This window comes from Amphiura filiformis, chromosome 1, assembly GCF_039555335.1.
Source record: "Amphiura filiformis chromosome 1, Afil_fr2py, whole genome shotgun sequence".
NCBI classification, from domain to species: Eukaryota; Metazoa; Echinodermata; class Ophiuroidea; order Amphilepidida; family Amphiuridae; genus Amphiura; species Amphiura filiformis.
The window spans coordinates 56,781,717-56,925,895 of NC_092628.1; the positions used below are offsets into that span (position 1 = coordinate 56,781,717).

At 36.5% G+C, this 144,179-nt stretch overlaps 7 protein-coding genes across 7 annotated transcripts in view; 4 read left to right on the top strand and 3 right to left on the bottom strand.

The window, feature by feature from the left end:
* Positions 1 to 23,673, bottom strand: part of LOC140149474 (protein stum homolog) — a 62,025-nt gene extending 38,352 nt beyond the window's left edge. The window contains exons 1-2 of the mRNA XM_072171603.1: positions 23,444 to 23,673; positions 21,823 to 22,321 (exon numbers count right to left, since the gene is read on the bottom strand). Coding sequence (XP_072027704.1) covers positions 21,823 to 21,970 — 148 coding nt within the window. The 5' untranslated portion in view covers positions 21,971 to 22,321; positions 23,444 to 23,673. The remainder of the gene's footprint in view (positions 1 to 21,822; positions 22,322 to 23,443) is intronic.
* Positions 23,674 to 37,298: 13,625 nt separating this feature from the next.
* LOC140161836 (ultra-long-chain fatty acid omega-hydroxylase-like) lies at positions 37,299 to 45,136 on the top strand. The gene is made up of 9 exons (XM_072185134.1): positions 37,299 to 37,456; positions 37,621 to 37,805; positions 38,365 to 38,489; positions 41,118 to 41,180; positions 41,435 to 41,558; positions 42,094 to 42,356; positions 43,919 to 44,114; positions 44,349 to 44,431; positions 44,968 to 45,136. Exons 1-9 carry the CDS (start codon positions 37,396 to 37,398, stop codon positions 45,134 to 45,136), a joined length of 1,269 nt encoding a protein of 422 aa, XP_072041235.1. The 5' UTR covers positions 37,299 to 37,395.
* Positions 45,137 to 49,906: 4,770 nt separating this feature from the next.
* LOC140161846 (ultra-long-chain fatty acid omega-hydroxylase-like) lies at positions 49,907 to 64,372 on the top strand. Its single transcript, XM_072185142.1, has 10 exons — positions 49,907 to 50,090; positions 53,846 to 54,020; positions 54,253 to 54,437; positions 56,382 to 56,506; positions 56,690 to 56,752; positions 56,903 to 57,026; positions 57,718 to 57,980; positions 58,754 to 58,949; positions 61,104 to 61,186; positions 64,151 to 64,372. Exons 1-10 carry the CDS (start codon positions 49,923 to 49,925, stop codon positions 64,317 to 64,319), a joined length of 1,551 nt encoding a protein of 516 aa, XP_072041243.1. The 5' UTR covers positions 49,907 to 49,922; the 3' UTR covers positions 64,320 to 64,372.
* Positions 64,373 to 74,567: 10,195 nt separating this feature from the next.
* On the top strand, positions 74,568 to 79,033 carry LOC140149294 (protein SPEC3-like). Its single transcript, XM_072171562.1, has 3 exons — positions 74,568 to 74,860; positions 76,232 to 76,414; positions 77,809 to 79,033. The coding sequence occupies exons 1-3, from the start codon at positions 74,707 to 74,709 to the stop codon at positions 78,027 to 78,029; spliced, it is 558 nt and encodes a 185-aa protein (XP_072027663.1). The 5' UTR covers positions 74,568 to 74,706; the 3' UTR covers positions 78,030 to 79,033.
* Positions 79,034 to 85,340: 6,307 nt separating this feature from the next.
* Positions 85,341 to 107,956, top strand: LOC140149315 (uncharacterized). The gene is made up of 6 exons (XM_072171583.1): positions 85,341 to 85,418; positions 85,583 to 85,642; positions 88,272 to 88,491; positions 104,644 to 104,823; positions 106,832 to 107,046; positions 107,765 to 107,956. The coding sequence occupies exons 1-6, from the start codon at positions 85,386 to 85,388 to the stop codon at positions 107,831 to 107,833; spliced, it is 777 nt and encodes a 258-aa protein (XP_072027684.1). The 5' UTR covers positions 85,341 to 85,385; the 3' UTR covers positions 107,834 to 107,956.
* On the bottom strand, positions 90,242 to 103,078 carry LOC140149331 (acetylcholinesterase-like). The gene is made up of 8 exons (XM_072171592.1): positions 102,407 to 103,078; positions 98,888 to 99,050; positions 96,890 to 96,967; positions 96,382 to 96,500; positions 94,737 to 94,913; positions 92,607 to 93,202; positions 91,842 to 92,032; positions 90,242 to 90,534 (listed from the first exon to the last, which is right to left on the bottom strand). Exons 1-8 carry the CDS (start codon positions 102,767 to 102,769, stop codon positions 90,461 to 90,463), a joined length of 1,761 nt encoding a protein of 586 aa, XP_072027693.1. The 5' UTR covers positions 102,770 to 103,078; the 3' UTR covers positions 90,242 to 90,460.
* Positions 107,957 to 108,764: 808 nt separating the features above from the next.
* On the bottom strand, positions 108,765 to 119,627 carry LOC140149304 (acetylcholinesterase-like). The gene is made up of 8 exons (XM_072171573.1): positions 118,926 to 119,627; positions 116,101 to 116,260; positions 115,054 to 115,131; positions 114,550 to 114,668; positions 114,166 to 114,342; positions 112,477 to 113,072; positions 111,694 to 111,884; positions 108,765 to 111,021 (listed from the first exon to the last, which is right to left on the bottom strand). The coding sequence occupies exons 1-8, from the start codon at positions 119,286 to 119,288 to the stop codon at positions 110,948 to 110,950; spliced, it is 1,758 nt and encodes a 585-aa protein (XP_072027674.1). The 5' UTR covers positions 119,289 to 119,627; the 3' UTR covers positions 108,765 to 110,947.
* Positions 119,628 to 144,179: the final 24,552 nt, after the last annotated feature.

A 144,179-nucleotide genomic window follows, 5' to 3' on the forward strand; every position in this document is an offset into this window, starting at 1 on the left:
TCATCACCCAAATGTTCGTATTCTAAGCTTTGAGTTAACCTGCTCCAGCGGTTTAAATAGATCAGTACATGACGTCCAGATGATAATCACCAAACTACCATTTTCCCTTTCTTGCAATTCAAGTGTCCCTTTATAGTTTTATAAATATCACATAATAAGATTTTGATCAATTATCTACATGTTCAAATAATTGTGTTACCAATATTCCATATAATATAAGATGAAGGTTAACATTTTCACCAATGTAATATTGAATTCAAAGTCCAAGGAAGATAGTAAGTTGAATTATTTTATTAATCCAATATAATCGCGCGCGTCAAGCAATCTGATGACCTTGGACTTTCTCTCGGTTTGTACTATGAGACAGACCTAAATTTATACTCAAGGTACAACGGTAAGATACAAAACATTTTCATTTCTTTGGAAGAAACATCAATTATAGCGATAAGTGCAATCATCCAAATATTATTAGACAGAAATGAAAAGAGTTATTACGGTTTCAACTTTTGTAGGAATGTATAGCCTTGCAAATTTTACTACTTAGTCGAATTGCTACACCCATCATAACGTTCAAAATGTTCAGAGACGGAAGGTATAAATCTGTATAATGGTACTTTAATATCTTAACAACCCACCACACGTTTTTCTACATGTCTTGAATCAAGAAAATGTTCAATAAATCTAATATCTTTTGACTTTATTAGACCCGAGACTGCCAAAATAAGTAGTAATGTAAATGGACATAACATTTGATTTACAGCAGGTGATTACCCTCACACGTTCGATTAGTACGCTACTCTACACCCATTATCATGATTATTCTACAGTGTCCGAGCTACAATCATTAGAATTCTTTGTATTAGAACATAACGACTACGGGTGCCTTGTCTTAATTGTGCTGAAAAGGTGTGTGTGAAATCAAATGTGAAAATGTTGAAATAAGAGTGTTGGGCCATCCAGGATTTGAAAATCACAGAAAAAAAGATATCCTTGTTGTTATTTAAGGATGATTTTGTGTCACGTGTAGATTTCATTTGATGCTTTTGATACCTCCTGTAGACATATCATTTGATGCAGTTTACGCCACTTGTAGATACCACACACCGTCGACATCCCTATATCTTCGTGTTAAAAATTGCCGTGGTAGTACGATAAATCCTCACGTTTTTGAACAACTACGCATGGTGATTTTGAGCTATTTTGTTTGAGATAGGCCGTGCGACTCAGGCTATGCATACAATTTGAGATTTTGAGAGCCGGCCACACTGTTTCTATTCTATGTTTTACGATTTTCGCATGATCAGTATATGGCTGGCCGTAACCGCCACAACGTGGAGCTGCTACGCGTAACTTACTTTTCGCTTCGCGGAGCTAAATTGACCAATCATGTTAGATCTTTTCATTACGCGGAGCCAGTTGATGCATCATCGTTCCAGAGAGAGAAAACTCTTGCCAAAATTAATGTTTACTATGTGGATTTTAAATGAATCGAATGTAAATAAACCACAAACAGTTGTACAGGGTCAATACCATTGTTTGATTAGTGTATAGTCAATGTTACCTTGCATGCATGTGCCATGTGTGTGGCGTGTTTGTTTGTTTGTCTACTGTGTCAGGCCAGGATCACTGACACCCACGGTACTGATACTGTCATACTATCACGGTGATCATAAAACCCCATTAAAAGCTATTAAACCAAGATAACACTCAATGAAAACAGCTCAACTATGTTACATCAGATCTTCTCTGGTTAAATACACACTGCACTTGTGTCTGTTTTACCTGTGCAATGAACAATGAGCTGGTATTATAGTTTCAGTTGGGTGAATGATTATAAAGCGAACGCAAGGTAACAATACTGTCTGGGCTTTTGTTTACGAAATGAGACAATAGTCTGCTTATTGTTAACCAGCGTTCTTGAAAATGAGAAGCATAATGTTTTGCAGACTTAACACGGTTTAGAAATAATTTGTTCATATTTTTTGGTGTTATCTGTCGTTTACATATCCTTCCTAAAACACAAAAGTACCAATATTTCCAAACACCTAAATTAGCTAAAAATTTAGGAAATGTTACAAAACTATATTTTCTAGAATTTCAGAGAATACTTTAAATATTGACTGGTTATTTTTTACACAGTGACGTCATATAGGCAATGGCATAATACTTCTAACATACACTAGGTCACGCGTCAATGGTGAGCGCACTGAGTATTGTGTATAAGAAAACGGGCAGTACCGTAACTACAGTATGTATGGCCTACTACTAGTATATAAAGTAAATCCGAACTGGTTTGCTGAAGGTCGAATTCCGCAGGCCACGCCGCGCAAGATGTACAAATCAGCCTGAATTGTGTGCATGGTTTACCACCACTCTGCCTAGCTATATAGTTGTGTACAATACTGTATGAGTTTCTTGTGAGTGCATGTCCATCTTAATAATAAGTCGGTTCGTACTTTTCATAAATTACTTTTTGAATCATAACTATCGTGACCGAGGATATCTTGCAACTACGTGAAGCTCGTCTGGCAAATTCTTAATGACTAAATTCGCTTCACGTAATGAGTAAGTCGTACTTGATTGGTCAGTTTTACCTCCGAGTAATGAAAAACTCTAACATGATTGGTCAATTTGGCTCCACGGAACAAAAAGTCAGCTACGCGTAGCAGCTCCACGTTGTGGCGGTTGCGGCCTACCATATCAGTATCCCATATGATATTTCTATTGTAAGAAAATTTTATTTGTTGTCACATAAATCACAGGTTTCGTTTAAATGTACTAACTGGAAATTAAATGTACTAATTAGTGAGGACCGGTATTTTGCTGTGGATATGTTTAACTGCAATTTGCGGGTAAAAAATTTGAAATCCTGGGTAAAAATTTTGATAATATTCAACTCTTTGAGAAAATTATTTTATAAAGGAATGCTGGTAAAGCCAGGTGCAATACAATGTACATTATTGACACACTATCACGCTCTTTATCTTCGTCAATAATAGAATAATCGATTTCAATCGAATTGAATGCATGAGTTTGTAGTTGACTACTGAGCGACCTAAGCGATCGATTGCTAGCCAATCAGATAGAACTCCTTTTCTTGCGTTCAGTGAAATACCACTCGCCTGTCGCTCACTACCACTCGCCCGTCGCTCACCAACGGAGTATTAAATTTATATTTATCGTATAGGACGTCGACGGTGTGTACCATTCGATGCGGTTTATGCCACTTGTAGATACCATTTGATGCAGTTTATGCCACTTGTAGATACTATTTGATACAGTTTATGCCGTTATAGATACCATTTGATGCAGTTTATGCCACTTGTAGATACCATTTGATGCAGTTTATGCCACTTGTAGATACCATTTGATGCAGTTTACGCCACTTGTGGATACCATTTGATGTAGTTTACGCCACTTGTAGATACCAATTGATGCAGTTTATGCCACTTGTAGATACCAGTTGATGCGGTTTATGCCACTTGTAGATACCATTTGATGCAGTTTATGCCACTTGTAGATACCATTTGATGCAGTTTATGCCACTTGTAGATACCATTTGATGCAGTTTACGCCACTTGTGGATACCATTTGATGCCGTTTATGCCACTAGTAGATACCATTTAATGCAGTTTATGCCACTTGTAGATACCATTTGATGCAGTGTATGCCACTTGTAGATACCATTTGATGCAGTCTATGCCACTTGTAGATACCATTTGATGCAGTTTATGCCACTTGTACATATCATTTGATGCAGTTTACGCCACTTGTAGATATCAATTGATGCAGTTTATGCCACTTGTACATATCATTTGATGCAGTTTACGCCACTTGTAGATATCAATTGATGCAGTTTATGCCACTTGTAGATACCATTTGATTTGAAAAGGTGTGTGTGAAATCAAATGTGAAAATGTTGAAATAAGAGTGTTGGGCCGTCCAGGATTTGAAAATCACAGAAAAAAAGATATCCTTGTTGTTATTTAAGGATGATTTTGTGTCACGTGTAGATTTCATTTGATGCTTTTGATACCTCCTGTAGACATATCATTTGATGCAGTTTACGCCACTTGTAGATACCATTCGATGCGGTTTATGCCACTTGTAGATACCATTTGATGCAGTTTATGCCACTTGTAGATACTATTTGATACAGTTTATGCCGTTATAGATACCATTTGATGCAGTTTATGCCACTTGTAGATACCATTTGATGCAGTTTACGCCACTTGTGGATACCATTTGATGTAGTTTACGCCACTTGTAGATACCAATTGATGCAGTTTATGCCACTTGTAGATACCAGTTGATGCGGTTTATGCCACTTGTAGATACCATTTGATGCAGTTTATGCCACTTGTAGATACCATTTGATGCAGTTTATGCCACTTGTAGATACCATTTGATGCAGTTTACGCCACTTGTGGATACCATTTGATGCCGTTTATGCCACTAGTAGATACCATTTAATGCAGTTTATGCCACTTGTAGATACCATTTGATGCAGTGTATGCCACTTGTAGATACCATTTGATGCAGTCTATGCCACTTGTAGATACCATTTGATGCAGTTTATGCCACTTGTACATATCATTTGATGCAGTTTACGCCACTTGTAGATACCAATTGATGCAGTTTATGCCACTTGTAGATACCATGTGATGCAGTTTATGCCACTTGTAGATACCGTTTGATGTAGTCTATGCCACTTGTAGATACCGTTTGATGTAGTCTATGCCACTTGTAGATACCGTTTGATGTAGTCTATGCCACTTGTAGATACCGTTTGATGTAGTCTATGCCACTTGTAGATACCGTTTGATGTAGTCTATGCCACTTGTAGATACCGTTTGATGTAGTCTATGCCACTTGTAGATACCGTTTGATGTAGTCTATGCCACTTGTAGATACCGTTTGATGTAGTCTATGCCTGTGTGCAAGCAATGTTATATACACTTTGATGTGTCATTTGACAATATGTGACGTAAGAATCCAAGGAATATTATTCAGTTAACATCCATTATTTGCTGCTATTTGTTTTTACCTAAACGGAAATAGCCTGTTTCACGTATTCAATATTGAATGTGAGCAAAATATATTGTTATACAAATTTGTTTTTAAATTCTACTTTTCTCGACATAATTTATATAAATATTCTTGATTGTTTTAACAATTGCCGTCTGCTATAAAAAGAATACAACCGTGTTTAATGTTCTTATGATGGAGATAATAATTAAATAACAGGCATGTAGCGCTAAAAAATGCATGGACTGGCCTACAATGCAATAAAACATTAATGAACAAAGATATAGCCCAGCAATGCAATTTGCGATAAGTAATTGGTTTGATAGAGACGTGGTTGCTAAGCATTTCTCTGAGACGAATGACAATCAAAACAGTGATGAACCATATTAATGTACTAATTGATTCAGTGTAAAGTCAATAGCTCAATTGACTAGTCCATTCTATTTACTCTACATGTAGGGAACATGTACAGCTTCTAATTCTCCCCAACCAATGGAATAGAAAACACTGTTTCGAAAACAGACGCGTGTCTATATAATAGTGACATAATAATATCTTTGCTTCCGACAAAATGTTATAGGCTACGTGATCAAACATGAGTATTTTTTCGAGTAAAATCAATTTATACTTTATTTATATTTCCATGCCTATTTACTTGGTACTGTATGTTGAAATTTCCATACAATATATCTTGTATTGTATGTCTTCACCACCATAGCCAACACAAATAAATGAAAGTTACGTCTTGTCTAAGGGCCCATTGGAAGTCATATCATCTGAAGCCAATTGATTTCCCTTGTTATTGTTGCTGTTGTTTTTACAATATCAGTGGTCGTATAATTATGCTATTCATTCCTTGAAACGCGTTGATACATTTTTCATCATATATCAAATCAAACCTTTTTCCCGGACCTTTTTACTCAACATTTTAATTCTGATAAGTGAAAACCAAAGCCGAACTTCAACTAGTTTCATTATTTGCGAACACAATTCAACCGAGCACATAACGGCGGGTCAAGTGTCTTTTTCTGTGCAAAACACTTTTATCATAAATAAATAAATAAATAATAAATTTCGGAATTTATATAGCGCTTTTTCCAGAGGATTCAAAGCGCTGTAATTTCGCTGCGTGGTGAATCATCACAATCAGATCGCATCGACTAGGCTAGTTGCAGCCGAACCTGGCGCAAACCTATCCGCACTTAGATTGTAACATCCACCCATTTTCTGCAGCTCCCCAAATTCCATTGGGTGAAGGAAGTTTTTGATAACGAAACAACTAATCACCGATTTTGAAAGCAGGAGGAAACCGGAGATCCCGGAGAAAACCTGCGAGAGCGGGCATGGATCGGGATAAACCAAGTGCACATGAGTCCTTGGGCCGCGCCGGGGCTTGAACCCGGGACCTCAGTGGTGCAAAGCGAGAGAACTACCGCTGCGCTAACTCGCCCTCCCAATTATCAGGCAAATAATACTTAAAAGTATTATTTGCCTGGTTCTCAGCCAAGTTGCCTTTTACATGCATGCCAACTGATTTTATACGCAACCTTACATAAAACGTCTGTGCAACATAATACATGTAATATATATGTATGACTGTGAGTCGTCTTAATGGCTTTCAGGGCAAATAGCTGCCGACAGTCAACAGGATACTTTTCCATTTTCAGGCCTGGACAGACAATATATGCCAGTTTGATAAATCCAAACATTATACTTCCAAGAAGAAAGATAATTTTACTGATATTTCATATTGAATAAAAAACATCTTGCCATTTTGATCAAAATTGTAAAAGAAGTTTGTCCGCAACGTAATTGTGCTCATGTGGTCACATTTCAAAGTATACACACATTAAATAACTTATAAATATCATACTCGTATATGCAAAGTTTTAATATGAAAGAAAGTGCTATATAGTTCGTTCGTTTTTCCATCCTGAGCATGCACTCATTTAGGGGTTATCTTGTACAACATATTGAATTCAAGCCATTTCGCTGCTATATGTATATTCTAATAAATCTTGAATTGAAATTAAATCATTGTTCTTTCATTTCGTGCTTCATGTAAAATAAAGTTTGGTATTTCCTGATGAGATTGAGTTTTGCAATTAACTTTGTGGCGCTATAAATCGCTGGAGGCAACTATTACATATGTGTCATTTATTGCAATCACACAATGAATGTTTTCTATTTCGTCTGCAATATGTCATTTTAGTCTAATGAGAGCACTTGTGTTTCTTTATTTGGCCTAGTTCTACAAGGAAACTCCTTAGCCTACTTCTGTTGTTAACAAATTTAATTGGTATTTCTGTTAATTGGAGGAATTCATTTTGATTGCGAAATTTAAACTCCTCATTTACATCTTAATTTAACGTACATGTTCAGATTTAAATATGGGTATGATTGTTTGTTAATATTGAATTGCCGCTATCAAAACGTTCAAAATGAATGGACGAACATGACATAAATTGACTATTAAAGGAGTGTTTCGTGATCCTAGCATCCTCTTTTTATGACATTTTTCAGTACATATCCACGAAAAAAGCCTATTCCCAAAATTTCAATTGATTCCGATTTTGCGTTTGCGAGTTATGCATGATATGTGTATTACAATGCGTTGTAATTTCGTTCTGGTGCACCAGAACGAAATTCAAATTTCACGATATCTTTGCAAAACGAATTAATCTGCAAGAAATATTTTGTACATAAACATTATGTAGCCAGAGGTTTCCAGTGATATAAAAATCTCAACTTTTTTGAGAAAAGTGGGGATGAGGCTGTGGATCACGAAATGCCCCTTTAAGCTTTGAAACATTAAACTAAAAGCCCTAAAAGCTAGAATCACTGAAATGGTGAAGACCCTTATTTAGCATTACATTCTTAAATTTTACCCTAAACTAGAAATGCAAAAACATTAAAACACTTCGTGTCATTATTCGAGCGAAATATTTTAGAATATTTGTTGAACGGAAGACTTCAAATCTATAAAATCATAACACCTATATGTCAGATAGCGCAATACATAACGATAATCAATAAGATATATGTCGGCAATGGTTTCTTCCAGGTACTGATGAGAAAGTTGGAATCACAAACACTAGTAATAAATGTATTGCCTCAAGGCTTTAAGAGGTTATCGTGCGATCAACCGGAATTTTATTACGAAAAATGACAAGAACAATCTCATCACTTAACAAAACGTGTTGTTTTTGTCGATACATCCATCCAGAACATAAAGAACAATAACATCGTGAAACGTGTCAGGAATCTATACATGTAATCTTCTATGTTGCGAGCAGGTGGCAAGACTTATGGAATAGTAGGATTGAAGATAAATCTGGGTTTTTTTTTATCATTGAGTACAAACATGCCTAGTATTATTTCAGTGGTGGTTCTACAGGGTACTGGGGACTTTTTAATTTTGGTATACGGTGAATATAAGTTAATCACTTGCATTATACATTACATACGACTGGAGCCATTAGCCCGGGAGCAATACACACGCTTTTTACACAAAAGAAAAATTAGCAAATGTTTTGTAAATCACAGATTTTCAACAAGAATTTGTGTGTAAATAAAAGAAACAAGAGTATGTACACAATTGTGGCTGGATTCAGCTTACGAGCTTGTTGACACATTTTATTTCGAGGTCAAATACTTATTTTGTTTTTTGCTTTTTTTGTTGCGGTTTTGTGGAAACTTGGACGATTTTGAATCATACACTGTTTGGTATTTGTTATGATGCGCATTACAAAAGAAAACCCGGTTAACCATTAACTTGCGTAATTAGGAGTGGTTCTGCATTGTTTTATTCGTTCATTCGTTTATTTGTTACATGCGATTATAAGATATAAGAGCTTTTTGACTTCTGTGACCTGAAGCCTTCAAATCCACTTTTAACCAAACATGTCAGATAGTAAACGCATAGATTTGTTATTCTAGGTTAAATCGCATCAATAGAAGGATTTATTATAAGATGATCATCATCATAGCCCGCAGCAATGTTTGTTACAGCTTTGTACCGATACACGGAACAGGTATATGAACTACAAACAAGTAGGAATAATACCACAACTGGGTCAGTAAATCTCAATGTTTGAGTAACAAAGTCTGATTGGGTTTTTTTTTCAACAGATGCCATTCTTTTAAGTAGCTCAGTCTTTATTTTTGTATGATGATCATCATAAATTACAGATCTTGCCTGTCGAAAAAGTGACTCCCAAATTCCTATAATCACTTGTCTTATTGTATAGTCTACAAATAAATGTATGTGAAAATGGCACAGAGGTGTTACCGAACAGTCTTTTATTCACATAATTCAAGCATTGAACTCAGAATTGTTTATAATTTGCATCCTATTCTTAATGCATAGCAAAATGTCATATACATGGATTGAATTGCAACATGACGGAAAGGTATTATAGACAAATCTTGATGATCTTGGTAAAATCTTGAAATGAAACCTCTTCTTGACGAAGACTCCTTTGTTTTAGTGTTTGACAGTGAACATGGTGAATATATGTTTACATTGCCTTACCCATTAAGCTCTAGTCTATTCATTCAGCTCATTTACAAACATACGAGGTTGGTATGCATGGTGAAACGGGTTTCCATCTGCCATAATGTTACCTCTAAAGCTTATCAACCTTGTATATGATGCTTTAGTTTATCAACAGAACAAGAGATTTTAATCGTTATTCCAGCATCATCTTTATACGCCAATATTTACAGCCATATCCTGTGTGTGTTATAACTTTCAGTTTGTATAAACACGATAGATGACTTTGAAGAAGACATGATAATATGATAAAAGGGAATAATATAAAGGAGAATTGGTGAAGAAAGAAAGAAAACAACTATACGTATTGCTAACTATAGAAGACAGCCCTTATATATAACACACAATGGAATGAATTTATACTGCTATCTTCAGTAGATAGCATCAACGTCAACGTTTAACAAGCAACCAAGGATATACTGTAAGCTTCGATATCAACTATTTGTAACAAATATACATTAAATAAACATAAAAGAAAGAAAGAAAGAAAGAAAGAAAGAAAGAAAGAAAGAAAAGAAAGAAAGAAAGAAAGAAAGAAAGAAAGAAAGAAAGAAAGAAAGAAAGAAAGAAAGAAAGAAAGAAAGATAGAAAGAAAGAAAGAAAGAAAGAAAGAAAGAAAGAAAAAGAAAAAGAAACAAACAAACAACCAAACAAACACAAACAAAGAATTAAATAAAAAAGAAAGAAAGAAAAAATTAGTGAAGATAGAAAGATAAACTGAAAGACTACGTATTGCTATCTACAGTAGACAGCCCTTATAACAATCTATCAATGGAATTAATTTATATTGCTATCTACAGCAGATAGCATCAACGTTTAAGCAACCAAGGCTATTGTAATCTCCCTCCAATATCACCTATTTGTAACAAGAAAAAAAGAAAGAAAGAACGAAAGAAAGAATGAAAGAGAAAGAAAGAAAGAATGAAAAGAAAGAAAGATCGAAAGAAAGAAAGAAAGAAAGAAAGAAAGAAAGAAAGGGGAAAGATGAGTAAGATACTGTAACATTCTCATGCTTGCAGCTACCATTACGCTTCATGTAATTTAGTTTATGTAAAATGTAACATTTTGTTATAAGCTGAGGCTACTGGGTTAATTTCAAATATGGCAAAAATGTTAAATTACATTAGGATTTAATGATCTAAACGGATACCGACATTATAATGTGATAGGTTTAAAGCATTTATATGACACCTGTGCATTATATATTTCTTCACATTGCTTCTGTACGCAAATTGTATGTCTACATGTATTTTGTATCGCACTAATGGATATCAATATATTTTTCTGAAGTATAAAAATCTGTGCATGATATCAAACTACGCACGTAAGATTCATACTGCGCATTAATGGTTACATGATACACATTGTGCAGATTAATTCGCCATTAGAGATTGTAAAAACGCATCATCTTTTTATTAAAGTGATTAATGTTCCAAAATATGGCGACCATATCAGAACTCTGTTGAATATCCCACAACAGATAAAAGTCAATTAGGATCTGATCCATACGATAAACGTTAAAGGGGCATGCCATTTAGTTTCGGCACCCAAAAAGAATACAACTTATCGATGAAAATAATAAAAGTATAATGTTGTGATTTTAAAAAAATGACTCCGCTGCTGAATTCGACCCAAAAATGTTTTCTTTCATAGTTCCCACGTGTGCCGTTCATTCTAAGTTTGGAACATAGGGCTGTCATCCTTTTATATGGCATTCTTATAATTATATATTGTTATACCTTTATCATTGAATTGAACTTGTGAACTAACTTTTTGTGAGAAAAACTCTACTTTTCATTTAACGATGTCAAAATAAAAATCTATTTTGATCATGACAAAAGGACTGTGTACCATTTATAAACAACGTACATGGATGACGCTATCGAATACTTACACATGTACTTTGTACTATCTACAGAAAACAGCAGCAAACAGATATAATCAGAAAGTAAGAGTAAATGGTCAGGAAAATAGTAAATGATTACATTGATTTGCTTGACCCAAAGTTACGTCTTCAATTTAAGAAGAAGAAAAAGAGACGAATATGAAGAAAAATATAAGGGGAACCTTCTACATTTCATGAGAATCCGAATTTACTAAATTCTTTTCATCTAATGCGTATACTATATTGTATTGGGTGAAGAACAATTAACTCGCAAATTTTGTTACCATAAAACATAGATATCTCTTCAATCTTTCGCTTAAATGCGAGGAAAAACAAATTTGTCATTATATAGAATTGCAGATTCATAAGTTTTTAGTGGTAAAAAAATGAAAGTAGTTAAATTAAACTTCAACACTACTTGTTTATTTCGCTTACCGGGAGCGCTTTCGAGGAACTTCCTCGTCGTCAGCCGATGTTGTTAGCTCTGATGTTTTCTTGGAAACGGCAAGAGGTCAACCTGATCAGAGCTAACAACATCGGCTGACAACGAGGAAGTTCCTCAAAAGCGCTCCCGGTAAGCGAAATAAACAAGTAGTGTTGCTCAAATGCGAGGAAAAACAAAATTGTCATTATTTGAATTTCACTTTGACCTATTATCACTGAAACATTTTGGACGTTACTTTCTCTGCTGAATTGAATAAAAGTAATATAACATGTTCATAGTATGAACCCTAAACGTAAGAGCACATCGTTTAAGTAAAGATGAGTATGAATATTGTATGAGTTGGCTTCTTGCCAGTAATCTCATCCATCACTCAATGTTACGAGTGGACAGTATTTGAATTTCTCTTGAAATCAAATATTAACTGTCTGCGCAAGGACATTACCGAAAGACAAGGTTAAGATTGTTTACAAAGTAAATCCTTGTTCATCTTCTAACAAGTTGTTCTTAAGGTTTGAAATTCAGGAATGATTAAAATGATATGTACCCGTGACTGGGTGGATGTTGGAAGCATTGTACCGGTACCTATATACTCACTACTACTGAGCTAAAGTTATAATCAGCAGTTAAAGCATATTTTGATATTTGATCAAATGATGCTGTAACATTTAACATGATAAAGAAAAAGGCAATACTTTTGATTTTTGTTTTTATCCTTACGTGATTGTACTCCTCCAATCAGAATTCGTACACTGCAAAAATATTTTACTCAACATTGAGTAAAAGGTCACAACTCAACAGTTGAGTAAAAATTACTTAACATTGAGCCCATAGTCACAACTCAACAAAGTAAAAATTTATTTTTTTTACTCATTTGTTGAGTTGTGACCTATATGAACTCAATGTTGAGTATATTTTACTCAAATATTTTACTCAACTGTTGAGTTGTGACCTTTTTACTAATATTTTTTGCAGTGTAGTATTTCAAGGTGATTAACATAAAGACGTTTTAATTTATGTCATTCTGCAATGGTTTATCTCCTTTTTTGGTAACGAATAAAACACGGGAATGAAAGTTAGTTTGAAGTGTAAATCGCAGGGTTAGCGGAAATAAAATAACGCAAATCGCTACATTAATGTGCATCTAGTACTTTCGCAAGCTTTTTACATTAGGTATATAGCTATGTTCCCTTGAAAACCCATTAAGTACATGACTTGTGCATCATTAAGGAGACATAGTCTAATGTTTAGAAGTGTCGTATGTTATACTTCCTATTTCTAGAGTCAATCCGAGATTGATTTTCAGACCAACATTCTTCTGGTTTTGTTTATTTGTTTGTTGTTGTTGTTTTGCATTGAATGAGAAATGTATTTTTTTGCATACATACAGACTGTCCTAAAGATATCCATGCACTACAAGGAGCTACAAGGTTTCACAACAAATTTCTGCTAAAACATTACGTACATAAAATGATAAAGAGCCGTCTCAGATATAATCTAGTGCATTAATATATTCACAGATCTGTATCAATGTCCAGATTATATTACATGGAAACAAATGCAATCTATTTATATCAAGATATAGAAGAGAATATATACTGTTTCGTTTTATAAGGTAGTGTCAATTGTGTCATAGCTGGACAATCTAATAGATTTTAAGCTGTCACTGGTCACTCATATAGCCTATATTACAAACTCGAAGAGGGTAGGTAACAATCAAATCGGGGAAAACTTTTGTTCTCTTGGCAAAGACGCTAGACATATAGAATTCAGAAGAACCAATTACACTTGCATTTTTTTACACTTCTAACATCAGTATTTCGCTTCCTTTAAATGTTTGAAACATATTGTATAAGGAACATGTAAGAAGTTGCAATGTCTGTATTCCAACTAAAATGTACACATAACACTGTGTGGATATATTACATGATCATGATAGATGAATTGACATGATACAACAAGAGATAGCTGGTGGTATTGACTATTCTCAGAGAATAGTTTACTTTACGAAGTGAAAGAATAATATCATAATCTACACCTATATGCCTACGGCTATAATAAAGTCAACATCTATACGGTGTCGTAAGTTGAACAATATGCAAAAGAAAGAAAGAACAAAAAGAGAAATACAAGAAAGTGAGAAAGAAAGGAGGAAAGACTGAAACGGAAAGAAAGACAATAAGAATAAAGAAAAAAAGAGGCATTGAAAGAGAGAAAGAAAAGAAAGGAAACAGAATGAAAACAAATGTATTGAGTTCATATATAGCAGCAGCTAAAGGGCCTACTTACTTACAAGTAACAACTATTAATACCACGACATAATTATTGCTATCTACAGTAGATAGCCCTTATATATAACAAACAAACAATACGCTGTAGGAGGAAGGAGGAGAAAGATAACAAAACAAAAACGATACATAGTGCAGTTATGTCCACGGCAAATTCACCGTGACCTTTCCAGCCATAAACCCGCTTAGTGAAGATTAAACCGATATATGCAGTACTAAACCATTATAGTAATCTATTGTCCAATGCAAATTTATTACCACGTGATAATATTAATCCAATGAGCGATCGAATTGTCCGCTACGGTCGACTAATCCAATCGATAATGACGCTATTGACATGTACGAGCGGAGCTCCACTGACCGAGTTTTGGGGTATTTTTCACTGGTTTGCTGTCATTTACTCAACAAGGCGGTCCCCCGTTATTATAAGGACTATGCTAATTATTTAAAGATATGACATGTAGAGAATAAACCATACTTGATTGACAGAAAGTACTAAATTTGTACCTATTACGGTTTCGTGACACCAACCTTCCAAATACGACCAAGCCAGGGCTGCCCGGTGAAGCAAAATGTGCATTGGAATAACACGGGAGTTTGGATAGATGGTAGGATTTCTTTCTCATAAAAATGTATGGTCCCCCGTTATTAAAGCTTGTACCGCGTTGAAAATTCAGATATTGTGAAAAGAACAAGTAATTGAAACATAGAGCAAGTACTAGAATCATAGCTTTATACTTTTTGATATAATGACGCTAACTAGTTCATCTCATATATCTACAACACAGCGCTACCATTGCCTATTGTGAATGCCCCTGTGTTGTGTGCATACATAGTTAACAATAACTGCATGATGAGTGGAACATTTCATTTTAATAATCTGGTTATGGTTCCAGGTACCGTTATGCTCCATGTAATTCACTTATAAATGTATAATGAATATTACAAGCTCAGGCTCGGGTGGAGTAATTTCAAATTAGGATTATTTTAATTAACATTAGGATTCAATGCTGTTGGCGGACACAGACAAAATGCATATAAGATGTAGGATATACTGAAACCAGTTCTATGATATATGTGCATAATTAGATTTCCCTACATTACTTCTATTCGCAAATTTTACGTATATTTATACACGTATTTTGTATACAAAGTAAATTTCTTTATAAAACATTTGCATACAGCCTGCCTAAGATATTAATACATGTGCAAAAGGTTACACAACATGTAATACATTACATAAATTGATAAAGACCCGTCTCAGATATCATCTAGTGCAACATTATATTCACAGATCTGTATCAATGTCCAGATGTGTTACATGGAAACAAACGCAATCTATTTCAAGTTGTATACTGTTACGTTTTATAAGATTGTGTCATAGCTGGACAATCTAATAGATTTTAAGCTGTCACTGGTCACTCATATCTATTACAAAGTCGAAGATGGTAGACAACAAACAAATAGTCGACTATCAAATCGTGGAATACATTTTATTCTGTCACCAAAGACACTACTACCACTAGGCCTATAGACATTATAGATGAAATTTAAGAGTACCAAGTTTGAATTTACGCTTATATAATTATAACATCGGTATTTCGCTTTCTTTTAAATGTTTGAACAAATAGTATTAGGAAAGCAATGTCTGTACAAGGTGTTGCTGAAACGTCAAGCTTGGTATATACTTCTGTGTGTGCTCATGACGTAACAAAATTCAGTTTGCGAAATGGAGTTCTGTAATACCTTCAACGGCAAGGGGATTAAGTTTCCGTATAAATGGTCTGTTTTTACTGCAGCGAGCAGTGTAGCATACTTCATATTTTTTTAACAGAACATGTCATAGGTTGCGTCTACGAGTTCATTCATGTTTATTCAAACGAAGGGTCTAAGTTAGAGTCTTTTGTCTTGAAGTGTGACCAATAACCCACTGGACCAAACAAAAGGGAGAAAGTTTGATTCAGTCGTTTACACATGCCTTTCTGATCGGTCATTGATACACATTTCCCGTGTTAAAGCAATAAGACGCTGTTGGTGCTGTAACCAATCAGACGTTCGCGTTGAAGTAAATCTGAGCAAGAAATGCAATCGATATTATGTGAAGTTGCCGTGGAAGTAAACTGAAGTTAATTTTCAAACTTTATTTCGCAAACTCTGTTTATTCCATAGATGACTTGACATGATATAACAACAGATAGCTAGCTGCTGATATCAAATTGACTACACTCATAAGATAGTTTACTTTACGATACGAAAGAACAATAATCATATTTTTACAACCTACGGCTATATGATAAAGTCAATGTTTCTACGTCGGTGATATAAATCGGATCTATAAGTCTTCAACAATAACAACTTGTAAAAGAAAGAAAGAGCGGGAAGGGAGAAAGCAAAAAAAGAAAGCGAGAAAGAAAGAAAGAGAGAGAGAGAGAAAGAAAGAGAGAAAGAAAGAGAGAGAGAGAGAGAAAGAAAGAGAGAAAGAAAAGAGAGAGAAAGAAAGAAAGAAAGAAAGAAAGAAAGCAGAAAGAAAGAAAGAAAAGAAAGAAAGAAAGAAAGAAAGAAAGAAAGAAAGAAAGAAAGAAAGAAAGAAAGAAAGAAAGAAGGCAAGAAAGAAAAGAAAAGAAAGACTTAATGCAATATATTGCCACATTCAGAAAACATAGCTTCAACTTTTAACAAGTAACCGCTATTAGTCCACATTGCTATCTTCAGTAGATAGCAAAAACTGTTTTACGAAATAGTAAATACAAGCGTAATGTATTGCTTTTTTAAAACAAGAGGCGCTGCTACATATTGCCATCTTCAGTAAATAGCAATAACTGGTTTACTAAATAGTAGATACAAGCGACTCGACTATAGATATTTACGTGATTATAAGTAGTGTGCAATTTGTAGTTGATTAACCACTTACGAAAACAGTTAGCAGTTGCCAGCTTCTCAGAAGCCAACTAATTCTTACAAAATGTGTACCGCACCTGACTGATGCTGTGCTTAATTTAATAATAGTTTCACGGTAATTTAGAATGCAAAAGTGCATATTCATTTGAGCGTTATACAGTATTTACAAGGTTAATGGCTTGTTAAATATATTGTAAACCGTTCATTAAAGTATATTAATCTCTATTGTAGGTAAGTTTGGAGGATTTCCTTTTACAAAATGCTTGTCGTATTCAACAGCTGACAAGACAAGACAAGACAAGACAAGACAAGACAAGGAAGGAAGATAGAAGATGAAGAGCTTTGTTTACTCCTCCCTGTTTTTGAACCACCGAGCGCTTGGGTGCTGAGCACAACACCGGTTATGGCAAGCCATGGGTGCGAACGTTGCCCGGCCAACGATTGCAAGTGTATAATGTAGTCTCGGAGATTGGGCAATCGGATCACGTAGAGTACTTGCAGTGCTTCATGCTGTATTGTTTTGTATGGTATATAGTAGCCTAAAGGCCAAGGTGTTTTGTCTGAATTTTGTCGACTGTATGAGCTCTTTTGATCTAAGACAAAATAAAAATAGAGACAGTGCTTCTTGCTTGACGACATAATCTAAGATACAATGCTCAATAGAGACACGTCTTCCAGCAAGTCGTGTCTAACGCGAAGATACAAAATCAAGACGTGTCTCAAAACTGGCTATGACACGTCCTACATTTTAGACGTATTTTGTGTGAAGACAAAATTTGGTGTCTTCAACTTAAAAATGTCTTGTATAGAGACGCGACTTTCTAATATAGCAATTATGCGAACTTCGTGAACCTCATGATAGGCTGTAGAAGTCCAGTTAATGTTTTAAATGTCAAATTAGGATGGGCAACTTTATTATTGACGGGCAAACCTCAATTTTTATCTGAGATACAGTATCTCAAAACTGGCTCCAAGTGATGTTTATTTGTTTGTTTATTTATTTGTTTGTTTGTAACGGTCGCTCCGTTCAGAGACGTTTGGTCCTGATGGGACTAGTCAAAGACAATGCTCATGCCTCGCTAAAAATCCTATTAGTATGGAAAGAGAAAAAACGTTTTGAAGATGAAAATCGAAGAAAAGAAGGCCGCTTTCCACAAGAAGTGCACAATTATACCATGTTTACCGTCAGCCTTTGGGTCAAGAGAAAGTAATTCTTAATCCTATCTCACTTGCTGCTGGTGTAGCTTGCTGTGTTTCATTGTGTTCTCGGGCAGTCATATTTCTATAAAATCTATAAAAGTCATTGTGTTTTCTATTGTTGACGACCTGTCTAATTGTAAGACTCTATTGCTAAAACCGATATTTACACACATTCAATAAAATAGGCAGTTTTCATGGTTGCGACAAAAATGACACTGCTAGCTCAGAATTCAGAATATGAGCTAGTACGTTTCACTTTCCAATAATTAGGCCTGTGGCATATCTTCACGGCGAATTTCACCTTACGGTCAACTATCAAAAAATCAGGAGAAAATATGGCACAAAATTGACAAATTGAAAACGTCGCTTAGATAATGTTTACTTTCAATTTTTTATGACATTAATTCACCCAAACGATTGGTGTATATAATAGCTACACAACATGTCATTCACCTCTGTGTGCACTAACCGGTTTACCAATGAAAATTTCCCGAAAGGGGGTTTTCGCCACTGAAATGAATTACAGATATCAGCAGGATGTAGGTTTATGTGTGGGTACAAAATAATGCGAATCTTTGAAAGATAGGTGCAAACATTCTTGAAATGATTCATCTCTTTTTTCCAAACGATTTATAAGGATTGGTTTAAAGGTTTAATGCTTTAACAATAAAGAAACATTGATAAACACAGTCTAAACGACTCAACCGGAATTGCCAAGTTCAATTAATTTTTGAAAAATTAAAATTAATGGTTGTTGATAATGAATTGGATAAATAAAATGATTAAATAGTTGTCACGTAAGTGGTTGTCAATAATTAAAAGGAATTATTGAAAATTATCTGATGGGTCTTTACTGGTGAACTTCGCGTCGCAGATGCCCAATATGGATAATTCTCTATAGTATGAAACTTATTTCTCCAATTTCTAATTGTCAATGTCACCCAATATGATCATGGTCCTTCGTTTTCGATAGAAGCGGAATAGAATTTCAAGTTTAAAAGGCGTGTGTCCGTTTTTACATGAAATAACCAATTATTATCCAGGGTAACCACGGCAACCAAATTGTCTACGCATTTGGTTTCTCTTCGATGCCTTATTTATATAAAAAAAATCCATATCATGTCCCTTAAATACAATATTTTAAAGCCACGTGATTTCATTCTTATACATAAGGAATGATTTCAAAAGTGATATTTTTAGCTATAAATGGTGCAGTATTTTACTATAAACATAAGGAATGATTTCAAAAGTGATATTTTTAGCTATAAATGGTGCAGTACTAATAGAACCGATTTAACATATTCGGTAATACTGACTGACTGCCATGCAGATTTTAGGCAAACAAATTAAAATAAATTTGTGTTTGTAGCCAAAAAAACAAACAAAACAAAACAAAACAAAAACACACAATGTAGACTAACCGGTAACCTATTACTATTATATTAGTCCTTTTTAGCGGTGTAAAAAATAATGCGTGATTAATTCTTTATATCATAAGATGTTCAAAAGTAGAGATGTAGAACATGAGTATGACAAACTCATTTTGACACAAGAAGAGTTTAATAGACCTATAACATTAACTACATTATTTGTGGGCGCAAGAATTGAATTCCATTCCCTCAAAGATGCACATAGCTATTTTTATATCATTTTTTAAAAGATTATATTGTTTTCTTAGAATATGCCACACACTTGTTAAGGTGCAATAAGGTTAAATGTTGCCTTAATGGAACTCGTGTTTTTATATCAGATCAGTAAGTAACGTGATTTAGAAAGCTAATATATATCTGCGTAGGCCAATGATGGTGGACTCGATTTGTTATTGTCCTTGACCTAATTTTATACAATTCGTTATTTGAAATAGCCAGCCATTTGTAATTTCACAATTAACATTTGTAATAAGATTTGCACATAGTCTAAGTTGGTCGTATTCAATTTGCACATAGTCTAAGTTGGTCGTATATTCAATTTGCACATAGTCTAAGTTGGTCGTATTCAATTTGCACATAGTCTAAGTTGGTCGTATTCAATTTGCACATAGTCTAAGTTGGTCGTTGGTCGTATTCAATTTGCACATAGTCTAAGTTGGTCGTATTCAATTTGCACATAGTCTAAGTTGGTCGTATTCAATTTGCACATAGTCTAAGTTGGTCGTATATTCAATTTGCACATAGTCTAAGTTGGTCGTATTCAATTTGCACATAGTCTAAGTTGGTCGTATTCAATTTTACAAGAATGAGTAATAATTACTACAGTAATCTTACGTACGTCCGAACTTCTATCCGAAACATGTTGCTGGAAAATAATACACAATGTATCGAACAGGTTGAACTTTCTGTAAAGGATGACTGGCCAAGGAATGGAATAATGATTGGCTTAGTAAATTAACCAACTTAACACAGATCAAAGACGGTGCGGCATGCTATTGTGTCTTCGTTCAATTATTTTGTATATGAATGGAGCGATATAGCAATATATAGCACACTATTGTAATAATTCGGAAAGCTTTACCCTGACTTTAACTATAGAGAAAAGCTTTACGAGTATTCTGCCAGGTGTTCTGCCCAAGATGTTTTTATTTTAACATCACCCCATTCACTGTTCACATAAATTTCGTAAGCAAAGAAATACTGTTGCAAATAATGACCATGTAATGTAAACGCCCACCAAAAAGTAATTAGTAATGTGTGTTGAGACGCTTTAGTGTAAACCGGAGAATATTGCTGAATTGCACTTTATGCAGGTAAATTCTGAGTCGCTGGTGATGATTAATCCTAGGCGATAGTTTTATGAACATTAATGTTTGTTGAGCAAATATATCGATTCAACTCTGATATATAGAAAGGGGGAAAAATCATATGCTTTAACTTGCAAATTAACAAAGACATACGCGACGTTTACAACAATGTTTGTTTAAACAGGGTAGAGGAGATTTATGCTTGTACTGTCGTAATTATTACAAACTGCATGGCTACGACTCTCTCACTCTGTAATTTTAAAGCCTTAGCAAAAATTCACTCAGTATAAAATACGCACATAGCTTCTACAAATCGTATTAACAATAATTTAACAGAAAGAACGGTGATTTATATACTAGTACTCGCATTTTACATTTTTAATACCACATTCGTCCAATGTCGTTCAGTAAACAACACAGTAATGTTTTTAAAGGAAAATACCCTAATTTAAAAGTTGCAGTAAATTGTACTAATTTGAATTCAGCGCAAAAATCATGGTAGGTTTTACAGGCTACAATAACCACCAGACCTAACCGCTATATACTTTTAAATTTATGACATTCTTCTTAAAAATATTACTTTGTTACTATAGGCTATATATTGAACGACATTAGATGATCGGGGTACTGGAATTGCGCGTATAAACCATCGTTCTTTGAAGTTTGAATACGATTAATACTAATAATATTAATAATAGGTTAGTGACTGAGTTTCGTAATACATAAATATAAATAATATAGAAAGAACAAATGAAAAGAACATTTTGGCAAACTTTTATAAATACTCACCTAGCCCAGGAGTGAATATATTCAATAGACAACAAATGATGGCCATTGGAAAAGGCATACATGGCACTGCTGACCTAAAAGATCCATGTTTCTCCCGAACACTAATAATCACTCCTTTAGTTGATTGGACGCCTTTAGCCACGTACATCTGTCCTGGGGCTGCTAACCGATCACCATCAATGTTGCTTTTAGGTTTATCATACTGTCTGTCGTGGGATGTGTCATGGGGGTCATTGTATGTAGTACTTGTACCTGCACCCTCGTCTGTTACTGTGATTTTGATAGCTAGGATGCCGCTGCCATATTTGCTGCAGCCGTAGCCATGATGGTAATATTACGCTGGTTTTACTAGTGCAACTAAACTATTATGCGGATGTTGTAGCAGTTTTTATTGAAATATATCCAGTAATTGAAATCGGTTGTTATAAACTTAATTCCGTTTCCAACTGACAAATTCAGCACTCGCAACTTCCTAGGAAAGCCACAGAACAGATGTTACCTGCAAAAAGGAAAGTTAGTGTCAGTTCAAGTCATAATCTCCCGGCAAATCCTCACCATACTCACTGCAAAAACAGTGTTTAGAAATCGAAGACAGATTGGTGTGTAGAAAGTTAAATGTCTAGCGTTTAAAAACTTAAATGTTTAGATCCTAAAGACGTACAGTATTTTGGCATGAGAGCTCACCAGACACACAAAATTGTATTCTGAATATGAGGAATGTCCTTCTGATATTCAATATATATAGTTTTTTAAATTCGCGATAAAATACAAATTTTATGGCAAATTATTAAAAAGTGATATTTTGATTTAGGCCTGGCCTATGTCTTCAAACAAAATTTTGATAGCTAATTCTGTTTTGTATAAATTTTTAGCGCCTCGGGATAATGTTGGTCATGGCGCTTTCCAAATTTATATATATATATATATTACATTACATTAATACATTACATTATATTACATTGTTACATTCCGTGCCTAAAATGCAACAATAACAAATTGTTTACCAAGTAGAAAAGTGTGTATTAGGTTAATATTTAGAAATGATAAAATGAAAATAGATACATGTACATTAATACATGGTATGACCTTCATTAAATGTGAACCTTTTCCTTATAACCGTTGGAAATCTGTTACCTTAAATATGGATATTGTTATCTGCATGAATTATTGAAAATGAAAATGGCCAGATAAAGAAAATGTATGAATATAAATATCTGAAACTGTGTAAAACTACATATTATAGACACATAGCAGAGGACAGAGTAGGCTATACCATAGCCTAGTGCTTATAAAAGTGCCTTAATTTGGAATGTATTTAACCAGTGTTAACATCACTTGAAAATGAAAGTAATGAAACCATTTTTTCACCAAAAGATATTCTATTTGAAGTTATTCACACCTTTTTAATATACACATATGCCATAACCCTCTGATAAATCTATAATAGTTGAACACTGTTATTCACAACAGTGTTATTCACAATCACTGACAAAATGCACACCGAAAATCAAATATAAACATTGCGCTACGTTCAAAACGTGATCTCTTGTGTGCGATCAGCTGTGCACATCAACATATCATTACATACAGTGAAAGCAAACTTAGCTGGTGCAGTACTTACCTAAAATATTCAGGTCATCTGACGGCGTGTGCTTCACATTGGCAAGACTATCTACAAGCAATGCACATTTTGTAAACAGAATATGATTGAATAAAATATCATTCAGTCTGTGAATGTGCCAGTCATCACTTTCTCTTTTTTGTCGCCTCTTGAAAGGTATGTTGACCTGCAGATAGTACCTTAATGCAGTGTGTATGTGAGTTGAACGGAGTGACGCAGTGGAATTGTAAAAAACAAAAATATCGACTCCAATGAGATACACCAGTGTCGCAAACGGATTGTGTTACACTGGTGTTAAAGGACGATCCCTGTAGATGAGGTTGACCTGAGGGGATTGATCTATTTTGTAGCAGGGAAGGTCTGTCTGGTAAGCAGAGAAGTGTAAACATTGTATTGTGGTGTAAATTCATGTGATTGCGTTTTAATAGTTCTATACACAAGATGAATATCGACATACATGTATCTACTACTTTGCTATTTTTTTTTTTTATATCGGAGCACTATTTAGGTGCTTTTATCTGGAGCGACCGTGGTGAAACGGCTTGAGGGAGCATTTCCCATTCAACTGAACTGTGAGGGAAATTCCCTATTTGGTAAACAGTAAAATCACTGATATAAAGCGTCTCGTACCACAAAAAAATTAATTTTGTTCTTGGTATTTGGCAAATTTGGTTGTATTTCAAAGATATTAAATTATGTTGCCCTGGGAAATAGCTTCGTTTGGTTTCATTATTACTCAAAACCACGACCTCAATGTTTTTTTGAACAAGAATTATACAAGAATTTTAGAGAACATATTTTCTTTTCAATATATTTAATACTTATATGTTTTCTGTATTCAGAATCAGCCTGTGCATTTTTGGTTTATATTTTAACATGTAATTTTCACATTTGTTTAGTAAGTGTGTATATTTTTTCTTATAAGGTTTACGCTGTGCAATTGTGTTTTTATATTATTGTACGGAGAATGTGATTGTCAACTGTACACCTTTGTTCCATAACCATTAAGGTATAGGACATTTTTTGTTTTTGCTATAGCCCCCAAATGAAATGTATTTAATTATGTTAAATTGTACTCACTCAGGTAGCATTGTGTGTGAATTTTACATCCGAACTAAGTGCTATTCTTTTTTTATGGGCATTTTAGTGTCTAAAATGGCCCAAAATGAGAGTTTTTCAATATTGCCGTCCATTTCTAATAGTAGTAATCGTCACCCCCATAGACTTTACATGTAAAATAAAAAGGCTCATAAAATTTAATAGCACCTAGTTCGGATGTAAAATTCACACAAAATGCTTTTTGAGTGATTACAAAGATAATCAAATACTTTTCATGTGGGGGGTATGTGGAGTTTTTTTAAATGTATACAAAATATGTATTATGTTTATATTGTATACTTATTTGTCTTAACATTTTGCTTGTAACAGTTATCTGGACCTCTTGGGAGACCAGTACGTATGTATTGAAAGAGCTATCCAGAATAAAGAAAGATTAAATAAATAAATAAATTGTACAATGAAATTTCACAATAAAATGTCCATTGGAAACAAAGGTGTGTACGTGATAAATTATCTATTTGCACCCTAGAAGCATGGACATCACTATATTGAAAATTTAGCTATATCACGTTTTAACTAAGGAATATTTTTTATAGAAGCCCTATACATTATCTATTTGAAAATTTATTTTGAGGAAAAAACGTATGTGGTATGTTTTGTGAGCCATTTGTAATGAGAAGTATCATCATTTTTTCAGGCCCGTAGCCAGGATTTATTGGCGGGGTGTGGGTTGCGGGGAGGGGGATAAAACGGCTTTTTATGGATTTTTCCTTCAAACAAGAAAGGCTTTATTTCAACGTTTTTACACACACAAAAATGGGACTTTTTGTTCTCCTTCAAAAAAAGGGCTGATTTTCAACCGGACCCTTTTCCGGATTGGCATGGGGGTGTCGCACTCATACACCCTAGGCTAAGGGCCTGCATTTTTATGCAAGTATTGTGTGATTTAGTTGTAATCTTCTAAAGTACAATAGAAATATAACGGTATCTACACATAACGGAAATGAGTTATGTTACTGCTGATGAATTCTCAGCAAACATGTTATTGTTTTAATAAACACATTTTTACCCTTTCATTTTGATGGTTTTTTTTTCAATATTGCTATATAAATAAGAATTAGATTTGTCAATGTGATAGAAATAACCACTCAGTAAACTCAAAAAGTTTTACAGAAAACGTTTAACTGTCAGGTTCCATAAGGGTATATATATAAAGGGTAGAAAATTAACTGCGTCGACATTTGATGAAGGAAGCAAAAGAAGCGAAGAATAATTATAATGTCGTAAAAGAATATTTTATTACACGAATTTTCGGGCCTCGCCCTTCGTCAGGTGACAAAAATAGTGTTGTGAGGCCTACACAAGAGAAACATTTTAATCATGTTTTAAATGTTTCTCTTTGTACGACATTATAATTATTCTTCGCTTCTTTGCTTCCTATATAAAGGGTATATATATAAAGAGTATAAGTGAACAATTTTAGTTGTGTATCGGTTTAAACTCTACCAATATTATATATACACGTTTTAAAACTACCTTTCAAAATATTGACAAAATATTTTCACAAATGTTTGTCAACAAATATTTTACAATAAGATTTTGATATCATTTTGAAAATGTTGCTGTAGTGATTTTTTTACATAAAACGTTTTAAACACGTTTTTATGACATTTATATAACCCAACATTTAAATGTTATAATAAAGTTTTGAAGAAAAAAAACGTTTATAAGATGTTTACAATAACTTATAATAATATTTTAACAACATTTTTGTGTTTGGATATATCAACTCCATATTATAACAACAAAATCAATGAAATGTCTGTATGTCACTTTGGCACAAACTTTGATAGTAATTGACAATATTAAAATGTTAAAATTTCTGAGTTCTGTCCCAACGCTATTTCACCTTTTAACATATTTAAAGGAAATGTTATTTGATCTATAATCGGTTAATGAAATTGATTATCCTACCGGTATTGACACGATAGAGAGCGCTGTTTCGTTTTACACCCGGGTTTTACACATTACATGCACATGAGATATTAAGCGTAAGCGGGTGTGGGCGGTGTGAATGAGGGTATATCATGTACTTGGGGTATGTAAATGTGATATGTGCTTGTTAATACCAACGCTCTGCAGGGTCTATTGTTCTATTGTTTCCGATTAGAGTGCTGACATATTTGAAAATGTTGCCAATCAATATTCATGAGAGTGTACATTCAACGTCCAGTTTGCGAAATTGGGTGAGTTGTGTTTGGTAGGTGTGAAATACATCTGACTGGGCGTTTTAATTACGTAACGAATAAAGGCATTGACATCATCGAATGGCTGCCCAGTGCTGTTATGTGTTTAGTTATTATATAGGCCTAATAATTATTATTAAATGTATTCATCATTCCTTTCTTTTCCCTTCTCTGTCAAGTACTTATTCTTTCCTAGGCCTACACTTTATCACTCCCTCGCTCTCATTGTCCCTCTCACCTCCCTCTCTCATTCCCATCATTTTCCTTATATTTCTATTTATCTACTTGTCTTTATTATATATTTTTATTTCACCCTTCCTCCAGCCCTCCCTCATTCTCTATATCCCTCCTCCCATCTTCCTCCCTCCTCCCCTCCCAAGACTTCTCACAGAGGTGAATCTGCCCCTCCCCAACCCCCTCCCCTCTTTGGGTACGCCACTATTTCTATACCAATCTCCTTCTTAAAATAAAATTAAATGGACATTTTTTTAAAACAACCTTTATAGGCCTATACTTATACTTACATGTATACGTATAGCGATTACCATTATGGACTGGACATGGCAGCTTTCATACATTCTAATGTGTAATCGATCAGCGAGAGCATTCAATTTATTTAAATGAAACGCCTAACGTCAGGTGGGTGGTAAAGATGATTGCATCGACAGATAAAGCCTCCTTATAGATTTCAGACCCACACAAGCACACATTTGGGATACGTTAGTACAATGGTACCACTTTACACATGACTGCCCTTACACATGACTGTAGTGTGGTCACTTATTGATACTCGCCTGTTGTGCAGAGCGTTAATATGATGCCGGATCAGTGACCAATTTAATGGCGGAACCCTTTATTCGAAACAATGGTACCACTTTTATGAATAGCCTGTCGCAACTTCTAATCGGCATCAAACGAACAAAAGATTATATAATCTATTGCGACTCTATTTCTATTTAAAAGCTCTTTGGTTAATACATGTTTGTGGGATGGGTGTATCGATACAAGGGACAAAGGGATGAACACAGCTGATTTAACGGGTTAGGCCATTTTAAATCGACTTTCGAAAAGTTTTTTGATACATTCATTGATTTCTCAAAAAGTAAAAATCGCAGTTTAACAAATAACGGTTCAAATGAAAGCCATTATTGGGGGCTAATTGTTGTATCACTATGAAAGGCCTGACACCAATATAAACACTTATTTCGGTGACCCAAGTTCATGGTCATTTCTGCTCACGCACTTTTTACAGATGGCCTAGAATTTCATATTTCGGTTTCAGCGATTGCCCGAAAAAGGTGGTATGTTTTTGAAAAGCGTTTCCGCTTGGAATGTAGATAGTTGTTGTTGCTATTACTGTTCGCGATTTTAATTTATGCACTTTTTAGCCGACAATTTTCAATGCATTTTACATAATAGAAATGTCGCTGGCATAAATACCGATATTTTTAACAGTATCGTTTTTTAAATCAAAATACCATCCAAAAGAGTTCCCAATACTTTTATGAAACCGTAGATACCAAATCGGACTGCAGGTGATGAACAGATTTTGAACTAGAATTAAAAGAACCAGCGTAGGCCTTCTCAAAATGTACTTTTTTAAAATATCGAGTTGTTTAAATTTGGACTGCTTTTTCCTTGTTTTTTATAACAAGAAAATGCTTTACATACCCCAAACTTCTCACATAGTCTTGGCTAAGTGTCCGTTACTGGTTGATATTATTAGAATTAAACGATTTTCATGATTAACTTACTTTTACCGCAATGTTTTCCCTCGCAATGTTCAAATATATCCCCAAAATGGCGTTGCTTTCTGTCTCACATTAATGACAAGGTTATCCCAAGATGTGTGAGAGTTTCTGACACTATATTCACGGGTATTCTATAGCTATTCAAACATATACAAATTTGGCTGGTTTGCGATAAGCTATACCATTTTCACCCTGATGTGGTAGACTGGATCCTTCAGTTTTTCAACAACTACGCACGGTCATCGGGTTGTGCTGTTGGTGAAGAGGGCGCAACACTAAATCACTCCGCATTTTATGTAACAACGAAATTCGGCTAATATAGTCCATAGTGAAAATGAGATTGTAGCGACCATATCTACCGACATGTTCACTTTAAATCACTCAATATTGGCTCATATGAATTCGACAAGTGTCTTTAATGATAACATGCAGAAAAAACTGGACAATTGATCTCAAAAGCAATTCTCTGTGGCGGATTAAGAGAAAACACGATTTTGAAATGTGAGTGGTGAGTTTAGTATATTTTTAGCTATTTTTTTTTGCACCGCAAAATAACGAAAAAAGTCAATGGTCATCGATATATGTCGACAAAAGTTTTGGAATCTAGAGAAACAGAGCTTTAATTTGATACCAAATTTATTTTGCCAAGTATTGCAGGGACACCAGGAATGGCGCTTGAAGTAGGCCGAATTCACACGTTATCCTATGGGACGCTGAATTAGTGCTGCGCCCCCTGAATAAGGCAAAGTGACGGATTGTGGGTAAATAAAAGACGCCGTCATTAGAGGCCAGAAGGATTCAGGCTACTGATATGGCAGTGACATCAGCACTGTATGAATTTCATTACACTCCCTAGCGTTCGATCAAAGCGCTGGTGTACACTCGCACGCGCTTAAAGACACCGCATAGATGCGCGAGCGAAACAGCTGCTTCAACGCGTTGACGTCACTGCCACATCGGGGTGAAAACTGGTATAGGTCAGGCTTCCTCAAATAGGTTTGTTGAAGCGCCACATGAAATAAAAGACTGAAAAGCGCCACTCAATGGCTGCGAAGCAGCTTTCGCGGTGCTTTAGCACGGCCGGGGAGTCAGAGGGTGCCCCTGTGAAGTTAACGTGTTTTTTTTTAAGTTGAGGTGCAAATGACGCCATTTGGTGCAATATTTTGCACTATTTTAGCCTGTCTTTACACGGAGAACATGGGAATTTATTTATTTATTTATTTATTTATTTATTTATTTATTTCAAATCTAAACGGCGCCTCGCGCCACTCGGGAAGCCACGCTATTTGCGGACCCCTGGTATAGGTAATGGATGACTATGAAAACTTTCCGCATACCGAATATGGGTTTAGCCCATATTTAATTGCCTTTAGGCCCTATGATTTATTTTTAGAAAAGAAAGCCTAAGACTGGAGCCTAATCAATTGAGAAGGGAATGGATTTTGTCACAGTAATATCAAAATTAATATCGTCCATAACAAGAAGGAATGCATCACGATTTTTGATATCCAGCTATAGTATTTTAATTGATTTACACTGAACATGAAGCTATAATATCTCTACTATATAGCTTCATGCATGGACATTTGCAGACCGACCTTCTCCATGTAGCGAGTACCACATTAGATTGTGTTTACAAGAAATATATAATAAGCGCCACTTCCACGAAATGTCCTATATGCCAGCAGCTTTGATGATAATATATTATCTACAACATCACACCTGTTTTTCAAGAACTCTCTTTTATCTATTCACCTCAAAGAAAGGATTAGAATTATTATAATAGAATCCCTGACCTGATGCAACGCATTTTTAATGAGTTGCTGAGGGACTAGAAATCTTTATGGTCGAATGAACAACGTATGACCACTACACAGGTCAATGGCCTTATTGTGTTCTGGCGGGTTATTTAAAAGCACGGTCCCTGAATTTTTCCAGACAAGGAACAATAGGAACAAATTGCCTGGCAATGGGGTCACATATAATCCCAGTCTATAGTGTGATCAGAACATTATAGGCAGGTAATCATTATAGTATAATCAGTACGAAAAGTCCAATGCGATTTTTAATGTATTTAAAAAATTCACAGAACCACTTTTTAGCGGGAATTTTTGGAAGTTACACAGCGGAAGTTGTAAAATGGTTGAAATACTACAATATTACGGCGTAAACAAGAATATGTTTGTTTGGTCTTTGTTCCTACAGCCACATCCCTTAATTTATCCTTGGGTATGGAATGTGTTATGTACCCTAAAATATTCCATAATATTCATTAAAAGTTATGTGTTTTGTCATCATTTTCACTAGTTTTGATAAGTTATCTCCATTTGTTTGAATTTGGAATATTCTGGAAATTCATAGAGAATTCTAGAATGCTAATGATTAAAGTGATCAAGAAACTCATATCTAGTTACAATAACCCCAATCGCCATTTTAACTTCCGATTTTTGAGAGCACTTTTGGGACACTTTGACCTCTGACATATCGGGAAAATTGCTCAAATTAGTATTCATTTATTTATTTATTATTGTAATAATGTTATCATTAACAGTACTCTTAACAATTAATCTATATCATCATATTCATATTTTTCAAACAATTTTTATTCTAGTAAAACATTTTAAAATAATATTTTGTATGCACATCGTGATGGGTCAGAGGGCAAAGTGTCCCAAAACTGCCAAAAACTGCAAAAACTATCCCACAATGCATTGTAAAATTTCAATGCCGATTTGGCATATACATACGTAGAAATTTCTGGAATGATTTGGATGATCAAGCATCTTCTAGAACATTAAGTGGTGGCGCTATTACAGTAACCATCTACATACACACACTAATGAAATCTGATTGGTTTATGTTGATGTACACTGATTAATGAGTCTGATTGGCTTGTGGTGATGTAATGAACTATTTTAAGAAATGATGTAATGTTCCATGTGGGATGATTATTCTAGAATGGTAAGAAATGATATAGCCTGGATAGGAAATGATCTGGAGAAGCTGTATGAACTTCTAAGACGGAACTGTGAAATTTATGTTAGCCAGTATTGGTACAAAAGCTACCATATCTGAAGTCTTCAAACTTCTGTTCGCGGTTCTTGTGTGTTAAAGAGAATAAAATACGCCAAAGGTGGTAGTAGAGCCAATAGTGCTCGATGGTGCTGTCGACTCAAAGAAGTGGCAGACTGAAATATCGCAGCTCCCTATACATGTTATAGCCATCACCGAACGGTGGTATTTTGCTGGACTAACATAGTGTGTTATTATCTGACTGTCAAGTGGAGCAGAAAGCGTGCTCAAAACAGTCAAAAGATTTCCCGAGAGAGCAGTTTACGGTCAACATTGAAGACCATTTGGAGAACACTAACATAGCAGCTAGGATAGCCGGACATTGGACATTGCCGGATCTTGGATCAAGAACTTGGATTCAAAGAAATCTCACCAGATCTTCAGATAATCAAGATCAAGTTTAATTATTGTATGATTCTGTATTGTTATTTGATTGTCAGCCATACTGCACTACAGCAAGCACGTAAACACACCGTTTATTATATATATATACAGCCTGTCTCAAAAAAAGTTGTGCAAGTGAAAAGCGCCCTCTTTGACAATTAGAAAATATTGTTGTGACATTATGCTTACATCAACGTCAAGGGCGCAGTCTTAGCTCTCAAATGCCGTTTGTTCTGTTCGATTTGCTTGTTGCAATCTCGAGATATGTTTATTTAACAACGAAAGGGTAAAATCACAATTGTGCCACTTTTGCTAGGGAAGAGAGCTGTACATGTAAATCAATGATATAGCTGATGTTGACGCGTCTAATATACTCTCCCTGCGGGGCTCGTGCATTAGACGCATTATTCGCATCAACATCAGCGCGAGTGCATTATTTTGTCTAATTTCTCTCCCAACAAGTAATATAAACTTATAAGGTCCGTATGCACAAAAGAGTTAGACCGGGTAAAAAGTTAGACCTGATCTAAGTGGAATTTAGTACCATGAGAAAGGACATTTTCCTTTACATTTGCTTACGTTATTTTGTATTGTTTTTGAACGTTGCATTAAAATCTTTAGAATTTGCTAGCTACTCTAGGAAGGAAATAAGAGTAAAGGACCATTCCTGGTGGAACTTAATTCCAGTTAGACCAGGTCTAACTTTAGACCCTCTCTAACTCTTTTGCATACGGACCTTAGTGTGCAATATTTGTTTGTCTTTTAACATGTCTTCGGTGACTAAGAGAACAGTATTTACCATGATAAAATCATTGACGTGCACATATATTTAATTTTACAGCAGAAAGTGAAAGATTTATTTATCTAAAAAAAAAAAAAAGAGAATCATTATTCCTGCATCATGATAAAATAGTAAAAAAAAAAAAAAAAACATTTGTGTTGTGTAATTGATGCATTCTTTTGATTTCACGAAGGAACTCTTGATAAACTTAATGCTATCGCTTATTTACATGCAAAGCTCTCTTCCCTAGTAAAAGTGGCACAATTATGATTTTACCCTTTCGTCGTTAATAAAGCATATCTCGAGATTAAAACAAGCAAATTGAATAGAACAAACGGTATTTGAGAGCTAAGACTATGCCCGTGACGTTGATGTAAGCATCGTGTCACAACGGTATTTTCTAATTGCCAAAGAGGGCGCTTTTCACTTGCACAACTTTTTTTGAGACAGGCTGTAGAACAACTTACATGTAACTAAGTTGTTCTATAATAATAAACAGTGTGTGTACGTGCTTGCTGTTGAGTGAACTCGGAAGCAGGTGATTTTGGCCTCAATTAAGTGACCATAACAAATGGAATGATCAAAGTACAATATTTATACAAGATTAAGTCAACAACATGAACAATATACAGATAAAAGATTGACAAAATACACCATTTTGATTCTGGAAGTTTGACGTGACAGGTAACAGGTAAGGAACACATTAAAACACACTATGAATTGCTTCATTGTAAAATATTGAATAATAATAAAAACAAAATATGCATTTCCATTTGATCATTTAAAACATCACCCTTTCCTGCTGCTCCTCCCTGGTATGATATTTTCATTTCAATGGTTGTCATACATGTATCTGTTGACCGTTATCGATAGATTCCACACCTTCAGTCAGGTGTTTTTCACTGACGCACATTACCTATGCAACATTTGCAAAATCCCTGTATCATTAAAGACCATGTTGACATTTTGCTTCCTTTTCTTCGTACCAGATCATCAAAATACCATGGATCTCAGCACATCTTTCATTCTGGTAGGATGTTTCCTATTGGTTCCGCTGGTATACCTCATAGTCAGCATTGCAAAATTTACGAGAACTGTACGTCACCATACCAAGGCAGTATTACAATGGCCAGGGCCGGAAAGGCATTGGTTCTGGGGAACTATGCATCACGCCCGGTCCCCGCACTCCGTGCATCCGCGGGTATTCATGCTTGTCGGTGAACTTTCAAAACACCCCCTTTTGCATCTCATTTCGCGAAGTTTTTAGGGGAAAAACACCCCTTTTTTAGCGATTTCGCGAATTATTTGCCCTTCGACAATACCCCTATTTTTGCTAAAACGCGAACTATATTTCTAATACACCCTTTTCTGGCAGAAACGCGTAGGCTGCTCTATGAAAATACCCTTTTTTTTTCAATTTCGCGAACACATGGTTTGAAAAAAACACCCCTTTTCTGTGTGTTTCGCGAATCGCGTTTCTTCATCTGAAAACACCCCTATTTCGCGAAATTTTCGACGAGCATGAATACCCGCGGATGCACGGAGTGCGGGGACCGGGGCATCACGTAAGTTTGTTAGCTTGTTGGTGGTCTAATTGTTTTATGGAAAAAAAAAAGTATATCTCAAAGCTGTTGAGCGAGTTTGGTTTGCGGTGCGCATTTTGTCTGCGCGGAATTAATCGATTCAATTTGTTCAAAAAACATTTGTTGATAGAATTTTATTATGCGTATAAGAATAAGAATGTAAGTTTGAAAATTCCGAGTATCTCGAGCTATTTTGAGTCAGGGAGGGAACGGAGGAAAATCATCCGCATTCCGCATTGGATTTGAAATCTTCACAAGCCTTGATTGAACCGGTTACCCTTTTTGGTCACATTCCTATACATTATTTGAGACCGAATTAAACAGACTATATATTTCTCGTCTGACGTCAGGGCAAGGCTCGGCGTGATTGGTTGCTGACTTGCACAGTACGGGAATTTTGGTCTGGTTGACAGGACGTCATACGAAAACTAGTCTTTTTTTTAATGCAGCGTCGACGGGAATGTTGGTCTGGTTGACAGGACGTCATACGAAAACTAGTCTTTTTGTGGCGCCCTCTACGGCGGCGCCACAATATAGGCATGACTTTGTGAAAAGCTTCTAATTTCACTCTTGCTAGATTGACTTCGCAATTGTTTTGCTAAAATTATGCCCAGCTCAGAAATAAAACCACAATTTGCTTGGATTTTATTTTATTATTGTTTTCTGATATGCACGGGATAAAATGGTGAGCGTATATTCTTTGTTTAAAATACAAAATTAGGATTGATAAAAACACCAAATAAATCCCGACCTTTGTATGCGTTCAACCAGTTTACCGTGTGCCTTAGAACCCGATAGACGGTGACATTTGACCATACACTAGGATCCACAACATGCTCATCTATCATGGGAACAGTTCTTAAACCCTAATACATTTGTACATTCATCCTTTGAAAATTTGGGTACACCATGATGCAGTCATGTCTACAGTAGAATTCATCTCGACCTTTGCAGGACTTAAACCCCATTAAAAGCTATTAAACCAAGATAACACTCATTGAAACAGCTCAACTGATTAAATCGGATCTTCTCTGGTTGTGCACATGTGTCTGTTTTGCATGTGCGATATCGCAATAAATCTGGTATTATAGCTTCAGTTGGGTAACCGATTATAAAGGAAACGGAAGGACACAATGGTATGTGGACCTTTGTTCACGAAATGAGACAATGACCTGCTTTTTGTTAACCAGCATTCTTGAAAATGAGCAACATAATGATTGTTGACTTAACACAGTTTGGAAATAATTTCTTCATATTTTTGGTGTTATTTGTCGTTTACATATCCTTCCTAAAACACAAAAGTGCGACCCTCTCCAAACACCTAAATTAGCTAAAAATTTAGGACATGTTACAAAACTACATTTTCTAGAATTTCATAGAATAATTTAAATGTAGCTTGTACCGTTTTTTTTTTTTTGTTTTCAGAAGGAGCGGTCCGATACCAATATTTTCGGTCAAATCTCCATTCAATTAACACGGGGAGTTGGTTAGCTATGCCTTGCCCTCACTCATATTTTACAAAAGTGCGACCATTTCTGAACATCTAACCTAGCTGTAATTTTAGGTCATGTTAGAGAAATATATTTGCTAGAAGTTTGGAGAATAAATTAAATATTGGCTGGTTATTTTTCACACAGTGATGTTAACTAGGCAAGTGTCCATTCTTCCAACATACATCATTTATAGAGGTCACGCGTCAATGGTGAGAGCACTGTGTATTGTGTATAGGAAAACGGACAGTAACTGCAGTATGCAAACTCATACTCTGCAACTTGAGGTCAAATTTTGCACTATGATTATGTAATTGAGGTTATTGGACTATGTCATTGGGATGAGACTCTTGTGGTCCATAGTGATAAGATCAATTAACGAGGCCTCTTAAACTGATGGCTTTTGTTTGCTAATTCATGAATTACCATAGAATCTATATAGCGGTTATTGCCAAAGTTGCAATATGGTGGCACAATTGGGCGGCAAACTATATGGATATGCAAACAACACGGCATATTAATTATACATGTTCTACATTGTTGTATTTTAAAACACTGAAGACCAAAATTGACGTTAATGCCATGATTGGATCATGGAGGTAGTACTAGCTACTACCTCCATGATTGGATCAAGTAAATAACTAAATCCTGTTATCTACCCAGCAATGTTTGCTTATCTTAATAATTGTAACAAACTGTAGTGTACTAAATGGTACAAGACAGAAAAGGCAAACAGACAGAAATTTAGAGTTTTAAATTAGAGAGTTGACAGGAAGTTGTAAGAGAATTGTTATGGATATGATTGGTGTAAGCGCGAAAATGTTGAATGTCAGATCAAAGTCATCCGAGGTGAATTAAGTAATGTCAATCACAAATTGTTACAGGTCATTTGAGGTGGACTAAGTTTATATTTGGATTGTCAGAACACCTTCCCCAATCAAACACATTTCTCTTGCATTTGATCATCTTCTACTCTTCCCTATAGAAAAATCATTATAATACCAAATCTACACACCATGGAATTCACCATATCACGTCCAAGTTCACATTGGGCGCCACATTCCTTTTTTAAAGGAATTTTTATTAATGCAGCGTCGAATTATAGGTTAAGGGTTGGTAACCATGACACTTTGGCAAATCTAGTGGTGACCATGTTGTAATGCAACTTTCCTAAAAGTTATGTCTAAGCGATGACCGAATAGGCCCAATTCATAGGAATTGTATGCTATTGTAACAAATAGCAATTTCGTATTATATAAGAATGTAGGAACTAATTATAAGCATACAGCGAACATTCTCTGAAAATCCTTTGACTTACGTCTCGCCGATTTCCATTTCACCACCCGGTGTATTAAATATAATTATCTACGTTTGTTATAGGCTGGGTCTATTCATGTATCTTTATGTTGTTTATTGTCCATCTTAGATTTAAAATTTGCTTCAAATAGCATTTTACCACAATTTTCATCTACAGATGCCGATACTAGACCCGAAAGTTCGCGCAAGTGGTATTTTGACCCTCAACTCGACACATTGTTGACCTCTCTACACGATATCCATTCGGATGTTATCAGTTTATCACATTCATGAGACCACAGATATTTTGCAACCATCCCGACCTAATAAGGCAAATCGTTAAGAGAAGTGGTAAGTGTATTGATATATTTTAAAACTCCCGCCACATTACAATATAAAGGCTATTTAAAAACAGTGTAATGATTGTATGCAGTTCGCTCAAGCATGCCGATATACCAGTACGTCCCATGCCTTTAAACATTGAGGACAACCCATCTATACCTTTGCATTTTTAGACCCAAAACCAACTGGAATTGGGAATGCAGGCTACAATTTTTTACTTCCATGGCTGGGAGACGGGCTTCTTTTAACTTCAGGGAAGAAATGGTTTCGCAACAGACGACTTCTAACTCCAGGGTTCCATTTTGATATTTTGAAGCCATACATTGATATCTACAACAAAGAAGTTGATGTGTTACTGGTAAATATTTGTCATTTTATAATAATTATCAAAGAAAAGTGCAGTGTCCAAGCCTGGGGTGAAAACTTTGACTTCCCCTAGTCACTTGTATAAACTGTAACCGAGGACGGGGCTCACTGGGAGGATCGGGCTTTAGACTTGGTAGGGACAACAATTTTTTTTGACGATCCGGAGATTTTACTAATTTTCCAGCATTTTGCGTGAGATTTACTCCTGGGAGTGAGATTATACTTCCTTGGCGTGAGACCGTGAGAATGTGACCCAATGCGTGAGATTCACGGCCAATGCGTAAGGGTTGACAGCCCTGTATATAGTGTAGTGCGTTATGAAGGCGTTATAATAGTGAAAAAACCTTGCCATATTTGTTCTAAAATGCAATAACATACTTATCAACATTTAAACATTAAATAACAATCTATCTGGAAATATTTTGTCGTGATTAGAAATTGAAAGGTTTCATGCCAGAAGATAAATATTATTTAAAATTATTTCAAAAGAATGATTATTAGAGCAACAATAATAACCTTTGATTTCATTTTTATTGTTGTTCTTATTTTAGAGTAAAATGGATGGATTTTTGTCAGAAGGTAAAAGCTTGGAAGTGTGTAAACACATCAGCCTCTGTGCCTTGGATATTTTGTTAAGGTGTGCTTTCTCGCAAGATAGCAATTGTCAGATGAAAGGGTAAGCAATTATAATTTGCCACATGTTTTAACCTTTGTGAATTATTTTGGTTAAGTGGTCCCATTTGTAAAGGTATAGTCAGCATTCAGTGAAATTAGGTAGTCAATAGATGAAATCAAAAGAAAAGAAATGCAATTGCAGATTTTTTTTTTTTTTAATTTTTTTTTTTAATTCTTTATTTTTTAAACATCCATTGTTGGAGGCTCTCTGTGTGTTGGTCGTCTACGTGCTTTAAAGAGAGGTACATGTGAATCAGTCAATTTGTATAGCCAATAATGTGTTATTAATAATACAGCAACGAAGGGGATTTTGAGTACACGAATGTGTTCCTCCTCCCCAAGGGATTAATATTCTTCTGTCGACTTTCAGGAATCGGGTTTAAAAAACAACACATCTATCAATAAAGTGAATCAGTGCAGAAAAAGCCTGTTTCTTGGAGAGAGTGTCATCTGTGCGAGGATTTGAGTGTTTGGTGAAATCAGTACCATATCAGCGCGAGGATTTTATACGCAAAGGATATATAAATACAAGTGTAGAGTGAACGTTGACCAGTGATTTTCGCAAGATAAGTGAACAAGGATATACATCAGCCGTCCAGAACATTGCAATAGAACTTTATAATCAACGAGAAGAAGACTACCAGTTCAGTGATTATTGAAGATACACATTTTTTCCCATAAAGTCCTACAAAATTTAGGTCTTTTGGGAAAGAAATCTATATCTTTAATATGAAAAGTCCAAATTTTCAAATGATCGTCGGCTTTTCCTCCCGGCTACATACACTTTAAGTAAATATCATTTGATTTCTTACTTACTTTTACTTTTATCCACCACTTTTGCCTTTCATAGCGTCGTGGGGAAATGTAACTTTCTTTCCTGGACGAGTCGGGTAACCTCACTCATGGTAATCCCATGTCTTCCTTTACTCCATCTACCCACCCCTTCCTTGGTCTTCCTCTGGCCCTAGTTCCTGTTGTTTTGCTGTTATATGTTTTAGCTGCAGGTTGGCTAGGGGCCATTCGCATAAGGTGACCGAACCATTACTTGTTTGTTTTGCAACATATTTTCTGATTGGTTTGGTGCCCACCATCTTTCTGATATCATCATTCCTGATTTTATCCCTCCTTGACTTTTTAGCTGCTCTTCTTAGGCATCTCATTTCACAGGTGATGAGCTTTTGGGTTGTTCTTTTGTTGAGAGTCCATGTTTGGCACTGGTAGCAGATAGTTGGGGGAAAATATGGCATTGATGAGTTTTGCTTTTGTATCCATCGATATTGCAGGATGTGTAAGAAGCGGATTTCGAGGACTGTTAAATGTTTAAAATATCCATTTTAATAATTTGCCATAATTTGTATTATATCGCGAATTTCAAAAAATCTAAATTATTTGATAACAGAAGGATTCGTTTTCAGAATGCAACTCGATATGTCTGATGTGCTCTCAGGCCCCACAAAAATACTGTGCAAAGGTGGGTGACCGACCCTTATAGATTCAGATATTGTTAACTTAATCAAACAGTATGTATTGTTGAGCATTCGGGTGAGAACTGGGGAAAGGTGATAGTAGTCTTGAGTCATTACGACTCGTAACAATATTGATATACTTAGTTTATATTGTGAGGTCACCCATAAAAGGGTAGACTACCTTGATGCTGCTCTGCTCTTGCTGCTACCAGAGGGCATATGAAATAAACGAGGCGTGTGGTGGTGTGTGAGTCGGTGCGGGGATGAAATAAACGAGGCGTGTGGTGGTGTGTGAGTCGGTGCGGGGATGAGACAACACGATACTTAAATTAAATTTTACAATTTTAGCTAATTTTACTGGTAAAGTAGGTAATGGGGATACGCATCCTGCACAAGAACAAATAAACACAATGGGGAACGATTGCTCGCTACTAGAGGAAACTGAATATATTAAAGAATGAACAGTTGACCAACCCAAAGTGTTACAATTAAACAAGACAACAAATAAATACAAATCCAGACCGGCACACAACCCAACTTGAAAATAAGCAAGGGAATGTACCGGCATGGGAATCGAACCCACGACCTTCCGATCTCTAGACGGACGCCTTATCCATTAGGCTACCAGCTCCCACTGATAAACGGTGGTTAAAACTGGGTCTAATGTTGGCAGTCGAGGTATACAATACACACAAACGAATATTACGCAAGTACACAAGTGAAGGAGATCATTACTGATGCTAAATCGTTTCCCCAGTATAATTATAAGTAAAGTAGGTAATGGGGATACGCATCCTGCACAAGAACAACTAAACACAATGGGGAATGATTGCTCGCTACGAGAGGAAACTGAATATATTAAATAAGAAAGAATGAACAGTTTACCAACCCAAAGTGTTACAATTAAACAAGACAACAAATAAATACAAATCCCGACCGGCACACAACCCAACTCAACCCAACCCAACAAAGCAAGGGAATGTGCCGGCATGGGAATTTTACTACTTATTTTTGTTACAAAATTTAGCAGGCAGAAGATGCCGGTTGTCTTTTAAATTACTTTACAATTAAATATTACTATATCTGTTTACCTCCTTGCAAACAAGATTATAGCCTGTGTTTATCGGTAAAACGATATTACGATATTATGTTTTTAATAACAGAAAGGACGACCCATATGTTGAAGCTGTACGCCATCTATCACTATCTGTTATCGAAAGATTTACGTGAGTATTATTATCTATATTTGCCAAAATTAGAAGATATAGACTGAAATTAATTAAAACACACTAGATTCGCATGTTGTTAATATTAATAGTCAAGGTCCTATATTCAAGTATTAGGATTTACGTTTCTTTGACAAAGCAGGATAATATTTTAATTAAAAAGAATTTTCTGGAATTGGAAGTAGTACGCATTATTTTACCTGAAGTGACAAGTTTGGCTCTAAGTAATAATTGACTTAACGTCCTTTCAACAGTGCTCCACTGTACACACTTGATTCTGTGTATAAAACCAGCAAAGGAGGACGTGAATTCTTCAAAGTCTGTGACTATGTACACGGAGTCGCTGATCAAGTTATTTCCAAAAGGCGTCAAGAAATTGTAAGTCAATTTAATATTAAACTCAATAAATATTTCACTGTTAAAATGTATTTTGCGCCATTCAGAATGAAATTCTTGCAAAACGAAATGAAGAAAAGTTCAACATGTTCAATGGTACTTGAATTTATTAGTTCTATTTTTGTGTCATTCCAAATTGTCATTGTTGTGGGACGGTCATATTAACCATGTTCTCGATTAGACATGTTAGAAGATTTCGAAATCGGAGTAAAATCGGGAAGGTCAATACAACCACTAGTATGCAGCCAGTAGTGTATGGGAAGAGTTGCAACAGTAAAACTTCTTGCCCTCTAATTATGCCCCAAACATCCCAAATAAACTGGTAGTTTATACGGGTGTCTATATGGTGAACGTCCCAATTTCACCCGGGAATTTCACACTTGTGACATGATGTCTGTCTCCCTTGCCCTTGCTGCTTACGCCACTGATATGATGTCAATAAAAAACTAGCATCACTTCTTCATATTTAAAACAATCTTGCCATCTTACTTGCATTTTATAATGTGTGTATCTTAAGGCTACCTCGAAAAAAGATTCAAAACGAAAGTATCTGGATTTCTTAGACATCTTACTGGCGGCTCGTGACGATGAAGGACGTGGATTAACAGACCTAGAGATCCGTAATGAAGTGGATACATTCCTATTTGAAGGCCATGATACTACAGCAAGTGGTTTGACATACATGTTGTATTGTTTTGCCAAATATCCTGAATATCAACAGAAAGCACAGCAAGAGATTGATGATATCATGGAAGCAAGAGGATCTGATTATGTCCAGTGGTGTGTATAAGTTGAAACCCCATGAGAACTACCTGCCGATTGGCCAAAAAGAAGTTTTCATTATCAATTGGCCCAATCAGCAACATTGTTAGAATAATTTCACCACGCAAAAAGAAATTGGGGTGAATTATTTGCAAAGCTCCATTCTGATTGGTGATTAAAGTGAAGATATCATGTATACAATCAGAGGCAATGTTAGATCGTCAGGTAGTGCTCAGGGGGTTAAAATATGAAACAAGCAAAGGAAAATAAAACAGAATCAATAAAAACTCACTGTGATAGACACAATTCCCCCAGCACATGTTTAAGGTTAGCAACTATTTTAATGGCAGTGAGCTTTGGCAAAAATTGCATTGACCATTTCATAGCGAGTATGTAAAATAATCCAAATATCACAGATATGCTTTTGTAGGGCATCTGGTTCTTGAGTTATGTTATTAAGAGGGCTGAAGCAACAACTCTTTTGTAAATCTTACATAACTCATTAACAACAATAAATCAAGCAAGTTTTCAAAGTATATGATTTTTGGAATGAACTTTGGCAAAACATCAAAGTGTTATATTTCAATAATATATTGATTTACATAATGAAAATCGACCAACAATACCTAGTCTACCCTTAACCATGTTAACCACTTTCTGTACAGTATTGACAGTCGTAGTCTTCCACATGGCCACCCCACCAGGGCATGACCACCATTCCTCTGCATGCAGATATCAGCTCTCCTCAACATTCACATTCATACTACGTCTTATGAGAGGTCTGTCCTGCTTGGGGATGTCAACTTGTGCAATTATGTGTCTCTGGATTTCATCAAGGTCTGCAGGAGGACTTGTGAAAACCTTCGATTTCAGATAGCTCCACAAGAAGAAATCCAGAGGTGTAAGATCAGGAGATCTTGGGGACCATTCCATTTGGTGCTTCAAAGCAATATCACACAATTGCCAAACAATTCTGCAAGCAAGGTGTTCTGTCAATTACTGTAAAGAAAGTGGTGAAACTATGATTTTTATGTTGCTTTAATTGACTTTGCGCAACCGTTACACGGCTCACAAAAATAGCCACTGAGACCACCTTATTAATGGTCACACACCAGTGATTTTACAGTTTGGGAGGACAAGATGTTGATTCAGTTATCGATTAAAGCATTTTGACCAAATACCTCATACTTTTTAATCTAGTGGCATTTTTCAAAATCTATTATTCTTTTTGATACACCCTTTATGTACGGTGTAGGATTTGGGTCTGATTCTAAGGGAATGATAATGATGATCATTGCATTGAGATGGCATATCATAACACTTACACGCACATTTTGTTTGTTTTGTTGCCGGTATAATACGTGTAGCATATTCATACTTTATATTGTAAATACTCTTGTTAAAGAATAAAAGTGGAACTCTATAGCACTTTGAAAGCTGGATCATGTGGTTTGAACAGGATCCTAGACTCATCTTTGTACCTTCCTTGCCAAACATGCCCATGGGCAATGATAAGGCTTGTAAGACATTAATGTACCCTTTATTTGTAATAATACGGTTGGTCTATTATTTGCGAACAGGGAAGACTTGTCAAAGATGACTTACCTGACTCTATGCATCAAAGAATCTCTCAGGATGTACCCTCCAGTAGTAATTATTTCTAGAGTCGTGGAAGATGAATTGGAAATCGATGGCAAGGTAATTCCTGCGGGATTTCAAGCGAATGTTTCCATCTACGGGTTGCATCATAACCCTGAGGTCTGGGAAGACCATATGGTACGTGGGTATTCGCATATGCGTATTTTAACGTAATTCTGTCAAAATAATGTCATCACAACAATTCGGGAGTAGATACCATTCATGTTCTTACATTACAATACATCAATGTATAGAATGCTTTCGTCGCAATCATCGCTACGTCACCTCCGATGACACCGTGACTTCAGAGCAATCATGATTATTGAAGTTACAGGTATCCATTAATTCTTGTTGTAATTATCATAATTATAGGAATTTAAACCAGAACGTTTTCTGCCAGAAAACATCCAAAAGAAGGACCCTTTCGCATTTCTTCCATTTGCAGCGGGACCGAGGTAATACTCTGTTTTAATAGCTACTGAAAATTTAAACAAAATAACAAAACGTTTTGAGTTAATAAATATAAATTCTATTAAAATTATTCTATTTCTTTAAATAGAAAAAAAAGGATAAATTTCTGACTGCAATGTGAACGGTATTCGGTTGAAATCATAAAACATTATCTCATTTGGTACTATGTAATTATTTGGACAGATAATGGTAACAGGTTACGTTTTACAATATCGATTGTCTTTGAATAAACAGTATACCGTTCGTCACTGATTCAAAGCTATAAGGTTGATCATGACCTTTATATTGGCAATGATTGGGGTTTCAGTTATCTCTTCATGTAATGGCTCTCTTCTTGTAATGACTCTTATCACTTTGTTCAGTACTGGTACTATATTCGATATTCAAAGCTAATAAAAAATAAAATCAATCTTGGGCCTGAGTGACTGCCTTTATTATTCATGCAATTCGGCAATCGTGATTCATGTGTAAATAATGATATATTCTGTTGTTAAAAAATGTAGTTTTCTTTCCTCCACAGAAATTGCATTGGTCAGACGTTTGCTATGAATGAAATGAAGGTGGTGATTGCACGAATATTACGAAGATTCGACTTGACCCTTGACCCTACTCACGAAGTACATTTTGCGCAAGAGCTTTTGTTGAAGCCCTACAAGGATATCAAACTGAAATTGAATCGAAGGAGATAAACTGAAATAAGGACAAAATGCTCAAGATGTTTAGGGACCGATCAATACTGACGTCAGGTTGGATGGAGGAATTCTCACATTGTCGAACGAACATTTTTCTGTATTTCAATTTTCGTGTTCCTTTTTACCTGACAACATTTCTCATAAAAATGTGTTCTATATACCTTAATGCCCCATTCTCCCTAGCGTAATATTGATCGGTCCCTCAACACTGTTGAATGCCTTAGGGCAGCTATGTGTATCATATTTTGATCTTACACTGGATGATGTTGACTTTCACTCATAACCTGTGACGTTTGATTGCTCATTCTGTTTTAACTGTGGAAGCAGATTTACTAAGAATTTGTCTGTCTTGCTTTTGCCTATCAGCGAACAACTTCAAAATTGTACCTGGAACCAGAGAAGATGAGAAGAAATCTTCTCTGCTGGACGTACTTAGGTAATATAATCTTCATCATATTTAAAAGGAAGACAGTTTTTGCTTTCCAATTGAATTGACTGCAAATGAAAATTTTGTATTGTATGTAAAATGTTATACATTTACTATACTTGTTGCCTGTCATAGAATAACAGATGAAACCTATAAGCGTGCTTAGATTAATTCGTTTAGCAAAAATATCGTCAAATTTGAATTTCGTTCTGGTATACCAGAATGTATTTACAACAGTGGCCCATGGAGCAGTGTAATACATATAATCATGCATAACTCGCAAACGCAAAATCGGAAGCAACTGAAATTTTGGGAATAAGCTTTTTTTCGTGGATGTCTACTGAAAAATGTCATAAAAAGAGGATGCTAGGATCACGAAATCCTCCTTTAAAATCGACCGTTTTGATTTTTATAAAGAAAATAACTAGGAATGCTGGAATAACAATATTATATTTAAAACAATGAATGATGACCTTTATTAATTAAATTTGAGAAACTTAATTAATTTTTTTAATTAATATACAAACCTCACCGCAAATAATTAAAACCTCTCAGCAGATTTGCGGTATATCATATGTTAAACAAATATCAAAAATAAGATTCATAATCAAAAATTAAATAAAAAAGTCCATCAAAAAATTACCCAAGTTTGCCGAATTCAATAGACATGCGCAAGGACCCATTTCCTGATGAGGTATTCAGCCCGGGCAAATTGTCAGATCTGGGTAATGTAGTAGTTTATGGACAAATCTGGAAATACATTTTCTGATCTAGAAATAGGTCTTTGTGCGTTTCAAGAACCTACTAGGGATTCCACCACTCAATTAAATTGCCCGATTGAATATTTAATCAAAAAGATTGAATTTTCAATCTCACCGTCCCGAATTAGGGACAAATCGTTTTCGACTGTATTATTTAGTCGGGTGATTTGAATTTTTCATTTTTTTTTTTCAATCAAAATGGAGTGATTCCCAATCTTTTAGCGATTAAAGTTAGGGGCAAATCTTTTTCGATTGAATTTTCAGTAGAAAGGATTGATTTTCATTGTTTTTCAATCTTTTGGCGTCCCAAATTAGGGACAAGTCCTCTCCAGTTGAAAAAAAGATTGAAAATGTTCACTCTAAAACAGTTTGAAATCTCATTCCAAACATATGCAACACATGTCCTTTGGTAGTACATTAGGAGTAACACTTGATTAGATAGTGAAATCAGTCTACAAGGAGAGTGAAAACAAAACAAACAAAAAACATTTCAATCTATTTTTCAATCTATTTAGATTGATTCCTATCATCAATCGTTAAAAGATTGGCATATTTCAATCGGCCAATTTAAGAGAGAAGTGACAAAGAAAGATGAAGATATTTCATGAACAGATGCTTTTGACATGAAGGAATACCAGAAAGCAAAGATGGATGTTAAGAAAGACAAAAGTGATGGAGAAGATGGTATTCCACCAGAGGCGATCAAGAGATATATATTGATATAATCGTATTATTGATTTCTGCAATCAAATACTACTAAAGCGACGGAAAACTAACCAATGGTCCATCTTGATCCTCATCACAATACCCAAGAGCGGCCGCGGCGATCTCAGCATAACATCCAACTTAACTACAGGGGAATCCTAAGCTCAAAGGTTGCCAAAACATTCAATAGGATGCTCTTGAATAGAATCAGACCCACATTGATGATAAAGTGGAATTATACTCGGACAGAATTAATGTGGGTTCAGAAAAAAAGATACACCCCTGAGCAGATTCTTGCTTTGAGAAGGATCATTGCGGACATTGACAAAAGAACCGTCAACAGTGGTAACGTTTAGCGATTAACACATACAAAAAAGCTTTCGATACAGTTCACAGAGGCAAAATGATCAAGATCTTGAAAAATTATGGCATCCCAGATATCATCGTGAAATTCATTATGCAATTGAGGTTGGCTCGAAATGGTGACACAAATGAATTTGTAATTTTGACAGGTGTGCTACAAGGTGATACTCTGGCAGCATATATGTTCATCATCGTCCTAGACTAATGCATCCGATCTGTAATAGACGGTATGGAGGAGAGATTAGGCTTCACAATAAAACCTAAGAAAAGCCGACGGGTTTTCAGTGGTCGTACTCCCTCTGTCTGAGCCATTTTTAATAGCTCCCAACTCGGGGATTCGCGGTCAATAAACCGGCAGATCCAAAATCAGAGTTGTTCAATATTAGTGAGGCCTCATTATAAACACAGCCAAATTAAAAAGTCGCCACTAGTTCCATCCCCATTTAATCAGAGTCTGAAGAGTTTATGGCAAAATAATTTATATAATGATTTTCTATACACCTTCCTTCGAAGGTTGATACCAAATTTGATATCAAAAGTTTAATCATCGTGAGCATAGGAACCGTTTTTTGGAAATTCGTGCAATTTTAAAAATGACATAGGGAGTTGTATCACGCGGCGGAGCTAGCGTGAGTGTCAAGAATTACGTCGCCTGAATAGGCCGGCGTGTTAATCAACATCTACACATCTACACGCATCTGAGATGTCTAATTTCATTGTCATTAAAGGTTTACCCCGGGGTTTACCCATGCATGGCAAAATGCAAATCAAATACCCCGCTCTTTTAATTGTGCACAGACAAGTGTACAATGATTCATGTACGGGTTGCTTCAAGCCACATAATAAGCTGATACCATGCATTGGCTTTTGCGTGGTCAATTTGAAATTTGAAATTTGTCATTTTTATTTCATTGTCATTAAAGGTTTACCCATGCATGTCAAAATGCAAATCAAATACCCCGCTCTTTCAATTGTGCAAAATATCAAGATCGCCGTCGAATTCGCCGTCGAAGTGACGTCATAATCGGATTAACTACCATAGCAATAGATGAATTGCATTAATCACCTGTGTATGTCAGCGAAAAATACCGCTTTTTTCAAAGATACTAATCTTACAGGTGCGAGTAATCAGCCTTTCTTTGACATCTATGGTTCAATGCATCGGTACCGCGTGAATCTTGTAGTGAAGGGCGATATAGTCAGAATTGTATTCATCTATTGCTATGGTAGTTAATCCGATTAACTGCGTCACTTCGACGGCGAATAGTCATGATCATTCTTATTATATATTATGGCCTAAAGACGGGCATCAAGAGTTCTTTTTTAATTTTTCAATTTTAATTTTATCATATTGCACTGCGAAAACAAAGAAACGGCGTGGGCCAAGTACAATATGGCATATCAATTGTGGCGACAAAGTTTCATGAAACCAGAGTTCCCGTGAAGTTCATCAGTCTCTTTCGTCTTCAGTTTCCTACAGGTACATGTAAGGAAGCAAGCTTAGAATCATGTGACCCTAATGAGCTGACAGTATGAAGCTTCGGGGTCCGGAAGATCGCGAACTGCTAGATCACAAGTGAGCATTGCTAAAGTTAGGCATGCGTTGCAAATATACCCAAAGATCAGCAGCTCAAGACGCCACCCCCTTCGCAACATTTCCCACGCAAGGTTTATTCGGGCCATCCGGACAATTTTAGAGTTATTATGGTTATACCATGGAGATAGTAGAGATTTGGTTATACGAGGAAGTATCCATACAAACTGCAGCACCGTCATGGATTTTTCATCGCCATACCGATCAATACACCCCCGCATGGTAACTGAAACCGCGTGCAGCTACAAAAAAGGTTGGTTTTATTCAAATGAGTATAACTCATCTTTGGTGTAAGCAAATAAAACAATTCTTTTTTATTTAGACGTTCAGAATCTGCTCTTTTCAATGATAGGCCTATTTTCATTTACAGCGGATTCCTTCCAGATCTCGAACAAACGCGAAACAAACATGAGTTTACTTCCGTTTGAATCAGTTTGTACAAACACCCACGGCAGTAGCCAATATTTTGAAGTAACAATGGAAGTAAGCGTTTCGTTTAACTAAATGTTTATTTACTTAATTTAGTTACTTTATTTGAACATGTCCTTGAATAGTTCGACGACTCAAACAGAGCGTGAAAAGCTCGACGGTTCAAAGTGCAATATTTCTTGCGACATGATTGAGACCAAGTAAGGGACACTGACGTAGCAGATAAGGGAACACGTCAGGTATTAGCAGGTAAGGGAACTCGTCATTATAAATAAATACATATACCTACATACATGCATATCCATACACTACTATTTTGACAAGTTAGTCCTATCCAAACGATTTATCGATAAATTAAAGTTCTTTCCTCTTCCGAGTCATTTCAGAATGATTCAGTCAACGGCGTTATCCCGGCTGGAATAACATAAAGACTTACGGTATTAACTATTTCATGTATTTTGTTTTGTTTCTTTGTTTTGCTTATGACCAGATCATCAAAATACCATGGATCTCAGCACATGTTTTATTCTGGTAGGATGTTTCCTATTGGTTCCTCTGGTATACCTCATAGTCAGCATTGCAAAATTTATGAGAACAGTACGTCACCATACCAAGGCAGTATTACAATGGCCAGGGCCGGAAAGGCATTGGTTCTGGGGAACTATGCATCACGTAAGCCTCTCAGTTTGTTTGTGACTTTGCTTCCAGGGGTGTAGCAAGCGGGTGGACAGGGTGGACGAAGTCCATGGGCCCCGAGGGTTCAGGGGCCCCGAGCAACAGCGAAAATGAAATAAGGGGTTCAGCTTGAAGTTCAGATGGATGAAAGTGTAAGTGCTTTTTATCAACACTAATGCGGTCGGGTGATTTGTCCTATTGTACCAGATCTTGATGGGGCCCCTGTAAGATTCTCCATAAGGCAATTTAAAAAAAATTATATGCCAAAATTATACTCTACAAATTTAACATTTCCATCTTTGTGGTATTTACAATATTAGTTGTATGTCGGAAAATCATGAAAAATTGTGTTGCCGGCCATGTTGAAAATAAATTAAAGAAAAACTGATTTAATTAATTGCCTTCATTAGGCGTAGTACTATAAACAGTCTCGACAGAATCTATGAAAGTGTTGGTTGAACATGTTGAGGGGCCTAATATATTCAAGTGATAATGTGTATGTAATAAACACAAATGTGAGATGATGAATCTCAACACAATAGGAAGTATAGCAATCTTGGTGTGTAAAATTTTTAAATGTAAACTTGAAGGGAACAACCCAAATGTTTGATGATCATGAAGTCATAAACGAAGCCTTTTAGTAAGGGTAGTGAGTCAAAAAGGCTGATTTGTTGCCACATTTGTCATGTTTGTAATGTTTACACATGTCAGTCCCAACTTACACGTAATTTGATTCAACCAAATTCGTTGTGTTTTTTAGGACAAAAGTAAATTTGAATTAAAATATCCCATTAGAACACCACAGTTAAGCGGCTGAGATAATGGAAACTTTCCTAATAATGTTGCATATTTTTTTGGGCAAAGAATGAAAATTTGACCGAAATCGTATATTAACACTACTATTATTAAAACGCAAAAGTCCATGGTAAAAGGTTTCCATGACTACTTGATTCACGAGAAGACACATGAATAATTTTTATGGTGATCCAATGACCCGTTAATTCTGTATAGCTGTAAGAATTAAGTTCATTCAGAATGATTGCACATGTTACAGGTAGACTAATGCGGTCCATACACGTTCACCTATATTTGGCAATATCAAAGACCCTAGATCGGGCCTTAGATATAAAATGTACACACGATCATTAATAGTTTACAGTGGTAGATTTTATATCTTGTGTCTTTGATATTGCCCATTATATCCTTCATTCATAGATTCTTGTTCATTGATTGGTTAAAAGTGTGTCACGTGATCAAAAATAAACACACTATTTTAGTTTAGTTTAGTTTAGTTTTTATTTAGCATTGCAACATATACAAAAATACAGAAAAATGGTAAGACATCAAGTACAATGCATCAAAATTTAACAACAATAATAAAATGTGCACAAACCACAAAATGCCATCCCAGACTGGAACGGCATACACGCCACAACACCAAAAGTTGCAAGGCAAGGATAGCCCGTATGCAGGCTTATTTCCAATGGGGTCCCAAAACAAACAAGAGCACCAATGGTGCTGTAGCTCATTTTCCCTAATTAAATATGCAAATTAGCTAATTAATATGCTTAAAATATGAGTATTCTGTGAGGAAGTGCAAAAAAGTACTATTTACGTCCGTAAATAGTACCTTTAAGCCGTAAATAGTACTTTTGGATATTTACTATTTACGGATAGCAGCATACCCACGTCGCAGTCCATTAAGCATAACAATAACATTGAACGTCGACATTGACTATATGAGTATTTTGTCACTGCCGAGAAACGACAACACAAAAATGGCGAAATATAAATCAAGCTGGAGTGGGCTGCTACTGCTGAAGAAGATGCACGATTTCAGCTGTTTAATTTGAATTGTTACCAGTTCTAGCGAAGGAATATGTTTTACACCAACACAGAGTCAGATTCAGAGCAATACTGACATGGTAAGCTTAAAAACAAACACTGACAGTGCGAGACTACGGTCTTGGACCGCCGGCCGCCTAGCCGGCCTAGTGCCGTGCTTACGGAGGCCTATCCCGATGCATGATGGCCTTCGAGTTTAGGCCTACATGTAAATCTATTTACATGTGCACCTTTTCACTAATCTTTGTACAAATAATCTATGAATGACATGAATGAAGGCAAAGTGGAATGAAGATACAACTTGAACAAAATACACTGACAATGAGTAAGCTTAAAAAACCATGAACACATGAACATGCATGACATTACAGTGGGAGTCCATGCATAGGTCCTACCTAGGCCTTTCTCGCAACATGGTGGAGTTTTCATGTAATCTTTTAACCAATCAATGAACAAAAAATCTATGAATGAAGGATATAAAACAAATATATACAGCCTTCATGAGAGGTTCTGGTTAAAACTATGGTCCCTCGGTGAGATCAATAGTACTATTTTCCTTCGGGGCTGCGCCCCTCAGGAAAATAGTACTATTGATCTCACCTCGGCCCATAGTTTTAACCAGAACCTCTCATGGCATGGCAGTATATATTTGTATAATATAATTGAACATTTATGGGCCGCATTAGGACTATTTACATTTACGTTAGAAGGAGGGGAGGGGTTCAGCCTCCTAACGAAAGGACTTTTGTTTATAGGACTTACCGAACTTTCGGGTTGTCCTCTTAGAAATAAAGCTCAAGTAATAAAGGAGAGGTTAAAAGGGCCCCGTATTGCTCCTTGTCCATGGGCCCGAGGCTCGTGCTACGCCCCTGTTTGCTTCTCAGCTTTTCTCTAATCCTAACCTGCTAACCATAATGCATTGGATACATATATGGCCGATTCATACCCCATGTATTCGAGGTTGTCGAATATCATGCAACAAGGATTCGTTATACACCCGGTTATACAATCTGTTTCAATTAGTTTTCAGCTTCTAATGCGACCTATACACGATCAATTTGATTGATCAATATCAAAGCCCCTAGATACAAGAGTGGATACAAATCTGCTATTGTGCACTGTACACACGAACATCAATTACTGGTTTTACTGTCCAACCGTCAAACTAGATTAGATCTCTTCAATAATATTGAAGGGAAATATTATTTTTATCCAATCCTGCATCTAGGGTCCCCAATATTGCTCAATCAAATTGATCGTGTATAAGGGAATATTTCCGGGGGGGGGGCACTTCAATATGAAATGGATATAGGTGTAGGGCTGGCACTTTCGCACTAAGGGGCATTCGGTGAGAGCAAAACGTAAAAAATATGGGGTCATTGGGTGAGAGCATGATTTTTGGCATTCGATGAGAGCAAAATGTAAAAAATATGGGGTCATTGGGTGAGAACATGACCTTTTTTTCAAATGGAATCTTTGGGTGAGAGCCGAAACAGCGCCGCAAAAACCTCGAAATCGAATTTCTAGTTTTGTTTTTTCAAAATAAGTAACAAAATCAGTGATAAATGAAAGTTGCTGTTCAAATTGAACTTGTAAGGGTCTTTGGGTGACAGATCAAATGGAAAAATATGGGGTCTTCGGGTGACAGAGCATGTGTTCGTAAAAAAATATGGGGTCTTTGGGTGACAGCGATGCTGAAAAAGGGGTCTTAACAGCCCTACATACGCGTCACCTCCAAAGTGGGAGTGCCGTGTTAAAAAATTCAGGGGTCTTTCGGTGATGCGCGGTCCAAAAACAGTGGGGTCTCTTTCGGGGGAGCATACCCGTATGGTCATTTGATGGAGACATATTATTAATTTTCCTTTCGAATGTCTTCGTTTTGTATTTACCACCATTCTGATCTACAGATGCCTTTGCTGGACCCCAAAGTTCGTGCAAGTGGCATTGCAGACACCCAAGTTGACTACCTTGTTGAACTCACTAAACGATACCCATTCGGACACTATGACTTCTTTACATTCATGAGACCGCAACTAATGTGCAACCATCCCAACCTTATCAGACAAATCTTAAAGAGGAGTGGTAAGTGCAGTAATCAGTCCTTGTTATCATCTTCACTAAACCAGTATTGTGGACAATTATTTTTCGTCAACATGGTTTCGATCGACGATTTCGCTTTTACGATTAGATTTTGCTGATCGCACATAAAAGTGAAATCGTAAAATTTGATTGGCTTGTATATTTTAAGAAATTCATTATCTTTCTTTTCCCATGCCGTTTCTCTTTTTTACCTTAACTGCTCTCATTCTTTTAGACCCAAAGCCGATTGGAATTGGGAATGCAAGCTACAACTTTTTACTTCCATGGCTGGGAGACGGGCTTCTATTAGCTTCAGGGAAGAAATGGTTCCGTAACAGGCGACTTCTAACTCCAGCGTTTCATTTCGATATTTTGAAGCCATACATTTACATCTACAATAAGGAAGTTGATATTTTGCTGGTAATTTTTTTAAATTTCAATAAGAATAATCAAGCGCATGTTTCTTGTATAGAGCAATCTTTTTAATTTGGAACTGCTCGGTGACCTCTAATTGATCAGCAATTAGACCACATAAGTTTAGACATATAAATAGGCCGGAGTAATGCTTTGGTAGATCATCACCAGGTCAGTCCATGAAGCTAGCAGTCATCTTTGGAGCCGTCTTTTCACCATTAAGATGAGCATTTCTAGAGTCTGGATCGGTATTAGACTCCCACAGTCTCGGTTCCATCTCTGGGTACACAAAGCTACACCACCTTCTCTTCAGAACTCCACAAATAATACCCACACGCCACTGCATCTTACAAACCCAGCAAACATTGAGTTATCACAACCGTAACCACTAAATACCAGCAACAAAGTTATAGCAATTCTTGGGCACTGTGTGTCGACGAGACCTCGATTGACCGTAACAATTTATTACTAATTCTCCTTCACTGACCGAGACTGTTAGATTTTGTTAGAAAAGTCCTTTCCAAATAATTTTCAAACTATGTGCAGTGACTGTTGTGTCATTTATGACAGCCCTTACTTTTTGAATATTGGCGCTTTATAAATTTTGTTTTGTTTTGTTTGTTGTTGTTGTTGTTGCCCCATTGTCAATTCAAATGTGGTACGCACATAACATGCATAACCATGATAACCCCGGGTAATAACAGAGAGTAGATATTCTTGAGAGGGCACTCTATTCACGTGGTTTCTTTTCCAACGCTAAAAGATCACGAATGTTGGTGGTTTGCAAATGAAAAGTGTCCGCACTATCGATTGATTACGTAACTGTTATGAATAATTTATTAGGTTTTTCAATGCAATCGCCTCGACCCATTAATACATATTATCTGTATTATCAAAGTACATGGAATAGCAATCCGGTGAGTTCACTGAACTACGCCCTAATACTGATGGAGTTTTAATGGCGTTTAATGGCGCTAATCCTCTCCATACACAGATGAACAAATACAATAGATGAAGGTCAACACGTATGACCTCCTATGTGACATGTTATATGTGATGTACAAAAACCTGAATATCATAAAGATCAGTATTCGTTTGTGCATATGAACTGCACATTTACGTTGCTAAATATTACTCATTATATATAATGACAAATATTGGTATTATGACAATACGGTATACACATTGTATATAAAACGACTAATAGATCCTACTATCATGGCGTCAGGTCAATGTTCATCATACCCCGTATGTTTCTTAAAATTCATTCATATTTGAGACAAATTGCTGTGCCAATTTTATTGGTGCACAGGTAGATCCGTGTTTTTTTAAAATTTTCATTTCCTTTTAATGAAAGAATTAAGGGTTTCCACTGCACGGGGGCCACAAGGGTGATACTAATTTTAATGCTATATTTTCAAAACGAATACGTGCTCCCGGTTGGCTCTATAGCGATTTCACAGAAAAGGTATTTCTAGTGCAATGCAGCGTCGGACTCTAGCTGAGAGCGTAGCCTAAGTCATTCCGGACTCCAAAAAGGGCTCTCCATACACAAATGAACAAACACAAAGCAGGGTAGTTTCCTCCGTGACCAGCTTGATTTCGATGGAGCGGAACCAAATTGGCTGCCCTGGTAATAACCCAGCCAGTTCTATTGTCATTTTGTGGGCGCGGCTTATACAAAATGGCAAGGCAGAGAGAGCACGGACGTGATATTTTGGCAGGCCGAGGGGGGGGGAGTAAGCGATTTTAGCGGGGTGGGGTGGGGTTCAAGCGATTTTATTTTATAATTATTGCACAGCCCCTAAGTGAATTATTAAATTTTACAATATAGGATAATCGACAAATTAGTTGAAATTTCTTGTCATAATAATACTGAGAAAGAGCAAGAACAGCGAAAACACTGTCCGTTCTAACATCCAACGTGTTTTTTGTTTTGTTCTGTTTTAGAATAAAATGGATGTTTTTTTGTTAGAAGACCAAAGCTTGGAAGTATGTAAACACATCAGCCTCTGTACCTTGGATATTTTGTTAAGGTGTGCTTTCTCGCAAGATAGCAATTGTCAGATGAAATGGTACGATATTCATTCCTTTCATTTTTGATCAAATCGTTAGATAATAAAGAATACGTGTTACTGAGCGATTGCGATTGGTTTTCGCACTGCGGGTAACCCCGTGTTTGTGTAGTATAATTGATATAAAAAATTATTATCTTATTTACTTTATTCATTTATTTTGCTTGTTATTTCTCTAAACAGGAAAGACGACCCTTATGTGGAAGCTGTACGTCAGCTGTCTCTATCTATTATCGAAAGAGTTTTGTTAGTATTGTTTATTTATTTTTACTTCAATATAAAGATTCAACGTGTTATTACAATAGCTTTAGTTTGAGGGAATCTTCCCCGATTCACGACTTTACCACGTTTCTTGTTAAATAACAGTGAAATTTCTATATATTATGCTATTTATAGTGTTCCAATACACACGCTTAATTTTGTGTATAAAACCAGCAAAGAAGGAGTGAAATTTTTCGAAGTCTGTGAGTATGTACACGGAGTCGCCGATAAAGTAATTTCCAATAGACGGAAAGAAATGGTAAGTTATTAACAAATTTAGCTGTTTTCGTGTTATTCAGAGTAAAATCTTGCGAAATGGAATGCACTATATTTCTTGAGTTCATCAATATACTGAAAACCATAGGTCATTAATAAGGAACATAAAAGTAACGTTTCCGATAAGAAGAGTCCGTATATATATGACCGGCCAATCGTTTTTTTCATTTTATGACATGAAAAAAATACGAATTTCTCTTTTTCGTATTTTTATACTTGTGATACCTACAACGGAAAACGATCATTGCGGGCTTTTTTCAATTTTTTAGGTTGAAATAAATCAATTTTTTTAGGTTGAAATAAAAACGATAAACGATCAGAGTGGGCCTTGTTTGTTTTTCTTGATTGAAAATGAAATTATACTAAGGCGACGAAAAAAGAGAAACCCTGTTCTACGGGCAGACGGACCTTTCAAGTAGGGCCGGTCGGTCGTCCTGTTCTTTCGTTTCTTCCTTCTTTTTTTCGTTTTTCGTCGCCTAAACGATTGGCCGGTCATAACTCGGACCCAGAAGGTTGTCAGGGAATTGGTCACAGTAATATATAATTTCCCATGACTATATGCCTCCAAAATTGTAAGCTGCAATAAAGCACCACTTCCTGATCTTCATGACTCCTAAAATGTTAACCATATCTCATGTTTATTTTATAATATTTTTTCATTCTTGTATCTTTAGGCTACACCAAGAAACGATTCAAAGCGCAAGTATCTGGATTTCTTAGACATCTTGGTGGCGGCTCGTGATGATGAAGGACGTGGATTAACAGACCTAGAGATCCGTAATGAAGTGGATACATTCCTATTTGAAGGCCATGATACTACAGCAAGTGGTTTGACATACATGTTGTATTGTTTTGCTAAATATCCTGAATATCAACAGAAAGCACAGCAAGAGATCGATGATATTATGGAAGCAAGAGGATCCGATTATATCCAGTGGTGTGTATGATTTTTCCAATTTTAATAATCAATCCAGAGTTTTTCGGAACTAGAGATAGATGCCGTTGGCGGTTGGTGACGTCTGGCCAGATGAAGGGGGCTAGACCCGGCTAGACCCGTGACGTCACGCAGACGTCACGGGTCTAGTAGAGCTGTTGATTAAATGTACTTTTTTGGCTCAGATCTATGCTGTTTCGTATATTTATCAGCGTTTCCAACCCTTTTGAAACCATCCTAAGGCATTCCATGCGCTACAATGTCAAAATTGTGGCTACACCATAGATATCTCGGGCATCTCTGAGCATTACCAGGTCTGAGCATATGAAAGCAATTCAGGTGTTCCTTCAAAGCTTTAGTCGTGTGCTGCCACCTAGCGGTGGTTCCGGAAACGTGGCGTCAAGTTGGTTAGAACATTTCACAAAGTTACTAACATTGAGAGCAGCTCAGCTCAAAGTATGTTTGCTACATATGGTTAGTTTGGTTACTATCATACAAATAATTCGTTGCCATTGCCTATTATAATTAGGATGAAAGAATTTAATAACCGCAATAAATGTGTTCAGTGTTGCCTTCACAATGTTAACTCACAAAAAATAAAATAACCTCAAACATAATAATTGGGATGAAAGCCTTTAAAATTATGATATATAAGTCATGATAATAATTATTACAGTTTGAAAGTTGGTGTCTAAACAAAGTCCTAAAGACTGGTGCGAAGATAAGGCTTGGAAAAGACATTAATTTACCCTTACGGTTGGTCTCTTTGCGAACAGGGAAGACTTGTCAAAGATGACTTACCTGACTCTATGCATCAAAGAATCTCTCAGGATGTACCCTCCAGTGGCGATTATTTCTAGAATCATTGAAGATGACGTTGAAATCGATGGGAAGGTACTGCCTGCAGGAGTGCAAGCGAATGTTTCCACCTACGGGCTGCATCATAACCCTGAGGTCTGGGTAGACCATATGGTACGTAGCTCTTTATGTGGGTATAACAATAGGGCCTACTTCGTCCATTAACCGGTAACGTTTGTGACCAAAAAGAATTAAAAAACACATTTTCGCTCTAGCATGTCTAGTTTCCTTGCATGTGGTAATAAGTAGTAATTTGCTTGTCGACAGGTCACCATGGTCACACCAACGTATCACAGATTAAACATCTGAACCCTAACGGCCTAAGGAAAGAGAAAAGAAAGAAAGACATGATGCAGTCATGTCTACAGTAGAATTCACCACGACCTTTGCAGGACTTAAACCCCATTAAAAGCTATTAAACCAAGATAACACTCATATTGAAAACAGCTCAACTGATTAAATCAGATCTTCTCTGGTTGTACACATGTTTCTGTTTTATCTGTGCGGTATCACAATGAGCTGGTATTATAGTTTCAGTTTGGTAACCGATTATAAAGGAAACGCAAGGTAACAATGGTATGTGGGCCTTTGTTCACGAAATGAGACAATACTCTGCTTATTGTTAACCAGCATTCTTGAAAATTAGCAACATAATGATTGTTGACTTAACACGGTTTGGAAATAATTTCTTCATATTTTTGGTGTTATCTGTCGTTTACGTATCCTTCCTAAAACACAAAAGTGCGAATACTTCCAAACACCTAAATTGGCTAAAAATTTAGGACATGTTACAAAACTATATTTTCTAGAATTTCAGAGAATACTTTAAATGTAGCTTGTACCATTTTTGTGTGGCATCCTTCAGAAGTGAGCGGTCCGTTACCAATATTTTCGGTCAAATCTCCATTCAATTAACACGGGGAGTTGGCTAGCTATGCCTTGCCCTCACTCATATTTTACCTAGCTGTAATTTTAGGTCATGTTAGAGAAATATATTTGCTAGAAGTTTGGAGAATACTTTAAATATTGGCCGGTTAATTTTCACACAGTGATGTTAACTAGGCAAATGCCTATACTTCTAACATACACTATTTGTAAAGGTCGCGCGTCAATGGTGAGAGCACTGTGTATTGTGTATAGGAAAACGGACCGTACACGGTACGGTTACGGTTAAGTTTTGGAACAGGGGTCAAATACAGGTCGGTAACGTTCGTAACATCACAAAGAAAATAATACTGCAGCCTACATTTCTTTGCATCATTGGGACTTACCCAATGGCGTAGGTTGTGGCGCCCAGGGCTTATGATACATAATGGCGCATCTCTCAAATTCTTGAAACAAATGCGCATAAACATTTGCACAAATCGGGCCTATCATTCATTAATTTTGGTTATGTTGAAGTTGAATATTAATCTTTCAAATGATTTTGTGCTGAAATGCGCACAGAGCATCACTAGGAGGGGGTGCAGAATCGATGCTGAATTGGCCAATTCGTCGCCCCCTAAGGGTGACGCCCAGGGCACGTACCCCCCGTCGCTACCCCGGGTCGCTACACCCCTGGACTTGCTTATAGGTGGATATAAAATGTTATTCGTTTTGTTTTGTTTGCTCTGATAACATTTGTAATTGTTTTGGTGTGAATGGTGTGCTAATTCCAGCATTAAATATCATCTTGAATATTTGGCATGTGAAAATGTGTCATATTGCTGCAAACATTTCTCATGTTTCCGTAGACAGAATAGAGGTTATTCGTGTTCTATACGTTGCATATCCTATCGGCGACTGCTATACCTTGTTTAGGATTATCAAAAGAAGTACCTGCATGTGTAACTATGACTGTTTCAAAAATAGCCCGCCAAAGTCATACAAGTAACTCCGAGGTCGTGCATTGAATTGGATTGAATGAGGACTACTACGGGAACCAGCGCCTTTTGTTAGAAGTCACACATGAGTAGCGTGGATAACCTCTATTTATAAGAGTAGGTTGCTGCGTTATCATCATCATCATCATTATCATCATCATCAGCAGCAGCAGCAGCAGCAGTAGCAAAACACTTGCAGAAGCATCGTCATCAACATCATAATAATATTATTATTTTCTCTTATAACACATATAAAAGTAAAAATTAAAAACATTTACAAGCATGCCGATCTGAGTTTCGTTGTTGCACAACTTGCACTAATGATTATGAAATAACTTCAGAGTGTACCTTGATATCAAGACAATTATTACTTTGTTAATCCATCTATTCTTATTGCTAATAACAGGAATTCAAACCAGAAAGATTTCTGCCAGAAAACATCCAAAAGAAGGACCCCTTTGCCTTTCTTCCTTTTGCAGCGGGGCCGAGGTAAATAATCTGTTCCAATTAAACAATGTGTAATTATGTGAATATTAGTTTCAATTGGTTGAAAATATCAAATCATTTATACATAGAGGTTGGGATTATACTCTCATCGCCTTGTCCATACATATAGAGGTTGGGATTATACTCTCACCTCACGTTGTCCATACATAGAGGTTGGGATTATACCCTCACATCACCTTGTCCATACATAGAGGCACTCACGTTGTCCATACATAGAGGTTGGGATTATACTCTCACATCGCCTTGTCCATACTTAGAGGTTGGGATTATACTCTCACATCACCTTGTCCATACGTAGAGGTTGGGATTATACTCTCACATCACCTTGTCCATACATAGAGGTTGGGATTATACTCTCAAATCACCTTGTCCATACGTAGAGGTTGGGATTATACTCTCACATCACCTTGTCCATACGTAGAGGTTGGGATTATACTCTCACATCACCTTGTCCATACGTAGAGGTTGGGATTATACTCTCACACCACCTTGTCCATACGTAGAGGTTGGGATTATACTCTCACATCACCTTGTCCATACGTAGAGGTTGGGATTATACTCTCACATCGCCTTGTCCATACGTAGAGGTTAGGATTATATTCTCACATCGCCTTGTCCATACATAGAGGTTGGGATTATACTCTCAGCTCACGTTGTCCATACATAGAGGTTGGGATTATACCCTCACATCACCTTGTCCATACATAGAGGCACTCACGTTGTCCATACATAGAGGTTGGGATTATACTCTCACATCGCCTTGTCCATACTTAGAGGTTGGGATTATACTCTCACATCACCTTGTCCATACGTAGAGGTTGGGATTATACTCTCACATCACCTTGTCCATACGTAGAGGTTGGGATTATACTCTCACATCACCTTGTCCATACGTAGAGGTTGGGATTATACTCTCACATCACCTTGTCCATACGTAGAGGTTGGGATTATACTCTCACATCGCCTTGTCCATACGTAGAGGTTAGGATTATACTCTCACATCGCCTTGTCCATACATAGAGGTTGGGATTATACTCTCACATCACCTTGTCCATACGTAGAGGTTAGGATTATACTCTCACATCATCTTGTCCATACATAGAGGTTGGGATTATACTCTAACATCGCCTTGTCCATACATAGAGGTTGGGATTATACTCTCACATCACCTTGTCCATACGTAGAGGTTGGGATTATACTCTCACATCACCTTGTCCATACGTAGAGGTTGGGATTATACTCCCACATCACCTTATCCATACATAGAGGTTGGGATTATACTCTCACATCGCTTTGTCCATACATAGAGGTTGGGATTATACTCTCACATCACCTTGTCCATACATAGAGGTTGGGAGTATACTCTCACATCACCTTGCCCATACGTAGAGGTTAGGGTTATACTCTCACATCATCTTGTCCATACAAAGAGGTTGGGAGTATATTCTTACATCACCTTGTCCATACATAGAGGTTGGGATTATACTCTCAAATCATCATGTCCTTACAAAGAGGTTGGAATTATACTCTCACATCACGTTGTCCATACATAGAGGTTGGGATTATACTCTCACATCACCTTGTCCATACGTAGAGGTTGGGATTATACTCTCACATCGCCTTGTCCATACATAGAGGTTGGGATTATACTCTCACATCACCTTGTCCATACGTAGAGGTTGGGATTATACTCTCACATCACCTTGTCCATACGTAGAGGTTGGGATTATACTCTCACATCGCCTTGTCCATACATAGAGGTTGGGATTATACTCTCACGTCATCTTATCCATACATAGAGGTTGGGATTATACTCTCACATCACCTTGTCCATACGTAGAGGTTGGGATTATACTCTCACATCACCCTGTGTATACGTAGAGGTTGGGATTATACTCTCACATCGCCTTGTCCATACTTAGAGGTTGGGATTATACTCTCAAATCACCTTGTCCATACGTAGAGGTTGGGATTATACTCTCACATCACCTTGTCCATACGTAGAGGTTGGGATTATACTCTCACATCACCTTGTCCATACATAGAGGTTGGGATTATACTCTCACATCACCGTAGAGGTTGGGATTATACTCTCACATCACCTTGTCCATACGTAGAGGTTGGGATTATACTCTCACATCACCTTGTCCATACGTAGAGGTTGGGATTATACTTTCACATCATCTTGTACATACATAGAGGTTGGGATTATACTCTCACATCGCCTTGTCCATACATAGAGGTTGGGATTATACTCTCACATCGCCTTGTCCATATATAGAGGTTGGGATTATACTCTCACATCACCATGTCCATACATAGAGGTTGGGATTATACTCTCACATGACCTTGTCCATACACAGAGGTTGGAATTATACTCTCACATCACCATGACCATACATAGAGGTTGGGATTATACTCTCACATCACCTTGTCCATACATAAGTTTGGAATTATACTCTCACATCATCTTGTCCATACATAAAGGTTGGGATTTTACTCTCACATCACCCTGTCCATACATAGAGGTTGGAATTATACTCTCACATCATCTGACGGTCCATACATAGAGGTTGGGATTATACTCTCACATCACCTTGTCCATACGTAGAGGTTGGGATTATACTCTCACATGACCTTGTCCATACATAGAGGTTGGGAGTATATTCTTACATCACCTTGTCCATACGTAGAGGTTGGGTAGAGTATAATCCCAACCTCTATGTATGGACAGGTGTGATGTGTGACGTGAGATAATCCCAACCTCTATGATGGAGGATGATGTGAGATAATAATCCCAACCTCTACATAGAGGTTGGGATTATACTCTCACATCACCTTGTCCATACGTAGAGGTTGGGTATGATTATACTTAAATGATTGTGTTTATTCTTTACTACGCAAAGGGTTCACTTAAATAAGTTTCTCATTGCATTTGTTACACAGAAATTGCATCGGTCAGACGTTTGCTATGAATGAAATGAAGGTGGTCATTGCAAGAATACTAAGAAGATTTGACTTGACCCTTGACCCCAGCCACGAAGTGCATTTTGCGCAAGAACTTTTGCTGAAACCGTATAACGATATCAAACTGAAATTGAATTGTAGGCGATAATAAGAACAAATTTATTAACGGTGTTAATTATGAGTTCTGTCATAAATCCTGACTACGCCCCTGTTTTATAGTATACTAGCGGGTACCCGCGCTTCGTGCGGGCCCCCGCTAGATGAGTAAATGGGAGCGGTTAGTATAAACGATGAACATCTCAATTATTACGCGGTTAGTGATGTGGTAGGCCTACCATTTGCTGCCTCTATACTTTGCAAACGACTTCCTTAGCATAAAATCTTTTGCGTGATTTTTGTACCAAACACCCTGTTGACTCTCTCTTCTTTCTTTCTTTTTGTCTATTTTTTCTTTGTCTTTCCCTGTCTTTCTTTTCGTTTATCTCTCCCTTTCTCTCTCTTGCTTTCCCGTTGTTTCTTTTTCTTTCTTTTTTTCTTTCTTTCTTTCTTTCTTTCTTTCTTTCTTTCTTTCTTTCTTTCTTTCTTTCTTTCTTTCTTTCTTTCTTTCTTTCTTTCTTTCTTTCTTTCTTTCGTTCTTTTTCTTCTTTCGTTCTTTCTTTCTTTCTTTCTTTCCCTCTTTCTTTCCCTCTTTCCTTCCCCTTTTACTTATTTTTTCTGTCTTTCCTTTTTTCTTTCAGTTTCTCTGGGGGTTTGATAAGGGCAATGGTCCATACAATCACCCCCAAGTTGACACCTGTATACATGTACATGTGGGTTTCTGACAAAATTAACCTCATAGGCCTATTTGGCTAAAAAAGTCACAGTGCCAATTGTTGCGGTCTTCGTCGTGCGAATTTGTTCCACTTTTGCACCATATAATTCACCACTTTAGCTTCATTATGGCCATAAATTAATCTGTCGCCAAAAGGTGCTGGATTCACTGTAGGCCTATTTCAAGAAAGTGACTTAAACGGATCCCATCCCCCCATGTCAAAAGAAACCTATACGCCATCGTTAATGTTGCCAAAAGGTGCCAGATTCACTATTAATATGCCTACTTCTAAGAAATGCTTTTCATCCCTATCCCCCAATGTCAAAAAGAAATCTACTGCGCCATTGTTGAGATATATCATACCATGCTAATCAAACCTAGGCCTACCTTAAAATCTTCGGAAAGTCATCACAAAAGAAGTTTCCAAGAATCATCATAAACGAATGCAGTTGATTTATCATACGGTTGCGATTTATACCGTGCTGGAAGTTTTGTTACCATTAGCGCGTCGGGAAGTTGCCACGACCTGTGCGTAATCCGCGTATAGCAACGCAGCAACGGACCGTAAATAAGCGGGCCACCATTGGTTGATCTACCGAATAAATCCAAATAATTATTTGTATTTATTAATTTATCTATCTATCTATGCATTTACCATTCATCTGGAAATGCTAGAACTTATTTATTTATCTATTTATTAATTTATTTTTCATCTATAATCTCTGAGATGATACCGATGAATCGATCCCAAGAAGTATCGATTATCGGCAGTTCCTCATCAAAGTATCGATCAGTATCGATTATCGGCAAGTTCCTCTTTAATAGTATAGTGATCGTATTTGAGTCAGGCTCTTTAGGAGGTAATTGAAATATACTGGGGTGTGATCCAGGTCATTGTGACCAATCACAAGTAGATTACAAATGATCAAAATGAGTTACCAGTCTGAGCAGCCTCGGACTATGAAATGAAAGAGTACACTTATATTTTCTATATAGGCTACTAGATTCATTGCAATGAGCAATGGCCAAAATTCACTTTAAATTGCAAATCTTGTGCTAAAGGTAACTATTTTCGTATGTTGTCATACGGTTGTAAATTCAATGAACAGTGCCTTTGCTTAAAGAGCGCTTAGAAATGTATAAATTATTGCTTTAATTGAATGTCGGTGTCCAAACCAGAAACGAAAAAGGCGACTTATTTATGCATACGTAGGGGTGTCTGAAGGGGGATATTCCCCCTTGAGAAGTGTGAAACTTTTGCAAACTGAAAGCCCAATTGAAGCCATTTGGTGGACTGTGACAAGTTTTCATTATTATTGTATAAATTATTGCTTTAAATAAAAGAGTATTGGGTGCCCATTTGTTTATCCATACACGGCGGGTCGGCAAATTTTGCAAAATGAAGGTCCAATTGAAGCCATTTGGTACTGGTGCACTTTCTTTTAGGATCTGAGAGAATTGGTTATTTATGTTCACTCAGACATTGTGATACGCTTTTGTGAGATTTTGCCCGAAATTATGCTCAGCATATCAGTCAGCTACCTGCACAACCGATTCTTTTGTTCTGCAAGGCTCACTCAGTCATTTAATGAGGCAATACAAACGATCGAAATTGGTGTTGAAATGAGCAAAATTTTGAGTTACACCTTTTCAGTGTAAAAATTTTTTCTCAGCCAAATGAAAAGCAATAATTTTCATTTTTTCAGTAAATGGCTGGAAAAACTATAATGCTTGATACTGATTTTTTTAAATCCTGGTGTTAAACTTAGGCCTGAAATTCAGTCATTTAGTGTAAGATATTCGATTTTTATAGGCTTCAGCTCGGCCCGCGAGCTTTTTCTTGGATCAACCTTTTAGCTTTTCAAAGTAATATAGTTCGCTAATGAAGGATTTTCCCCAACTTTCTAAAGCACATCACCGTGAGCTATATATCATAGTTTTGTCAGAATTTCCGTTTTGACTTCACCATCTTTCACTGTCGGCTGAAAAAATTTCTAAATCAACACGTGAAATCTAAAGGCTAGTACTAGCATTGTGGATCGATATCCCTGGGTTTAATAGGAATACCGGCATGGCTATAGTGTTGCCAGAACTTCAATATAGCAAAGAAATTCCCAGACCTATAGCGCTCCTACTGATCATGTTTAACCAGAACACCCAATTGGGGATTTAATCGCTGGTCGGGCAATTTGCTTTCAATGAAAAATTGACCTGGATAACCACAAAGGAAATATCGACTATTTCTGCTGGTTGCTCTCGAGATAAAAGTACTCACCATTGCCTACTTTTACTTAGTTTGACATTTTCTGAGCATGAATGGAAAAAGGGTAAAACAAAAACGGAAATTCTGACAAAACTATAACATATAGACCCACACGATGTGCTTTACAGAGGTGGGAAATATCTTTCTTTAGCAAACTATGTTAGTTTGAGACGCTAAAACATGAATTCCGTAAAAAGCTCGCAGGCGAATTCAAGGCCTATAAAAATCAAAAATATCACACTAAAAGACACAATTTGATGCTTAATTTTAACACCAGGATTTAAAAAAAATGTATATCCAAGCACCAAGTTTTTAACTGACATTACTGAAGAAAAAAAAAATATTGCTTTATATTTGACCGAGAAAATTAATTTCATAGCAAAAAGGTGTATCTCTGAATTGTGCTGATTTTTACATGTATCGATCGACTTTTAGCGCGACTAAGCATTTCTAAAGAATTGGTTGTCCAGGCGGCAGACTGATATGCAGTTAGCAGCCTGCACAACCGATTCTTTAGAAATGCTTAGTCGCGCTGAAAGTCGATCGATACATAGATGTCTAAATCTTCTTTGTTAGATTATAACTTGATCAAAAACATGCCTCGTCTTGAAGGGTATCTGTTAAGTAACTTAGATTTCTATGCTGCATCTCTTAAATTTAAAGCACGCTCGAACACCTTACCGCTCAATGGTAGAACCCATCATTGGAACGATGGTGCAACCCGTATTTGTCCATTATGTAAGAATGGGGTTGAAGATCTAAGGCACTTTATGTTTGTTTGTCACGCACTACAAAATGTCAGAGCCGCTGAATACCACACTCTTGAATATAATCTAAATGTAAACAACTTAGATTTTATCTGGCAGCTTTTTATATCAAGTGATTTAAATGTCAAGACATGTTTTATGTTAGGTATCTCCAGTGATTATTTTCTTGATGTTTATAATATTGATGTTGACTGTTTGTTAAGTATTTTTGGACTCAGCATGTAAATCATTTTTAAAAAGAGCCTGGGCCATACGTAATAATTGTATAAAGTAAGTCGACGATCTCTTATTTTATCCTTTACATGTTTAATACTCGGCTCTTCATTCTGTAATTTCACGTATATTATAGTTTGTTTTCTGTGTACAGTCCCACTCGATCTGTCGGACACCCGCTGCGATACCTACTCGATCGTAAATCGTTCACTATTAACTAGTAACAAACGCACGGCGCATGTGCGAGCCGGGAAATTCAGTTTTGGTTTTGAAACGTAAACAAAGCTGAATATCAAAACGACTCCATGCAGAAAATCACTTCTTTTTATAAAACTAAGCAAAATTACAACAATTACTTCAGGGAATATAAACACCAAAGTCATATCTAGCACATATGTCAAAAAGAAGTTGAAAATTCATCAGATAAGCGAGAAAGGGTCGAATTTTCGGTCAAAAAAATTTCGAAAAAAATCATATTTTTTGGCCTTAAAACTTGGCCATCAAAAATTCCCGTACACCACCAATTTCATGATTTTTTTTCCTCAAAAATTAACTGAGTAATCCTCATAGTGTTTTCAAGTCAATTCCCCGGGAGACGGAGAAACGGACATATAGAAAAAAAGATATTTAATTTTATTTAATTTAATCCACAAATTGACACCTGAGTCGGGGCGTTGCAAACCTGTCGAACATGTGTAGGGACCGATTCTACGGCAAGCTTGAACTTCCCGGCTCGCGCATGCGTTCACTATGCGTATACGCCCTCACTCAACCCAGTGACTTTAACGTAGCGCTGTTGCGCCTGGGCATCCGCAGCATCCCGCCCGGCCGGGTGTCTAGAGTTCGATTTTGGACTTTCACTGTTTTAAATACTGTTTTAGTTGTTTAATTTTCTCTTGTTCCTTTTACATCTTTATGTTTTTCTATATTTTGTAATACCTTTGTAAAATTGCACATGAACGCACCGTCATGTAGACGAGTGCCGCTGTTTCACAAGCGTTGTTCAAATAAAATTATTATTATTATTATTACATGTTAAAATCAGCACAATTCAGAGATACACCTTTTTGCTATGAAATTAATTTTCTCGGTCAAATATAAAGCAATATTTTTTTCTTCAGTAATGTCAGTTAAAAACTTGGTGCTTGGATATACATTTTTTACAAATCCTGGTGTTAAAATTAAGCATCAAATTGTGTCTTTTAGTGTGATATTTTTGATTTTTATAGGCCTTCAGTTCGCACGCGAGCTTTTTACGGAATTCATTTTTAGCGTCTCAAACTAATATAGTTTGCTAAAGAAAGATATTTCCCACCTCTGTAAAGCACATCGTGTGGGTCTATATATTATAGTTTTGTTAGAATTTCCGTTTTTATTTTACCCTTTTTCCCTTCATACTCGGAAAATGTCTAACTCAGTACTTTTATCTCAAGAGCAACCAACAGAAATAGTCGATATTTCCTTTGTTGTTTATCCAGGTCAATTTTCCATTGAAAGCAAATTGCCCGACCAGCGATTTGGTAGCCCAAATCCCCAATTGAGTGTTCTGGTTAAACATGATCAGTAGGAGCACTATAGACCTGGGAATTTCTTTGCTATATTGAAGTCCTAGCAACACTGTAGCCATGCCGGTATTCCTATTAAACCCAGGGATATCGATCCACAATGCTAGTATTAGCCTTAGATTTCACTCGTTGATTTTGAAAAATGGCCAGCCGGCAGTTAAAATAGTGAAATGAAAACGCAAATTCTGACAAAACTATGATATATCGCTCACGGTGATGTGCGTTAGAAAGTTGGGAAAAATCCTTCATTAGCGAACTATCTTACTTTGAAAAGCTAAAAGGTTGATCCAAAAAAGGCTCGCGGACAGAGTTTAAGCCTATCAAAATCGAAAATCTTACACTAAATGACTAAATTTCACGCCTAAGTTTAACACTAGAATTTGAAAAAAAAATACAGTATCAAGCACTACAATTTTTCCTGACATTTACTGAAAAATGAAAATGATTGCTTTTCATTTGGCCGAGAAAATTAATTTTACATCGAAAAGGTGTAACTAAAAATTTAGCTCATTTCAACACCAAATTCGATCGTTTGTATTGCCTCATTAAATGACTGAGTGAGCCTTGCCAAACAAAAGAATCGGTTGTGCAGGCTGCTAACTGTATGGTCCTGTAGCAGTCAGCCTCAATCAGCATATTCGAATTATCGATAATTGTCGGGGTGTTCCATTCTCGTAATAGGGGATCGCTGAGCCTGACATTGGTATGATACATCATGTAGTTATTGTTAACTACATGTATGCACACAACAAAGGGGCACTCACAATAGGCAATTGAACCCTACTGGTAGCGCTGTGTTGTAGCTATATGGGATGAACTAGTTAGCATCATATATCAAAAAGTATAAAAGCTATTATTTTAGTACATGCTCTATGTTTCAATTACTTATTCTTTTCCAAATATCTGAATCTTGAACCCGGTACAAGCTTTAATAACGGGGGAACATACATTTTTATTAAAAAGAAATCCTACCTTCTATCCAAACTCGCCGTGTTATTCCAATGCACATTTTGCTTCACCGGGCAGCCCTGGCTTGGTCATATTTGGAAGATTGGTGTCATAAAACCGTCACAGGTACAAATTTAGTACTTTCTGTCAATCAAGTATGGCTTATTCTCTACATGTCAATCTTTAAATAATTGGCATAGTCCTTATAATAACGGTGGTCCGCCTTGATGAGTAAATGGCAGCAAACGGCTGCCTTTCAGTGAAAAATACTCCAAAACTCGGTCAGTGGAGCTCCGCTCGTACATGTCAATAGCATCATTATCGATTGGATTAGTCGACCGTAGCGGACAATTCGGTCGCTCATTGGATTAATATTATCAGGTGGTAATAAATTGCATTGGACAATAGATTACTATAATAATGGTTTAGTACTGCATATATCGGTTTAATCTTCAATAAGCGGGTTTATGGCTGAAAAGGTCACGGTGAATTTGCCGTGGACAAAACTGCACTATGACACCATGCTCCTGGAGCATTCTCATTAATATCATACCATGATTGAACTATATACGGTATATAGGGGCCTACTTATGATGGTATTAAATTATGTAATATTGATCGCGAGGATGTAAAACACTTCCTTTTCACATGTCACTCATTTAACACAATCAGGGCTGATGAATACAGTAAACTTGAGAAAGAGCTAATCAATTTAAATGGTACTAGAGATATTTGGGAATTATTCATCTCTGGTAACTTAGACGTAAAGTATAATATGACCCTTGGAAGTGTAAATTTGTTTGATAATATAAGTAAGGCAGAAGATTTCTATCACACCTTCGATAAATTCTGTAAATCCTTCGTAAAAAGAGCATGGAAGGCAAGATCCGAATTGAGTTTGAACGCTACTGATATTTAATGTATTTATTTGTATGTGATGAATTCTGCGTTGCTAGCTGTATAATTGAATATTTGTATTTTTTTTTTCCAGCTTACAACCCATTTCAAGTCAACTTAGGTTGAGATATGCAATATCTTTTGCTTTTGTTTTTTGCATGTATATTCAATTGTGTTTAAGGGGGATCACTCAAAGTGGGAAATTGTATACATTGTTTTGTATTGTATCTTTAAAAGTAATGATGATAAGTACATAAAAGTATACATTTTCACAAAGGAAATGACACAAGGAATCCAACTAGCACGGCAGATTTCTGCCATATGGAAAAGTAGTCTCTTTTGCTCAAATAAAAGGGGTCCCACATTTAAGCAATGGGAGAAAATTGTCTTTTTTCTCTTTCAACTTCAATTATTATAAAGGGAAAGTCTTTTATTTTTTGGCTCACTCTTAATTGTCTCATGTATATATTAAACTCTACTTTCCCCGATTTTCAAGGAAATCTGATGAAAGACCTCGTCGTACAGGAGCACTAAACACCGCAAGGTATTCCCAAAATCTCACTCAATTTACTGCGAAATACACTGACATGCACCCCGTGTTATCATAAGTAGCGTGCTATAGACGGCCCTCACTTGATAATAGTCAGTCCGATTGACTTGGCTCACACGATATTTCCTAGAAATACTTTGCCAGATTCTACTCTCTAAAAAGGAATCTGATTGGTTACAAAATGCCGTCGTACAGAAAAACCATACCCTCTTCCGTACAGCCCTGCTTAGTGTGCTGTGTGGTAATGTATCCATTATGCATTGACCTCGAACGCCTCTGTACACACAGTGTGCACACACTGGAGTCGAGTATAATTTATTTAAAGAGACTTTCATAGGAAAACTTTTCCATATGAAATTAGCACTTTTTGAGAAAAGCGCCAAAATTTTTGCAGAAATCCGCCGTGCTAGTTGGATTCCTTGTCAGTGTCATTTCCTTTCTGAAAATTTATACTTTTATGTACTTATCATTATTACTTTTAAAGATACAATACAAAACAACGTCTAAAATTTCCGACTTTGAGTGATCTTGCGTGCCCCCTTAAATATGTATTTATGTTGTTTTTGAACGCACCGTTGGTTAGGCGTGTGCCACTGATATAAAAGTGTATGTTCCAATAAATAAATAAATAAATAAATAAATAAATAAATAAATAAATAAATAAATAAATAAATAAATAAATAAATAAATAAATAAATAAATAAATAAATAAATAAATAAATATGGGCAAGCAAAGCAGTGCTGTATTTCAAAAATTAGACATTGGTATGATGCTCCTGGAGCATTCTTATTCACATCATTGTATAGACAACATAAACATGCTCCAGGAGCAGATTTGATACAATTTGTTAAACCAGAGAAGATGAGAATTACTTACTTATGCCGGCAAGTAAAGCAGGGCTGTATTTCAAAAATCAGACATTGGTATGATACATCAAGCTCCTGGAGCATTCTCATTCATATTGTACAACAAGACAAACATGCTCCAGGAGCAGATTTGATATAATTTGAGGATCCCCCCCCCCCCCCCCATCCCCTGATCTACGCCTATACAAATATGCATGGGACAGCATAGTCTCGGTCCCAGCCGATTTGTGCTCCTTCGTCACTATGACAGAGGAACACAAACCGGCTGGGACCGAGACAAGGGACAGCACTATCAGTATCAAAAAGCTATGTATCGACGCTAACAATGGTGATTAGCATAGAGTCCATCCAATAAAGTACATTAATTACACTTGAACTGTCATCACAGTCTTTGATGTCACTAATTGACATTATAATTATGATCCATTTTGATATGCCAAAATGATTTTCCCTCAAATTTATCTTAAATTATATGTTGATGTAGGGTCTCATTGTGCAAAATATTTCAACAAAAATTTCAGTACATGATGTCCTTTTGAACAATATTTTAACATTACTATTAAATAAATATATAGGCCTTTATCATGTACTTTCGTAATCAATAGCAATAACATTCCTTTCTATCCAATGATACGAATAAAGGAAAGTAAAGTCTACGTGAATTTGTTTCCATCAATCAAATAATCGATTTTAATCAATTTTATTTTCATCTTTATACAAAAATACACTCCCGTTGCATAGAATACTATAGAGTGACGTCACATCATTCAGGAAGAGAACCCTGTTACTAAGCAACGTTTCCAAGCATCCCGTCTCTTACCCAGTGGCCGTTCACCTCGCCTACAGGCCTATTCGATAAACATGATAGGTGTTTTCATCTGTGACTATGGTATCCTGTACACATGCACAGCAGCACATGTATCGCTCAGTTTCATGCAATAAATTTGCGTCTATCGTGATTTCAGCAAAATGCATTTATCGAAGTAAAATAATAATTCTTTTTAAATATTATTTTACATACATGTCATTATGTGCATTATTTTATGAGTAGAGGCGTGTGCTTTTGATTAGTATAGTCCACAAAAACTACAAAAATATATTTCTCGCAAAATTTAGTTCTTTACAGGATATGCCAACCAGTCCAAGTGATTAGCATAAGAAAAGAAGTACTCCAAATCCGATCTGGTTGCTCCTTGATACAAAAAAACAATCATATCGATAAAGGCGATTAGGAGTCAGGGTTGCCATGATAGTTCCCTTTTCACATAATTGGGAGATTTTTGTTCATAAAATAATGAAGCATCTTCAAATGTCAATTCCAAAATTAAGCTTATTTTTATACTTAAATGATAAAATCCAAATATTGAGCTGTTGCACCTCCACATCTGAGCTCGTTTCGGCTACTTCGCCAAATCGGGATATTTATTAGAATGTCGTTGCGCTTTAAGGGTAAAGGTTTGCCGAATATTGCTCTTCAATATCCGGCAACTCCGTTGCTAGTATAACAATCCATACAAACACTCTCCATGACTGAGATGAGCGCCAGGTTTTGGTAGATGAACATCTAACACCGCATCAATCGGATCACATTTGGAAAGTTTTACATTTCTTTTTAGTTTTAATATTTTATTTCACCTCATCAAAGTGCAACAAAATGACGACAGTAGTTGCTACAGGTGGTGGAGGAGGTACTACAGTGGTAGTGACCAAAAATGAATCGCACAATGCCTGCCGAGCTGCAATTCCTGCTATGCACATCGGAATGGCGGTTTTCTGTCTCATCGTTAACATTTTCATGCCAGGAATCGGTAAGTATTCTTCTTTTATTGCATTAATTCATTTTATTTCATTATTTGGTCAAGTTATTAAGTCAATTTTCTGTATTAAAAACGTGATAATGTTAAAGTTTCAAATGAGGAAAAATAACGAGTGAGAACATTACTGAGAACTTGGGAATTATTCTGAAGATATTCACTGTTATTTTAGGGATAGATGTGACCCTTTTTTGGGAGCACTGAGATCCCAGTTCTTTCTAATGTGCTGGGATTATTACCTGGAATTTGTATCTTATTTTTTGTTGTCGCCTCTGACTTTCACTCCTGCTTCCTCTGCCAAGTTTTTGCGCTACACGTTGACCACGCACGCTGCAGTGGCCGTGGCACGGCCTATTGCAGATTGGGACCATTATCGATTAATTAAAATTTTGTGAATGAAATTTTAATTCTAGCATTTTGTACCTTGTAACCTTTTCTGTACTAATATATAATTACATTTGAAAAGAACTTGCATGCAAGCTGTATTATTGTTTCGCTTTCCAAGAATGTATGAACGCGAGAATGGGTTGTTTCGCGGGGATTTAAGGTGGTACTACACCCTGATAAATTTTGTGACCAATTTTGCATTTTTCCTCAAAAAATAACTACACACTGGTTACAAAAGTTATGTATTGGGGCAAGGAATCCAATTACTTCACTGAAATTTCAGTGATTAAAGACAAGTGGTTCATTATATATGTTAAAGAATGAGGTACATTCTAGCGGTACCTCTTATCATAAAATAATGTACCACTTGTCTTGAGTCACTGAAATTTCAGTGTAGTAACTAACTTGATTCCTTGCCCCTATAATATACGTAACTTTTGTTACCAGTGTGGTAATATTTTTTTGAGAAAAAATGCAAAAATAGTCACAAATTTATCAAGGGGTGTAGTAGTAGTACCACCTTAATACGATGCTGAAGACAAGACATTTCTACATGTACTAGTATGATATTACTAAATACTATTAAAAATCTTTTCCAGCTCCAGTGACATTTCATTAATTTTCCTATAGCCTACCTTTGGATGTATCGAAATAGTATTACCAATTTTGCAATGAAAAATCGATATAACCTGGCTGATAGTGCTAGTGTTCGTGCCCCTATGGACATAGACCTAATCATACCCAGGAAAATTTCACTGGAGTTGGAACAGATAATACTAAAATTTTGGGAAAAGTGGGTGCTGGTCATGGATGAGGACACAAAAACACACCAAGGATCAATAAATGATACAAGTGGATACCTAAAAGAGCCTTAAATATACGAACAAAAGAGAGCCAAGTCCTATATACACAACTAAAATTTGGGCCTAACGAATCACGATTTTAATTGGCCTTCTTTCGTTGTTGTTTTTTTAATAGGAACGATATTCGCAGGGTTTTCCGTATTCTGCTGTGCTAACAAGGGAGCTTCAGGAGGAGAAATGGTGGCAACGTTGTGTATCAACTTTTGGGTTGGATTACTACAGATAGGAACGGTTTGGTTCTTTTTCCTAGGCTGGATCTGGTCCATTATGTGGGGCGCTGCTTTCTTAGGGATGTCCGGTAAGTTGAATCATTTACATCAGATTTTGAATCAGCGAAGCCTCGACCAGAACCTTCACTATCGCTGAAAGTGTAACATGTGTTCTCGATACATGTAGATAAAATGCACGTGTAAATTTATTTTCTCATTTAGGGCCTAAATTCCGATGACAGGTTCGAAAATAATTTGATCGAGAAATCTTTACTATTAGTACCATCCACGACGACACGACTTTACTGTGTGGATCAGTTTTCAATTGTTTCAAACAATTCTGTGTGAAGTTTAAGGTTAACGACATTTATTTTGAGACATCTGTGTCTTTAGAGCAAAGTATATGCTATTTTTAAAGAGATTAAGGTGGTACTACACCCCTTAATAAATTTGACCATTTTTGCATTTTCTCAAAAACTAATAACACACTAGTAACAAAAGTTATGTATATTATACTGGTGCAAGGAATCCAGTTACTACACTGGAATTTCAGTGACTCAAGACAAGCGGTACGTTATTTATAAAAAAGAGGTACCGCTAAAATGTACCTCATTTCTTAATAGGCTATATAATAAACGAACAACTCCTCTTGAATCACTGAAATTTCGGTGAAGTAATTTGATTCCTTGTTCCTGTATACATAACTTTTGTTAGGGACGCACCATTAGATTCTCAGGGTGGGGGTAGGAAGTTTTCAAAAAAAAAAAACTTCACCCACTACATGAGCAAAAAAAAACTTCCCCCCAACACTAAAAAAAAAAAAAAAACTTTCCCAAGCTAATTGTACAACTCCATGAAAATTAAAAAAAAAAAAACTTGTCGCCAATGACGGCGCAAAAAAAAAAACTTCGCCGCCTTTGGCGGCGAAAAAAAAAATTTCTTCCCCGACCCTAACTTCCTACCCCCTGAGTATCAAATGGTGCGTCCCTTACCAGTGTGTAGTTATTTTTTGAGAAAATGCAAAATTAGTCACAAAATTTATCAGGATGTAGTACCACCTTCACCATGCTAACAATTCGCTGACTGTCATTTGGGCAACTTTTTTCGGGCGCCATGCCCGTCGTGATCGGCATTGTTTGCTTCCGAATTTACATTGCTTTACATGGTGTCATGCTTCACTGATTCTGTCGCCATAGCTACAAGCTCTTCTTTCCTCATATCCATCGTCGGTTATAGGGAGCTGGATAAACTTCTCGATCAAGAAAATAATAACTCCCAAGACTTCATGTTGTTATCAGAGAACTATCATTGACTCTAAAAACTAGCCCTAAAACTATCAACAACTCTAACCCTAAACTGTAAAGCCCGGATGTTGAAGCAAAGCTCCTCCTACTCGCTGCCACATCAATCATTTTTGTGTTATCAATTGCCATTGGTGTAATTTGTACTGACATTACTTTTTAAAATTTTCTTTTCGCTACAGCCGATTACCACAAGTCAGAAGACGATAATATCATTGTTGTAAACTCCGCTCCTCCTCCTCAACCAGCGGCACCAATCATTGTAAATAACACCACTATGATGGGAGGCCAACAAGCACCCCCTCAGCAGTATCCACCCCCTCAACAACAGCAGCAAGGACCACCACCAGCTTATCAAGGACAAGGACAAATGCCAGGGGAAGTGCAGGAACATAAAATGTAGACAGAAATCAACATACGGCCGGGATTGTTAACTTATTTGGTGACTTTTTCGCAAACAAAACGCAAGCATATGTAAAAAGTATTTTTTAAACATATGAAAAGTGCATAAAACATTTTCAATAATTCTGGCTTGTGCAAGAATTGAATGTTTTTTGATAGATAACCAAAGATAACACTCTAACAACCAATTGAACATGCTTATAATTTTGACCGCGGCGCTGTTTTTCTACAGTGAAATGTATGGAAAAAAGTATGGCATGCCGATGAATTCTGGAACAAAATAACTCAACATTTCACGTGGAAAGATGGGATGAAGATACAGGCCTAATACTCAATATTGATCGATAATGTATCATGAACTGAACTTATTGTGGAAAATGGATATTTTTTTTCGTGAATCGTGATATGATTTGGCATCACTTGACGTTTTAGAAACTTTTTGGCGAGCGTGAATTAGGGTAAACCGGTAAACCTACCGTGCTCTAGCCCTGCCCATTTATGTATGGGGAGAACCGCTCCATGTGCTTGTGAGAAGTGTTTGTGGCCAATTTCGAAATGATTAACTCAGTTCTACATTGTATGCTCTGTCCGGCTTGAAAGGTGAAGTAATTCCACGCCTTCATAAATTTATAATTATGCTGTTTTCGGTGATGTTTTAATTAATAGATGCATATAGTAATGAGGTATTAAATGGTATTGGTATACTCATTCTAAAGCAGCGTGAAACTAAGCGTAACAGTAGATGAAACCTTGCGTCCAGCCCGGGCTTCCACGATGAAACTTGGGGCATTACTATAAGGTGGAACAAAGATTTAAAATCTATGGGTGGAATTACTTCATATTTCTAGCCGGTCAGAACAAGGTTTGAGCTCTATCGTCAAGATAGCTGGTTTGAATCCAAATCAGTACTAGTAGTAGTATGACGTCAACTTTCAAACTTTTGGATTCGTTCAAAGTGTTTATAGTCTGTTGATATTTTTCGCAGCGGCGATGTCATTTCGGGTTTGCGAAAAAGAAAAGTGTTAATCATGTTAATGTATATAATTTGTGAACTTGTGAATGGGAATTGTTAACTATATACAAATCGAAATGAAAACAACAAAAATCGCAATATCGTGTTACTGATTTTTGAAGTCGGAATTGATCTAAATTTTTATTACGATTTTTTTGTGACCCAAATTTCTGGTTATTTTTAAAAATTTGCACTTTTTACCCATTCATTTTTAACACGGCACAAAATGTTTTTATTAATCATGATCAGTTAGTGAAGATATTTTACATGTTTTTTAAACATTTAATGTACTTTTAAATTCGAGTGTACCTTGAAGACTGCATCATGGTTTACTTTTTTTTCATTTATATATTTATTTTTGAACATCTAAGTACCTGACAAGTGTCGGGCACCTGGAAGCTTAAACTTCCACCGTTTGTTAAGTTTATCGTGAAACTTACAAATTTACGTCAAACATTTAAACTCTTAGGGAACGTGATGGAAAAGGGTTCATAACAATACCTGAACTTAACTTTATGAAACCCTTAATAATACTATCATTATTTAAAGACGTGTGCTGTTGATATCATAGAACCTTAATAATTGGTTTGAGGCGTTCAATTGCCCTTTTACTTTAAGAATCTCTCGTTTTCTGAGTGAGTAAAGTGAGTTTGATATGTTGAGATAATTTAGTCTCATTATTTTAATACTTGTACATGTATATATATTGTCACCTCATGTGGTATCATTATTGTATTATATTTTGTATATCTGGAAAATAAAAAGTGATGACCACAATGAAGATGATGAATGTAAAAATAAGTGTTTGTTTTATTTTTTTTATGTGTTGAAACCCGTCACTGCCGAAAATTTCGCTAAAGACCCAACCATGTGATTAAATTCACAATTTTGATTGGTCAAACGGCTGCACGTATATAGTTTTAATTAGCTACGCGTAGCTACCTGCACGTTATGACCCTAATGGCTTGCCATACACCGGGGCCATACACGTTCAATCAAGATGCGATAGATTCTAAAATTGCGCCAAGAATTTTGACCATACATGAATGTTTTAAAACTCTTAATTATAAATGTTCGACCTTGTGTCTATTCAAATGCTTGTATTAACTTTGCTGGTAGAGGTCGCAGCAGCAGATCCAAATGATGTCTGAATGTGCAGAATAAAATTTGCATCTGTTGAAAACATAGTACATTCACTCATATCAGTTATTGTTTAGCTTTAGTGTAAAGCTACTTTTTGTGAACAGTATTTTTTAAACTTTTACGGTGCCACGGTCAAAGGCATCCGTTTTCCTTTCTAATTAAAGATTTAGTAAACTTCCAAGTTGAAGAAACAAACGTATGATCTTGTTTTTGTTCTTGAAGGTACTGTATTAAAGCAGTTGACAAGATTACAAAAATAGAGTCAAGGATTAAATCTGTTAAAATTATATTTTACTTGCAAAAAATAATAACGTATCTGGGATGTAATAAAAGGACGCATGCACTGTAAAACTCTGCTGTAAAACAGACCACCTCGATGCATAGACGGTCGTATAATGGTATGGCCCATTCTCATTGAATCTGGTCAATTGACTTATAAATCAAAATTATCTGAATCTCGATTTTGTTTTAAAGTCCGTTTAAAGGAGTATGATAAGAAACAAATCCAGTCATTTGAAGGACATAGGCCTACATAATCCAACCAATTCCAAAATACCTACTGGTTATATTAAATTTCTCATGTTATTTTATGCTATGGATTTTTAAATAATTAATAGTAGGCCTATGTCTTATTACTATAGCTCCTTACGAAAAAAAAACAAGATATAAGTTTGTAATTTGTTATAGACTCGTGTATACAACCACGGTAACGTAAATTACAAGGTAACATACGTTGACTCTAAACCAGAATTTCAAAAACGAAAGATATGAAAGATCCACGAATAACAATTCGGAACTTCATATTTTGGTGCAAACTTAGGAGGCTATTATTTTCGTCGGAAGGGGGTCCCAAATTTACAAAAAGTCGGCACCAATAATATTGCGACCCCCCTATTAAGGCAACAAAATTTTTATGACCCCCGCCACCTTTGATACACCTTGCCCCCTAAACAGGCTAAAATTGTATTGAAATCAGTCTTTTTGAATAAACACACTACCTGTGGTGACTCCCTAAATTTTGGTCATCAAAATTTATGACCCCCCCCCTATTTTTCTTTCCAAAAATTTATGACCCCCCCCCCCACCCCCGTATATTTGGGACCCCTCTTCCGAAGAAAATCACAGCTCCCTTAGTGACCTGAAGTTGAGAAGCTGATGTATTAACAATATTACGCATGTGTTCTTGTAAACGCTGCAAAATTGTCTTTGTAAACAAACCTGAGAGACAATGAACTTGATTTGTGGGTACTCATTTTTATGGGTTGCCAGCATAGCTGGGAGGACCACTTCGCAATCCGTTGTTGTCAATTTTTCGTCCCATTTTTAGTCATTTTAATGACACTTTATACTCTTTGTCGTCCCCATTTTATCCCTGAAAATTTTATGTGGGGAAAATTTCCCCACGCCGCCGCGCCACTGCTTTACCAAGACAGTGAACATGCCCAACACGAAATTTTTTAAACACCGTGGACAACATGAATTTGACCAGATTTTGTGAGATAGGGCCTTGGGTTTATATAATTTCGCCCAACCTTTACTATGTTATTTCACAATCAATAATATCTTAGGAGCTATACATACATAAAAGCTCTTGGCGTTCACAGAATTTTACATAACAAAAGTTGCTTTTTGGTTGCTAACGTAAACACTTACATCGAAATCGATTGCGGAAGCTGGTATCAAACTCATCCAAGGTTGGCACATGGCAAATTGACAGTCGCCAATAACTTGGCCTAGGGGACCAGCAATTTAGGCCTATTCGTGTAAATTTTTCTGACATGCTTCCAATTATTTTCGCAGTATATTACCGAGATCGCTTTTATTTATTTTTTATCTTAAATTTTGAATGTTGGTCCTCTTTATGTTTTGATTAAAACAATATTTGCCATATAAAACCAGAGAAGAACTCTTCTCTGATGAAACATGTAGCCCAATTCAATACTAATCAGTGAAAGAATTGCAGTCACACAATTCAAAGACTTGACACAAGTCTAAGAAGATATTAATGTTAATAATTTTGTGTTAATTGTTTGAATATTTCAATTTCTTTTTATTAATACAATTGTTAAATACATTTTTGTTTCATCTGGGGAGATCATGGAAACAACATATCCCTTGCCTAAAAACCTGCACTGTAAATTGGCCAGAACACATGGAACGCGTTCATTAATGTAACGGTTTTTTAACACATGACACGTGTTCAACTTATTTAGAGAACACTAGTGTGAACACCTGAGACGTGTTCATAAGATACAGTTGAACACATGACACGTATAATAAGCGTTCTAAAATATTTCAGAACATCAGTGTTCCAACTACATGAACACCAATGTTCAAAGGAAACAAAGCAAGACATAAGGAAATAAGAACACGTGTCAAGTGTTCAAAAGGTGTTAAATATGTGTTCTAAGTTTTGAAAATGTTGTCTTATTTTTCAAACAAATATTAATGTAACAATGTTTCCTTTTTGTGATAGTGCTAGGTAAGGAGACACTATTTAAGGCAAATTTTAGTATGGATATGCAAACATCTTTTCATAACTAATCTTGGAAACAGACAGAACACTAGTGTCAAGTGTTCTATGACTTTTACAGTGTATCTGCAGGGGCGTCGTCAGACCTTTTTCATTAGGGGGGTGTAAAAGTCAATGATTGCCGATGAGCCGTCTGTGTGCCGACATACCAAATACTAGAGCGGTTGTCACCATAGCTGAACCATCACCCTGACCATGTTGCATCAGCCGGGGGGGGGCTTTGTTTTCATTTGACACCTTGGGGATCATAGACATACCTTCTTAGCATTTCGAAATAGACCAAAATATGAATACTGACCCAGGGGCTTATGAGGAGTGTCACCCCGGTAGGGAAATAATTTTTAATATATTCTTATTTATATGGACCATTTATTTACTTTTACAGAAATTTGCGGGCATGATTTATTAGGGGCGTGGTTATTAATTGATTAATAATTAATTAGCTAAATAAGTTCAAACAGGCAATTATTGTTGTATCTCGAAAGTTGCCAAACCTATGTTAGGAGCCCTATTGTGCGACTTCTGATTATGCCTACAATTTAACCCATACATAACAGCTGAATAAAACAGTATGTTCTTTGTTAATTTCTTGGACAAGTTTTCTCTATTATTGTAGGCCTATAAATTGTGGCACTCCAATAGTTAAGTGACATGCACATGATGTGTGGTCTTAATTTTCAACATTGGCGGAATTGAGGGAAGATCCTATACAAATAAGTTCTTCGGGGGAAGATTCTTAATTCTAAAAATTTCCAGGTAACATAAGGCCAAATAAAAAAAGAAACATGTTTCACGTCCCTCCCGCTTCCTTTTTGAGGTTCCTTCAATTTCATTTTTATGTTTTGAAATTCAGTAAAACAAAAAAAAAAATATGCCTAGGAAGTAGAGATGCTTTCTATAGCCTTGCTAACATACAAGAAACACTTTTATAAGGTTTTGTGATAGGTAGAGGGAGCCTATCTCTCAGAACAAGAAATAAAAAGAGACCTCCTTTTTCCAGGCATTATTATGTACTCTAAAACAGCTCTAATTAAGGGTAGGCCTATTTGCACCGATTTTGCGATAAAATATAAAAAATAAAAAGCCCCCTCTTCCTCCTTTTTTTCAAAAACCCGGACGTGAAACATGTTTTTTATTTTACTTGGCCTAATTATTATAGGATAAATAATATAGCTGCTCCAAGACACAATCATTATCATCACCGTTTACCATGAACCACTCCCGTTTACTAAACCGCGCGCTCCCTTTTACTCCAACTAGTTCAAAGCATATTTTATGGTCCAGTGAGAAAATAATGTAGCCATTTAGTGGCAGTGAGAAATGTAGCCATTTCAACTGGCACGTTTCTACATAATGCTTTTTGTGTGTAACCATGGTAAATGTAAGCCTATGTGTCTGAGACGTTTTTCATTCTAATTTATTAAGAAGAAACATCAGTAACCATGGTAACTTCAATGATAAATCTACTAGTTGTCTTTATTCAACGGATAGTTGTCAGAGTGATCAGGTAAAATTAATATGTATTTATAATCTCTTTTGCTAGAACCCACTACTTTTATTTCATAATAATGCTTAACCCTGTTAACAAAATGGTGCCAATATTTGTTTTAATAAAGCATCTATACGGGTAGATTTTGTTTAGATAATTTGTTATTAATGTTAATGTCAAATTCAACCATTATATGTACTGCTAAGTGCTAATAACTGTAAGTTTCCTCATCTCATGCATTATGGCCACACATAATCCGGATGCAGCAGAAGCATTACAAACAATTTAAGCGATTTTATAGTGCGCTACGCACAGGCACAAAGTACGTCGATCCACAAGCCTCAGCACACTTTACACTACAGACCGGTAAGTTCGGTAAGGTTTATTATGCTTATATTTTATACATGTTCTATAACATATGATGCATGTATCATGTAATGATGTGTATTATGCTTATTTTGTATATCATTTTGATGACATTATGTAATACAGTACATGAAGTAATGACACAAGAAATTGACATCTGTCTTCAAGTTTTGCACAGTGACGTTTCTGTTCACGAACCTTGGTTACGTCAGTGCGCGGGAAAAGGTGCGGGATTGTAACTATCTGTATTGAAGCTTATTTCGGATATTTCCATTGGGGTCTGCGACAGTTATTGTCAGAAAACATGCAAAATCAGGGTTTTGGGCTCTTTTTCCACAGACTGATTGAATAATGGAATTTCAATTTTCATTTCCAGGTGTGATGGAGCAATGTTTCTTCTGGCATAAAAAGAAAATATTTCTGTAATTATAAGAATAGTAGGCCTATAATAGTTCTGTATTATTCTGGAATCGGGAAGTTCAACATTCCAGGTATAACTATAAGTCACAATAGTCTTTTGTGTTCGTTCCGTTGGATAGCTATAAATACAGGTCCAAATTTCTTTCGATTTTAGTAGCTGGCTGCATTTCATTCATACGAATCGCAAGTTCTTCATATACACGCTGGTATTATTATTTTACCCGGTTATTTTACAGGTGAGTAAATGTTGCGAAATAAATAGAGAATCCGCCAATATCATGCAATACCGTGGCATGGCGTAAGGTATAATCGATAATTCTATAAACTAGCGTGAAAGCGAGTATTTTTATTCATATTGACCTTGTACTTAATCGAAAAACATCGATATATTAACATGATTATACTGCTGAGATTTGATATTTCCCAGGTAAATAACAACTAAAAACTAGCCTGGTTTGAACATGTTGAAAGTCGCAGGCGCGATCCTATACTCGGAATCTTGCCTGCGCGGAAGTTACGCTGAATTCATAGTCTCATGCACTCGGCCATTTTCATTTAACTTTGTGATTTTTAATTTATTTTGTCGATTAGTTTTACTGTAATACTACTGAAGACCTGACAGCCAGACTGAAGTCGGATCGTGACACAATGGTAAGATTGAGTTATTTATTAATTTTACATATTGCTCACATCCTCATAATCTCATCTTCTTTGTAAATGAAGCGACATGTAATGAATCTATTCATATGATTCAATTATGGGGTCACTGGTATGAACGTTTGGACAGTATTTTTTCTGGGTCAGAGCACATCAGACATATCGAATTACATTCTGAATACGAGGCATGTCCTTCTGATATCAAATAATTTTGATTTTTTGAAATTCGTGATAATAATACACATTTTATGGCAAATGATTAAAAATTGATATTTTTGAAGTAAACTTTATAAATCTAATGATATGTTGTTTTGGGACAACTTCAGTAAGTCTTGTTTAGTAAAAATGTATATAAAAAGTCACTTATGTAAGGCGTCATTTTCAAATATGTTGGGGTGTGTAAAAATTATATCACACACATAAATCAGGTGTTATCTTCAGTCGACTAAAGCATAATACGTGTATGCTTATCATCATGTTATCTTCAGTAGATAGCATTGTCAACGCATCATGTCAAACCTTTAGTATATCATTATAATACATTAGGAGGCCGGTCGAGTGCAGATCCGTCAGTCCGGAAGGCTACACTGCGCGCAGATATTCTTCTTGAAGGACTACATATACCATAGACCAAAGAATAAAAATCCCTTTAAAAGGGAGAGCTTGGCCTTGGAATACCCAAACTGAATGAAATATATCAAAAAATAAATACAAAGAACATACTACTCTACAGGAACTCATATTGTAGTAGGCCTATACTCGGTTATATGAAACGATCTGATCCAATCAGTCCAAGTCAGCACTGCACTGGCCCTTAATTTACACCGCTGCTCCAACAGCAACTACCATCTACTAGTACCTGACATAGACTATGCATTGTTACCTTCCTACCTATAGGTCATATATACCTACCTATAAACATAGACCATAAAGTCTAGATGGTCTGTGCTATGAAATATCCGTTAAACCTATACCTACACGTATATACAATCTACTACCAACGCACAACCTAAATACCCACCTACCTATAAAACAGTAGCTATCCATTCTCCCAAACGTCAAACATGACTGACAAACACCACATATTAATCAAGAATTTTGCAGTAACATAGACCATGGAAGTAAAACACATGAATAGACTGTGGTATTACACTCTCTTATACCATGTATACTGTGATGCGAAAGTTCATCACCACCAAAATTGTTCTTGGTCAATTGTTCCATGTCCAAGGACAATATAATAATTATTAGAATTTGGTTTAATTTATCTTGGAAACGAAGCATGTTCCATGTATATGGTACACCTGTCAAAAGTCATTAAAACTCATCATCCTCCAGGTCAAAAAACAATCACAACTGAGCACTGCTTTATGAGGGAAACAAGGTTACCTGGGAGGTTGCTATTTCATCCCTGGGTTAACATGGTCAAGTCAAAGAGTTCACTGCTGAATATATAGCTAAATGAATTAAGTCATTGGGGAGTGAGGCTACTCTTTAGCCTCCTGCAAACCCACAACTTAAATTTTAAGCATTATCCTACAACATTGTTTTACTGAGGATGAAGCAAATGCATGTTAACAAGACTAGTTTCCTACTTCAGGTCAAAGGTCGAGGTCGCAAACGAATGATAATATTACTTGGCTTGTAAGCCAAGCAAAAAAGTGGTATTTCAATACAAAAAATTCCTTCAAAAGGGGATGATCGATGTGCAGACCTTGAGATTGTGTGTAGATTGGCAGCACTGTGTATAATTACATCATGCAGTTATTGTTAACTACATGTATGCACACAACACAGGGGCACTCACAATATGCAATTGAACCCTACTGGTAGTGCTGTGTTGTAGCTATATGGGATGAACTAGTTAGCATCATATATCAAAAAGTATAAAAGCTATGATTTTAGTACTTGCTCTATGTTTCAATTACTTATTCTTTTCCAAATATCTGAATCTTCAACCCGGTACAAGCTTTAATAACGGGGGAACATACATTTTTTTAAAAGAAATCCTACCATCTATCCAAACTCGCCGTGTTATTCCAATGCACATTTTGCTTCACCGGGCAGCCATTTTTTGGTCGTATTTGGAAGATTGGTGTCATAAAACCGTACAAATTTAGTACTTTCTGTCAATCAATTATGGCTTATTCTCTACATGTCAATCTTTAAATAATTGGCATAGTCCTTATAATAACGGTGGTCCGCCTTGATGAGTAAATGACAGCAAACAGCTGCATACCAGTGAAAAATACCCCAAAACTCGGTCAGTGGAGCTCCGCTCGTACATGTCAATAGCGTCATTATCGATTGGATTAGTCGTCCGTAGCGGACAATTCGGTCGCTCATTGGATCAATATTATCAGGTGGTAATAAATTTGCATTGGACAATAGATTACTATAATGGTTTAGTACTGCATATATCGGTTTAATCTTCAATAAGCGGGTTTATGGCTGGAAAGGTCACGGTGAATATGCCGTGGACGACACTGCACTATGATGTAGTAGTGATTTACCCATTCTGTAGTGATTTTCACTGTTTGCCCACGACATCTGTTTACACTCTGTATATGCTATATTACTTATAATTCTGATTATTCCACCTCTTCACATTCTATCTATTTAGGCTCATGACAACACCATGATGATGGAAAATCAATCGCCACCAACGACTTACTCCTTTGACCCCATATCCACGGCCACAATGCAAAACCTACCTAACGTTCACAAAAGCCACCGACAACTCAAAGCAGTCCTGGATGCCGGTACTAATAATGCAGCCCAAATGTGCCAATCAAATCGGGTGTCACTCAAAAGTGGAATGTCGTATGAGCAGTTTCTTGAAGGTATTATATAATAGAAAATATCATTATTTTCCAGTTCGATGAAATTAAGGTTATTTTACATGTACTGTGGGTAACACTGTGGTAACATACGCCCTTCATTTAGGTCTATAGGGTCTATTCTAGTGAAAGCCAATCTTTAATACATGAATAAAATAATAAACAACTCACAGGGTGTAACTTAAAGGGCATTTCGTGATCCACAGCCTCATCCCCCCACTTTTTACAAAAAAATGGGAGATTTTTACTCCACTGGATACCTCTGGCTACATAATGTTTATGTACCAAATATTTCTTGCAGATTAATTTGTTTAGCAAAAATATCGCCAAATTTGAATTTCGTTCTGGTGCACCAGAACGAAATTACAACACATTGTCTATGGAGCAGTGTAATACACATAAATCATGCATAACTCGCAAACGCAAAATCGGAATCAACTGAAATTTTGGAAATAAGCTTTTTCGTGGATATCTACTGAAAAATGTCATAAAAAGAGGATGCTAGGATCACGAAATCCTCCTTTAAATATTACAACAATTAAACATTTATTTGTCACAAAATTATGTTTTCCCATTGCATATCTTTATCATTGTTATCATCACGAAATGTTTGACCCGCACACATGGTACAATCACCTGAATTAAAAGTAGGTTACTCCCGCGATGTACCATGTATGCTTTGGAAATAAACTGCTCAGTTCATAAAACAGTGGGATTATGTAGTCAATAATAAATACCTCAGTTCAGAAATCCTTCTTGTTTGAGTGGTAATAAAATAATGAATTATCCAAGGTACGAAAAAGTGGATTCCCCCCGTATAGTATTGTATACCTTCCAATTTCAAGATAAACCCTATCGAATAAAACAGTAGACTAATAATTGAAATGGTAGCCATGTTGGTGGACAGGTTTTAAGTGTCAGAGGGACATGTCTCTAGTTCATTCCACAACCATTCATATTTTGTAATGCAAAGAGTATGGACGTAGTGCGAGGTTAAGGCTGTACGGATAAATGAGCGACGATGTTAGTTACCCCTTCTCTTTTCCAACAACTGTCTAAGCATCCCCTTTTCGATGTCCATTGTGCATATGCTATTACACTAAAGCATTAAACTCTGATTTGTAATAATTTGTGTACAATTTATAGATTTTCACATCTGATCTTTTCAGTCTTTGAATAAGGGTGTCTATGAAAAGATTGTCAGATTTCTGACCTACTTCTAAAATTGGCCATATGTAGGGCCTAATGCATCTTTAAATAGATCTGGCTTTTCATTGGTCGCTATCGCCCAGATCTCGGTATGGTTTATATCCTCCGGGCACGTGCCATTAACTACATCGTACACAACTAGGCCTATCTGTGGAATTTGCGCACAAGTTGTGCAGGCGCAAAAGTTAAACTCTCACTTGATGCATGGACTTACGTCTAGCCACAGATAATAGAGACTATAGAGACATTGCAATGTTCCAAACGCAGCACTTGGAACTTACGTTTTCACGTACGTTTTTACGTACGTTAATACGGTGTTAAATATTGATAGTCTCGGTTCCAAACTGGATTGTGTTCATTCGTCACGAAGGAGAACGAGTCAGCTGGAATTAAAGACTATAATATTTGATCTAATCTAATCTAGGTCGATAGAGGGCATAGTGATTGAAAAAATAACAGTACGCTGAGTCTCTGCTTAATTCAAACAGGCCGCTTTTGATTTTGACAAAAATTTTGACCTACATGCTGATTAAACTTAATTGGTTTTTTTGTGCTCCCTAAATATTATAGTTGCCCAAAAACATATATTTTGGTAGATTAAAGATCACTACATCCATATATCATGACTTTACTTTCAAAATGAGACTTTTTTCGTCCTGAAAATTGGGCGCGTTGCATTGACTTAGACTTAGAAATTATTCTACCAACTTTAATATGATTTACACGATTGCAGTAGCAGGTCTAGTAATAGCTCATAATTTTGTCAAGGTTCCGACTCCTCGCTGCACGATTCTTTCCCTCCTTTGGTCCAATGGGGTGTGCAACCTTCTTTGTCAGCTGGAGAGAAAGAGCGAAAGAGAAAAATCTTAAAGGTTCTGACATGATAAATCAACGAGGCTTAAAATAACAAGATAATAACAAAATAAGGGCGGTTCTCGAACCATCAATCTGAAGCCTTCTAGATGCCCGTCTAGATGTGTTCAAAGATATTTATACGTAGTTTCATATGACCATTATGACCATATATATAGCTTTGATTTGACATTTTTTCTCCTTCGAAAAAGGTAAGATAATATCTTTTCTTTGCCGATAGTGATAGTCATTGGACATGTTGGAAACTGCGTACCCAAATTATACGAATCGTCGGTTTACAGATGTGCAGATCAGCTGCATATGAAATTATGATGACGACCTCAAACAGGGATTAAACACCTTAAGGGGGTACTACACCCCTCAATAAATTTGTGTCTAGTTTTGCATTTTTCTCAAATACTAATAACACAGTGGTAACAAAAGTTATGTATATTATTGGGGCAAGGAATCCAATTACTACACTGGAATTTCTGTGACCAAAGACAAGTGGTTTGTTATTTATGATAAGAAATAAGGTACCGCTAAGGATGTACCTCCTTTCCTATCATATATACTGAACCGCTTGACTTGAGTTACTGTAATTTCAGTGTAGTAATTGGATTCCTTGGCCCAATAATATACATAACTGTTGTTACCAATGTACTTTTATCATTTTTGAGAAAAATGCAAAAATAGTCACAAATTTACCACAGGGGTGTAGTACCCCCTTAAAGTTGGTGTCATAATTCTGGGCAATACGTCTATAGAAACAATAACGTTTACTGAACCGTATAATATTAAGTAAAACGCATATGAACTATAGACGAATCCAATTTCACACATTCCTACACCTCAATGGCAGCCATAGCTGGGTCCCCGTTGGCTCCATCTCACCTAAAATGTGAAATGATGTGGCCTCGGAGGGGATTTTAAACTGCATTCTATCACCCGTGTTACACGTAGACAAAAGAATGATGACAGTTCACAACACAATAGAATCTAACATCGACTTTTAAGCGGCTTTAATCCACCCAATTGGGCAGTCACAACACCAGTTTGGTGCTGCGGGGACCCAGTATTGGCCGACCAAATCCTGACCATGACTTGGCTCGTTGGATTCGTCTATGTTTTGAGGCTTATAACATTTGCAACTTACATTTTGCGAGCTTTAAAGCAGATAAAAATTACACATAAACGTATTTTCTACGTTAGGGTTTAGTGTTCATAAACATTTATAGAATTTAAATGATTTGCGTAACAAGAAATAATCGTGACGATCATGATTAAATTACCTAAAGCAGCATCTAATTTGGGTAGATAATCATTCCATAGTCTACATGCTATTCCTGACGGGTCTGGTATATTCCTCATCGATGGTGACAATTCTTTGAACATTCTGCTTTCTACAGTGTATTGCGGCCATTCTAATAACTTTGCTGCGGGAGTGGAGGCTTCCTCATTTTCATTGCCAATGTTGGGATTCCTGCATGGGAAAAATCAACAAATTCTTTGAACATATTGCCGGCATATGAGAGTATTATTTTCCTTCAATGTTTCAAAATGACTTAATATTTTTATGCTTGTATAAGCTTGTATACATGGTATAGAATTCAATATGAACAAAAAAAGAAACCGGACCCCCACCGGTGAGTCACTGGTGGTGTACATACCGGTATACTTATCCACCTTTTTCGTTTTTTGTAGCAAATTTGGTATCAAATTGGAGCTAACAAGATTCTGCACACGACCTCATCAATTTAATTGACACAACAAGATCAGGTTTTGGTGTAGGACCGTACATGACCGCGGACTTTCCGATATTTGAGGGGTTTACCATTATTTAACAACTTACAAGCTCTAAGATCGATGTCGTACACCTTTATAGTCTAAATACTTTCACATGGGCTCGGTATAACATGCGCGTAAAAATGTAAAAATGAAATGCAGGACAAATGCATAGACATGATAGAGAAAGTAATTAATTTGCAAGTATCGGATTCAACTTCAAATTTAGACTAAATTTTGTATATAGCTTGAATTTACCATTAGTGACGTACCCTGTTTTTGCAAAATTTGACCAGTACATGATCAGCTTTAAAGTCATATCCACTTCCACGTCAGTAAGGATGAAGTCGTTTGGCATGAAATGAGCTCCCATGAATGTGCCGTCATCTCCATGACAAGCGCCGCTCCACGGCGTGTTGAACAAAGATTTGGAAGGATGAAAGTTGAATTCATACGCATACACAGAGCCCAGACCAGCTTCAGATGCAGCACGAAGATAAGTATCAGTTGGGCAACGGAAAGCGTAATCACTTATTACTTTAACGGTAGCGTCAAAATAATCGGGATCAGGATCGGATATCACGTGATCGTCAAAATAGACAAGTTCCATAGCAGCGCGTTGAATAGGTTCAAGTTTGACGCCGGTCATTGATAGAGCTACGTCTAAGAATGTGGCATTAACGTGCGGTTTTTCAATAACTCCGGGATAAAGCGTGAATATATACATCATTCCTTCATCCTTCGTGTGCCCAACCAAAACGTCCATATTTCCTACTGCGAATGTTTGCTTTTGGATGAGGTCTTTTGATCGTTCTGTGAAAAATTTACCATCAAAAACTGGCGAGAAGAATGTTCCACCTGTAAGCACCTGAAACATCACCAAACAAATGAATAAGCATTAGTATAGGCAGGCTTGTCTGTCATAAAAGCGAAATGGAAGAGGATTTGTATTGCTTTACTACGCACTTCAAGTATTTAAAGGCCAGTGGTCCGATCGACAGCATCATCCTCGATTTACCTCATTGTTGATGAGATTTTGGTATCATGTAAAAGATCGTATTTTCGATCCAAATCAACGTATTTCCAAAGAAATCGTGAAAACAATGGTCGCTTTGTGGTGACCACGCTAGCGAAAATATCCCATGCCCAAAGCATTGTGGGTTATGTATCTCCAGAAATTTCACTTCGATGAATGATCGGGATTATGAGTTAATACACCAACATTTCGTAAGCTTATACTAGTTATAGCATGGACGTACTAAATACTTCCATGGTTATAGCAACAGCTGATACCTGAACTACTTTCTCTGTTAATGATGCGGGACAACAATAGAATTCTCGCGTTGTAAAGCAATAATGTGTGATTTGCATAAAAAATAGATCCCTATTTAAATGTTAGTTTTCACTGATAGCTAATGATCGCATTGCCCACTTTTAATTTCGAGACAAACAAATGAGGTAAAACTTAATCAGTACTCGATCGGTGAGCTCAGAATAAAACCAGGGATACCCGGTTTTATTATAAATGTTAAATTTTACTGTAATTAAAGCACATCAGGCTTATGGCATATGTACACCAATGGCCATTACAATGGTGCAAAAAGTAGAAATTCGAAAAAACATTGAGGGCGTTGCTGTGGAGCAAATCACACATAATGGCTTTAACTTTGGCTTGCTAATTGTGCTCACATCCTAAACCAATAGGGTTACCCCCTTTAATGTCTGTTTGCATCGTCATGATCGTATAAATAAAATAGTATTGGTTCGTACATGATTACTTGTGGTGCTATAAAACTATGTTACCTTGCAAATTAGCAACTAATTACGATAATCAACTACGGTATCGATAATATTAGGAATTTTGGCGAATTTGTGGACAATGTCCCGGGGGGGGGGGGGCACTCGAATATGAAAGTGACGTACCTCACGTACCTGTACCCACCAGCGTACAAAACTAGGGATCTATCGGTGTAGAACTTTTCAGAAAAAAGGGGGTCATTCGGTGTTGGCAACTTAAATGGGGTGATTTTGTATACACGGTATAGGAGCGCCCAAAATTTCACATCATTGACAATCAAAGATAGCTTTTTACCATTATTTTACAGTACAAAATAGACAAACCTCATTTATTTTGCTCACAATGCGCGCCGAAATTTCAATTTTGAGGACTGATTATTCAAGAAAGGGGGTCATTCAGTGTAGGCTACTGAAAAAAAACCCGGGGTCACTGAGTGTAGGATTTGCCAAAACTACCGGGGTCTTTTCATGGGCACATGACGTATGTCATGTGAAAGTGCCCCCCCCCGGACAATATATTTACCAATTTGCACATTATTTCATTTTAATGAGCAATTACTGTAATTAAATTATCAGCTGAACAATGACACTGATCGTATATTTACCGTTTGATAGGCTTGAACGAGTTCGTCAGCAGTTACATCCATCAAACAATCCACAAGTTGTTTAGTGTTTTCCTCATTCATGTCATTACATCCAACGGCTTTACCCAAAGAAAATGCTCCCTTTCGGATGTTTTCGGCGTCGTCCTGCTGCGCCCATGGAGCAGCAGCATTTCCACTCTAATAATTATTTTAAAAGAAACAAATAATTAATATTAAAGGTCCGTGACCCGATCGACAGCATCATCCCCCCGATTTTTCTCATTGTTGATGAGTTTTTGGTATCATTTAATAGATTATATTTTTCTCATTACCATCCTGAAATTTGACGATCCAATTTGATGTATTTTCGGAGAAATCAAGAAACAAACAGGCTATACTGGTAACCACCTTCGACATTCTGGGTAGGAAAAATGATTCTGTGAATAAGAGCCGTATTACTCCCTGCCAATTCGCACGAACGGAAATAGGTCCGAAAAAATGAGGGCGCTATAATAATAAACGCTTAAAACTAAAATAAAGAAATACATAAGGGATGAAATAAATACAAAACAAGACCTTATCTTGTTAAGTATGATACGAGGAATATGAAAAAAATATGAGAAAAATGCCCCCCCTAATAAAATTAATTAATTAATTAATTAATTAATTAGAAATATTATAAAAAACACACTTTTTTCATTAAAACAAACCCTAAAATAAAAGATAAGTGTAAAATGTACGTGATGATAATATACAAAATGAAAAGGAAATGTATCAGGGTCAAATAAAAATAAAAAGAATGAGATATTTTGTCACAAGAATGATGGGCGTAGTGGTATGGCGAAGCACTCGACGGGAGTGTTGTTTCTGGATGCCGGACCACAATGCAATGCATGCGTACCAACGTATTGGCTTGCTAATTGTGCTAATTATTCACTTTTACGCTGAAAATGTTCTCGTTTTCTCCCATAGATGCATAAAGGGGACAATATTTGAAATTGTATGTAAGTTTGAAGACAATCCATATCCTAAACTGATAGGGTATAGAAATAATTATGTAAATACACTGACGACGATATGATGTCACATGTATCATGTGTATGATAACCAGTGCCGACATCAAACATATTATCGGGGGTTTTGGGGCCAGTGCGGGAGGGTCCGATTTATAATTAAGAAATAAAGGGTAATGCATTATCCTTTACACGCAAATAATGTGTCGAGGCAGTAAAACGTAAATAATGGGTGAGGCGCAGCCGAACCCATTATTTAAACGTTTTAATGCCGAGGACACGTTATTTGCGTGTAAAGGATAATGCTGCACCCTTTATTTCTATTCTATTAGTGCGATTTAAAGAGAAAATATCACATTTTTGCCTAAATATTTCAAGTTGTTTACCTCAAGGAGAGCCTACGCGTAGCCAAAGCGTAAGTGATAGCGAGTATTGCAGAACGCGTAACCAAGCGTGATGCTTTGCGTAGAATGCGTAACGACGCTAATATACTGCATCGCGCTTTGCTGTGCGCTGTGATGCGAGAAGAACATAAAGTTCGTTGCCCTGGCCACTTTATTGCTAATTATTGGTCTTTCACGTGACGCGTTTCAACAAATCACAGTGCGCGATTTTGAATAATGGGTCGTGGGGGTAACAGAACTCTGACTTACCTGCATGATGGCTCTGGCAAACAAGCCTTTACTGAGTGGTGATAGAGTATGCAGACTACTGCTACTTCCTCCTGCGCTAATGCCGAAGATGGTTACTCTGTCTGGGTCACCACCAAATACTGCATGATAGAGAGTAGGTAAATAAGTATCAAAAGTAAGTTAATAAGTGAAACCAACCCCAGCAATTTTTCCGGGGATCATGGGGTTAGTGCGGGAGGGGTGTGTGTTAAAATCTGATTTATTATTCTGACGAGTGAATGAGAAATGTGGAGTAAAGCCCAAAATTGGGGATTCCCTACACATCATACTGAAATTCATACACCCCACGCCAATAAATAAATATTAATTAAAATCAAATCAATCAATCAATCAATCAATCAATCAATACTAGTATATAAATAAATAAATTATAATGTGCAGGGTGGGTGTGCGTGGGGTGTGAGTGTGGGGTAATGGGGTATAAATGGGTGTGTGTGTGAGGGTGTGTATAAATCACATTATCACCTACCGGCAATGTTCTTCTGAACCCATTTCAAGGCTTGTACTTGATCAAACATTCCCAAATTTCCAGGCAACACTTCGTCGGCTGCAAAAAGGATACAAAGAAACGGTTCGAAGAACATAAATAGCTGTACATTAATACACTTATTCAACATTTTTATTACATAAGTTCGTTGGTCAAGTGACGGTTTCGACGAGATAGTATTTAGAGTTAGCACGTCCAGTATTCAGTCTTCATTTTGTTAACACGCTTTTATTTACCAGCACCGGAGAGAAAGCTCAAATGAGAACCACACCTCTCTTTTAGTCAATCCAATCTTTCAAGCCACCAGTTCGATGACATTATAATCCGAGACTAAGAGGATTGAAAGTTTCTGAAGGGGTGGTGCACGAGGCCATATCCGGGAAAGGGTTAGATAGAGCGATAATGACTCAATCGCTTGCCTGGAACAAATTTTGAAACACTTTCCACGGCACGCCGATAACAACCACGTGAGCAAAAACACCAATCAAATCAATGAACAATCTGACAAACACTAAGTGCACGGCACAAGGTAGTAACTGAAAATCGTTGGTTATTTTTGTGCGCTTTTCAGAAAGGGGTGCGTTTGAAAAGATAGCGCACTTTGAGGGTATGAGTAACCTGACAACCAAACGCAACAGACGTTTAGGATTGCTAGGTGACTTGGAGGACTCAGCTTAATGTTTTGTGTAAGAAAAGTAGTGGCAAAAGGTGCTGGATTTCCAACCGTATCCCCCCAAAGTCAAGAAATCTGCGTCACTGGATACGTCACTAACATGCGAGTCATCATTTTTCTTGGCATTGTACAAAAACAACTTTACTTATTTATTTATTTCTTATTTAACATGGGGTGACCAATCAATGCACCGGCACACAGTGTCATCGCCCCGATATCTTCATGGCAGAAATCGCCATGGTAGGTTGAATCCACCGCCACACATGGCCATTTTGTATTGCTAGGTGACTTGGAGGACTCAGCTTAATGTTTTGTGTAAGAAAAGTAGTGGTTTTATTGCTATTTTGGCTTCTCTTTATCTTCCGCTGCATGCAAGCCATTTTGAAAATTGCTAGGAAAGCTTGTTGTTAGGGGCTGTGCAATAATTATGAGTTCTGGGGTAAAATGTCCAAACGTCGTGCCAAAAACTGTTCCATAAATTTATTCTTTTGCCAAAAGGTGCTGGATTTCCAACCGTATCCCCCCAAAGTCAAGAAATCTGCGTCACTGGATACGTCACTAACATGCGAGTCTTCATTTTTCTTGGCATTGTACAAAAACAACTTTACTTATTTATTTATTTCTTATTTAACATGGGGTGACCAATCAATGCACTGGCACACAGTGTCATCGCCCCGATATCTTCATGGCAGAACTCGCCATGGTAGGTTGAATCCACCGCCACACATGGCCATTTTGTATCGACCTGTTTAATAGTTTTGAGTCGCATAAAGGGACGAAGGACATCTGACTAAGGCTACTGACAATAGCCCCGATTAGCTCGGTGACTGACCTCGCTGTGTGTCAGTCGAGCGTGGTTCGCCATAGGTCATAATGCTTTTAGACTACCTCAACGATTGGCCTGTACACTGCGCTATATAATTCGGCACATATAAATCAGAATTATTGTCAGTTTGTGACTCAAGACGCAAGCTACTGTCTCAAGACGCAAGCTAACGACTATCATATCTGTTCAAAATATATATTCAAGTGCAAGGAACCACATCTGGTTTCTTTATACGAAATCATTTACGGGAGATATTGATCATTTTCTACCCCGGTATCCAAGATTTTCTTCTCATATCAAACTCGTGCATAGCAAATTCACGTGTATCGATCCCGGGTATTTATTTTAGTATCTCTGCTGGCAAAGTAATTATTAGCCAGGCGATGTCGGTGTGTGGCACTGTTCTCTATGGTAACATTTTGAATCTAACAACTGTTAACTATGTTAAAAGTTTGAATCTAACAATACAAATGAACATTACCTGTACTTAAGAATCCAAGAGTACCCAATCTATAGTTAAAGGAAACTATGATGATGACTTCACCAAGCGCCGACATTGGATAAAAATCGAAGTCCTCCATAGTTCCAGCTCCAATCATGTAGCCCCCTCCGTGTATATGAACCATCACAGCAGCGTTAGAAGGCTATAAAATTACAGTTAGCATGCACGGTTAGGTTAGAACAAATCACAGAATTGTTATTTCAAATTCAATGCAAAATACCCGGGGGGGGGGTACCGCTTCGAATATGATACAACCAACCTCCACGTGTGACTTTAATTGTTAATGTTATTTCGAACGGGCAATTGTAATGCGTATATCTTTGAACAAGTTCATCTGGATTGTTGTGAAAATGATTTTGAAAGTTCATTATATCAAATCCATTAGTAAAAGATGGTATTTTTACTCACGTTTTCAGTGACGCTTCTATGATAATCTACCATAATTCATCAGTTTAGTAATGCGTATATTTTTAGTATAGGGTTTCCAAAATACCGATATCCTTTCATGAAAATGTGTATGGTAACTCTTTTAAGGGTTTGTGACCACTTTTAAGTGGGCAAAGGGCAAAGAAATAGAAAACTTCTGAAATGCTATTTGCACAAAAGCACCTATAGGAGCAGTAGGTCGTCTATCTTGACTAATAAAAATAAAACGATAAAAGTGCCAATCCAAAAAGAAAAATCGAAAAAGGTGGTCAGGAAGGCTGTGTACGACATGTTTCTTGTATTGCATGCACCAACCGAAAATTGTCAGTATCGACACAAAATTGGCCGATTTAGTCATTTACCATTGAGCTATTTCAAACTTCATGAACTTAGGGCCGGATTTACCATTAGACCAGATGGGTTCGCCGGGCCCAGGCCCCTAAAATTGCCTAATGCATGTTCCCCAAAACATCATGTTTTGGCCCGAAATATGGTAACATCGCAAAACTGAAATTGGACATTTTAGCGAGCACTTAATGTGTAAAAACAACGACAATTATGGCCAAAATTCGTTTCTATTAAGACCAAATCTTACTATAAATAGGGAAATGTTGTATCTATGTATCTATGTATGTATGTATCGCTATAAAGGCTCCGTCAGTTTCGATCCAAATGTCGCCAAATTCATACGGGAGATCGAGGAATATATGGGAACGTGTTTAAACTTTATTTGGTTGAAAACGGTCAAGAATTGGCTACAAAAACAGTGAAAATATGGGTAAAAACGGGTTTTTTGTTATGAAAATCGGTTGTCAGCCTACGCGTCACTGCAGCTGGCCGGCAGCGCGTCGGCGCCTCGTGCGTTATGCGCACTACGCCAATGGGCGAGTAAACGGCGCAGAGCCACGCGACTGCGAGCCAGAGACCAGTGGACATGATTATACGGAAAGAAGGAAAAATAAAGGACAAAAAGGTACATGGACGGGTCACGGGATTATGATAACGGGTGAACACGTCCGCAGACACGCTATGAGAGGACGTAATAAATACGGGAAAAAGATCTTTGTTGCACAAACAACATGAAGCGGTACTATAAAGAAAAAGAAAATTAAAATGAGGACAAAAAAGTACGAGTAATAGGCCAACGGGTTAAAGTAACTAAATGAAACGGGAACGAAACAAAGAAGGAAAGAAACTAATCAGGAAATGTAAGAAAAAAGAAGCTAAAATAATGAGAACAGAATTAAATAAAAAACATGGAAACGGGAAATCACAAGCAGCAAATAAACAAAGAAGCTAAAGGGAAATGTAAGAAAGAACATATTTAGAAAATAATGGGAACGAGGTTAAATAAATAAATAACATGGGAACGGAAATTCACAAGCTAAAGCAAAAGAAACTAAAAAAGAAAGTGTAAGAAGAGACAGGTTTAGAAAAATAAAATGTACCTTTTCAATGATTCTACCTGTTTAGTAATTATTCCTGTTATGGTGAACGCTCCCATCTAGCGGGGACCCGCTAGTTAGTAATAAAAAAGCAAATTTTTTTTTTCTCGTGGAGCGCGCAATTTCTTTGAAAAAGTAATAACCCAGTTTACCATTTTCCCTCATGGGCCATTGTATTGCAAAATTTAAACTTATTTCCTTTGTTTTTGTTTTTATTTTTCTTTGATATTTTTCGATGGGGTGCACCACCCGCACATACCCCCATTTTTGTTTGCCCCCGTACAGGCTTGCCCCCCCCCCCCCCGGGGAAAGCCTGTATGGGGCAAAATAGGTAGTGGTCAGTTATATGTATCTATATAAAAGCTGTGTAAATTAGCCCTACCACAGGGCCTTTTTTACACACTACATACTCCGAGACACCATGCTATAAACTGAAAACTGCTAAAAACCCAGTAACAGTTCACAACCCACTAACCGCTGTTTCTGTAACTCTTTTGAAAATTGTTACAAAGATTGATTTATTTATTTATGTATTTATTTATTTATTTATTTATTTATTTATTTATTTATTTATTTATTTATTTATTTATTTATTTATTTATTTATTTATCTTCATCGCTAATTATTATCGTCATAATCGTTTTGTAATTATCATCATGAAACATGCCGTGATGTGTGTATACACGTACATGTGGACGTGATTGTTCATGCATGTACGGTATGTGCTAATTTACTAAAGAGTATGTGCAAAAGACAGTTAAAAAGACCAAAATCGATGCTTGACAGATTGACTCATTTCTTGACAATGAAAGCACAAAAATACAAAATATTCTGCAACCTGAAAGGTTATAGATACATAATTGTTTCCAGTACTCTTTCATTCAAATCTGAAAAATATCATAAGCATTTTGACGCTATTGTATTTTGACGTCATGCGTGTTGCGCGCTTGCCGCCGCATAGTTTATACAACACATTTATTTGAAATAATACCATATGTGACCGTACAGCACGAATGAGCCGTAAATGTCCTCAATTGTATTCCGAGTTACAGTGTAAAATGGGCATGAAGGTCATATTCATAGGTATTTCAATTTGGTGCTACGTGTATCTCATTAAATGAGGTACACGTAGCACCAAATTGAGGTACCAATGAATACGACCTTCATGCCCATTTTACACTGTAACTCGGAATACAATTGAGGACATTTACGGCTCATTCGTGCAAGGTACGGTCACATATTAGCAGCAGCAGATTATGAATGAACCAGGATTTTCGGGAACAAAAATAAACAAAACCCTAAACACTGCACCGGTAAAATAGGACTAAACAATGTAATTCAAATTTAATTGGGGACAGCGGTTAGTGGGTTAAGCAGTTCTCGGGATATAGCGTATCTCGGAGTATAGCCCGCGCCGGGATAGCGTGTACGGAGATGGAAAAAAGGCCCTGTGGTAGGGCTAGTATAAATAGGGATTGGCCTTTTATTGCCCAATGTTGTCAATAACAACGCATTTTAGACAGTGAAAACGGTCCCTTTTCGACTTGTTTTTACATGATGAGCAATTTAAGAGCATTTGCGTTTACTTAAGATAGGCCTAGTTAATTGTATTATATTTAATACGTACCTTTGACACAGGAACATGGACATTTAATATCAGACAATCCTCATCAACCTGTTCTGCCTTTAAAAATGGAAAGACTTCAGGCATCATAGGTTGTGGGCAAATCTTGCCGTACTCCTTTGCGTTGAATTCCCCCTTCAATTCCATAGGTACAGGTGGCTTAAATCTTAATGGTCCTACAGGAGGTTCAGCGTAAGGAATACCTAAATATGCATCCACCTCAAAGTCTGTATCTTTAGCACGGAATTGAAATCGTCTTCCAGTGACCGTGAGTCCGCCATTATATAACTTTACCACAGGGTCGCTAGCGTACGTTGTAGATACTATTGCTAACAATCCTAGTACTAGCAGCAGTCCAGGCACCATATTTTCTGTTCACGCGGGTTGAATAAAGTAATTATTGGTATGATATTCTTAGCGCGTTCAAAACCTGTCGTATGTTTTGTCTGGTTCCTCGTGCACTGGCCTGTTTAATTTCGGTCAGTCGATTTCAATTTGTGTGTAATCAGTACAAATCTCACTTCCCTGGTACAAGCTAGTACACAAGTGCATGTGTGCATTTGCAAGGTAAACAAACAATCCGCCTTTTAGGGCCTTGGTGAATTTATAGTCGATCGCTGTTGTGACTCGCACGCATGCTGACCATGCTCACTGTGCAAAAACAACTTCCCTTTTCACTGAGCGTGCGCGCGATTCGCATTTCTGAAAAAGCAATCGAGTATAAATTCAACCAGTATATCCAGGAGCTTCCAGGGTACTTTTAACCTTGACCCACGACCTGATTATCGCGAGCAAGAAACACGTATGGAAATAACGGACTCACGGCGTCTATTCATCTATTGCGTCCAATTTGAGCGCTGACATATTGGAAAATGTTGCTTTAATCAATCAGCGTCCAGTTTCCGAAATTGTCAGTTGTGAAATGTACCTGACTGGGCATTAATTTAATTATATAACACATAAAGGCTTTGACATCATCGAATGGCCGCCTTGTGCTGTAAATGTGATCAGTTTATACAAGGTGTCCCAGAATGATTTATACCTTGTTTGAACAAAATATCAAAAAATATATAGTCAACAGTGTATCTAATCTTAATAAGTGCAATACAATGCTACACATGTCTGCTACTAATTCTGTGACTTTCATGGAAATAGCTTGATTCGTTTTTGCGTGACATTGCTATTACTGAAAATGGACGAAAACTGCATGTGTGTAATTTACAGTGCAAAGGCATCATAACACATGGATCCTTTATCACCATCGTCCGGCCGCACTGTGCAATATATTGGAGAAATCCTACATTCTTTTATAGGAAATACACTAAATTTGGCACAGACGTAGAGCTTACAATGCCAAATAATTCTTGATATGGGATTAAGTGAAACATTTCAATATGACATCAGATATTTAGGATGAAAAACGAACTTTTTTTGTGATTTTTACCCCAAGTTTTACCCAAAAATGTCATTATTACAGGTGATATAACTTCCTCAAGGATCCTCCGACATTCAACATTTTTACGTAATCTTCTCTAACTTCTACTAGAAACGTCCAATTTTTAAAATCTAAAAAATATGAGAAAGCTAAATATAATGTAGAACTTAAAATGCAAACAATAATGACCAATAGAAATGCCGTTCATGCCTAAAAAATCCATGTTTCCCGGTATAAATCATTCTGGGACACCCTGTATATTGTTCAAAGATCCATTCCAATCGCATATTTTTATATTTTTGGTCAAAATAAGGTCAAATGTAAAGGGAACGTACCTTTTTACCTACTTAAAAAGATTGGCAATGATCATCAGAATTTCTTCCCATAGGATTACACGTTTTCAAAAACCACTATATGGTCAACATAGTTATAAAGGATTAATAGTATTTACTTACCTTTATATATATTCGTAGCTATGGACATAAAAACGGATAAATCAATTATAATTTTGTACGTGTTGAAATAACCGTCTTGGAGAGTCTGTCAAGTAAAAAAAATCGGTACAATAATGGTTTACCCTGCGCACCCTGTATTTTAGTGTTAGGGTTAGGGTTAAGATTAGGGTTAGGGTTATATTTGTTCGCAGGGTATACATGGTATACCAGAATTATTCCAAAAAATCAAACGCGTTTACATGCAATCGCGGAAAAATCATGTGGTCGTCATCATGTCCATAGGGACCCCTGACCACTTTTGTTAAAGTGTTTATCATAATTATTACAAGAAAACAATTTTTCATCTTTAGGTATGTTATTCAGGGATGAACAGATACTTGGGTCTGGGCGCATTATCTACTACACTGACGTGATATTCAAACCAGTCACCGAATCCGGCACTGAGCCTACTAACAAAGACAAAATGACCAAAGGGAGACTCTTTCTCACCAATCACAGGATCTTGCTGCTATCAGCCGAAGAATATCAAGGTTTGATCTACTTTTCTATCATGCAGAAACGCCAAAATAAATCAATCGCGCGGGTTTCAGTCTCATCCTAAATCCCAGCCTGAAACTGGAAATCGAGCTGCTATATACCAATGTTTTTTTGTTTGATTTCATTATTCTTCCGTTGATTTCGATGAGAAAATATATATACTTACGTAAAAATAATGAAGTGTACTGTTTAGTTTGCACATAAAGTAATATAACTACATTATGCACATTATGCACATTACACGTAAAAGACACAAGATCTTAGTGTTTAACAGTTTAAGTTTAGATCACAGTGAGTTTAGATATGATGAAGCAGGCAGAAGCCGGGTCAGAAGCTACGAAAAGACAAAACAAGCATTAACACTTTACATTAACAGATTACAGACACTTGCCCTGCAAGATGAGGACGGGAAGTAATAACAAACCAGAATGGAATTGTATTCAGAGTTGAATATTTTACCAGGACCTCTACAGCAGCAGCAAGATCCGAGTAGAAGGCCCACATTTAGTCTCAACCAGTGATCCCAATATACCACCCATCAATGCAGATGAAGTAAGACCTGCCCTTAAAGGTATGAAGAAAGGAAAGGCACCAGGAGAGGATGAGATACTGACTGATGTGTTGAAGGAGGGAGGCGAAGTTGTAATTAGTAAGCTAGCCGATCTCTTCACACAGTGTATCCGAAAAGGCAGAATACCATACAATTGGAGTAATGTCAGCATCCTTCTTCATAAGAAAGGCAACCTCACAGATCTAGGAAGCTCTAGGAAACTATCGTCCAATCAGTCTTCTATCCAATGTTTATAAAGCTTGTCACCAAAATCATCACCAATAGGCTCACTGCTACGTTGGACTTCAACCAGCCCCGAGAACAAGCCGGATTTAGAACGGATAGATCACCAACATGTAGTTAACCAGATTATAGAGAAAGAAAATGAATCCCAGCAACCATTGTGTTTGGCTTTCGTAGACTATATGTGAAGGCTTTCGACAGCATTGAAACTCCAGCTATACTACAGGCACTGGTAGACCAGGGAATCGAGAGCACATATGTCAAAATAATCAATGACATATGCAGCATAGGAACAGCTACCATCCGGCTACACTCTGAGAGCAACAAATTCAACATTCACGGGGGTGTGTCGACAGGGAGATACCATGTCACCAAAACTTTTCAACGCAGCTCTTTCTAAAGCTTGCATGTGAAAAGAAAGGGATCAAGATCAACATGATCAATGGGGAGAGGACAAGCCACCTGAGATTTGCAGATGATTATTATAATCTTTGCAGAAAACCCTGATGAAATGGAGTCTATGCTGCAAGCCTCAATGGAAGCAACCAGTAACCAAGTGGAGCTGAAGATTAACATAAGCAAGACCAAAAGCATGTTCAACAGATTTGCCATCAAGAAGCAAATCTACATTCACCAAACAGCACTAGATAAAAGAATATGTGTACTTGGTCAAGTTGTCGAAATGAACTAAAACCACTTTGCCGAAGTTAGAAGAAGAGTAAGAGCAGGATATGGTGCTTTTGGAAAAATTGAATGAGGTGATGCAGAGCAATATGCCATTATGTCTTAAAAAGAAAGTCTACAACCAGTGTGTCCTCCTAGTCATGACATATGGCTCAAAAACAAAAAAGTGGTCTTGGGCTGGTCACCTAGCTCGAACATTTGGAACCGGGACCAGCATCAGCATGGTATACGTGGTATATGGTTGAACACTCGGCAATTAGCCTTTTTGAAATATCGCGGGCACAACAGGAGAGGACGTACTTTGATTTGGGTAATCTTTTGGCAGCTGAGAAGCATACACAAGATTACCCAAATCAAAGTACGCCCTCTCCTTTTGTGCCCGCCATACTTCAAAAAGGCTGATGCGATCATTAACGTGAATGCTTGTCAGCTTCCATGTACCAGAGACTACATATAACCCACTGACCCAGATGTCTTTGGCAAGGAGCACTTTGAATAATATAATGTATATTTCTTGTTTACAGGTTTGTCCTTTGCGGGGTCTGAGATAGTTTTAACAAGTAAACGCCCCAGAATGTATTCCCTTAATGGGTGTTGCTCCGATGTCCTGCACTATCAATGCGTACCACTGGGGTGTATTAAAAGCGTGGAATTGAACGCGAGGCTTGGCGTCTCTACTTCAGCTAACATCATTGGACGTAGGCCTTGCTGTTGTTGCGCCTGTTGGGCATGTTGTGGGGTATGTATCAGCCCGTATACACTGCAAAAATATTTTACTCAATATTAAGTAAAAAGGTCACAATTCAACAGTTGAGTAAAAATTACTCAACATTGAGCTCATATAGGTCACAACTTAACAAATGAGTAAAAAATTACTCAACATCATAGTAAATAACTATAAACAACCATCATGGTGTCAGAGAAACATTATTGTATGAAACGTATCAAAAGATGCCATGACTGGTCAGAATAATTGCATAGAAGCGGGCACATTAAAGTTCTGATGTTGGACTTTTGTAAGGCATTTCATAAGGTCCCTAGTCGAAGATAAGCTGTTACTGCCCACAATGCAATAAGGCATGATGTAAATGCGAAGGTTGAAGCTTTGATAAGTGATCGCTGTACTTGCCAGCTGCGCATAATTTGAAAACTGGTCGGCTGCTCCACAGATCATGATCATGATGATGATTTAGCCTGCTATGCTTGAAACAAGGACATGGGTACTTCAGTATTCAAACTTGCGCAAACTGCACCTTCGACTAAAAAATGTTGCACTTTTTACGTTTTAATACATAATGAAATTTTTGTAACTCAGCAGACTATATAACGACAAAGACGTAGTTTCAATTCTCGTGCTTACATGCTATGGATATTATAATTTTGAATAATTATTGGCAAATTGTCAATTCTGAATTTAATAAAATAACACCTACATGTACTTTTTATTTCTGTTTTAGTTCGACATGTGCCTGAAATCTTGGTTTCAAACCCCCTTTCTGACGACCAATGAGAACAAAGGATTCTGACCATGGGTGCAGTCCTTCCACCATGGGGCCACAAGTACGTCGTTGAAATCCACGTCGATGTCTGCGTTCCTCTCAATTCGGTCAAAGACTTCATTGTAGAGCTGCAGCGTGTTGCTCCGGACCTGTATACCGGAGCTATGGCTAAGAAAGAATAAAGCTGAATTTATACTCGATCACCGAGCGATTGCGATGAAACGCTTTTGAAAAGCGATGTGCAATCGCCGAATTTTGCGATGCATCGCTCGTCGCTTTTGCATTTATACTTATCACGGCGATAGCGATTGCAGACGACAATTAAAATGTTCGAAATGTTACAAAATACATTTTAAAAACATCCATTTATGTCAATAATTATCGTTTTGAATTAATTCATCACCGAAAGTTAATAATCAAGAAAGATAAATTAATTAGCAAAATAATAGATCCAGTTGGTTGTATATGATTGGTTGACGCATTCACGTGTCAAGCGATATCGCTGGGAAGTTCAGATTTCTTCAACTTCCAAAAGCGACGTCGTTTTTGCCTCAGCGATTTGAATCGATTGATCGGCTTGACGCTCTGGAAATGTAAGTAAACACTGAGCATGCGTGAGAATCGCTTTTCTGCAAAAGCGATCGAGTATAAATTCAAAGTAGTTTGCTCCCATTAAAGTTTGCTGAATTTTTGAGGGTATCTTTATTTATAAAAAGTATAAAAAGTATCTTCTGAAATATGTGGTGTTTACGCAGAAAATAATGAATTCCATAGGAAGCAAATTAATTGACCTAAATCTGTATAACTATCTGCTGAATACCCTAAAATTAGTTGTATTTAGATTTGTCATTACTCAGAAGCTGACACACCACGACAATAATATTTAAAACGGAGAATATTAGTCAAGAAATTAGAATAATAAATTGTTAGTATTGATTGAAAAGAATTACAATTCAAGTACGAGAATCACCATGGTAACTTACAAAGTTCTGTTTCTACCTCTAAAACTTCGGTTCCATGGTAGCCTCACAACCTTTGCGATAAATATAGATAAATATAGCTTATTTTACAAATTATGATTCGTTTAATTGTATTTCCAAGCATTTTCCAGTAACATTGGCAACTGGAATTCCAGTCGTTTTCAGAAAGCAAACTTGTATTAACTCCGGACATTTCTATTCTTGAAAAGTTACTCCACTATAGAGGGTGTGCACTTATTTTCTGGGAAAGCCCGTTGATTGATCCCACGTTTCATAATTCAATGTCAAAGATATCCTAAAGAAAAGTAAGCGGCTATGGATAGAGCCTGTAACAGGCATACATCTGAATTTCACTGTAATGCATTGACAAAATAATGTGTCCATTGTTTTACGATTTATATGTGTACAATAGTGGTGTTTTTTAAACTGAAGTATTCATGGGTTCACGTGGAGTAACACGAATAATTTCCATCGTATTTTTTCAACCCTGTATGAATTATGTAGATGAGAATTAAGTTCATAATAGGTACATGCAGGACTAACAAAATTTTGTTAAAATGAAAACGACACGACATCTTCCCCACCCAATATTTTTGCAGTCATCAGAGGTTTCAAAACTGATAATCATTTAGCTTTTGGGCCAGAGCTAATTCAAAAATATCATTATGCCGGTTACAAAAATTAATGCCGACAAACAAGAAAAATAATTTTTACTTCAAAATCGTCTGGAAATGGCTTAGTGTCAGAGGCGTAGCCAGCATTTGTGGTCAGGGGAGGCAAAATAAAATGTCGGGGGCACAGACGATTACAGTTGCATCACTACAATACATAGAAGCATAGAGACTATGTCTTCGAGCTTCAAAAGCTTGGATTTTTCTATAAGATGTTTAGTGCTTGCGGTTAACGTGGATTGATAAACAAGTATGATTAACAGTGTGTGTTATAGGGACAAAGTCCCGGGGCAATGTCCTGCTCAAAATCCAAAGTGCATAGTCGATATTTTATTCGGGCTTTCGCGATCAAAAACTGTTAGATTCCATTTGCCAAGATAGGTTACATTCAATAAGATAATTATATCTTTTTATAACATTTACTATTGAATACTTTAATAAATGTTTGTTCCAAATTGGAACAAACATCATGCAGTATAATTTCGAGTTCAACTGAATGCGTTTATCATGATAAATAACATCTGTGGCATACCGTATATAAATACGGTATGCGATATACATACGGGCTATACAAAAATACAAGTTTATACAAAAACCTCAACAACCGTACATGTACATGTGTTATGATTGTGCAAATCATGTTAAATTTGCCGTAATTGACAGAGATACGGTACTTAAAGCGCTGATCAGAACTTTTAAAAAGGTTATAATGGAAGCAGTATATTTTGTAGGAAAAGGTCGTTGAACTTTTAGTTTTACACAAGTCAAGGTCGGTTATGCAAAGAGGTAATTGTGACGTCAGGTCTAATTTCGGCTGTACAGGGGTAGAAAAAGAATAGTTTTATGCAGGATGTTTCGTTACAAATAGTAACACATCACAATACCCATTGAGTCGCATTGAGTTCTATTCGATATGTATTACCTGGAAGAAAGCACCAATAGCTAAAGCTATTCTTATTCTTATTTCTTGCAACAAGACATATAATTAACATCAAAATCAGAGCAAGTTTGATTTTTGCCTCTTGCGGGAGCAAAATTAGGCCTATGACGTCACGTTGTTATATCTTTTCTCCCATTAGCCTTTTCAAAACATGGCGTACACAACCCTCAATATGGGCAAAACCCGGCAAATTCAAAAGACTTTACCCATTTCGTGCAGCACCATCCTATTGTGTCCGCCATACCTCTAAAAGGCTATAACTCCATGGCCGTAAATTGTAGATAGGTCAACATGGTCAAAGTATACTTTTACTGAATCCTTATTACCAGAGGATCACCAGGTTTTGAACAGAGTTTATGTAATTTTGAACTTGAATCTCTGTGTAAAGTTCAATTAATTTTCCCATTGAATGGGTGCTGCTGAAATAACTTAGATTAATCAGTACTATGAGTATTAAATTACTCTACCAAATATGACAACTTTAACATGATTTACACGATTGTAGTAGGTCACGTGTTTTACACTAAATGTCTAATAGTTCATAATATTGTCAAGGTTCCGACTCCTCGCTGCACGATTCTTTCCCTTCTTTGGTCCAATGGGATTTACACTCTTCTTTGTCAGCTGGAGAGAAACAACAAAAGAGAAACATCATGATAAATCAATGAGGCTTAAAATAACACAATAATAACAAAATATGGGCGGTTCTCGAACCACCAATCTGAAACCTTCTTGATGCCCGTCTAGATGTGTTCAAATATATTTATACGTCGTTTCAAATGACATTTGATTTGACAATACAATTTTCCTCCTTCGAAAAAGGTAAGAAAATATCTTTTCTGTGCCGACAGTGATAAGCGCTGGTCATTGAAAAAGGTCCACTGCGTACCAGTGGCGTAGCGTGGGTCATCCGATGGGGGGGGGGGGCACAAGTCCCGTGCCCCTATGACGCTACGCCACTGCTGCGTACCCAAATTATACGAATCGTCGGTTTACAGATGTGCAGATCGGCGTTGCTTAACGGAACTGAATATCAGCTGTATATGATGGTGACCTCAAACAGGGATTAAACACCTTAATGTTGGTGTCATAATTCTGGGCATCGCATCAGTAGAAACAATAGCGTTAACTGAAACGAATACGAACTTATAACATTACATGATGCCAGCTTTAAAGCAGATACAAATTACACTTGAACGTATTTTCTTCTTGTAAACGTTAGCGCTTTGTGCTCATAAACCTTTATAGAATGTAATTGATTTGCATGGCATGCAGGACAGATCATGATTAAATTACCTAAAGCAGCATCTAATTTGGGTAGATAATCATTCCATAGTCTACATGCTATTCCTGACGGGTCTGGTATATTCCTCATCGATGGTGACAATTCTTTGAACATTCTGCTTTCTACAGTGTATCGCGGCCATTCTAATAACTTTGCTGCGGGAGTGGAGGCTTCCTCATTTTCATTGCCAATGTTGGGATTCCTGCACGTGAAAAAATCAACAAATTCTTTGAACATATTGCCGGCATAATGAGATTATTATCTTCCTTCAATGTTTCAAAATGAGTTAATAATTTCATGCTTATAATAAGCTTGTATACATGGTATAAATGAACAAAAAAAGAAACTCCACCACCGGATGCTCCACAGTCACTGTTGCTGTACATACCCGGTATACTTATTCACCTTTTTCGTGTTTGGTAGCAAATTTGGTATCAAATTGGTACTAACAAGATTCTGCACACGACCTCATCAATCTAATTGTCACAACAGGTTTTTGGTGTAGGATGGGTTACATGACTGCGGACTTTCCAATATTTCAGGGGTTTACTATACTGATATTTACCAACTTACAAACTCTAAGATCGATGTCGTACACCTTTATAGTCTAAATACTTTCACATGGGCTCGGCACAACATGCGCGTAAAAATGTAAAAATGAAATGCATGACATCACAGTACCACTCTGGACCCAACAAATGCACAGAGAAAGTAATTAATTTGCAAGTATCGGATTCAACTTCAAATTTAAACTAAATTTTGTATATAGCTTGAATTTACCATTAGTGACGTACCCTGTTTTTGCAAAATTTGACCAGTACATGATCAGCTTTAAAGTCATATCCACTTCCACGTCAGTAAGGATGAAGTCGTTTGGCATGAAATGGGCTCCCATGAATGTTTCGTCATCACCATGACAAGCGCCGCTCCACGGCGCGTTGAACATAGATTTGGAAGGATGATAGTTAAATTCATACGCATATACAGAGCCGAGACCAGCTTCAGATGCAGCACGAAGATACGTATCAGTTGGGCAACGGAAACCGTAATCACTTAATAGTTTAACGGTAGCGTCGAAATAATCGGGATCAGGATCGGATATCACGTGATCGTCAAAATAGACCAGTTCCGTAGCAGCGCGTTGAATAGGTTCAAGTTTGACACCGCTCATTGATAGAGCTACGTCAAAGAATGTGGCATTAACGTGCGGTTTTTCAATAACTCCGGGATAAAGCGTGAATATATACATCATTCCTTCATCCTTCGTGTGCCCAACCAGAACGTCCATGTTTCCTACTGCGAATGATCGCTTTTGGATGAGGTCTTTTGATCGTTCTGTGAAAAATTTACCATCAAAAACTGGCGAGAAGAATGTTCCACCTGCAAGCACCTGAAACATCACCAAACAAATGAATAAGCATAAGTATAAGCAGGCTTGTCTGTCATAAAAGCGAAATGGAAGAGGATTTGTATTGCTTTACTACGCACTTCAAGTATTTACAGGCCAGTGGTCCGATTGACAGCATCATCCTCCATTTACCTCATTGTTGATGAGATTTTGGTATCATGTAAAAGATCGTATTATCGATCCAAATCAACGTATTTCCAAAGAAATCGTGAAAACAATCGGCTTTGTGGTTACCACGCTAGCGAAAATATCCCAAAGCATTGTGGGTTATGTATCTCCAGAAATTTCACTTCGATGAATGATCGGGATCATGAGTTAATACACGAACATTTCGTAAGCTTATACTAGTTATAGCATGGACGTACTAAATTCTTCCATGGTCACCCCCTTTAATGTGTGTTAGCATCGTCATGATCGTATAAATAAAATAGTATTGGTTCGTACAGGATTACGTGTGGTGCTATAAAACTATGTTAACTTGCAAATTAGCAACTTATTACGATAAGCAACTACGATATCGATAATATTAGGAATTTTGGCGAATTTGTGGACTATGTCCGGGGGGGGGGGGAGGGCACTCGAATATGAAAGTGACGTACCTCACGTACCTGTGCCCACCAGCGTACTAAACTAGGGATCTATCGGTGTAGAACCTTTCAGAAAAAGGGGGTCATTCGGTGTTGGCAACTTAAATGGGGTGATTTTGTATAGGAGCGCCCAAAATTTCACATCATTGACAATCAAAGATAGCTTTTTACCATTATTTTACAGTACAAAATAGACAAACCTCATTTATTTTGCTCACAATGCGCGCCGAAACTTCAATTTTGAGGACTGATTATTCAAGAAAGGGGGTCATTCAGTGTAGGCTACTGAAAAAAACCCCGGGGTCACTGGGTGTAGGATTTGCCCAAAAATACCGGGGTCTTTTCATGGGCACATGACGTATGACAATATAATTATATGAAAGTGCCCCCCAGGACAATATATTTACCAATTTGCACATTATTTTATTTTAATGAGCAATTACTGTAATTAAATTATGAGCTGAACAATGACACTGATCGTATTTTACCGTTTGATAAGCTTGAACGAGTTCGTCAGCAGTTGCATCCATCAAACAATCCACAAGTTGTTTAGTGTTTTCCTCATTCATGTCATTACATCCAACGGCTTTACCCAAAGAAAATGCTCCCTTTCGGATGTTTTCGGCGTCGTCCTGCTGCGCCCATGGAGCAGCAGCATTTCCACTCTAATAATTATTTTAAAAGAAACAAATAATGAAATAATTAATATTAATAGAAATAATTATGTAAATACACTGACGACGATATGATGTCACATGTATGATAACCAGTGCCGACATCAAACATATTATCGGGGGGTTTTGGGGCCAGTGCGGGGAGGGTCCGATTTATAATTCTGGGTAATGGGGATCAAAGCCCAAACTCTGACTTACCTGCATGATGGCTCTGGCAAACAAGCCTTTACTGAGTGGTGATAGAGTATGCAGACTACTGCTACTTCCTCCTGCGCTAATGCCGAAGATGGTTACTCTGTCTGGGTCACCACCAAATACTGCATGATAGAGAGTAGGTAAATAAGTATCAAAAGCAAGTTTATAAGTGAAACCAACCCCAGCAATTTTTCCGGGGATCTTGGGGTTAGTGCGGGAGGGGTGTGTGTTAAAATCTGATTTATTATCCTGACGAGTGAATGAGAAATGTGGAGTAAAGCCCAAAATTGGGGATTCCCTACACATCATACTGAAATTAATACACCCCACGCCAATAAATAAATATTAATTGAAATCAAATCAATTAATCAATACTAGTAAATAAATAAATAAATTATAATGTGCAGGGTGGGGGTGCGTGGGGTGTGAGTGTGGGGTAATGGGGGTATAAATGTGGGGGTGTGTGGGGGTGTGTGTGAAGGTGTGTATAATCACATTATCACCTACCGGCAATGTTCTTCTGAACCCATTTCAAGGCTTCTACTTGATCAAACATCCCCAAATTTCCAGGCAACACTTCGTCGGCTGCAAAAAGGATACAAACAAACGGTTCGAAGAATATAAATAGCTGTACATTAATACACTTATTCAACATTTTTATTACATAAGTTCGTTGGTCACGTGACGGCTTTCGGCGAGAGAGTTTTTGGAGTTAGCACGTCCAGTATTCAGTCTTCATTTTGTTAAAACGCTTTTATTTACCAGCACCGGAGAGAAAGCTCAAATGAGAACCACACCTCTCTTAGTCAATCCAATCTTTCAAGCCACCAGTTCGATGACATTATAATCCAAGACAAAGAGGATTGAAAGTTTCTTAAGGATGGTGCACGAAGTCATATCCGGGAATGGGTTAGGTAGAGCGACAACGACTCAATCGCTTGCTGGAACAAATTTTGAAACACTTTCCACGCCACGCCGATTACAACCACGTGAGCAAAAACACCAATCAAATCAATGAACAATCTGACAAACACTAAGTGCACGGCACAAGGTAGTAACTGAAAATCGTTGGTTATATTTGTGTGCTTTTCAGAAAGGGGTGCGTTTGAAAAGATAGCGCACTTTGAGGGTATGAGTAACCTGGCAACCAAACGCAACAGACGTTTAGGATTGCTAGGTGACTTGGAGGACTCAGCTTAATGTTTTGTGTAAGAAAAGTAGTGGTTTTATTGCTATTTTGGCTTCTCTTTATCTTCTGAATGCAAGCGATTTTGAAAATTGCTAGGAAAGCTTGTTATTAGGGGCTGTGCAATAATTATGAGTTCTGGGATAAAATGTCCAAACGTCGTGCCAAAAACTGTCCCATAAACTTATTCTTTCGCTAAAAGGTGCTGGATTCACAAATTCTAGGATTTTTTTCCAACCATATATCCCCCAAAGTCAAAAAGAAATCTACGTCACTGGATACGTCACTAAAATGCGTTCATTTTTCTTTGCATTGTACAAAAACAACTATGTTAACAGTTTGAATCTAACAATACAAATGAACATTACCTGTACTTAAGAATCCAAGAGTACCCAATCTATAGTTAAAGGAAACTATGATGACTTCACCAAGCGCCGACATTGGATAAAAATCGAAGTCCTCCATAGTTCCAGCTCCAATCATGTAGCCCCCTCCGTGTATATGAACCATCACAGCAGCGTTAGAAGGCTATAAAATTACAGTTAGCACGGTTAGGTTAGAACAAATCACAGAATTGTTATTTCAAATTCAATGCAAAATATCCGGGGGTGGGGTACCGCTTCGAATATGATACAACCAAGACCACGTGTGACTTTAATTGTTAATGTTATGTCGAACATGCAATTGTAATGCGTATATCTTTGAATAAGTTCATTTGGAATGTTGTGAAAATGATTTTGAAAGTTCATTATATCAAATCCATTAGTAAAAGATGGTATTTTTACTCACGTTTTCAGTGACGTTTCTATGATAATCTACCATCTTCATCAGTTTAGTGTATGGTAACTCTTTTAAGGGTTTGTGACCACTTTTAGTGGGCAATGGGCAAAGAAATAGAAAGATTCTGAAATGCTATTTGCACAAAAGCACCTATAGGAGCAGTAGGTCTATCTTGACTAATAAAAATAAAACGATAAAAGGGCCAATCCAAAAAGAAAAATCGAAAAAGGTGGTCAAGAAGGCTGTGTACGACATGTTTCTTGTATTGCATGCCCCAACCGAAAATTGTCAATATCGACACAAAATTGGCCGATTTAGTCATTTACCATTTAGCTATTTCAAACTTAGGGCCGGATTTACCATTAGACCAGATGGGTCCGGGCCCAGGCCCCTAAAATTGCCTAATGTATGTTCCCCAAAACATCATGTTTTGGCCCGAAATATGGTAACATCGCAAAACTGAAATTGGACATTTTAGCAAGGGTAACCCAGCAAACACAAAACGTTTTCGACATCATTCGCAAAGGTTATAAAAGGTTGTCAGAAAACGTTTAAATGTCGGGTTATATAAAGGGTATATTAAGAGTTTAAAACGTTTTCATAACCTTAAAAAACATTTTTTAATCATCTACTGCTCAGCAAACAAAAATGTTTTACAGAAAACGTTTAAATGTCGGGTTATATAAAGGGTATAAAAACGTTTTAATAACATTCCAAAAACATTCTTGAAAACTTGATACAAAACATTCTAAACAGAATGTTATTTTAGTTGAAAAATATTTTGCGAAAAATGTTTGCCCAAAATATTTTCAATAACGTTTTAAAAACGTTTTCATGACCTTTATATAACCCGACATTTAAATGTTATTAAAAGGTTTTGAAAAAACATTTTAAGAACATTTCTGTGTTTGCTGGGTTCAAACATTTTGACATAATGTTATTTAAGTATTGACACAATATTTGGCAAAAATGTTTGTAAAAATAGTTTACAATAACATTTTTTGAAAACATTAAAAAATATTGTTGTAGTGTGTTTTCATACAAAACGTTTTAAAACGTTATAATGACCTTTATATAACCCGACATTTTAATGTTATTAAAACGTTTTTACCTAAACCAAAAGCCAAAATATAACTTATTTAAAACGTTTTAAAAACGTTTTTGTGTTTGCTGGGAAGCGAGCACTTAATGTGTAAAAACAACGACAATTATGGCCAAAATTCATTTCTATTAAGACCAAATTAGTAATAAGAAAGCAAATTTTTTCTCGTGGAGCGCGCAATTTCTTTGAAAAAGTAATACAGTTTACCATTTTCCCTCATGGCCCCATGGGCCATTGTATTGCAAAATTTAAACTTATTTCCTTTGTTTTTGTTTTTCTTTTTCTTTGATATTTTTCGATGGGGTGCATCGCACCACCCGCACATACCCCCATTTTTGTTTGCCCCGTACAGGCTTTCCCAAAAAACCCCCGGAAAAATCACCGCTACACTATGCCACTGCACAAAATAGGTAGTGGTCAATTATATGTATCTATATAAAAGCTGTATAAATTAGCCCTACATACTCCGAGACACCATGCTATTAACTGTGAATTGCTAAAAACCCACCAACAGCTCACAACCCACTAACCGCTGTTTCTGTAACTCTTTTGAAAATTGTTACAAAAATTTATTTATTTATTTATTTATTTATTTATTTATTTATTTATTTATTTATTTATTTATTTATTTATTTATTTATTTATTTATCTATTTATTTATCTTCATCGCTAATTATTATCGTCATAATCGTTTTGTAATCATCATCATGAAACATGCTGTGATGTGCGTACACATGTACATGTGGACGTGCTTGTTCATGAATGTACATGTACGGTATGTGCTAAAGAGTATGTGCAAAAGACAGTTAAAAAGACCAAAATCGATGCTTGACAGATTGACTCATTTCTTGACAATGAAAGCATAAAAATACAAAATATTCTGCAACCTGAAAGGCTATAGATACATTGTTGTTTCCAGTACTCTTTCATTCAAGTCTGAAAAATATCATAAGCATTTTGACGCTATTGTATTTTGACGTCATGCGTGTTGCGCGCTTGCAGCCGCATAGTTTATACAACAAATTTATTTGAAATAATACCATATTAGCAGCAGCAGATTATGAATGAACCAGGATTCTCGGGAACAAAAATAAACAAAACCCTAAACACTGCACCGGTAAAATAGGACTAAACCATGTAATTTAAATTTAATTGGGGACAGCGGTTAGTGGGTTAAGCAGATCTCGGGGTGTGGTAGGGCTAGTATAAATAGGGATTGGCATTTTATTGCCCAATGTTGTCAATAACAACGCATTTAAGAGCATTTGCGTTTACTAAAGATAGGCCTAGTTAATTATATTTAATACGTACCTTTGACACAGGAACATGGACATTTAATATCAGACAATCCTCATCAACCTGTTCTGCCTTTAAAAATGGAAAGACTTCAGGCATCATAGGTTGTGGGCAAATCTTGCCGTACTCCTTAGCGTTGAATTCCCCCTTCAATTCCATAGGTACAGGTGGCTGAAATCTTAATGGTCCTACAGGAGGTTCGGCGTATGGAATACCTAAATATGCATCCACCTCAAAGTCTGTATCTTTAGCACGGAATTGAAATCGTCTTCCAGTGACCGCGAGTCCGCCATTATATAGCTTTACCACAGGGTCGCTAGCGTACGTTATAGATACTATTGCTAGCAATCCCGGTACTAGCAGCAGTTCAGGCACCATATTTTCTGTTCACGCGGGTTGAATAAAGTAATTATTGGTATGATATTCTCAGCGCGTTAAAAAGCTGTCGTATGTTTTGTTTGGTTCCTTGTGCACTGGCCTGTTTAATTTCGGTCAGTCTATTTCAATTTGTGTGTAATCAGTACACAACTAACAAGTGCTGTGCATGTGTGTCATGAGCATTGCAAACCTGAAAGGTAAAAAAAAACAGCCCGCCTTTGAGCCTTGGTGAATTTATAGTAGATCGCTGTTGTAGCTTGCACGCATACTGACCATGACCATGCTCATTGTGGAAAAACAACTTCCGCGATTCGCATTTCTGAAAAAGCAATCGAGTATAAATTCAACCAGTATACAGTCAGCTACCTGCACAACCGATTCTTTTGTTCTGCAAGGCTCACTCAGTCATTTAATGAGGCAATACAAACGATCGAAATTGGTGTTGAAATGAGCAAAATTTTGAGTTACACCTTTTCAGTGCAATAATTTTCATTTTTTCAGTAAATGGCTGGAAAAACTATAATGCTTGATACTGATTTTTTTTAAATCCTGGTGTTAAACTTAGGCCTGAAATTCAGTCATTTAGTGTAAGATATTCGATTTTTATAGGCTTCAGCTCGGCCCGCGAGCTTTTTCTTGGATCAACCTTTTAGCTTTTCAAAGTAATATAGTTCGCTAATGAAGGATTTTCCCCAACTTTCTAAAGCACATCACCGTGAGCTATATATCATAGTTTTGTCAGAATTTCCGTTTTGATTTCACCATCTTTCACTGTCGGCTGAAAAAATTTCTAAATCAACACGTGAAATCTAAAGGCTAGTGGTCCTGTGTCATAAACTGGGGTACCTTTGTGTTACATGTCACAAATTGTTGAAAATCAGAGGTGGTATTGTATAAAGTGCTGTAACATTTTTTCCATAAATCTGACAATAGCAAAAGTATATATTTTCGGATAGCTTATAATATAGGGATAATAACTTTTTGAGTTTCAAGTTGATATACAGGGTTGCCCTAAATATATACAGGGTGAAACAAAAAGAAAGTGCTTGAAAACTTGTCCGTGTAATGTACCTATTTATTTTTCACTGAAATGATTTTAGCAATAATTGTGATATATTTGAATAGTATAATGACGAAGCTTTCACAAAATATACAGTTTGTTTAAGTTTTACGTAAAGTTAAAATATACAGGGTGTGCCAAATACCTGTACAAAATTTATATACAATATTTAGATTACTGTTTATGTACACATTATTTGGCCAAGTATTAACAAATGAATACCCAAATATACCCCAGAATGACTTGAATGTTGCAGATTACAGTAAAAATGTTAAATTATGCCATACAAAAAGTATATAGTGTGTCATTAAAAAACATAATTTCTATGTAAAATTATACAGGGTGTGATTTAACGAGTCAATCAAAGTCGCTATCCTGGTACCATAATATTGCACCCAATTTGTTGCTAGTTGGAAAGAATTTCAAACAAATTCATGTACAGACCTATGAGTTCTTTGAGTAGAACAAAAAGTCAATTATTAACCTTTTTGGTAATTTTTGATGAAAACAGCAATGTAACTGTGTGGGGTTGGCGTGCCGATATTATGACAATAAATGACAAAAGTCTCGTTTCGCTTAACGGAGATTCCCTTACAGATTCCCTCTTAAAACATCAATTTCACGTAGTGTGATAACATTTCAGGTGGATTGGAAGTAATTATGCGTCATTATGTATCTGCAACAACCAGAACGGCAGATAATTAAAGTTTTCAAAGTCATACATCTGACGCCGGTGGGACAAAGCATAATATTACTCAAGGCGATAATTGCCAAAAAATCGTATGAAAGACGCAAACACCTTTTGATTGAAAATGGCACGGATTGTTACCATTTTCTGCTTGGTTTGTGATATGAAAATAACAATGTAATGGAATGTTGTTGACGTTAATGCAGTATTATGACAATAAATCAAGGGTGACAAAGGTCTCGCTTCCCCCGTAAACAATTGAACAATACAATGGAATATTGTGAACGTCAGGGCATTATTATGACAGTAAATCAAAATAATGACGACAAAAGGTTCATTTGAGACATTGCGACAATGAAACATTGCAAAACTGGTTAGGTTAGGGTTTAAGACGCGGTATAGCTAAGTTTATAAGCATATTCAGCAGTTGGCCTAATTAAAGATACGGACGATAGACATTGACCAGTGAACTACATTCATTGTGCTTGTAAAGTACAATCCACCTCAAACAACATTTATTTTCATTATAGACTTTTTTATAGTCTATATTTTTTCATTTCAGCTTAATTTAGCAGTTGTCATGGTTGTGTGTAAATTACTATTACTATTAGATACGTTGTAATAAAACATGATTTTAAATATTTGTATATTAATTTTCTCTGAGGGCTTGCAGCAAAATTGATATTTTATTTTCCTTGGTATGGGTTTGTGGCTAGTAGTCAGGTAATGATGAAGGCGATGATGATGATGATGATAATGATGACGATGATGATGATGATGATGATGATGATGATGATGATGATGATGATGTTAATTAATACACAAACGACAAAGAGGAACAAACATGCCTTGCATGTAATTCTATTTTAACATGGAAAAATTTGACCTCTTATCTTCTCGCAAACTAAGATTATGCATATTTTATCTCTTCAATAAACATTGTAAAAGTCGATTTGGCCTTGGCACGTGGGCCTCATCCTCTATAACAGCAGGTTTACTTTCTTGTTGAATGGAGGCCTCGAGGTCACTGAACTGTGTATTTGGAGATGATGGCTCATAGCACACGTGTGCTTGCAATCCCCTCCCCCCCTCCCCAAAGCAATGTTGGAGCCAATACTAGACCAATTGTCCGTTCCTGTCTCACTATCAAAACAACATTGACTGGGTGGGTGCGGAGGGGGTTGAAAATTTATTACTAAATTAAATCCTTCATCACTGCCATCATCGTCACCATCACGACTCATCATCATCATCATCATCATCATCATCATCATCATCATCATCATCATCAACAACAACAACAACAACAACAACAACATCACCATCACCATCATCATCATCATAATCATCATCATCAACATCAACAACAACAACAACATCACCACCATCATCATCATCAACAACAACAACAACAACAACACCATCATCATAATCATCATCATCATCTACACCATCATCATCATCACCATCATCATCATCATCATCATCATCGTCGTCGTCATCATCATCATTTACACTATAGCCACACAAATAGAAATCTTACATTAACTGCAAGTCATCAGAAAAGAAAATATTTAAAACAAATTATTGTTTTATTACTGCGCGCACAGTTTGCAACAACAACATCAACTGCCAGATTGTGCTCAATTGAAAAAAAATAGATTTTTAAAGTCTAATATGAAAAAAAAATTTTGTTTATAAATAAAATAAGTATGATTTAATATAGGCATGCGCCAAGTAGGTTTTCTGCTATAAATATGAAAACATACTTGTTAGGGAAATGGTGTGTGTATCGTCCTTTCGATAAGTATGATATCATACTTAGTGCTTGGGGCAGGTTAGGCACTTAACTCTATATGAAAGCTCACATACGCGTACATCCCCTACAGATATATGCACACTGAACGAATCCTCCTTAGTATGATGATGATGATGATGATGATGATCATCATCATCATCATCAGCTTCAGCATCATCAAGACCTAATAATTATATTTATTTCCTTATTAAACATATTTATAACTCGCGTATACCATTAGCCTTTTATACAAGGTCAGATCACCTACAAAAACATTTTAAAACTAATTAATAACATAAAACAATAAAATAAATTATCCTTTTGCTCATCTGAAATAATAATAAAAGTTTATTTTCATTATAAAAAATCTTACCCTAGACCTATCGAAGAAAAAAAAAAAAATAAATAAATGCTGCTATCAGGAATTGAACCCGCGATCTCGTATTGACAGCGTCTGATGCTAACCACTAAGCTACCGAGGAAGACATGTAATTCAATGGAAACAATACACACGATAACAGTTATTGTTTATCGATCTTCCACGATTCACCACAGCCCCTATTGAGTGTGACGATCTGCCATGAAAACTGTATAAAGTCTTGATTGGTATACTCTTTATTCATACCCCGTGGATGACCGTGGAAGACCGCTTCAAATGGTTCAATATATACATTTAGCTCAATATAATAATAGGAGACCGTGGTAAATTACAGTATTTATCATAAGGGCTATCTCAAATCTTTGTTTTAATTTCTTATTATGATAGAAGCCGAGTTTCATACGTATGTATACGTATTTTGTAATCGGTTTCGTAACGTGTGTTGTGGTCTTGTGGTTTTGAACAGGTCTTTATATCGGTTGGGACGTAGTTCGAAGCTCGAAGAGAGTTTTGTGCATTTTTTTTTGTGTGCGGGTTTCCTGGTTTCTTACCCTGAACAATTTATTCCAGGCAAAAGTAAAAATTACAGCAAGTTTTTCATTTTTTTTTCAAACCAGTAATTAGTATGAACTTTCGTCTACTGAAGATAGCAATATTAATGTGTTTAGTCAATGATGTCTTCTGCTATAAGTATGAACTTATACTTACTCGGGCATGGTGATAAATATGAAACCATACTTAATATTAAGCTAGCTTAGTATGTGCAATCATCTGACTTCAGATATGCAAAATAATAAATAAAATAAGTATGATTTAATATAGGCATGCGCCAAGTAGGTTTTCTGCTATAAATATGAAAACATACTTGTTAGGGAAATGGTGTGTGTATCGTCCTTTCGATAAGTATGATATCATACTTAGTGCTTGGGGCAGGTTAGGGCACTTAACTCTATATGAAAGCTCACATACGCGTACATCCCCTACAGATATATGCACACTGAACGAATCCTCCCTTAGTATGATGATGATGATGATGATGATCATCATCATCATCATCATCAGCTTCAGCATCATCAAGACCTAATAATTATATTTATTTCCTTATTAAACATATTTATAACTCGCGTATACCATTAGCCTTTTATACAAGGTCAGATCACCTACAAAAACATTTTAAAACTAATTAATAACATAAAACAATAAAATAAATTATCCTTTTTGCTCATCTGAAATAATAATAAAAGTTTATTTTCATTATAAAAAAATCTTACCCTAGACCTATCGAAGAAAAAAATATAAAATAAATAAATGCTGCTATCAGGAATTGAACCCGCGATCTCGTATTGACAGCGTCTGATGCTAACCACTAAGCTACCGAGGAAGACATGTAATTCAATGGAAACAATACACACGATAACAGTTATTGTTTATCGATCTTCCACGATTCACCACAGCCCCTATTGAGTGTAACGATCTGCCATGAAAACTGTATAAAGTCTTGATTGGTATACTCTTTATTCATACCCCGTGGATGACCGTGGAAGACCGCTTCAAATGGTTCAATATATACATTTAGCTCAATATAATAATAGGAGACCGTGGTAAATTACAGTATTTATCATAAGGGCTATCTCAAATCTTTGTTTTAATTTCTTATTATGATAGAAGCCCGAGTTTCATACGTATGTATACGTATTTTGTAATCGTTTTCGTAACGTGTGTTGTGGTCTTGTGGTTTAGAACAGGTCTTTATATCGGTAGGGCTGTAGTTCGAATCTCGAAGAGAGTTTTGTGCATTTTTTTTTGTGTGTGGGTTTCCTGGTTTCTTACCCCTGAACAATTTATTCCAGGCAAAAGTAAAAAATTACAGCAAGTTTTTCATTTTTTTTTCAAACCAGTAATTAGTATGAACTTTCGTCTACTGAAGATAGCAATATTAATGTGTTTAGTCAATGATGTCTTCTGCTATAAGTATGAACTTATACTTACTCGGGCATGGTGATAAATATGAAACCATACTTAATATTAAGCTAGCTTAGTATGTGCAATCATCTGACTTCAGATATGCAAAATAATAATAACAACATTTATTTTCATTATAGACTTTTTATAGTCTATATTTTTTCATTTCAGCTTAATTTAGCAGTTGTCATGGTTGTGTGTAAATTACTATTACTATTAGATACGTTGTAATAAAACATGATTTTAAATATTTGTATATTAATTTTCTCTGAGGGCTTGCAGCAAAATTGATATTTTATTTTCCTTGGTATGGGTTTGTGGCTAGTAGTCAGGTAATGATGAAGGCGATGATGATGATGATGATATGATGATGATGATGACGACGACGACGACGACGACGATGATGATGATAATGATGACGATGATGATGATGATGATGATGATGATGATGATGATGATGATGATGTTAATTAATACACAAACGACAAGAGGAACAAACATGCCTTGCATGTAATTCTATTTTTAACATGGAAAAATTTGACCTCTTATCTTCTCGCAAACTAAGATTATGCATATTTTATCTCTTCAATAAACATTGTAAAAGTCGATTTGGCCTTGGCACGTGGGCCTCATCCTCTATAACAGCAGGTTTACTTTCTTGTTGAATGGAGGCCTCGAGGTCACTGAACTGTGTATTTGGAGATGATGGCTCATAGCACACGTGTGTGCTTGCAATCCCCCCCCCCCGCCCCCAAAGCAATGTTGGAGCCAATACTAGACCAATTGTCCGTTCCTGTCTCAGTATCAAAACAACATTGACTGGGTGGGTGCGGAGGGGGTTGAAAATTTATTACTAAATTAAATCCTTCATCACTGCCATCATCGTCACCATCACGACTCATCATCATCATCATCATCATCATCATCATCATCATCATCATCATCATCATCAACAACAACAACAACAACAACAACATCACCATCACCATCATCATCATCATAATCATCATCATCAACATCAACAACAACAACAACATCACCACCATCATCATCATCAACAACAACAACAACAACAACACCATCATCATAATCATCATCATCATCTACACCATCATCATCATCACCATCATCATCATCATCATCATCATCGTCGTCGTCATCATCATCATTTACACTATAGCCACACAAATAGAAATCTTACATTAACTGCAAGTCATCAGAAAAAGAAAATATTTAAAACAAATTATTGTTTTATTACTGCGCGCACAGTTTGCAACAACAACATCAACTGCCAGATTGTGCTCAATTGAAAAAAAAAATAGATTTTTTAAAGTCTAATATGAAAAAAAATTTTGTTTATAAATAAAATAAGTATGATTTAATATAGGCATGCGCCAAGTAGGTTTTCTGCTATAAATATGAAAACATACTTGTTAGGGAAATGGTGTGTGTATCGTCCTTTCGATAAGTATGATATCATACTTAGTGCTTGGGGCAGGTTAGGGCACTTAACTCTATATGAAAGCTCACATACGCGTACATCCCCTACAGATATATGCACACTGAACGAATCCCTCCCTTAGTATGATGATGATGATGATGATGATGATCATCATCATCATCATCAGCTTCAGCATCATCAAGACCTAATAATTATATTTATTTCCTTATTAAACATATTTATAACTCGCGTATACCATTAGCCTTTTATACAAGGTCAGATCACCTACAAAAACATTTTAAAACTAATTAATAACATAAAACAATAAAATAAATTATCCTTTTTGCTCATCTGAAATAATAATAAAAGTTTATTTTCATTATAAAAAAATCTTACCCTAGACCTATCGAAGAAAAAAATAAAAAAATAAATAAATGCTGCTATCAGGAATTGAACCCGCGATCTCGTATTGACAGCGTCTGATGCTAACCACTAAGCTACCGAGGAAGACATGTAATTCAATGGAAACAATACACACGATAACAGTTATTGTTTATCGATCTTCCACGATTCACCACAGCCCCTATTGAGTGTGACGATCTGCCATGAAAACTGTATAAAGTCTTGATTGGTATACTCTTTATTCATACCCCGTGGATGACCGTGGAAGACCGCTTCAAATGGTTCAATATATACATTTAGCTCAATATAATAATAGGAGACCGTGGTAAATTACAGTATTTATCATAAGGGCTATCTCAAATCTTTGTTTTAATTTCTTATTATGATAGAAGCCTGAGTTTCATACGTATGTATACGTATTTTGTAATCGTTTTCGTAACGCGTGTTGTGGTCTTGTGGTTTAGAACAGGTCTTTATATCGGTAGGGCCGTAGTTCGAATCTCGAAGAGAGTTTTGTGCATTTTTTTTTGTGTGCGGGTTTCCTGGTTTCTTACCCTGAACAATTTATTCCAGGCAAAAGTAAAAAATTACAGCAAGTTTTTCATTTTTTTTCAAACCAGTAATTAGTATGAACTTTCGTCTACTGAAGATAGCAATATTAATGTGTTTAGTCAATGATGTCTTCTGCTATAAGTATGAACTTATACTTACTCGGGCATGGTGATAAATATGAAACCATACTTAATATTAAGCTAGCTTAGTATGTGCAATCATCTGACTTCAGATATGCAAAATAATAATAACAACATTTATTTTCATTATAGACTTTTTTATAGTCTATATTTTTTTTTTTTCATCTTAATTTAGCAGTTGTCATGGTTGTGTGTAAATTACTATTACTATTAGATACGTTGTAATAAAACATGATTTTAAATATTTGTATATTAATTTTTCTGAGGGCTTGCAGCAAAATTGATATTTTATTTTCCTTGGTATGGGTTTGTGGCTAGTAGTCAGGTAATGATGAAGGCGATGATGATGATGATGATATGATGATGATGATGACGACGACGACGACGACGACGATGATGATGATAATGATGACGATGATGATGATGATGATGATGATGATGATGATGATGATGATGTTAATTAATACACAAACGACAAAGAGGAACAAACATGCCTTGCATGTAATTCTATTTTAACATGGAAAAATTTGACCTCTTATCTTCTCGCAAACTAAGATTATGCATATTTTATCTCTTCAATAAACATTGTAAAAGTCGATTTGGCCTTGGCACGTGGGCCTCATCCTCTATAACAGCAGGTTTACTTTCTTGTTGAATGGAGGCCTCGAGGTCACTGAACTGTGTATTTGGAGATGATGGCTCATAGCACACGTGTGTGCTTGCAATCCCTCCCCCTCCCCAAAGCAATGTTGGAGCCAATACTAGACCAATTGTCCGTTCCTGTCTCAGTATCAAAACAACATTGACTGGTGGGTGAGGGAGAAGGTTGACAAATGCATACTAAATTAAATCCTTCATCACTGCCATCATCGTCACCATCACGACTCATCATCATCATCATCATCATCATCATCATCATCATCATCATCATCAACAACAACAACAACAACAACAACATCACCATCACCATCATCATCATCATAATCATCATCATCAACATCAACAACAACAACAACATCACCACCATCATCATCATCAACAACAACAACAACAACAACACCATCATCATAATCATCATCATCATCTACACCATCATCATCATCACCATCATCATCATCATCATCATCATCGTCGTCGTCATCATCATCATTTACACTATAGCCACACAAATAGAAATCTTACATTAACTGCAAGTCATCAGAAAAAGAAAATATTTAAAACAAATTATTGTTTTATTACTGCGCGCACAGTTTGCAACAACAACATCAACTGCCAGATTGTGCTCAATTGAAAAAAAAATAGATTTTTTAAAGTCTAATATGAAAAAAAATTTTGTTTATAAATAAAATAAGTATGATTTAATATAGGCATGCGCCAAGTAGGTTTTCTGCTATAAATATGAAAACATACTTGTTAGGGAAATGGTGTGTGTATCGTCCTTTCGATAAGTATGATATCATACTTAGTGCTTGGGGCAGGTTAGGGCACTTAACTCTATATGAAAGCTCACATACGCGTACATCCCCTACAGATATATGCACACGAACGAATCCCTCCCTGCTGTATGATGATGATGATGATGATGATCATCATCATCATCATCATCAGCTTCAGCATCATCAAGACCTAATAATTATATTTATTTCCTTATTAAACATATTTATAACTCGCGTATACCATTAGCCTTTTATACAAGGTCAGATCACCTACAAAAACATTTTAAAACTAATTAATAACATAAAACAATAAAATAAATTATCCTTTTGCTCATCTGAAATAATAATAAAAGTTTATTTTCATTATAAAAAATCTTACCCTAGACCTATCGAAGAAAAAAATAAAAAATAAATAAATGCTGCTATCAGGAATTGAACCCGCGATCTCGTATTGACAGCGTCTGATGCTAACCACTAAGCTACCGAGGAAGACATGTAATTCAATGGAAACAATACACACGATAACAGTTATTGTTTATCGATCTTCCACGATTCACCACAGCCCCTATTGAGTGTGACGATCTGCCATGAAAACTGTATAAAGTCTTGATTGGTATACTCTTTATTCATACCCCGTGGATGACCGTGGAAGACCGCTTCAAATGGTTCAATATATACATTTAGCTCAATATAATAATAGGAGACCGTGGTAAATTACAGTATTTATCATAAGGGCTATCTCAAATCTTTGTTTTAATTTCTTATTATGATAGAAGCCTGAGTTTCATACGTATGTATACGTATTTTGTAATCGTTTTCGTAACGTGTGTTGTGGTCTTGTGGTGTAGAACAGGTCTTTATGTCGGTAGGGCCGAAGTTCGAAGCTCGAAGAGAGTTTTGTGCATTTTTTTTTGTGTGCGGGTTTCCTGGTTTCTTACCCTGAACAATTTATTCCAGGCAAAAGTAAAAAATTACAGCAAGTTTTTCATTTTTTTTCAAACCAGTAATTAGTATGAACTTTCGTCTACTGAAGATAGCAATATTAATGTGTTTAGTCAATGATGTCTTCTGCTATAAGTATGAACTTATACTTACTCGGGCATGGTGATAAATATGAAACCATACTTAATATTAAGCTAGCTTAGTATGTGCAATCATCTGACTTCAGATATGCAAAATAATAATAACAACATTTATTTTCATTATAGACTTTTTTATAGTCTATATTTTTTTCATTTCAGCTTAATTTAGCAGTTGTCATGGTTGTGTGTAAATTACTATTACTATTAGATACGTTGTAATAAAACATGATTTTAAATATTTGTATATTAATTTTCTCTGAGGGCTTGCAGCAAAATTGATATTTTATTTTCCTTGGTATGGGTTTGTGGCTAGTAGTCAGGTAATGATGAAGGCGATGATGATGATGATGATATGATGATGATGATGACGACGACGACGACGACGACGATGATGATGATAATGATGACGATGATGATGATGATGATGATGATGATGATGATGATGATGATGTTAATTAATACACAAACGACAAAGAGGAACAAACATGCCTTGCATGTAATTCTATTTTTAACATGGAAAAATTTGACCTCTTATCTTCTCGCAAACTAAGATTATGCATATTTTATCTCTTCAATAAACATTGTAAAAGTCGATTTGGCCTTGGCACGTGGGCCTCATCCTCTATAACAGCAGGTTTACTTTCTTGTTGAATGGAGGCCTCGAGGTCACTGAACTGTGTATTTGGAGATGATGGCTCATAGCACACGTGTGTGCTTGCAATCCCTCCCCCCCCCCCAAAGCAATGTTGGAGCCAATACTAGACCAATTGTCCGTTCCTGTCTCAGTATCAAAACAACATTGACTGGGTGGGTGCGCGAGGGGGGTTGAAAATTTATTACTAAATTAAATCCTTCATCACTGCCATCATCGTCACCATCACGACTCATCATCATCATCATCATCATCATCATCATCATCATCATCATCATCATCATCAACAACAACAACAACAACATCACCATCACCATCATCATCATCATAATCATCATCATCAACATCAACAACAACAACAACATCACCACCATCATCATCATCATCAACAACAACAACAACAACAACACCATCATCATAATCATCATCATCATCTACACCATCATCATCATCACCATCATCATCATCATCATCATCATCGTCGTCGTCATCATCATCATTTACACTATAGCCACACAAATAGAAATCTTACATTAACTGCAAGTCATCAGAAAAAGAAAATATTTAAAACAAATTATTGTTTTATTACTGCGCGCACAGTTTGCAACAACAACATCAACTGCCAGATTGTGCTCAATTGAAAAAAAAATAGATTTTTTTTTTTTTTTTATGAAAAAAAATTTTGTTTATAAATAAAATAAGTATGATTTAATATAGGCATGCGCCAAGTAGGTTTTCTGCTATAAATATGAAAACATACTTGTTAGGGAAATGGTGTGTGTATCGTCCTTTCGATAAGTATGATATCATACTTAGTGCTTGGGGCAGGTTAGGGCACTTAACTCTATATGAAAGCTCACATACGCGTACATCCCCTACAGATATATGCACACTGAACGAATCCTCCCTTAGTATGATGATGATGATGATGATGATCATCATCATCATCATCATCAGCTTCAGCATCATCAAGACCTAATAATTATATTTATTTCCTTATTAAACATATTTATAACTCGCGTATACCATTAGCCTTTTATACAAGGTCAGATCACCTACAAAAACATTTTAAAACTAATTAATAACATAAAACAATAAAATAAATTATCCTTTTTGCACATCTGAAATAATAATAAAAGTTTATTTTCATTATAAAAAATCTTACCCTAGACCTATCGAAGAAAAAATAAAAAATAAATAAATGCTGCTATCAGGAATTGAACCCGCGATCTCGTATTGACAGCGTCTGATGCTAACCACTAAGCTACCGAGGAAGACATGTAATTCAATGGAAACAATACACACGATAACAGTTATTGTTTATCGATCTTCCACGATTCACCACAGCCCCTATTGAGTGTGACGATCTGCCATGAAAACTGTATAAAGTCTTGATTGGTATACTCTTTATTCATACCCCGTGGATGACCGTGGAAGACCGCTTCAAATGGTTCAATATATACATTTAGCTCAATATAATAATAGGAGACCGTGGTAAATTACAGTATTTATCATAAGGGCTATCTCAAATCTTTGTTTTAATTTCTTATTATGATAGAAACCCGAGTTTCATACGTATGTATACGTATTTTGTAATCGTTTTCGTAACGTGTGTTGTGGTCTTGTGGTTTAGAACAGGTCTTTATATCGGTAGGGCCGTAGTTCGAATCTCGAAGAGAGTTTTGTGCATTTTTTTTTGTGTGTGGGTTTCCTGGTTTCTTACCCCTGAACAATTTATTCCAGGCAAAAGTAAAAAATTACAGCAAGTTTTTCATTTTTTTTTCAAACCAGTAATTAGTATGAACTTTCGTCTACTGAAGATAGCAATATTAATGTGTTTAGTCAATGATGTCTTCTGCTATAAGTATGAACTTATACTTACTCGGGCATGGTGATAAATATGAAACCATACTTAATATTAAGCTAGCTTAGTATGTGCAATCATCTGACTTCAGATATGCAAAATAATAATAACAACATTTATTTTCATTATAGACTTTTTTATAGTCTATATTTTTTTCATTTTTTCTTAATTTAGCAGTTGTCATGGTTGTGTGTAAATTACTATTACTATTAGATACGTTGTAATAAAACATGATTTTAAATATTTGTATATTAATTTTCTCTGAGGGCTTGCAGCAAAATTGATATTTTATTTTCCTTGGTATGGGTTTGTGGCTAGTAGTCAGGTAATGATGAAGGCGATGATGATGATGATGATATGATGATGATGATGACGACGACGACGACGACGACGATGATGATGATAATGATGACGATGATGATGATGATGATGATGATGATGATGATGATGATGATGTTAATTAATACACAAACGACAAAGAGGAACAAACATGCCTTGCATGTAATTCTATTTTTAACATGGAAAAATTTGACCTCTTATCTTCTCGCAAACTAAGATTATGCATATTTTATCTCTTCAATAAACATTGTAAAAGTCGATTTGGCCTTGGCACGTGGGCCTCATCCTCTATAACAGCAGGTTTACTTTCTTGTTGAATGGAGGCCTCGAGGTCACTGAACTGTGTATTTGGAGATGATGGCTCATAGCACACGTGTGTGCTTGCAATCCCCCCCCCTCCCCCAAAGCAATGTTGGAGCCAATACTAGACCAATTGTCCGTTCCTGTCTCAGTATCAAAACAACATTGACTGGGTGGGTGCGGGAGGGGGGTTGAAAATTTATTACTAAATTAAATCCTTCATCACTGCCATCATCGTCACCATCACGACTCATCATCATCATCATCATCATCATCATCATCATCATCATCATCATCATCATCATCAACAACAACAACAACAACAACAACAACATCACCATCACCATCATCATCATCATAATCATCATCATCAACATCAACAACAACAACAACATCACCACCATCATCATCATCAACAACAACAACAACAACAACACCATCATCATAATCATCATCATCATCTACACCATCATCATCATCACCATCATCATCATCATCATCATCATCGTCGTCGTCATCATCATCATTTACACTATAGCCACACAAATAGAAATCTTACATTAACTGCAAGTCATCAGAAAAAGAAAATATTTAAAACAAATTATTGTTTTATTACTGCGCGCACAGTTTGCAACAACAACATCAACTGCCAGATTGTGCTCAATTGAAAAAAAATAGATTTTTAAAGTCTAATAAAAAAAAAATTTTGTTTATAAATAAAATAAGTATGATTTAATATAGGCATGCGCCAAGTAGGTTTTCTGCTATAAATATGAAAACATACTTGTTAGGGAAATGGTGTGTGTATCGTCCTTTCGATAAGTATGATATCATACTTAGTGCTTGGGGCAGGTTAGGGCACTTAACTCTATATGAAAGCTCACATACGCGTACATCCCCTACAGATATATGCACACTGAACGAATCCTCCCTTAGTATGATGATGATGATGATGATGATCATCATCATCATCATCATCAGCTTCAGCATCATCAAGACCTAATAATTATATTTATTTCCTTATTAAACATATTTATAACTCGCGTATACCATTAGCCTTTTATACAAGGTCAGATCACCTACAAAAACATTTTAAAACTAATTAATAACATAAAACAATAAAATAAATTATCCTTTTTGCTCATCTGAAATAATAATAAAAGTTTATTTTCATTATAAAAAATCTTACCCTAGACCTATCGAAGAAAAAATAAAAAATAAATAAATGCTGCTATCAGGAATTGAACCCGCGATCTCGTATTGACAGCGTCTGATGCTAACCACTAAGCTACCGAGGAAGACATGTAATTCAATGGAAACAATACACACGATAACAGTTATTGTTTATCGATCTTCCACGATTCACCACAGCCCCTATTGAGTGTGACGATCTGCCATGAAAACTGTATAAAGTCTTGATTGGTATACTCTTTATTCATACCCCGTGGATGACCGTGGAAGACCGCTTCAAATGGTTCAATATATACATTTAGCTCAATATAATAATAGGAGACCGTGGTAAATTACAGTATTTATCATAAGGGCTATCTCAAATCTTTGTTTTAATTTCTTATTATGATAGAAGCCCGAGTTTCATACGTATGTATACGTATTTTGTAATCGTTTTCGTAACGTGTGTTGTGGTCTTGTGGTTTAGAACAGGTCTTTATATCGGTAGGGCCGTAGTTCGAATCTCGAAGAGAGTTTTGTGCATTTTTTTTTTTTTGTGTGCGGGTTTCCTGGTTTCTTACCCCTGAACAATTTATTCCAGGCAAAAGTAAAAAATTACAGCAAGTTTTTCATTTTTTTTTCAAACCAGTAATTAGTATGAACTTTCGTCTACTGAAGATAGCAATATTAATGTGTTTAGTCAATGATGTCTTCTGCTTTAAGTATGAACTTATACTTACTCGGGCATGGTGATAAATATGAAACCATACTTAATATTAAGCTAGCTTAGTATGTGCAATCATCTGACTTCAGATATGCAAAATAATAATAACAACATTTATTTTCATTATAGACTTTTTTATAGTCTATATTTTTTTCATTTCAGCTTAATTTAGCAGTTGTCACGGTTGTGTGTAAATTACTATTACTATTAGATACGTTGTAATAAAACATGATTTTAAATATTTGTATATTAATTTTCTCTGAGGGCTTGCAGCAAAATTGATATTTTATTTTCCTTGGTATGGGTTTGTGGCTAGTAGTCAGGTAATGATGAAGGCGATGATGATGATGATGATATGATGATGATGATGACGACGACGACGACGACGACGATGATGATGATAATGATGACGATGATGATGATGATGATGATGATGATGATGATGATGATGATGTTAATTAATACACAAACGACAAAGAGGAACAAACATGCCTTGCATGTAATTCTATTTTAACCTGGAAAAATTTGACCTCTTATCTTCTCGCAAACTAAGATTATGCATATTTTATCTCTTCAATAAACATTGTAAAAGTCGATTTGGCCTTGGCACGTGGGCCTCATCCTCTATAACAGCAGGTTTACTTTCTTGTTGAATGGAGGCCTCGAGGTCACTGAACTGTGTATTTGGAGATGATGGCTCATAGCACACGTGTGTGCTTGCAATCCCCTCCCCCCCCCCTCCCCCAAAGCAATGTTGGAGCCAATACTAGACCAATTGTCCGTTCCTGTCTCAGTATCAAAACAACATTGACTGGGTGGGTGCGGGAGGGGGGTTGAAAATTTATTACTAAATTAAATCCTTCATCACTGCCATCATCGTCACCATCACGACTCATCATCATCATCATCATCATCATCATCATCATCATCATCATCAACAACAACAACAACAACAACAACAACAACAACAACAACAACATCACCATCACCATCATCATCATCATAATCATCATCATCAACATCAACAACAACAACAACATCACCACCATCATCATCATCAACAACAACAACAACAACAACACCATCATCATAATCATCATCATCATCTACACCATCATCATCATCACCATCATCATCATCATCATCATCATCGTCGTCGTCATCATCATCATTTACACTATAGCCACACAAATAGAAATCTTACATTAACTGCAAGTCATCAGAAAAAGAAAATATTTAAAACAAATTATTGTTTTATTACTGCGCGCACAGTTTGCAACAACAACATCAACTGCCAGATTGTGCTCAATTGAAAAAAAAATAGATTTTTTAAAGTCTAATATGAAAAAAAATTTTGTTCTCATTGGTCAAATATTAGTCGCCTCTAGATAGAGTATAGGCCGTCCATACGTCCATACACCATAGGTTCTCGAATGTAAAGATTCAGGCTAATTAAAACTCGATATTGGTTGGTTATGTATATCAATTTATACTTGAGATGCAGGTGTTTTAATCAGTCCACGCAAAGGCAGTATACACATACTGTTGCTGGTTTATTTAGTAGGTAATTGGTATATGAATGTTTTGCAATCAGTTTGCTGCCAAGGTAAAACGTAGTTTCTACATTTAATTAGCAAAGTATGTGTTGCCTTTTGCCTTGAAGACCAGACTAGACAATTAGTTGCGTGCCGAATTATGCATGACACTGAGAATGAACTTAAACCTACTCCGAGACAATCGCTTGACGTTATTGACATGAATAGAAACGATGACTGTGACTTTTTCGACTCTAATGCGTCTTAATAGGTAATATTGACATGAATAGAAACGATTACGGTGACTTGACTTTTTCGACTCTAATGCGTCTTAATATAGGCAAAATATTCCTGAAGTTTATCCTTCTGTTGGCTTGCAAACAATGTCTTTTGAATCTGTAAAGCCATTAATCATACTGTCATTTTAATATCAGCAAACCATTTCAATACACTGCAAAATTGGACGACAAACTAAGAATCACATGTCTAGCGATGCCGACATAAGTATTCCAGGCAATCTAGCTGTTTTTCTCTCTACTTCAAACTAATTGCAATATAATATTTATTAACTACGTACATTTTTATGATGTCCATAGAACACAATACTAAAAGTCTTCAAATATTCCAGCAGGGGAAAGGGGTATACTTTGCATAAAACCAAAATGAAAACCCGGGCCTCTGACTTAGGGTAACTTGGGGCTAATATGGCACCTAGCAGTAACTACCCATTTTCGCAAAATTGCCGTGCAAAATTGTTGATTTTCTGATGGATAATCAGGCTGCTGCACGTATTCCTATGTTTAGAGCTCAAAGGACATTCGAAAGGTCGCATTAGACCCAATGATTCAACAGTGGGCTGTACAATTTTCTCTACAATCAGATTTTTGTGTAGGGTGCCATATTTCCCTAAGGTGTCATATTACCCCAAGTGACCCTATACATTATATGTATATAATTAATGCTCCCAATACCATTGCTACATAGGATGTAGTACACCATTATTAAAAAGGACATTCAGAGATCTGTCAAATTCAAACTATATTCTCCCCACACATGTCTAGAATATTTACTAATGCAGCAACTAACCCTACATGTACCATTACTAGGTTAGACGCTGCATATTCTTAATTCTTTATACAAATCTTTGCAAATCTAAAAATGGAACGTGATCTCAAATATGGTTGTAACCTTAAAGTTTTCTTTGAAGAAAACGGTGTAATGATAATTCCCGACTTATCAACCATTTTAAGCGACTTCTGATAATTGTACAGTTTTTTTAGTCTTCGATGGATCTGTGAATATAAGTTGCTCTTATTAATTTCTGAAATATATTTTGAGTAAAAAAAGTAATAAAACATAATTTCTATGTAAAATTATACAGGGTGTGATTTAATAGTAACGCAACATAATTTCTGCTATTTTAAATGTAGGACATACACATATGTTGTGAAAAGAAAAAACAGGTTTAAAACATGAACATGTTTCCTACATACATCATCCCATGAAGCAATCCCTTATTAGGCCTAATTATTTTTAAAAGGAATGGATATTAGCCGTGTTTATACACTTCACCACACTTGTATAGGGTGTGACATAAAATTCCATGATTTGATATTTTCACAATTGTAAGTGATCATTAACTTCAGACAAATGTTTCATACAGTGTAATTCCAGTGTACTTGGTAATGCTTAAGCATGTCAATAACTAGGCATGATAATTGAAATGTATACAATTTGCCCAACATACATAGGCCATTTGGAAGTTCAAAAAATAAAAAAATATATATTTTGAAAAGATTAGGGCGTATTTTGTGATACATTATACTATTTATACAGGTGATTCTATATTCCTAGCGTCAGCAGGTTTCCAAAAATGTATACTCTCACTATTCTAGGGTGATTGGCTCACAAGATGAAAAAATTGTGTGTGCAATGAAATTGCGCAACTTCACACTTCAAATTACTGAGTCTTGCATAACGACAAACAGCATGGTCACGTGACGTGCATTTTCTTAAAAATAAGATAAATAAAATAAAACAAATTTCGGTGTTTATATAGCGCCTTTTCCCAGATCTCGGTGGTTTGTAATTTTACTGCCATGGTGAATCATCACAATCAGATCGCATCAACTAGGCTGGTTATCCCGAACCTGGCACAAACCTATCCACACGTAAATGTTAACATCCACCAATTATCTGTGCAGCTCCCCAAATTCCATTGGGTGAAGGAAGTTTTTGATAACCAAACAACTAATAACCGATTTTTGAAAGCAGGGGAAACCGGAGATCCCGGAGAAAACCTGCGAGAGCGAGCATGGACCAAGTGCACATGAGTGCTTGGGCCGCGCCGGGGCTTTAACCCAGGACCTCGGTGGTGCAAGGCGAGAGAACAACCGCTGCTCTCCCTAGGGGTTTTGTTATAATAAAATCAATTTAATAATATCTAACTGCAACATTTTTCCTTTGAAATGAGACCAAATATTATTATTTCCATTAAGGTTTGCTAACAAAAATTAACAAAATTACAAATGATATAGTGAAAAAGTGTGATTCTGCATAGACTTTGTACAGTCCCTCCCCCTAATCCTCCTCCCCCTAATCCTCAACCACCCTTGGCACATTTCATTTAAAATGTCATGAAAAAATAATGAAAGATGATTTGAAAACAGCACTTTACATGAGTAATAAAGAATAAATTAGCTTAAATTTAAGGCCTTAATGAGCCTTCTGGGTGAAGAAATACTCAGGAGACAATGTTTTGTAATTCATACTGCACGTCAAAATGTAACAAAACCACCTTTTTGGATACCCCAGTATATGGCGCAGGACCTAGTACTAGCATTGTGGATCGATATCCCTGGGTTTAATAGGAATACCGGCATGGCTATAGTGTTGCCAGAACTTCAATATAGCAAAGAAATTCCCAGACCTATAGCGCTCCTACTGATCATGTTTAACCAGAACACCCAATTGGGGATTTAATCGCTGGTCGGGCAATTTGCTTTCAATGAAAAATTGAACAAAGGAAATATCGACTATTTCTGCTGGTTGCTCCAGATAAAAGTACTCACCATTGCCTACTTTTACTTAGTTTGACATTTTCGGAGCATCAATGGAAATAGGGCAAAACAAAAACGGAAATTCTGACAAAACTATAACATATAGACCCACACGATGTGCTTTACAGAGGTGGGAAATATCTTTCTTTAGCAAACTATGTTAGTTTGAGACGCTAAAACATGAATTCCGTAAAAAGCTCGCAGGCGAATTCAAGGCCTATAAAAATCAAAAATATCACACTAAAAGACACAATTTGATGCTTAATTTTAACACCAGGATTAAAAAAAAATGTATATCCAAGCACCAAGTTTTTAAGTGACATTACTGAAGAAAAAAATATATTGCTTTATATTTGACCGAGAAAATTAATTTCATAGCAAAAAGGTGTATCTCTGAATTGTGCTGATTTTTACATGTATCGATCGACTTTTAGCGCGACTAAGCATTTCTAAAGAATTGGTTGTCCAGGCGGCAGACTGTATATCCAAGCTTATCCAGGAGCTTCCAGGGTACTAGTACTTTTAACCTTGACCCACGATCTAATTATCGCGAGCAACAGAAACACGAATGGAACTAACGGACTCACAGCGTCTATTCATCTATCGCGTCCAATTTGAGCGCTGACATATTCGAAAATGTTGCTTTAATCAACCAGCGTCCAGTTTCCGAAATTGTCAGTTGTGAAATGTACCTGACTGCGCGTTTTAATTATATAACACATAAAGCCTTTGACATCATCGAATGATCGCCTTGTGCTGTAATCATGGTAATGTGATCAGTTTATATATTGTTCAAAGATCCATTCCAATCGCATATTTTTATATTTTTGGTCAAAATAAGAATAAGAAAGGATTAATAGTATTTACTTACCTTTATATACATTCGTAGCTTTGCACACGGATAAATCAATTATAATTTTTAAACTTTTACACCCATTGGTGGTCGCTGTGGACCAATCTAATTATCTCATTAATGATTCGCGCCCGGGGTGGGTACTCAACTTTAGAAGTGACGGTATGTGCCTGTCAATAGGCCCCCTCTTTTAAAGTCGACTATACCCGATGACCCCCTTTTTTAAAAGTCATACTCGATGACTTCCTTTTTTTAGGTATGGCTACCCAATGACCCCTTTTTTTGGTTGCGCGGTTACCCAATGACACCCTTTTTTCTAGAATTGCATCATCAAAATGCCACAAAATAATGAGGAAATTGTCAAATTCTCTTATTTTAGCAAATTTGTATTGAAAATTTGGAACAAGAAAATTGATTTTTGCTCCATTTTTTTCAAAATTTTCTACCCAATGACCCCTTTTTTTAAATGTCATACCTAATGACCCCCTTTTTTCATAATGTTATACCCAATGACCCCCTTTTCATTTTGTTTGTACCCAATGACCCCCCTTTTTTAAAACAACATTTTGTACCTGATAGGCCCCTACTTCGCAACGCCGGTAGGCACATACCCGTCACTTCTAATGTTGAGTGCCCACCCCGGGGATTCGCGCAAATTGATTTTTGTACGTGTTGAAATAACCGTCTTGGAGAGTCTGTCAAGTAAAAAAACACCGGTACAATTCTGGTTTACCCTGCCCACCATGTATTTAGGGTTAGGGTTAAGATTAGGGTTAGGGTTATATTTGTTCGCAGGGTATACATGGTATACCAGAATTATTCCAAAATATCAAACGCGTTTACATGCAATCGCGGAAAAAGCTGTTGGGTCCATAGGGACCCCCTGACCACTTTTGTTAAAGTGTTTATCATAATTTTTACAAGAAAACAATTTTTCATCTTTAGGTATGTTATTCAGGGATCAACAGATACTTGGGTCTGGGCGCATAATCTACTACACTGACGTGATATTCAAACCAGTCACCGAATCCGGCACTGAGCCTCCTAACAAAGACAAAATGACCAAAGGGAGACTCTTTCTCACCAATCACAGGATCTTGCTCCTATCAGCCGAAGAATATCAAGGTTTGATCTACTTTTCTAACATGTAGAAACGCCAAAACAAATCAATAGCCCCACCCTAAATCCCAGCCTGAAACTGGAAGTCGAGCTGCTATATCCCAATGTTTTTTTTGTTTGATCTCATAATTCTTCCGTTGATTTCGATTAGAAAATATATATACTTACGTAAAAATAATGAAGTGTACTGTTAAGTTTGCACATAAATTAATATGACTACATTATGCACATTACACGCAAAAGACACAATATTTTAGTGTTTTTAAACACTAAAATATTGTGTCTTAAAACAATTTAAGTTTAGTATGATGAAGTAGGCAGAAGCCGGGTCAGAAGCTACAAAAAGGCAAAAAAAGCATTAACACTTGGGAGATCACAAATGGTTGCCCTGTAAGATGCGGATGGGGAAGTAATAACAGACCGGGGTGGAATTGTATCCAAAGTTTAACATTTTTACCAGGACCTCTGCAGCAGCAGCAAGATCCCAGTGGAAGGACCACATTTAGTCTCAATCAGTGATCCCAATATACCACCCATCAATGCAGATGAAGTAAGATCTGCCCTTTTAAAGATATGAAGAAAGGAAAAGGCACCATGAGAGGATGAGATACTGACTGATGTGTTGAAGGAGGGAGGTGAAGTTGTAATTAGTAAGCTAGCTCTTCACTCAGTGTATCCGAAAAGGCAGAATACCAGACAATTGGAGCAATGCCATCATCATCCTTCTTCACAAGAAAAGCAACATCACAGATCTAGGAAACTATCGTCCAATCAGTATTCTATACAATGGTTATAAAGCTTGTCACCAAAATCATCACCAATAGGCTCACTGCTACGTTGGCAGTGGTTGGCATGGTTGGACTTCAACCAGCCCCGAGGACAAGCCGGATTTAGAAGCGGATTCTCTACCACAGATCACCAACATGTAGTTAACCAGATCAAATGAATACCAGAGAATGCTTTTGACAGCATTGAAACCCCGGCACTGGTTGACCAGGGAATCGAGAGCAAATCGATAGCGATTGCAGACGACATTTAAATTATCAAAGTAAATTTAGGTAGACAAATCCAGTAAAACTACTCACGTCTTTAGCTTTCGCCATCTCGGATGATGGCTTTCTCAAAAGTGACTTGGTTCACTGCTTCTCCCGCGGAAAGCGGCTGTAGCCTCATTCCCAGAGTGTGATGGTACAAGCAGTGAGTCATATACGTGATCTAGAGTGTATGAGCCTATGTCCCGGTTCATGGTGGCGGCCCCCTTTCTCCTGATCCATATGGCCTCCCTGACTTTTCTTTTGAACTGATTCGCTTCCTTGTCAAGTATTGTAGCTCCCTCCCAATCTATAACATGGTTGTCGGCAGCGACATGGTCCGTAATTGCTGATTTGTTGAATTCTGTGGTAGATTCTTTCCGTCTTGCGCGGTGTACTTCTTGTTTTCCGCTTCTCTGCATCTTTCTGGTGTTCTTTCAACCGTGTGCCAAACGCTCTTCCTGTTTCACCTATGTCACTTTTGAGAAAGCCATCATCCGAGATGGCGAAAGCTAAAGACGTGAGTAGTTCTACTGGATTTGTCTACCTAAATTTACTTTGATAACCAAACCCATCCTACAGATGAAACTGTTCAGTGACATTTAAATTGTTCGAAATGTTACAAAATACATTTTAAAAACATCCATTTATAACATGATTTTTTCTCGAAGTGGACCAGAAAAAGTTCATTTTTTAAGTTAAAAGTTAAAAAAAAAAAAAAAAAAAAAAATAGGAATCAGTGCACATATGCTATATGCATGGGTGCTGTATAATATTATACCATGGATCAGTGCACTACATCACAGTATATGCTGTATTGCTGTATAATATTATACCAGCATCAGTGCATGCACAGTACACATGCTATGCATGGGTGCTGTATAATATTTGTGTTGGGGTTCGGACATAGAGTTAGAGTTTATCGACGACGACGACGTCGTCGTCTACCGACGCGCGCACGGCGGCGCGGAAGCGGAACGATGGGAGTTATACGCGTTTCGTGATTTATGCTGGACGCGTCTCTGTCGTCTCGCTTTCGACGTTATCTAGACGTACGCTTTTGTCATTTCGCGACGTCGGGCGTCGACTTCAAAATTAGGTTAGGGTTTAGAATTAGGGACGGCTATACGTTAGAAGTACATATAGGATTAAGGGTTATTGTGATGGTTAGATTAGGGGTATAATTGTGGGTGTAATTTTAGGGCACCCCCCCCCCCATTTATAAAACATTCTTCCATTTAGACAACATGGGATATTTTTAGCATGCAATAACAAGATCCATTGTGCAAAATCACAGGTCCATTG

Excerpts from the sequence above, each read along its gene's own strand:
- LOC140161836 (XM_072185134.1), top strand. The coding sequence starts at position 37,396 with ATGAGACCACAGATATTTTGCAACCATCCCGACCTAATAAGGCAAATC. Across the intron at positions 44,115-44,348 it reads AGGTCTGGGAAGACCATATG|GAATTTAAACCAGAACGTTT; the intron begins GTACGTGGGTAT and ends TCATAATTATAG. Across the intron at positions 44,432-44,967 it reads CCATTTGCAGCGGGACCGAG|AAATTGCATTGGTCAGACGT; the intron begins GTAATACTCTGT and ends TTTCCTCCACAG.
- LOC140161846 (XM_072185142.1), top strand. The coding sequence starts at position 49,923 with ATGGATCTCAGCACATGTTTTATTCTGGTAGGATGTTTCCTATTGGTT. Across the intron at positions 50,091-53,845 it reads TCTGGGGAACTATGCATCAC|ATGCCTTTGCTGGACCCCAA; the intron begins GTAAGCCTCTCA and ends TCTGATCTACAG. Across the intron at positions 56,753-56,902 it reads TCTATTATCGAAAGAGTTTT|TGTTCCAATACACACGCTTA; the intron begins GTTAGTATTGTT and ends TGCTATTTATAG.
- LOC140149294 (XM_072171562.1), top strand. The coding sequence starts at position 74,707 with ATGACGACAGTAGTTGCTACAGGTGGTGGAGGAGGTACTACAGTGGTA. Across the intron at positions 74,861-76,231 it reads CATTTTCATGCCAGGAATCG|GAACGATATTCGCAGGGTTT; the intron begins GTAAGTATTCTT and ends TTTTTTTAATAG. Across the intron at positions 76,415-77,808 it reads TGCTTTCTTAGGGATGTCCG|CCGATTACCACAAGTCAGAA; the intron begins GTAAGTTGAATC and ends TTTTCGCTACAG.
- LOC140149315 (XM_072171583.1), top strand. The coding sequence starts at position 85,386 with ATGATTATACTGCTGAGATTTGATATTTCCCAG. Across the intron at positions 85,419-85,582 it reads TGAGATTTGATATTTCCCAG|TTTTACTGTAATACTACTGA; the intron begins GTAAATAACAAC and ends TTTGTCGATTAG. Across the intron at positions 88,492-104,643 it reads GTATGAGCAGTTTCTTGAAG|GTATGTTATTCAGGGATGAA; the intron begins GTATTATATAAT and ends TTTCATCTTTAG.
- LOC140149331 (XM_072171592.1), bottom strand. The coding sequence starts at position 102,769 with ATGGTGCCTGGACTGCTGCTAGTACTAGGATTGTTAGCAATAGTATCT. Across the intron at positions 96,501-96,889 it reads GGTTCAGAAGAACATTGCCG|TATTTGGTGGTGACCCAGAC; the intron begins GTAGGTGATAAT and ends TCTATCATGCAG. Across the intron at positions 90,535-91,841 it reads CAAATTAGATGCTGCTTTAG|CTGACAAAGAAGGTTGCACA; the intron begins GTAATTTAATCA and ends CTTTCTCTCCAG.
- LOC140149304 (XM_072171573.1), bottom strand. The coding sequence starts at position 119,288 with ATGGTGCCTGAACTGCTGCTAGTACCGGGATTGCTAGCAATAGTATCT. Across the intron at positions 116,261-118,925 it reads TCCATGTTCCTGTGTCAAAG|CCTTCTAACGCTGCTGTGAT; the intron begins GTACGTATTAAA and ends GTAATTTTATAG. Across the intron at positions 114,669-115,053 it reads GGTTCAGAAGAACATTGCCG|TATTTGGTGGTGACCCAGAC; the intron begins GTAGGTGATAAT and ends TCTATCATGCAG.